The sequence below is a fragment of the Crotalus tigris genome, unplaced genomic scaffold, assembly GCF_016545835.1.
Source record: "Crotalus tigris isolate CLP2741 ecotype Arizona unplaced genomic scaffold, ASM1654583v1 scf7180000021814.131923, whole genome shotgun sequence".
NCBI classification, from domain to species: Eukaryota; Metazoa; Chordata; class Lepidosauria; order Squamata; family Viperidae; genus Crotalus; species Crotalus tigris.
Window position 1 is genome coordinate 1 of NW_024098687.1, and position 131923 is coordinate 131923.

Consider the following 131923-nt stretch of genomic DNA (forward strand, 5'->3'; position numbering starts at 1 on the left):
GAAAATCAAAAAGAGGAAGGCTGGGTGTTTAAGTAAGGTGACCAACCGTCCTCCTTTAGGGAGGACAGTTCTCCTTTCGTAAGTTCTGTCCTCCCTCGAAAAGTGTTCTCCTTCATGTCCTCCTTTTCGATATTTGAAGACTAATCTGCAGGGCTTTTTTTTCCCCTCATAGAACGCTCAGAACGGCCTTCCGGCACCTTTTTTTGATGGGTTTTTTTTTTTTCAACTTTTGCATGAGCTATGCTACTCCCCCTATTGGCTTTCGAAAGCCAATAGGAATTGCTGCTGGGCGCACCAAAACACCTGGCCAGCAAACTTTGCACATGCAAGTTGTCTGTATTATTGTTGAAATGAATAACATGTTTCTTATATTTACGATATTTTTTTCTTCAATTTATTTGTGTCCTCCTTTTCATTGCAAAAAAGTTGGTCACCTTTATGTTTAGGCGTCAGCTTTGGAAGGGTGGGTTGAGGGTTATCTGGTAGGGCAGAGTTGCCCAGAGTGTGGCCCACATATAGCCTAAGACTGATCCTCCCTTAGGGGCCCTGGAGTGAAACGGTGAGCCTTTTCAGTTTTAGGAGGGGGGAGGGTTACAGGTTTTTTTTTTTAAATGGCTTGTCCAAGTAGCTGTCTTGGCAGCAGTACAGAAACGGTTTGCTGTGGTTTTTTTCTGGACTGTTTTTCCTTTTTTAGAATGTTTTATCCCACCTTTATTATTTTTATAGATAACGTAAGGTGGCAAACATACCTAATATTCCTTTCTTCTCCTATTTTCCTCACAACAACAACCCTGTGAGGTGGGTCCGGTTGAGAGAAAGTGACCGGCCCAAAGTCACCCAGCTGGCTTTCATGGCTAAGGCGGGACTAGAACTCACCGTCTCCTGGTTTCCAGCCTGGGGTCTTCGCCACTAGATCAAACTGGCTCCGCTTTCACTTTTACTTCTTAGACTAGCCGGGGAATTTCTTGGTGGTCTCCCACCCACAACTAATCGGATTGAACTGCATCAGCCTAGATCAGTGTTTCTCAACCTTGACAATTTTAAGGCATGTGGACTTCAACTCCCAGAATTCCACAGCCAGCATTGCTAGATTGACCAGGCATTGCGATGGGTTACTGTTAAACTGAGTTGTGACCTGCCCATGTCTGGAGTGTAGCCCACAACCACACCCTGGAGCAAGGAGTGAGGCTGCTGCGCTCTGGACAGGGCTGGGCGGCACAATCCCACAGGGAAGGTAAACGAAGGCAGAGCTGCAGAGAGTCACAATTTCCTCCCTTTTCAGGGCCCGGGTCTCTACTACATTGATGACGGAGGACGGCCCCCTTTTTTCCATGGGAAGTGGAAACACGTATGCCTATGGAATCCTGGACAGTGGCCACCGGCTCCACCTTAGTGTGGAGGAGGCCTAGGACCTCGGCCGAAGGGCCATCTGCTATGCCATCCTACTTGGACAGGGTGGTAAACAGTAAACAGTACAGTACCACTGGGTTCTTTGGGCACCCTTTGAGGAGCAGAGGCAGAATGGAATGGAATAGAATTAGAATTAGAATTAGAACAGAATAGAATAATAGAACAGAATAAGAATAGAATGGAATGGAATGGAATGGAACAAGAATAGAATAGAATAGAATAGAATAGAATAGAATAGAATAGAATAGAATAGAATAGAATAGAATAGAATAATAAAATAGAATAATAGACTAGAACAGAACAGAACAGAATAGAATAGAATAAGATCAGAACAGAACAGAACAAAATAGAATAATAAAATAGAATAATATAACAGAACAGAATAAGAATGAAATATAATAGAAAATAGAATAGAATAGAATAGAATAGAATTAGAAGAGATCAGATCAGAATAGATCAGAATAGAATAGAATAATAAAATAGAATAATAGAATAGAATAGAATAAGATCAGATCAGAACAGAACAAAATAGAATAATAAAATAGAATAATATAAGAGAACAGAATAAGAATAGAATATAATAGAATATAATAGAAAATAGAATAGAATAGAATAGAATTAGAAGAGATCAGATCAGAACAGATCAGATCAGAATAGAATAATAAAATAGAATAATAGAACAGAACAGAACAGAACAGAATAAAATAGAATAGAATAGAAAATAGAATAGCATAGAATAAAATTAGAAGAGATCAGATCAGAACAGATCAGAATAGAATAGAATAATAAAATAGAATAGCAGAACAGAACAGAATAGAATAGAATAACAGAGTTGGAAGGGACCTTGCAGGTCATCTAGTCCAACCCCCCCCCCACCTAAACAGAAGACCCTACACCATTTGTGACAGAAATGGCAGTCCAGTCTCTTCTTGAAAGCCTCCATTGATGGAGCACCCACAACTTCTGAAGGCAACTTCTGTTCCATTGGTTGATTGTTCTCACTGTCAGAAAATTTATCCTTATTTCTAGGTTGAATCTCTCCTTGATCAGTTTCCATCCGTTGTTCCTTGTCTGGCCTTCAGGTGCTTTGGAAAATAGGTTGACCCCCTCCTCTCTGTGGCAGCCCCTCAAATATTGGAAGACTGCTATCATGTCTCCCCCGGTCCTTCTCTTCACTAGACTAGCCTCGTTTTGCACTGTCCCTTACTGACCTTCTGCCGGTGTCTCGGCCCTCCAGCGTATCTCATGAAGGAGGGCGGCTGGATCCGTGTCGGACGGACGGATGTTAGTGACCTGCTCCACCAGTATTTGGAGGAGAAGAAATGAGATGGGCTGATGTCCACAAGCACGGAGATCTTCTGACAGTCAGGGCTGGCAGAGAGGAAAGGGATGGGGGACCGTTCCCACTGTCCTTTTACAGCAGTGGTTCTCAACCTGTGGGTCGGGACCCCATTTGGGGTCGAACGACCATTTCACGGGGGTCGCCAAACAAGTCTGTCTGCCATTTTTTTCCCCTTTTCTTTGGCCATGCCCCTGGCACCTGGTGATGTATAAGTGGTTGGGGGTCACCACAACATGGGGAACTGTATTATGGGGTCGCGGCATTAGAAAGGTTGAGAACCACTGTTTTACAGGGCAACAGTAAACCGCTTTTGAGTTCGTTTTTTTTTTTTTGACTCTGATTTGTAACTTAAAAGTTGTCTGGATGTCTGAAGGAGAATACATCCCTTTGATGGTGGAAAATAAAATGGATATTAATCACGATTCCTGTTTTGAATCCTCAGAGAGAATTTTGGAGGAATTTTCTGAGGATCTTCTGGCAAGGGCCACAGGTCTCTCTTCGTTCATAAGCTAAATCTTGTGTCGGTTTCCCCACTTTATCTGGAAATACACGCAACTCACGTTTTTATCCTTGCCAAACCCCACACCTCCCCATTCCCACGTTCACTAAACAGGGAAATTTCTTCACAGTTTCTACTAACGAGGATTTTCTGACAGGTTGCTCAAGCGTCACTCTTGATCAGTGGTTCTCAACCTTTTTAATGCCGCGACCCCCAACCGGTCGTAAGTCGAGGACTACTCAACTGGTGCAGCACCGTTTGCAGAATGGGACTTTTGGCGGGCTCAGCAGGGCAGAGACAGCCTGGACAATTCCTACTGGCTTTTGAAAGCCAATAGAATTAGACTCTATTCAAGAGAGTCTATTCTATTGGCTTTCAAAAGCAATAGTATAAAAGGGAGTAGCACAGCTAAGGAAAAGGGGAAAAAAATGGCGGACTGTGTTGTTTGGCGACCCCCGTGAAATGGTCGATGGACCCCAAGTGGGGTCCCGACCCACAGGTTGAGAACCACTGCTCTTGATGAATTCAAACACGCGAGGAAATGCTCGACCGCAACTTAAAATAATCCATGTTTAAAAATTGAATCCAGGTTTGCAGGGTGTTGGCAGTCAGAAGACGAGGGGAGGGTACTGGCAAGCGATCGAAGAACAAGAAGCAGAGAGCAGGAATCCCTCTTTGGGGAGAATGTGGATCCCTGGAGAATCATGATTATAATCATGATGTTTTTTTTAATTGTATATAATTTGTTCATTAGTTCCCGTCCCACAGAGGATTCAAGGGCTGCTTTCATTGAAGAGAACGGTTAGGGCTTCCGTCCCAAATTCTGCAACACCGTTCGAGGAATTTCAACTGCAGACCTGGGAAACCGTCACTTTGGATTATGACATGGATTATGACTGCATCCAGTTTTGGTCACCACGATGTAAAAAAGATGTTGAGACTCTAGAACAGTGTTTCTCAACCTTGACAATTTTAAGGCATGTGGACTTCAACTCCCAGAATTCCATAGTCAGCAACGCTGGCTGTGGAATTTTGGGAGTTGAAGTCCACATGCCTTAAAATTGTCAAGGTTGAGAAACACTGCTCTAGAAAGAGTGCAGAGAAGAGCAACAAAGATGATTAGGGGACTGGAGGCTAAAGCATATAAGGAATGGTTGCTGGAATTGGGTATGTCTAGTTTAACGAAGAGAAGGACAAGGGGGGACATGACAGCAGTCTTCCAATATCTCAGGGGTTGCCACAAAGAAGAGGGAGTCAAGCTATTCTCCAAAGCACCTGAAGGCAAGACAAGAAGCAACGGATGGAAACTAATCAAGGAGAGAAGCAACCTGGAACTAGGTAGAATAGAATAGAGCTGGAAGGGACCTTGGAGGTTGAAAGGATTTTATTGTGCTTATGATTTTAGTATGTTTAAGTCTGACATTAGCATTTATTTTATATATAGTAACCATTTTATATTGATACTTATAGTGTTATCATGTTTGTTTGTTTGTTTGTTTGTGAGACTTATATACCACTTTAAGTGCAAGCACTCTCTAAGCGGTGTACACCAGTAAGCAATGTATATATATATTTACATTGCCCCCAACAATCTGGGTCCTCATTTTACCTACCCCGGAAGGATGGAAGGCTGAGTCAACCTTGAGCCGGTGAGATTTGAACCGCTGACCTGCTGAACACAGTCAGCTAAAGTGGCCTGCAGTACTGCACTCTTAACTGCTGTAATCATTGTTTTGTTATTTTGTAATCATTATTTTGTAGTTAATTGCTTGATCAGATGCTTTATATCAGTGGTTCTCAACCTGTGGGTCGGGACCCCATTTGGGGTCGAATGACCATTTCACGGGGGTCGCCACGCCCCTGGCACCCGGTGATGTATAAGTGGTTGGGAGTAACCACAACATGGGGAACTGTATTATGGGGTCGCGGCATTAGAAAGGTTGAGAACCACTGCTTTATATATATATAGGAAAAGTAAGGGCTTCATGCTTTAGGTATAGGTGATTGCTTCTATGAAAAGAGCACAGTAAGGGGAGGGGGGAAGGGGTTACGGATGGAGCCTGGGTTGCTGTGTATGAGTCATCATCTAGAAATTGTTTTTTTGTGCCATCTTATGCCTGGTACCAAGACCTGATCTCTTTGTTCTGAAAAGGTATAAAACAGTGGTTCTCAACCTTTTTAATGCCGCGACCCCCAACCGGTCGTAAGTCGAGGACTACTCAACTGGTGCAGCACCGTTTGCAGAATGGGACTTTTGGCGGGCTCAGCAGGGCAGAGACAGCCTGGACAATTCCTATTGGCTTTTGAAAGCAATAGAATTAGACTCTATTCAAGAGAGTCTATTCTATTGGCTTTCAAAAGCCAATAGAATAAAGGGGAGTAGCACAGCTAAGGAAAAGGGGAAAAAAATGGCGGACTGCGTTGTTTGGCGACCCCCGTGAAATGGTCGTTCGACCCCAAATGGGGTCCCAACCCACAGGTTGAGAACCACTGGTATAAAAGGTGGAAGACATCTTTTCTGGTTGTTGCTTTCATCTCTCTACCAGCCACGAAGAGAGATGGGGTCACCCAGCTCTGTTTTGATCAAAATAAACGTTGTTTGCTTGCTGAAACCTCGGCTCAGGAGTTTCTTTGGCTCTTTTAAATTCCCGAGTAATGCTGGGGCAATTGTGAGTCTAAGTGGAAAACCTTACAAGGTCTTCTAGTCCAGCCCCCTGTTCAAGCAGGAGGACTATACCATCTCAGACAAGTGACTTGTCTTCTTAAAAATCTCCGGCGATGGAGCGCCCAAGGTTTTTTTGGAGGCAAGCTGTTCCACTGGTTAATTGTCCTCACTGTCGGGAAGTTTCTCCTTAATTCAAGGTTGCTTCTCTCTCTTTGATCAGTTTCCAACCATTGTTTCTTGTCCCGCCCTCTGGAGCTTTGGTGAACTAAGGAGAAATGTCCTGACCGTTAGAACCATTAACCAGTGGGACAACCTGCCACCAGAAGTTGTGAATCCTCCAGCTCTGGAAGTTTTTAAGAAGAGATTGGACAGCCGTTTGTCTGAAATGGTATGGGATTGTCCACTAGCACTAGGATTTGATGGGATGTGGGGTGCATCCGCTCTTCGCGATGGGCAGAGACAACCGGAGATTGGGCTCCTCAAAGAGCCAGGCCTTCAGCCACTTGGAATTGCTCCAAGGAGGCAAGATCACGTGAAGTGTTAATACCACTCTTCAATGCCTTGGTAAGGCCATACTTGGAATACTGCATCCAGTTTTGGTCACCACAATGTAAAAAAGATGTTGAGACTCTAGAAAGAGCACAGAGAAGAGCAACAAAATGATCAGGGGACTGGAGCTAAAACATATAAGGAACAGGTTGCTGGAATTGGGTATGTCTAGTTTAACGAAGAGAAGGACAGGGGGGACATGATAGCAGTGTTCCAATATCTCAGGGGCTGCCATAAAGAAGAGGGAGTCAAGCTATTTTCCAAAGCACCTGAAGGCAGGACAAGAAGCAACGGGTGGAAACTAATCAAGGAGAGAAGCAACCTAGAACTAAGGAGAAACTTCCTGACAGTGAGAACAATTAATCAGTGGAACAGCCTGCCTCCAGAAGCAGTAAATGCTCCAACACTGGAAGTTTTTAAGAAGAGACTGGACAGCCATTTGTCCGAAATGGTGTAGGGTTTCCTGCGTGAGCAGGGGGTTGGACTAGATGACCTCCAAGGTCCCTTCCAACTTTACTACTATTACTATTACTATTAGCAACTAATGCAGCTCAGAAAAAAGCAACGACGCAGGGACATAACGAGAAGCTGAAACCGAAAGCGAAAGCAACTTGTTGGGGGATTTTTTCGGCTCTGTGCTGTGAGCCTTGTGTACAAGAGAGGGAAAACCCAGCCCGGCACGGCTGAAGTGAGGCATCGGATCCAGAAGGATCAAAAGCCCGGCATGGAAGGACTTTCCTGGCCGCTGCTGGAAGGTGAGAGGCTGGAAAAAGAGCGGAGGGTTGCACTAATCTGGATGATTGAGCGGCTCCGAGGGGGTGCGAGGGACTCCACTCTCCATCATTCCCATCCAGCACGGCTGCTCATGCTGGCTGCGGACGAGGGGAGCGCAGTCCACCTGCTCCTTAAGTAGCTGGGTAGTGATCCCCGATTTCCTGCCTTCTTAAAAACTAACCCTGGCGTGTTTCTTTCTACTTTGCGCGGGATCTAAACTTTGGGGCTCCTGTTTTGCGTCGCGCCTCTACTCCGGAGGATGGGAGCGGGGTTCAAATCCTTACTAGCCTGAAAGAACCGACCTGGATATTCAGATGCTTCTTTCACAGTTTTGGGGTTTGTTGCCAAGGAAACTGAACGAAGAAGCAATCTAGAGTAGTGTTTCTTAACCTTGACAATTTTAAGGCATGTGGACTTCAACTCCCAGAATTCCATAGCCAGCAATGCTGGCTGTGGAATTCTGGGAGTTGAAGTCCACATGCCTTAAAATTGTCAAGGTTGAGAAACACTGGTCTAGAGTTAAGGAGACATTTCCTCACAGTGAGAACAATTAACCAGTCACGCAGGGGTAGGCAACCTTGGCTCTTTTATGACTCGTGGACTTCAACTCCCAGAATTCCTGAGCCAGCATGGCTCAGCTTGGAAACTTCTCCCTTTCCCCTCAGCATGGCTGGCTCAGGAATTCTGGGAATTGAAGTCCACCAGTCATAAAAGAGCCAAGGTTGCCTACCCCTGAACCAGTGGAAGGGCTTGCCTTCGGAAGTTGTGGGTGCTCCATCACAGGAGGTTTTTAAAGAAGAGACGGGACAGTCACTTGTCTGGAATGGTATATAGGGTGTCCTGCTGGAGCAGGGGGTTGGACTAGATGACCTCTGAGGTCCCTTCCAACGCTTGTTATTCTGATTTCAGCCTTCACGAGCAGTGCTGGGGTGCCCCTAGGACCGGAGAACGTGTCGCAAATTAAAATACGCAGAAAGGTGCCTGTAACCCAGTGTTTCTCAACCTTGACAATTTTAAGGCATGTGGACTTCAACTCCCAGAATTTCACAGCCAGCATTGCTGGCTGTGGAATTCTGGGAGTTGAAGTCAACATGCCTTAAAATTGTCAAGGTTGAGAAACACTGCTGTAACCAAAGAAGCCAAAATTAGTGTAAATGTGACCTTTCCCGAAATTGCCACAAGATTTGCTGCACTCAGAATGGATATTGAGGCTGCAGCCACAGGAATCCTTTGCTGAGAAGTTTTCTGATTAGATGCAGGATCTTGGAGGGTAGAGAATTGGGAGGCAGTTTAGTTGACTTGAGGAACCAAATATAATAATAATAGTAAAGTTGGAAGGGACCTTGGAGGTCATCTAGTCCAACCCCCTGCTCAGGTGGTAACCCTATACCATTTCGGACAAATGGCTGTCCAGTCTCTTCTTAAAAACTTCCAGTGTTGGAGCATTCACCGCTTCTGGAGGCAGTTTGTTCCACTGGTTAATTGTTCTAACTGTCAGGAAGTTTCTCCTTAGTTCTAGATTGCTTCTCTCCTGGATTAGTTTCCATCCGTTGCTTCTTGTCCTGCCCTCAGGCGCTTTTGAAAATAGCTTGACTCCCTCCACTTTGTGGCAGCCCCTGAGATAGTGGAACACTGCTATCATGTCCCCCCTCATCATTCTCTTCGTTAAACTAGACCTACCCAATTCCAGTAGCCGTTCCTTATATGTTTTAGCCTCCAGTCCCCTAATCATCTTTGTTGCTCTTCTCTGTACTCTTTCTAGAGTCTCAACATCTTTTTTTTACATCGTGATGACTATAACTGGATGCAGTATTCCAAGTGTGGCCTTACCAAGGCATTGTAAAGTGGTATTAATACTTCATGTGATCTTGATTCTATCTCATACAGGGATCCTCTTAAATCCGTAACCCCCAGATTCCCATAAACAGTAATCCCTCCGTCTTTCTCCCCAGAGCCCATCAGAAAGATGCTGGTCCCTGTCGTGTTTCAGGCAATTCCCCTGATTCTCTGCGACCGAATCCTGCTCTCCTTGCTGAATGGATGGAGCCCCTCCCTGGTCCCACTGGGGGTCTCAGCAGCTTGGCTGGAGGCCGCTCTCCGACTGCTGGTTCTCTTAGGGGTCAGGGGTCTGTTCTCCATGGGTCGAACCTCCCCAGTGTCCTTCTCCACGGTGGCTGCAGTCAGCATCGTGCCCCCTTTGTACCTGTTGGTGGGACACTGGCTTGGGGACCCTCCCCTCCTGGTCTCTTCGGCCGCGTGGTCTTGGTGGCTGGCAATCTACGGGGCGGTGGGCTTCTCCCAGCTCCTCTGGGGGATCCTGGCAGAAGGGCGAAGCCCAAAGGAGTCCCGGAAAGAAGACAAAGCCACCCTTTGGAAGATGCTCCATCTTTTCCGTCCAGACAAGCTGTATCTCACTGGCGCTTTCTTGTTCCTCGTCCTGGCGGTGATTGGTGAGTTGGTGGTGGATTAAATCATTCTCTGTGTCGCAGGATAAGTGAAGAGAATAGAATAATAACTTTATTGTCACCTTGAACGTACACTAATCGGCATACATTAAAATGAAATGTCATTGCGTACAGCTCTCAAAGAGTCACCATCTCCGATAAACACTACATAAATATGCCATAAATCAATAAAATCAATCAATCAATAAATAAATAAATACAGAATTACGCATAGACCTACATATATTATATGACACAGAGAAACAACAGCCTAGTTCGGGTTATGCATACGTGTGCATGGCGAGAAACGCGAATCTTGTGAGAACCACAAATAATCACCAGGGCTGCAATCACACCCTACACCAGTGGTTCTCAACCTTTTTAATGCCGCGACCCCCAACCGGTCGTAAGTCGAGGACTACTCAACCGGTCGTAAGTCGAGGACTACTCAACTGGTGCAGCACCGTTTGCAGAATGGGACTTTTGGCGGGCTCAGCAGGGCAGAGACAGCCTGGACAATTCCTATTGGCTTTTGAAAGCCAATAGAATTAGACTCTATTCAAGAGAGTCTATTCTATTGGCTTTCAAAAGCCAATAGAATAAAAGGGAGTAGCACAGCTAAGGAAAAGGGGAAAAAAATGGCGGACTGCGTTGTTTGGCGACCCCCGTGAAATGGTCGTTCGAACCCAAATGGGGTCCCGACCCACAGGTTGAGAACCGCTGCCCTACACTAAAGAAAATAAAATAATTCAGTCGCACCAAAAGGTCACCAAAAGGTCTTTAAGAGACCTGACCTCAGTCTTTGAAATTCTGCTGCTCCTTTTGACGTTCTCCCTGAATCCCCTCTGATTCCCTTCTTGGTTGCCTCCTGCCACGGAGCAGTTCCTGCCCAGATAAAATGTGGAATTCCGGAGGCTTTGGCCGTTGGCTCTGAACTCGCTTTCACCAGGGTGCGTCCTGTTTTCCAAACTCTCCATTCGGCCCATTCAGTGTCCAATTCGAGCATCTTTTCTCCCATTTTGAGGGGCTGCCCCATTCTTTCCATAGTTGGGGCGGGAACCCTGGAGCAAAAAGCTCATGGTTTCCTTCCATTACACAGAACAAGACGTACAATTTGCAGTGTTTGTATGTGTTTGTGTTTGTGTGTGTGGATTAAGCTGTCTTTCCTGATAAAGATCCTACATCACCTCCTCTGTTCTTCCCCCCTCCCTTTGCAGGTGAAACATTCCTGCCCTATTACATCGGGCGTTTGATTGACATCCTGGGCACCAAATACGATGCAGAAGCCTTTTCCACAGCCATCTCTCTACTCTTCCTGATCTCATTTGCAAGGTGAGCTTATTCCAGCCCCCCCCCCAGCACTTTTGCTGCAGCTGCCTTTAAATGCACACCCAGGATTACGGTTCTGTTGTCGCCCGGCATCTTGTTCACAAGGCAGTACAAGGGGTGATCACGTTGGATGAAGTTGCCTTCATGGAGATACTGGGACATTTTTTCCCCCCTTGCCAGCTGTAAGGGAGCTATTGACTGTTGCCTTCTTTGGGGATGGTTTTTTGTTTTTTACTTCCTAGTGTAACTTCTGCTCTGGGATTTCCTAGTGGCCTCCTGTCCCAATGCCAGATGCCGCTTCTCTTTTTGAGGTCAACTCAGCTCAGCCAGATCCCTGTGGCAAATGTGGTTTTGATCTTGGCTTCACCAATTTTTTGGTTGCAGAAATCTTGTGGAAAACGAAAGGACTCTTACGAATTCCAGAGGGTTTTAGCAGAGAGATTTATTGCGCAGGTTCAGAAGCAAAAAACAACAAGCAATTCTGAACCCCGAGGGCGGGTTCAGACTTCAGTTTTATACTTTCCTTTTCTCAGGAACAAAGGAACACGCATTGTAATACATTAGGTTCGTTTCTCACGGGTCTACAATGGAGAGTTTGCTACATACATTGTATCCAAGTGTAATGCGCATTAGGTTAGTCACATACTACTGACACAGCACTATTTCAGTAATTATGGAGACACATCATTATTCTAGGGATTGTTCATTATTCCACATTAGAACTGCTTACTCCAGAGGAGGTGCCTTTTCCCTTCTGGCCTGCCAGTGAAAGGCCGAGTGAGGCCTAAAAGACACGGCCCCCGCCTGATGTTTTAAGACTTCAAGAAAGATCTGAAAATGAGGTTGTTTTCTGGAATCCTCCTGAAGCAAACCTTAGCCCTTGCTTTCTTCTTAGCTGCTTGTTTTGCAACCTGGCAGAAGTCTAGCCAGTTAAAACTTGTGGTCTATCCCTAGTTTTCACTTGAATGCAAATCTGGAAAAAAAAAAAAAAGCTTTCTAAAGCAGTGGTTCTCAACCTTTCTAATGCCGCAACCCCATAATACAGTTCCCCATGTTGTGGTGACCCCCAACCACTTATACATCACCGGGTGCCAGGGGCGTGGCCAAAGAAAAGGGGGGAAAATGGCAGACAGCCTTGTTGTTTGGCGACCCCCGTGAAATGGTCGTTCGACCCCAAATGGGGTCCCGACCCACAGGTTGAGAACCACTGTTCTAAAGGAACATGCGTTCTTGGCTGATATCGGGGATCTTGTTGCTGATTTAAATTCAACCTGAAAATGAAAGCCGTTTCAAAATGGAGGGAAGAGCATCAGAAGTAACTTAATCTCAAATGGTGGGATAGATCTGTCCATATGAACATTTCGTTCTCTTTGCACCCGGGTCAAATCTGGTACGTGCTCATATATGGATCTGTGACTCAGTTTCCATTGATGAAGCAGGAACTTCAAGAAAGGTCTGAAAATCAGTTTGTTCTCTGGAGTCCTCCTGAAGCAAATCTTAGCCCTTGCTTTCTTCTTAGCTGCTTATCTGTGGAGACTCTCAAGTCATCCAGGACATGGTTGTCCCAAAGATGATTTTTTTTCAGGAGGCAACTGGATTTCCATGTTGTTGTTTTTTGAGGACGTTTCGCTTCTGATCCAAGAAGCTTCTTCAGCTCTGACTAGATGCTGGGGGAATGGAAGGATTTATATTCCTTGAAGGCAGCTGTCGTTTGGAATTGGGTATGTCTAGTTTAACGAAGAGAAGGACGAGGGGGGACATGATAGCTGTGTTCCAATATCTCAGGGCTGCCACAGAGAAGAGGGAGTCAAACTATTCTCCAAGGCACCTGAAAGCAGGACAAGAAGCAATGGGTGGAAACTAATCAAGGAGAGAAGCAACATAGAACTAAGGAGAAACTTCCTGACAGAACAATTAACCAGTGGAACAACCTGCCTCCAGAAGCGGTGAATGCTCCGACACTGGAAGTTTTTAAGAAGCGACTGGACAGCCATTTGTCCGAAATGGTGTAGGGTTTCCTGCCTGAGCAGGGGGTTGGACTAGATGACCTCCAAGGTCCCTTCCATCTTTTTTTAAAATAATAATAATAGTAGTGACATTGACAGACTTTATCTACCAAGGCAAATAGGTGAAATGCTGCAAGTACGTCAGATGGTTGAAGAAGAAAAAATGGCTTTTGAAGAATATCTGAAGAACAATGATGAAGATGCACTGAAATTAGTATATCAGGAAGGCTTACTGACTATCGGACAGACCAAACTGGCCTACAAAAAAGACCAAATGAAGACAATGGAAAGACAAAGCACTACATGGCCAGTACATTAAAAAAATAGCTGGGAAAGCAGATAATAAAAAGACCTGGCAATGGCCAAGAGCAGGAAAATTGAAGAAAGAGACTGAGGGACTAATTCTGGCTGTAGGCCTTAAGAACAAATGCATATAAAGTCAAAATTGAGAAGACAGCAACAGACAGTAAGTGCCGCCTATGCAAAGAAGCTGAAGAAACAGTGGACCACCTGGTAAGCTGCTGCAAGAAAATCACCCAGACTGACTACAAGCAGCGGCATGACAAAGTAGCAACAATGGTGCATTGGAAGATCTGCAAGAAATATCATTTGCCTGTAAGCAAGAACTGGTGGGATCATAAAATAGAGAAAGTCATAGAAAATGATAAAGTTAAACTGCTCTGGGACTTCAGAATTCAAACAGACAAGCACCTGCAACATAACACCCCAGACTTAACAATTGTCGATAAGAAAGACAAAAAAGTCTGGCTAGTGGATGTGGCAGTGCCTGGAGACAGCAGAATAGACGAGAAAGAACTGGAGAAGATAACAAAATACAAAGACCTACAAATAGAAATAGAAAGACTGTGGCAAAAACAAGCAAGGGTAGTACCAATAGTAATAGGCTCCTTGGGTGCAATCCCAAAACAACTGGAGCACCACTTGAACACCATTGGCATTGACAAATTCGCTATTAGTCAATTGCAAAAGGCGGCCTTACTAGGAACTGCTTCCATCCTGTGACGATATCTGTAATACCATCAAACATCCACATCTGCCTATCCCAGGTCCTGGGTAAGGACTCGATAGGTAGACAAAATGCCAAATCCAGTCTGAACATCTGGCTGACTGCGATGATCTATAATAATAATAATAATAATAATAATAATAATAATAATAATAATAATGACTCGATAGGTAGACAAAATGCCAAATCCAGTCTGAACATCTGGCTGACTGTGCGATGATCTATAATAATAATAGTAATTTGCATTCTTTCAGAGAATTGTTGAGGCCACTTGGAGGTTTATCTGTGTCCTCAAGGTCACGTGAGCAGTACAGAAGTGTGTGGAGTCTTCTTGGCTCAGTATGTTTTCTGCCTTGTGTCCCAAAGGTGGATTTCCTTGTTTTTCTTTAAAGACGTTTTGCTTCTCATCCAGAGCTGAAGAAGCGTCAAAAAGAAAACAATATAGTCCAGTTGGCTCCTGAAAAAAGCACCTTTGGGACATCCTTAGCTGCTTGTTTTGCAACCTGGCAGAATTCTAACCAGTTAAAACTTGTGGTCTATCCCTAGCTTTCACTTGAATGCAAATCTGGAAAAAAAAAAAAAAAGCTTTCTAAAGGAACATCCGTTCTTGGCTGGTACCAGGGAGATTGTTGCTGATTTAAATTCAACGTGAAAATGAAAGCAGTTTCAAAATGGAGGGAAGAGCATCAGAAGTAACTTATTCTTAAACGGTGGGTTAGATCTGTTTGTGTGAACATTTCGTTCTCTTTGTACCCGGGTCAAATCCGGTACGTGCTCATACATGGAGCGGTGACTCAGTTTCCATTGATGAAGCAGGAACCAACCCACCCACCCCTCTTGCTGTTTTTCTTTTCTAGCTCCGTGTTTGCCAGCTGTCGTGGGGGACTCTTCATGTTCACGATCTCACGGATGGTTATCCGGACTTGCAACTTACTCTTCTCTTCTCTGGTGTGGCAAGACCTGGCTTTTTTCCAGGAGGTGAAAACAGGTGAGGGCCCAAACAGGCAGCTGCTGTTTCTGGAACTGTCTAAAGGAAAAGAGTCTCTTAAATGAAGCTTGACTGATGACTAGGCAGACCATTCATTTACTATTTTGGGGGGGGGGGGAAGATGGAAGTGCTTTACCAGTGCCACTTTCTGCTCTCTCTCCCTCTCCCTCTCTTCCCTCCCTCCCTCTCTCCCCTCTCTCCCTCCCCCCCTCTCTCTCACACACACTCTCTTACTTGGGATTTCCTGGTGGCCTCCCATCCATGTATCAGTCAGGTCTCATCTTAGCCTTTCAAGCAGAACTAATGCCATAGCTGGGCTTTGCTTTGGGATAAACTCTGCTCCCGGGGACAACATGGTTGCAACCGTGTTTTTCCCTTGCAGGCCAGAAAGAAATGGTTTCCACTGGATTTTCCCCCCTATTTTTTTAATCCAGTCTGTAGTTCTGAGCTCTCCTGCTACTAAGATGTCTGCCATCTAAGTATTCGCCAAACCTACGCTTGTTCGGCTTTTTCATGATTGGCAGAAATTGGCTGGAGAGAGAATCTTTACCTGCTCAAGAGAAGGAAGCCCTGGGTTGACTTCAGAGAAAGAAGCTCAGATGTTCCTTGGATAGGAGGCTACCCCCAAATACATGGGGAAGTAGCCTGGCCTTAAGTGGGAATGTCATGTCATGGCTCATGACAAAGAGCAATCAGAATGTTGTTGTTGTTAATTGCGAAGTCGTGTCCGACCCATCGCGATCCCATGGACAACATTCCTCCAGGTCTTCCTGTCCTCTACCATCTTCTGGAGTCCATTTAAGTTCACACCTCCTGCTTCAGTGACTCCATCCAGCCATCTCATTCTCTGTCGTCCCCTTCTTCTATTGCCCTCCATCTTTCCCAGCATTAGGCCCTTCTCCAGGGAGTCCTTCCTTCTTATTAGGTGGCCAAAGTATTTGAGTTTCAGCTTCAAGATCTGGCCTTCTAAAGAGCAGTCGGGGTTGATCTCTTCTAGGACTGACCGGTTTGAAGGCCTTGCAGTCCAAGGGACTCGCAGGAGTCTTCTCCAGCACCACAGTTCAAAGGCCTCAATTCTTTGGCGCTCAGCCTTTCTTATGCTCCAACTTTCACAGCCATACATTGCAAATGGGAAAACCATGGCCTTTAATATACGCACTTTTGTTGGCAGGGTGATGTCTCTGCTTTTAAGTATGCTATCTAGATTTGCAATAAGAATAGCAATCAGCTGGAAGGGACCTTGGAGGTCATCTAGTCCAGGGCTTTTCAACCTTTTCACCCATTGTACCACTTTTAGGATATGGCAACATCCGAGGACCACCAGTCACCTAGCAATGGGTCAAAAACTAGATGACCCCCCCAAAAAAACCCCGGAAAAAAGTGATAAAGTACACGTAGTCCTCGACTTACAACAGTTCGCTTAGTGACTGTTCAAAGTTACAATGGCATTGAAAAAAGTGCCCCCCAAGCCACAGCCGAGCAAGACACCTGCCTGCCCGCCCAGCCGCACTCTTCCTCCTGTCCGAGGTTTTCATTGTTGTGAGCATTTCTGTTGAGGATTGGCAGCGGGGGTGGGGGGGGTGTTTGGTTTTTATTCCCCCCGTCTGCTGGGTGGTTGCAGCAAGTTTTGGTCACTTCACATGACCCTGGGATGCTGTGACCCTCATAAATATGAATCAGTGGCCAAGCATCTGAATGTAAATCATAAGACCCTGGAGAGGCTGCAACATTCCAGCTGATTTGTGCTTCTTCAGGGCTCAGCTGGAGCCCAGCGCTGATCCTGGCGCTTCCACTGAGCCCTGACAGCCCCGAAGAAGCTCTGATCCTGGCGCTTCCGCTGAGCCCTGACAGCCCTGCAGCTCCAGCCATCTCTCGCTCAGGCTTGTGCGGTGCTGCCACCGGTTCAGCTCATTCCCCTCCCCCGCTACCACTTTTCTAGGATGGTCGCATACCACCTGCCAGGTGCCAATGTACCACACCACTGGTTGAAAACCCCTGTTCTAGTCCAACCCCCCGCTCAAGCAGGAGACCCTATACCAGGGGTCTTCAAACTTGGCCCTTTTATGACTTGTGGACTTCAACTCCCACAATTCCTCAGCCAGGCATGCTGGCTGAGGAATTCTGGGAATTGAAGTCCACAAGTCATTAAAGGACCAAGTTTGAAGACCCCCTGCTCTATACCATCTCAGACAGGTGGCTGTCCATTCTCTTCTTAAAAACCTCCAGTGATGAAGCACCTACAACTTCTGAAGGCAAACTGTTCCACTGTTAATTGTCCTCACTGTTAGAATATAGCAAAGAGGATACTCTTTGCTATCCTTGGATATCGTGTCAAGGACTTGGTGTTCTCTTTCCTGGGGGAATTGTTCCCTATAATCTCCCTCCCTGTGTTGCCAGTGTGGTGTTTGTCAAGTGATACCTCTTTGCCCACAGGAGCGCTGGCCTCCCGCCTTTCCAAAGACACAACTATGATGAGCCGCTCGGTGCCACTCAACACCAATGTCTTCCTGCGCACCCTGATCAAGGCCGTTGGGCTCTACGTATTCATGATTGGCCTGTCCTGGCGCCTGACGCTGATCGAGACCCCACTCATGATGGCCGTTCAGAAGGTCTACGATGTCCGTCATCAGGTAGGGATCATGGAGGCAGATCGCGGCTTAGATGGAATGGTGGTGACTTATGGGTTTCTGAGATGAATTGAGGAAGGAACACCAACATGGTGAATGAGGAACTGGGCCAGCTGAGGGAAAGGAAAAGCAAGCCAGAGAGGGGAAGAAAAAAGAAACGTCAAGGGAGCTGAGCAGCGCAGAATGCAGTGCCATCTCCAGAAAGTCAGAAAAGGCAAGATGCCAGCCGTGTGATCAAAACCCACTCCTTTGTCTGTGTGGCTTGTACAAAAGGATGGGTTGTGGGTTGTGTAGCCTGGTTTCCCCTTTTTCCTGGGCTGAAGGAAAAGGGATTGTGTGTTTGCATCCTTGTCTCTTTCCTCAAGTGAAAAGAGGAAAAGGAGGATGAGGGCCCCACTTGCTGGACAACTACAAGGAGAGACAGAGAAGGAGCTGGAAAAAAAAAGGATGAAGAAGCCAGTTTGAAGGCAAAGACAAATAGAAATATAGTGAAAAAGCAGATGGGCATCCTACAACTTGTCCTCGAGTTATGATCACAGTTGAGACTAAAATCTTGGTCGCTGAGTAAACGGTTGTTAAGTAAGATACCTACACAACTGTTTTGCCCAATGTCTGCCATGCTGGAACTCCCAATTGCAGTCTCCCAGATCATTATACAGTGGAGCAAAAGTGCTATCTGCCAAGAAGATTTTAACAGATTTCAGCTACCAGCAGGCAGCTCTTTTGCTCTCAAGTGTTGCTGCCGCTTTCTGAAGGATTTCAGCTCCCTCTGTGCACGGAGAGGAAATTATCCAGGGGGCTGTGGGAAGGACGCATAATAGTGGGAGAGTACATCTACCTCTTTAGCTTGTACTCTGGCATCCGGTTGGTCACATGTGAGAAATAAATGAAATAAAATGGGATGGAGTGGAATGAAGCATTTTTGGGGTGTCCTCCTCAGAATGAGGCCACTGAACTTTGGTTTGGGTATGCCACCACCAGCAGGATGCCTGGTCCAAGGTAGTTTTCAGGAGGCTCACTTTGCCGCTTCGTTCATGGTCCATCCAGGCTTTACTGAAGGCGATCCAGGACTCAGTGGCCCGCTCAGAGGAGGTGGTGCACGAGGTAATCTCGTCCGTGCAGACTGTGCGCAGCTTTGCCACTGAGGAGAAGGAGTCTCAGCGCTACGAGGCATCCTTGGAGGACACCTGCCAGCTGAAGAAGCAAAGGGACGTGGAAAAGATCGTTTACGCATTCGTTGCCCGGGTAAGTCCTCTAGGACTCAGAGGTCTCCAACCGTGGCGACTTTAAGACTTGTGGACTGCGTGGCTGGCAGAAGAATTCTGGGAGTTGCAGTCCACAAGTTGCCAAGGTTGGAGATCCATGACCTAGGTCCTCTTAAGTGAGTGTTGCAGGTGTCTAAGTAAAATAATTTCAAAATATGGCTCAGATTTTAAGAGATTGCCAAGTCTTGCAAGCTTTTCTTACTTTGTATGAAAAGTTTTGGAAATTTGTGTCTTTGTCCCCAATCTTATATGATTTTAAGTATGCTGTATCATAATTCTTAGCACTGATTTGCCGATCAAGAATGTTTTTTTCAATTAAAATCTTAACTGCCAAAGGTCAGACAACAAGTGGACATGCAACCCAGTAAAATTCCAGTTTAAGTCTGTCATGGGTTTTTTCTTTGAATCATCAATAACCAAAACTGATTGATTATGTGTCATCAAATGGTCTTTAAATTCTAATTACCACACAGATTTTCTTCAGAATGATCTATCACAGTGGTGGCGAACCTATGGCATGGGTGCCAGAGGCGGCACTCAGAGCCCTCTCTGTGGGCACACATGCCATTGTCCCAGCCTTGCCTCCGCCCACGACCCCCTCCTCACCAGCAGCCTACCTAGAGGGGAGTCGCCCTGAGTGTGGCCCATGCGGAGCAGCGCAGCCAAGGATATGGCAGCCAGGCAGTATAGACAAGACTCTGCCCTCACGCCCAATCGCGTACAGTTGATGCTGCAGGGCATGGGCAGAAGGCGTGGATGCTGTAATGCTGCTGGGCTGCCTGGGCAATCTGCAGTGGGCCCTGGAGGTGGTGAGTGGCCCTGCGGGCAGGCAGGGTGAGCCGGAGCGGGGGTGGGGCAGGGTGTGGAGCAGGGGCGGGGCCAGTTTTTGGGCACTCGGTCTCTAAAAGGTTCGCCATCACTGATCTATCATGTTCTTTCAAGTCTCCCAATGGTGCACTCATCATCTCTGTAAGTGAATCTGTCCACCTGGAGCCTCTTCCAGAAAGCTGGGTCTTTGCAAAATGTTTCGGAAGTAGGATAATTTGAGCCTGGTCGTTAATGTGTTGTTGTTGTTAGTTGTGAAGTCATGTCCGACCCACCGCGACCCCATGGACAACGTTCCTCCAGGCCTTCCTGTCCTCTACCATCTTCTGCAGTCCATTTGAGTTCACGCCTAACTGCTTCAGTGATTACATCTAGCCACCTCATTCTCTGTCGTCCCCTTCTTCTATTGCCCTCAATCTTTCACAGCATTAGGCTCTTCTCCAGCGAGTCCTTCCTTCTCGTTAGATGGCCAAAGTACTTGAGTTTCAACTTCAGGATCTGGCCTTCTAAAATGCAGTCAGGGTTGATCTCCTCTGAGATTGACCGGTTTGATCGCTTTGCAATCCAGGGGACTCGCAGGAGTCTTCTCCAGCACCATAGTTCCAAGGCCTCAATTCTTTTGCACTCAGCCTTTCTTATGGTCCAACTCTCAGAGCCGTACATTGCAACTGGGAAAACCATAGTCTTGACTATACAGTTCATGTGTTAGGATATTGAATTTAATAGCTGGAACAGTAAAATAGACTTCCGGCGGAAAAATGGCGTCTTACTTGTAGCATTACTTTTTTGGTCTGCTACAGATTCTCCACAGTTTTGTATTTAGAATGTTTTCTAAGTCAGAAGAAACTTGCCTAGGAAGGGGGAAGCTCTAGAAATCAACCCTTTTGCTCCCCTGGATGGCTAGGTGCTCCCTGAGAGCTTCTGGAAGTATACAATAGGCCAGAACACACAGCTGTAATTGATTAATTAGAGAGTGCTGATTCATGCATGAGGCAATCTACACTGTGATAAGTACAAAGGGGGAGTTTCTCTTTTTTCCCGCCTTTTTCATCTGTGTGTTCTGTATACTGTTTTAGTTTTACCTCAGGATATTCCTGTGTTCCCGACTATCTTTATGTTCTTCCTTTCCTGGTTGATGACAAAGATTGCTGTAGATTTGAATGTTAAATATATTTATATTTATATAAAAGGCTACAAGTTTGTGTCAGTGTCTCCAATTTCATCTGGACAGCTGCTTCGCAGTTCCTTGACACATGCCTTGAGTGAGAACTCTGTTTAATTTGTTGAATGACCCATCGGCTTGTTTTCTTGGCTATCAGGAGTCTTCTCTGACATCAAAGTGTAAAAACATCAATATACTTCCTATCCTGCTTCTTTAAAGTCCAACTTTCACTTTCATAGAAAACCACGGGGAATTCCATGATTTGCACAATTCTGACCTTTGTCATGGGATTTGACTACCTGTTAAATTCATGACTGATCTACCAGTTCTAGTCTGGAGTGTATACAGGTAGTTCATTTAGTGACTGTTCAAAGTTACAATAGCATTGAGAAAAGTGACTTACGATTGCTTTTCACACTTATGACCATTACAGTATCTCCATAGTCACGTGATCAAAATTCAGATGCTTAGCAACTGACTCATATTTATGATAGTTGCAGTGGCCTGGGGTCACCTTTTATCACTTTCCTACAAGCAAAATCAATGGGGAAGCCAGATTCGCTTAACAACCGCGTCACTAACTTAATAACTGCAGTGATCCACTTAACAACAGCAGTACAAAAGGTCATAAAATGGGGTAAAATTCACTTAACCAATGTTTCACATAGCAACAAAAAATTTGGGCTCAGTTGCGGTCGTACGTCGAGAACTACCTGTATTGGCTGTTTATTCCTCTGCTCATGTGAGTGGAGCTTCGCGCACGAGCGCAAGCGCCCTCAGCTCATGTGAGTGGAGCTCTGCGCGCATGCGTGCACTTGCCCATCGCTTGCGTGAGTGGAGCTTCACATGCGTGCACTTGCCCATTCTCCCACAGCTCGGTTTCGACTAGGCCGTGGCCCGGTAGTGGGCCATGGCCCCGGGGGTTGGGGACTCCTACGCTAGTATTCTGGAATGTATAGCTCCATGGACTGATACCTGCTCTATGTAGCCCTAACTAGAGAGCAGGTATCAGTGTGTTGGAGTGTCTGGCAGTTATTGGGTTAAATGCTACGTATGTTGATAGGTCAGTGGGAGGAGTATCAAAGGTCATTGAGAGACTTCCTGGACACAAGCCAGATGGGATCCTTTGTTCACCAGCCGCATGGTTCCTAGCCACACAGTTAGGAGATCCTCACCAACATGTGACGCTTAGGAAGAGAAGGGGGGAAAATCCAATGTCAATTTACCTGGGGAATAAACCAATATTGCAAACATGTACTTCTGGATGCATCTCCACATGACTGTAAGTCATTGTCTAGAATTCCCAGAACAAAAGCTATATTTCTGTTTATTCTTCTGAGTTATCTATCTGTTTGGATTGTATAGAAAGCAACCTGTTCAGTTTGGAACAGAATAGCTAGGGAATGCTATTTGGTAGGGCCCAGAAGATATACCTTTTCTGCTGTATTGCCCACCCTATGAAACATTCAGCTTTTGGAAATTAGGATGGTCCTAACCCTGTTGGCCTTTTGTATGGCACTAAAGGCCTGGTTGTTGCCCAGAAATCGGAACCCTGCCAAAAAATGTCTGCAGAATGGAAGAGCATTTAAAAACATGTTTCATAGCCCCACCCAAAAGAAGTAAGAAGACACCATGGCGTGAGAGAGAAGCAGGATTCTCAGCCATGACCTACCATTTTTCTCTCACTCCAGGTCCTCCAATTGAGCATGAAGCTGATCCTGCTTTACTGTGGTTACCAGCAAATCCTCACTGGCTTCATGACCGAAGGAAACTTGGTCTCCTTCATCCTCTACCAGACAAACATAGGGCAGTGTGTACAGGTTAGTGAACGCTTAGATTTGAAAATGTTTTCTTCTGTAGCATTTCAACCTGAGGGGTCCTTGGGGCTCTCTCAGCTTCCTTGTTTTCTCATAGACATTTCATTACCCAGACTAGGTAACAGCACTGATGATGTAACCTAGTTTGGGTAATGAAACGTCTGCAAGAAAACAAGCAAGTTCAGAGAGCCCCAAGGACTCCTCGTGTCAACCCTGAGCTACAAATATTCTTGTTTATTGGCACTTCGGGTCGTTCGGTGGTTGCCATGTTCCTCATACCTCTGTTCATTTGACCCTTCATCACACCCTACAGTTGGATTCTTGCTTTGTTTCTTTCTTTTTTACTCTCCTTTTTAAGAACTAAAATACATTTCCCTCCAGCAATTCCATTCACTATGAGGTGGTCAAATTTTAGTGTTGAACTATATTTAATTTTACTTATAGATCTAGGCTTCAGTTCTGGGTCTGTTTAAGACCAATTTCATTTTGTGGGAGTTACTGATGTTTGTGTAGGCCTGTGCGACATATGTTGGACTGTATGTAATGATTGTTTTGAAATGTCAGGTCCATCATCTTCAGCTTGGTGCTGCGCTGGCGTCCTGCCATCAAAGGCATGTGGGGGGGACAAATGGGCAATAAACCTGTATGCATTTTTGTGTTGGAATTTGGGAGGGGCTTGACAGCTGAAGAAAAGCAGATCACCATGAGACGGTTCGTGCCTAGGTGTCTTCAAGGCCATTTGCCCTCAGTATGGAAAGTTACCAGCCCAAAAACCTCAGTGTTCCCAAAACATCCCGGCGACATTGCATTGGCTGGCGACATTTGGATTGGTCATGGCGTGAGGGGGACTGAAGGAAATAGCTTTGTCTTGTTGCACAGGAAACTCAGATTCTTCCTGACTTTACTGCAAGCAGCATCTCTTAGTAAAAGTACCTTTCACTTCAGCTAAATGGAGTCGAGGGTTTTTCTTCCCTAAGGGATCAGGCTGGGGCAGGTCTGACATGAAATGACATTTGGAGAACATTTGAGTGACTTGGAGCTGAGAAGCTGCTGCAGGTTCCAAGTGGCAAGAAGGGATAGAGATGGAGCTGCTGATGAACACCAAATTGTCTCTCCCTTTATAGATTTTTTAAAAAATGGTTTTGGTTTTGGTTTTGGATAAAGGAACACTGGATTTCTTTTTTTTGCAGAAAGATAGGCATTACACGCAACTCAACATAGCAAATAAGCAGAAACAAAAGAACAAAACTTCTTTAGAAACACTTTTTAAAAAAAAAAAATGCTGCTGCGTACATTATCAATTTGGTTGGTGCTTCTGGTTTTGTCCAAATTGTTTCTTCCTTCTAAGTTATTTTCCCACAGAAATGTTGTTTTCCAAAAATAAAACTTTGAGGGCATTTGCAAGGTGGTTTTTTTTTTAAGGAATTGAAGGACGTTCCAGATTTCAAATCAAATTCCTGTGAGTTTTCTGTTTTAGAAAGAAATGTGGCCATTTGTGAACAGAAACCAGCAATTTGCACCAAGCTGCAAGTTCAAAGTTGCAGACAAACTTGGCTGAAATTGCAAATTTCACATTGCTGCCCTTTCCTTTTCCTCCCACAGGGCCTGATTTACGCTTACGGGGATGCCCTGAGCAATGTGGCCGCAGCAGAAAAAGTATTTGAATATCTTGACCAGAAACCTTCTGTCAGCACAGAAGGGACAATGTCTCCAAAATCCCTCTCCGGATGCATCTCCTTCCAAAATGTTTCCTTCTGCTATCCCTCCCGCCCCGAGATCCAGGTCCTGAAGGTACCGTATGGGAAAGCAATAGTAATAGTAATAGCACCTAGACCAGTGGTGGTGATCCTATGGCTCGCGTGCCGGAGGCAGCACTCAGAGCCCTCTCTGTGGGCACGTGCACCGTTGCCCCAGTCCCACTTCCCCCGCAGCCCCCTCCTCACCAGCAGCCTCCCCCGAGGACAGTCATCCACGGGCGCGGAGTAGCGCAGCCAAGGATATGGCAGCTGGGCAGCAGGGACCGCCCTCATGCCCCATCACACGCAGATGATGCTGCGGGGCATGGGCGGAGGGTGTGGCCACCATGGCGCTACAGGGCCAACTGGGCGATCTGCTGTGGAGGGCTATGGAGGCAGTGGGTGGCCCTATGGGCGGGCAGGGTTGGGGCAGAGTGGGGGGACAGAATGGCGGTGGGGCAGGACAAGGGCAGAGTGGACAGGGCAGGGGGCGGAGCGGGGCAGGGCAGGGGGTCAGAGCAGTTTTGGGGCACTCAGTCACAGACTTAATATACTGCTTCACAATGCTTTACAGCCCTCTCTAAGAGGTTTACCGACTTAGCATTTTGCCTCCAACAACCTGGGTCCTCATTTTACCAATTTTGGAAGGATAGAAGGCTGAGTCAGCCTTGAGCTGATGAGAATCGAACTGATGGCAGTCGGCAAAACTAGCCTGCAATACTGCATTCTAACTACTGCGCCACCATGCCACCAGTGCATCACTCAAATGCAGTTGCTAAAGCTTTAAGTAACTTAGTCAAGTGGGTTGACCAGCATCGTTTCACTTTCATTAAAGAACATTGGAAGGAAGACAGTTGAGACGTTAAAGGTCTTTAGAAAGACAAAATAAGTTTCTATACTGTGAGACGGGGTGCTCAACCTGTGGGCTGCGGCCCACTTCTGGGCTGTGGCCTATTCACAACTGGGCTGTATGAATGACCACACACACACACACACACACACACATGCCCCACTCACATGAGTGGCAGGCGCTGGTGCTCGCAGCCATACTTGCACGAGTGGCAGATGCTCACAGCCCCACTTGCATGAATGGCAGGTGCTCAGAGCCCCACTTGCACGAGTGACATGCGCTAGTAGCCCCCCTCACGCACATGTGCCTGCCCCTCCCACAAACCATTTCCTCTTTCTCCCCCTATTGCCAACCTGGAAAGGTTAGGGAATGCTGCTGTAGGAGACTCAGATTGTAGGATCTAGATATGCAGGATCAAATCTGGGTCGGTCACCGGGACCAGAGGTTTCGTCTTCCGAGTTTTTGGACTCTTACTGGAGCCCATCCTCAAGGACCATCTCTCTAGCAGAGTGTGTCCTTTGGGCTGTATGTGGTATTTATAGGGTACCCGTTATGTGTGGCTTTTTAAGGTGTGGATCGGGTTGCTGATGTCTGGCTTTCATGTGCATTCATTCACACTGAATATCCCTGCTACATTTTGCATGCATTTGCATCTCCTTGTGCCCTAGAATGTCTCCTTTGAGCTTCGCCCTGGGGAAGTGACGGCGTTGGTAGGCCTGAACGGCAGCGGGAAAAGCAGCTGCGTCGCCCTCCTGGAGCACTTCTACGAACCCCAGTCTGGGGAGGTCCTGCTGGACGGAGTCCCAGTTGGGAAATATGAACACAAGTATCTCCATAGGCAGGTGAGGGAGGGGCCAGCCTGGTTGGGAGCAGCAGTGGGTGAAGGCAGCTTTTGGCTTTGACTGAAACATTTGGGTCTCTTGGCACTAGAATGGGGGTTCATTCAGCAAGGAAGATGGAGAGTGAAGAAATGTTAGGCCACACAGTTTGGATGAGACCAGCCCCATTGCCTGCAGGATGAGGCCTGGGTCTCCTTGGGTGGTTGATGGGCAACACTTGGTGATGTTTTCAGAGGGGGGGGGGTGATGCAGAGTAGGCAGGACCACATGATATTAGAAGGAGTTGGCTGGAACTGACTGGGTATTTTTTTGTGCTTGTGCTTTAAAATTCTAATTGTTATGGCCTACACCAGTGGTGGCGAACCTATGGCACGGGTGCCAGAGGCGGCACTCAGAGCCCTCTCTGTGGGCACGCGCACCGTCACCCGAGTCCTAGGCCTTCAGCTGGGTTTTATAAAACCTTTTCGCTTTAGGCCTCTGCCGCCATGTACAAAAAAAAAAGGTTCAATCAGTCAATTTCAACTTCTCGCGGGGAAAAAAAGATCTTGCAAAGTTGGAATTGATTGATTGAACTTTTTAGTCCCACCCAGTCTGCTGTTACCACCGCAGCCACGCCCACCCAATTGGCCACATCCAGCCAATGGGCCACACCCAGCCGATGGGCCACACCTACCCGGCACTCGACGATACATAAGTGGGTTTTGGGTTGCAGTTTGGGCACTCGGTCTCTAAAAGATTCGCCATCACTGGCCTACAGTGTGCTTTCAATGCATTTCCTGTCTCAAAAAAAAAAGGGTAAGAGCCTCTGGCTTTCAGAAATTGGGTTATTGACATCCAAAAATGCCCCAGTGAATGGTGAACGCAATGCCATTGAGGCAACTTTGTGAACCACCAATTTGATGCTTGAAATCTCCAAAGTTGCTCAGATCTGCTCTGGTGCAGAAGGTAGTAAAAGATGCCTAGAATCAAAGGCTTTGGATTCGTTGTGTTGCTTGATAAGTAAAAAGGTGCGGCATTCAGGAAATTCTGCACACTTGGTTCATATAAAAGATGAGAATCTCTTGTGATCTAGGACTGTGGCTGCACCGTTTCTCTGGCAACAGTGTAAATGTTATCCCCTGATGTGATTTGTTTTGGTGACCTTCCTAGTCTAGCCACGGACCTGGAGTTCATCCAGGTGCCAACAAAGCATGATCCTACTTAGCTTTCAAAATCAGGCGAGGTTGGCTGGGTATTGCCACTTTGTCTCCAAAGAAGAGCAGATAACAGCTCAAGGTCTACAGTTGGGAGATGTAGTGAATCGTATATCTGCACGTAAGATTCACTACAAGGAGGACTAGAGGTGACAGGATAGCAGTGTTCCAATACCTCAGGGGCTGCCACAAAGAAAAGGTGGTCAAGCTTTTCTCCAAAGCATCTGAAGGCAGGACAAGAAACAATGGATGGAAACTAATCCATTGGAAACTAATCTGTTCTGCATTAACAGAGGGATAGAATCAAGATCACGTGAAGTATTAATACCACTCTTCAATGCCTTGGTAAGGCCACACTTGAAATACGGCATCCAGTTTTGGTCATCATGATGTAAAAAAGATGTTGAGAGTCTAGAAAGAGTACAGAGAAGAGCAACAAAGATGATTAGGGGACTGGAGGCTAAAACATATAAGGAACGGTTGCTAGAATTGGGCATGTCTAGTTTAACGAAGAGAAGGACAAGGGGGGACATGATAGCAGTATTCCAATATCTCAGGGGCTGCCATAAAGAAGATGGAATTAAGCTATTTTCCAAAGCACCTGAAGGCAGGACAAGAAGCAACGGGTGGAAACTAATCAAGGAGAGAAGCAACCTAGAACTAAGGAGAAACTTCCTGACAGTCAGAACAATTAATCAGTGGAACAGCCTGCCTACAGAAGCAGTAAATGCTCCAACACTGGAAGTTTTTAAGAAGAGACTGGACAGCCACTTGTCCGAAATGGTGTAGGGTTTCATGCCTGAGCAGGGGGTTGGACTAGATGACCTCCAAGGTCCCTTCCAACTTTACTACTACTACTATTATTATTATTATTATTATCAAGGAGAGAACCAACCTAGAATTGAGGAGAAATTTCCTGACAGTGAGAACAATTAATCAGTGGAACAACTTGCCTCCAGAAGTTGTGCATGTTCCAACACTGGAAGTTTTTAGAAAGAGATTGGGAAACTGTTTGTCTGAAATGGTAATAGGGCCTTCTGCCTGAGCAAGGGGTTGGACAAGAAGACCTCCACGGTCCCTTCCAACTCTGTTATTCTGAATTCTGCACATTCTGAGCATCAACCTTGAGCATTAACCAGCTCCACCCTGGAAAGGTGCTTGATGAGGAAGATCAATGGAGTTTCTCCCTCAGCACAGCCTTGTCCTGATAGGCCTCCCTGTCCAATTGCAGGTGGCCCTAGTGGGCCAGGAGCCCGTCCTTTTCTCCGGGTCCATTTGGGACAATATCACCTACGGCCTGCAAGGCTGCAGTGAGCAAGACGTGAGCAAAGCAGCGAAAGAAGCTGATGCCCTGGGATTCATCCGTGAGCTGGAAGGAGGCTTCACTGCAGGTGGGCAAAATCCATTTCCCTCCCTTCGATTCATCCTTTAAAGGTCCATTTTCCCCCTGGAAAACCCACCAGTCCTGATTCTTGGCTCCCCCGAAGTGAAATCCTGCTTGCATTGTTACAATGTAGAAAGGTGGCTCTTGAGTTACGCTTATTCCTTCGTTCAGTCCATCGTTTCAGATTATGATGGCACTAAACAAATGGTGGTTACAACTAGTCCTTGAAGTTCCGGTTGTTACACCATACCCAAAATCACCATATCCACAGTCCCGCAAACAACAGCCTGTATATTACAAAGAAAAGTCCGCAGAGTAGGAGCATGCTCACAGGGCAAAGTCCAGGGTCCTAAGTTCAGTCCACCGGTTAAGCGCACCCATGAGGCAAACTGTAGTCCACAAGGCAAGGGCAAGACACAAAACGAAAGGCGGTCCTCAGGGCAAAGGCAAGGCACAAGGCAGAAGGCAGTTCTCCAGGCAAGTCACGAGTCAAAGTCGGAGGAGTGTAAGCCAAAGCAAACAATTGTTCCTGTCAAAGGTTAACTCCCCACCACTTCTTTTTAAGTCAATCCACTCCAGGTGTTCCTTGTGAGTGACCTTCTCTTGAGTTAACCTCGCAGCCCTTCCCTGAGTTTTCCTAAGGTCCACTCTCCGTGCCCTTGGATCGAGCGGGGGAGGCAGCTGTTCTTCATCAGAGGGGATCTGCTGCCTATTGGCACCAGTGTCTGTCAGCAGCCGATCTTCCGTGTATCTGAACGCAGGCAGCTCTTCGTCCGGTCGACATCCTTCCCCAATGCCTGAGGGGCCTGGGACAGCATTGTCCTCAGCCCCTGGCCTTTCCAAACTCCACAATCAAATCATCACCATTTGCCGCCTTCCCACATGCAAAGGCAATGGGGAAGCCAGTAGGAAAGGTTACAAGTCAGAGATAAGTCTCCTCCACCTGGCATAAGCCATCCTAGGAACCAGAAAATGTAGCATGTACTGCTGTGGCCACCCACACACACACACCCTCCCTCCCCCATCTAGCAGGGGCCAGTCCTATCCCTCACTCACACTGCTGAAGCTACACACAAATACACCCCACCCAGCAGCAACTACTTAATTGCCTGCCTGCCTGCGAGACACCCAAACTGCAAATTCCTGCTGTGTTCCCCACGAACTTTGGCTGTGAGAAGCCATCAGGAACTGGTGAGGAAGTCCTCACCTAATGATCAGTGAGATTCAGTTAAAGACAGCCCTTGGATTGCCATCAATAAGCAATGCAGTCCTGTGACATCCTCTGATAAAGGGGAAATGTGCTGTATTGCCGTAGCTGATCATAATTTTCACTTTGTTTCATTGTAATTGGCCTACATTTTGCTTGTGATCTAATACTACAGTTTCCTTTTCAAGTCCTTATTCTCCTTGTTCTCCTGCTTTGTAAAGTAGGGGTGTTCATTGATTTGTCAATCCCAAAGCTGATGGCTTTGCTATCTCTTTGGGGCAACAAGATTTAAGGGATGGATTTGTCTTGCTCCCCTCCATCTTTCTTGCTTATCTCCCCTCCATCTTATCTTGCTTATCTTCCTGCAGAGGTGGGGGAGAAAGGGGGCCAGCTGTCCGTGGGGCAGAAGCAACGGCTGGCCATCGCCCGGGCCCTGATCCGTGACCCCAAAGTGTTGGTGCTGGATGAAGCCACGAGCGCCCTGGACCCCGAGAGCGAAGCTGCAGTATGTGCTGGGGACTTGTGAGGGGATTTGGGGGTGGACCCTGGCTGAGCTGGTTCAGGGGCTCTGGACTTAATCTGGATTTCTGTGAGGTAACGGAGCAGGAAAAACTGGGTTTATTCAACTGGAAACGGCATAATTTCTTCCAAGTTGATGTTGGGGATAAATAGACTTTAAAACAGTGGTTCTCAACCTTTTTAATGCCACGACACCCAACCGGTTGTAAGTCGAGGACTACTCAACTGGTGCAGCACTGTTTGCAGAATGGGACTTTTAGCGGGCTCAGCAGGGCAGAGACAGTCTGGACAATTCCTACTGGCTTTCGAAAGCCAATAGAATTAGACTCTATTCAAGAGAGTCTATTCTATTGGCTTTCAAAAGCCAATAGAATAAAAGGGAGTAGTACAGCTAAGGAAAAGGGGAAAAAAAATGTCGGACTGCGTTGTTTGGCGACCCCCGTGAAATGGTCGTTCGACCCCAAATGGGGTCCCGACCCACAGGTTGAGAACCACTGCTTTAAAATCTGGTGCCATCCCCTGATATGATAAATTTAGAGTTCTTATGTTGATTTATCTTTTATCTGCTTGTCTTCTGGGGGTTATTATGATCTGCCTCTCGGTTCCTTAGAGCAGGAGTCCCCAACTCCTGGTCCGTGGAATGGTATCGGGCTGCAGCATGCCAGCAAGTGGTCCGCACAAACAAGTGAAGCCCCATCCGCGGGATGTAGGCAGCACGCAAAAACATACCTCTCCAGTCCACGGAAAAATCTCTCCATGGAACTGGTCCCTGGTGCCCAAAACGTTGGGGGACACTGTCTTAGAGGACTACTGGCTTATGAACAGTGAAAATTACGTTTAATAATAGTAGCCCCTCCGTGGCCAGATAATATGGATCTAAGAGAACATCGTGCCTATTTCCACAAAAAGTGTGTATTTTTCTTTTATTTTTTATATGTTATTTTCATATGCTATTTTATAAAATATATTTTATATTATTATATATTATACATATAAATAAATAAATAAATGTATTTATTTATAATAATGCATATTATACAATAATATAAAATATATTTTATAAAATAGTATATAAAAACAAGATTGATTTATTGATTGATTGATTGATAATAAATAAATTTATTTATATATTTGTATTTTATTATTATAAATCCCTCAAGACCCGAAGCGGCAAAAGAGGAAGTAAAGAAGAAGGCAGTTACAAATATATTTACAGGTTGTCCTCAACGGTCGTAAGTTAAGGACTACCTGTGTTGCTTTCACCAGCCTGACTTGCCATTCTGGTCATCAACTGACTGAGCAACTGACAAGCCTACCATACATAAAATTAAAACAGCAAATGTATTTATTTATTTATTTGTTTTTATATTCCTTCCTTCTTTCCTTCCTTCCTTCCTTCCTTCCTCCCTCCCTCCTTTCCTCCCTCCCTCCCTTCCTTCCTCCTTTCTTTTTTTTCCTTCCTTCCTTCCTTCCTTCCTCCCTCCCTCCCTCCTTCTCTCCCTTCCTTCCTTCCTTCCTTCCTTCCTTCCTTCCTTCCTTCCTTCCTTCCTTCCTTCCTTCCTTCCTTCCTTCCTTCCTTCCTTCCTTCCTTCTCCTGTAACTTTGTAAGTAACTCATGGCAGCGAACAGAGATAATACACTTTCCTCTTCTTATTTTCCCCACAACAACAACCCTGTGAGGTGGGCTGGGCGGAGAGAAAGTGACTGGCCCAAAGTCAAGTCACCGGCTTTTATGGACTAAGTATCACAGTCTTCTCCATTTTAGCCTGTTGCCTTGACTGCTGGATCAAACTAATTGTAGCCTAAAATGTAGCCTACAAAACAGTGTTATAGGAAGAAATCAAAGATTTGGATACAGCAGGGCTAGGCAACCTTGGCTCTTTTATGACTTGTGGACTTCAACTCCCAGAATTCCTGAGATAGCCATTTGGATACAGCAGGGCTAGGCAACCTTGGCTCTTTTATGACTTGAGGACTTCAACTCCCAGAATTCCTGAGCCAGCCATTTGGATAGTATTCCTATGTCAATGATGCCCACATGATTGTGGTGCTGGGAAGGGAGATGAAAATGGCGGGCAGCTCAACTTCTCCTTTGTGCTGGTTACAGATTATAGATTGCAGATGATGGACATGAACTGCCTTCCCTTCTCATTTCTGCCTCCTTCCTTTTCAAGAAATTTTGTGAGGTTTCAGGACCAGCCATTAATCCTTTTTTTTCAGGGCTGTCATAACTTCAATTGCTAAACCAGTGGTTCTCAACCTTTTTAATGCCGCGACCCCCAATCGGTTGTAAATCGAGGACTACTCAACCGGTCGTAAGTTGAGGACTATTCAACTGGTGCAGCACCGTTTGCAGAATGGGACTTTCGGCAGGATCAGCAGGGCAGAGACAGCCTGGACAATTCCTATTGGCTTTTGAAAGCCAATAGAATTAGACTCTATTCAAGAGAGTCTATTCTATTGGCTTTCAAAAGCCAATAGAATAAAAGGGAGTAATAGGACAGCTAAGGAAAAGGGGGAAAAAAATGTCGGACTGCGTTGTTTGGCGACCCCCGTGAAATGGTCGTTCGACCCCAAATGGGGTCCCGACCCACAGGTTGAGAACCACTGTGCTAAACGAATGGTTGTAATCGAAGACAACCAGTGCCGGTCGACCTCAACTTACGACCACAACTGAGCCCCAAATTTCTGTCATTAAGTGAGACAGTTGTTCAAGTGAGTTTTGCCCAATTGTACGACCTTTCTTGTCACAGTTGCTAAGTGAATCACTGCGGCTGATACGCTACTAACCCAGTTGTTAAGTGAATCTGGGCTTTCCCCATCGATTTTGCCTGTCAGAAGGTTGCAAAAAGTGATCACATGACCCTGGGACACAGCAACGGTCATAAGTAGGAGACAGTTGCCAAGCATCTGAATCCTGGCGATGCTGCAAAGGTCGTAACTCTGAAAAATGGGCACAAGTCGCTTTTTTTCTAGTGCCGTTGTAACTTTAAACGGTCACTAAATGAACTGTGGTAAGTTGAGGGCTGCCTGTACTTGGTCTGTTTTAGGACCATGAATGTAGGGGCTGCTTTTATTGTTTGCCAGACTGCAAAACACTTGAGGCCAAATCTGTCTGTGGAACTGTGGGTTCTACGGCAGAGCTGGAGAAGCACTTTTGGTGGAAATCAGAAGGAGCTTCTCTCTGGTGCTTCTAAGGCAGCCGTTCGCAACCTTTTTATACGGCGACCCCCAGTCATACGGATGCGCCCCCATGCGCAGTGTGCATGCGCGGTGCCGCCCCCATGCGTGGTGCACATGCGTGGCGCCGCCCCCTGAGGGGGAAAAATGGCAGATCGCGTTGTTTGGCGACCCCCGTAAAATGGTCGTTCGACCCCAAATGAGGTCACGACCCATAGGTTGAGAACCGCTGTTCTAAGGAATCCACCCAGGATCTCTTCTGTATCATTGCTTATGAACTGTGGATCATTGTTGATGAGCTGTGGTGGTGCAGTGGTTAAAAATCAGTATTGCAGGCTAATTCTGCCAACTGCCAGTAGTTCGATTCTCACCGGCTCAAGATTGACTCAGCCTTCTATCCTTCCACGGTCGGTAAAATGAGGGCCCAGATTGTTGGGGGCAATAGGCTGACTCTGTAAACTGCTTAGAGAGGGCTGTAAAGCACTGTGAAGCGGTATATAAGTCTAAGTGCTATTGCTGTTGCTATTCTCTTTGTTAGACCAGACATATCTGGTTCCCTCAATCGTTCATCATAAAGTTTAGCCTCCAGTCCCCTGATCATCTTTCTCTGCACTCTTTCTAAGAGCTTCAATGTCTTCTTTGTATCATGTTGACCAGAACTGGATGCAGTATTCCAAATGTGGTCTCACCAATGCAGTATAAAGCACTGCTATCACCTCAGTGATCTTGATACTATCCCTCTGGGACTGCATTAGCTTTTTTGGAAGGTGCATCACACTGCCCACATATACCTAAGTGGTTGTCTCCGAGGTCACCTAAATCCCTCACAATTGCTACCATTGAGCCAGGTACCACCTATTTCAGGGGTAGGCAACCTCAGCTCTTTTATGACTCATGGACTTCAACTCCCAGCATAGCTGACTCAGGAATTTTGGGAGTTGAAGTCCATGAGTCATAAAAGAGCCGAGGTTGTCTACCCCTGACCTGTTCTATACTTGTACACTGAGGACTTTCTGACTCCAGCTCCTTCCTCAAACACTCACACACAGACACGCACACACAAAATGCACCCAAAGAGTTTGAACAAAACTGTTTTAGCTAAGAAACATGGGAAATAATTCTTAACACTTGAGCCGTGGTGGTGCAGTGGTTAGAATGCAGTATTGCAAGCAAATTCTGCCGACTGCCAGCAGTTCGATCCTCACCAGCTCAAGATTGACTCAGCCTTCCATCCTTTTACGGTCAGTAAAATGAGGACCCAGATTGCTGGGGGCAAATATGCTGACTCTATAAACTGCTTAGAGAGGGCCGTAAAGCACTGTGAAGCGGTATATACGTCTAAATGCTATTGCTTCTCCAGATCCAGCATTCTGTGCAGACTCGTGGAGCCCTGACGGTGCTGGTGATTGCTCACCGGATGCAAACGGTGGAGAACGCAGACAAGATTGTGGTACTGGAAGAAGGAGAGGTTGTGGAGGAGGGGACTCACACGGAGCTGATGGGCTGGAGAGGCCCCTACTACAGACTTGTGGAAAGGACCCAGGCAGAGTGACCTCTGGAGTTGCAATGGAGATGTGCAGCCACAGGATCCACTGATTTTGTAGATGGCAAATGCATGATGGGTGGCGGAGATAGACAACAGCACTCTCCTATGGGAAGAGAATGACCCAGAAGGACAAAGTAGACTGTTCGTCAGCTCTTGGCTAGTCAAGGGTGGCTGAATTGCAGCCATTTGCTAGGACAGTGATGGCAAACCTTTTAGAGACCAAGTACCCAAAACCTGCCCCCCACCCCTGGCCCCGCTCTGTCTGCTGGACCATCCACCACCTCCACGGCCTGCCACAGATCACCCAGGCAGCCCAGTAGCGCCATGGTGGCCACACCCTAGGCCTGTGCCCTGCAGCATCATCTGCGTGCGATGGGGCACAAGGGCGGAGTCTTATCCCCACTGCCCGGCTACCATGTCCTTGGCTACGCTGCTTTGCGTGGGCTGTGCCCAAGGGCGACTCTCCTCCGGTGGGGCTGCTGGTGAGGAGAGGGCCATGGGAGGAGGCAGGGATGGGACGACGGTGTGTGTGCCCACAGAGAGAGCTTCAAGTGCCGCCTCTGGCACGCATGCCATAGGTTCGCCACCACTGTGCTAGGAGATGTTGCTTTTCTTATCTGGGCACAATTCTTGTATTGTGTTAAGTAGCAACCTGGACCCTGGAAACTCCACTGTGGAAAATGCAGAATCCTGTTTTCAAGCAACTGTCTTGTTTAGTAAACACACCAATGTGCCAATTTTTCCTTTGTTTAAATTTGGCACGGGATAACTTTTTATAGAACTTACTCTTTTATTACACCTTTTTAATATTGGTTGCAGCATCTTGGCTTCCTCTTTTGTTTTGTTAAATAAAGTATCACTGTGTAGGAAGCCCCGACTCCCCAGATTAAAATATTCTTTATTCTTAATATTAAAAGAGGCAGGATATTATATTTTCCCAGAGGAGAAATGGAGAAAAATCTTAAGAAAGATAGAAAACAGCCCCAGTCTTTCTTAATAGGCCTCAAGTAGAAGCCTCAAGTCTTTAGAGATGGATATTTTGTACCTATTAAGAAAGACTGGGCTAATCTAATCGTAAACAAAACACCTTCAGCCCCCACAGCTGATGGGGTTAAAAAATTACATTCCTCCACCCAAATTCTAAGGGCAGGATATGATTTGTTGAAGGAAAAATCTTCATCAGAGTCCAGTCCAAGCTGTGAATAAACAAAATGGAGACTCCTTTAGAAAGAAGGTTGCAGTTTATTGAAAAGGAGAGCCAGACAGAAAGATGGCTCTGAGAAAATTGACCACATGTAGTAGGGAGTGGTGGGTTTTTATACCTTCTTGAGCTTTTGTTTGGAGTTGTTCCTATGGCATGAACTTTGACCTGAGTCTGAGTGTGCCCTTCTGGTATTCTAATAGTGATGGATTAATCCTATTATGTCCCAAAGGTCATATCCTGCTCCCCTGGGGCTGTGGCTGATGACTATGTCCTATGTTAGATTTTTTTGATGTGAGGGATTGTTGATTCTAGGGATCTTTGTCTTTCTAATCTCATCAGTTCCAATCTTCCTGGCTCCAATCTTTCTGACAAGATTATCACATCTGCATTTCTGCAGACCTGGTTTCTGTTTGGGGCAGAGAGACTTGGGGGAGGAATTATGCCTTTAAGATCCTATGAGGAAATATATTCTGCCTTTTTAATATTTCCCAAAATATTTCTTTTTCTGGATTCTTTCCATAGGTCTTTAGGACATAATAGGATTAACCCACCACCATTGACACAAGGCTCACTGCATTGCACAACTCCTTGGAGCATCTCAATCAGAGCCTTAATAAAGATCCATCCACTCACTCAGCCATTTTGTCAGCTGTCCCAGAACTGCATGCTGTTACTTGTTCTGCTCATTAATAAACCTTCTTTCCTAAGTAGCCCCCATTTTATTTCCAGGCTTGGGGTGATCCCTTTTAGTGCTAGCAAATCTGTATTTGGATAGAAGTCATACAGATAGGTCTTGTTTAATTTAGTTACAGAATCCCACAAAATGGTTGCTTCATTCAAATTTGTATAACTGAAAGTGATATTTCTATGGGAAACAGCATAATGGCTTTTAGTCCAATGGAAGTAGGCAATGAAAAAATGTATGTTTTTAAATTTTATTAATAAAATGTAACAAAAGATTGAAAGAATATATTTGTCTATCTCCTGTTCTTTGCTGTACTTCTTCAAAATCAGCCTCTTCTTGTTTTGAGCTTCCCTGGAATGGAACCTTCCATTTCTGCATTTTGCACATATAACAATTTGTATCTATAGCCCCAATGGCAACTGTTCAGAATTAACAGAATAACAGAGTTTGAAGAAACCTTGGAGATCTTCTAGTCCAGTGGTTCTCAACCTTTTTTAATGCCGTGATCCCCAACCGGTCGTACGTCGAGGACTAAACCAGTCATAAGTCGAGGACTACCCAACCGGTTGTAAGTTGAGGACTTTCCCTGCCCAGGAGCGCCGCGCATGCATGGTGCCACCCCTTGTGCCGGCCGAGGCGTAGCTGGCAAGCAGCAGAGACGGAGCAGGCCGACCACCAGCTGGGCCACCAGCTGGCCCAGCCCAAGGGAGGTAAGGCACCCGCCGGAAAAGGGGAAAAAATGGCGGACAGCCCTGCTTGGCGACCCCTGTGAAATGGTCGATCGACCCCAAATGGGGTCCTGACCCATAGGTTGAGAATCACTGTTCTAGTCCAACCTCCTGCTCAAGCAGAAGACCGTACAGTATTTCAGACAAATAGTTGTCCAGTCTCTTTTTTAAAAGCCTCCAGTAACAGAGCACCCACAACTTCTGGAAGTAAGTCGTTCCGCTGGTTTATTCTGTCAGGAAGTCTCTCCTTAGTTCTAGGTTGCTTCTCTCCTTGATTAGTTTCCATCCATTGCTTCTTGTCCTGCCTTCAGGTGTTTTGGAAAATAGTTTGATTCCCCCCCTCTTCTTTGTGGCAGCCCTCAAATATTGGAACACTGCTATCATGTCACCCCAATTCTTGGAGCCATTCTTCATATGTTTTAGCCTCCAGCCCTCTAATTATCTTTATTGCCCTTCTCTGTACTCTTTCTAGAGCAATGGTTCTCAATCTGTGGGTCAGGACCCCATTTGGGGTCGAACGACCATTTCACGGGGGTCGCCAAACAACGCAGTCCGCCATTTTTTCCCCCTTTTCCTTAGCTGTGCTACTCCCTTTTATTCTATTGGCTTTTGAAAGCCAATAGAATAGACTCTCTTGAATAGTGTCTAATTCTATTGGCTTTCAAAAGCCAATAGGAATTGTCCAGGCTGTCTCTGCCCTGCTGAGCCCGCCAAAAGTCCCATTCTGCAAACGGTGCTGCACCAGTTGAGTAGTCCTCGACTTACGACCGGTTGGGGGTTGCGGCATTAAAAAGGTTGAGAACCACTGTTCTAGAGTCTTGTCTTTTTTATATTGTGGTAACCAAAACTGGATGCAATATTCTAAGTATGGTCTTACCAAGGCCTTATACAGGTAATCCTCGACTTACGACAGTAATGGAGGCTGCCCATTTTGGTCGCAAGGCAGGAGGATGTTAATTGAATCATTAAGTGAAAGATACCTCATCCATGCAGCATGTTCAAAGAGTTAAGGAGGTGATGCAGAGGGAAGGGAAAGAGCTGCCTCACTCAGTCCAGGAGTCCAGATTAGGTTTCAAATGGCTTCTTTTACTTTTAACCCTTCATTGCCTGTTCTCCGTAGAGTCCTGTTTCTCCAGCTCTGGTTTAAAATGTGCTTTTTCATCCAGGCAATATAGAAACTGCAAAGCACAAACTTTGTCTCATTGTGCTGTGTTGAGTTAAAGAGGCGATGCAGAGGGAGGGGGAAGAGTTGCTTTACCAGTCCAGGTCAGGTTTCAAACAGCCACTCTGTGTGACCCAGCAAGAATAGACAAGTACTTCCCTTCCCTTCCCCCATATCCTGATGTTGAAAGTAAAATTTTCATCAGGTCCAGTCCAAGCTGGGAATAAACAAACATGGAGACTGCTTTAGAAAGAAGGTTGTAGTTTATTGAAGAGGAGAGCCAGACAGAAAGATGGCTCTGGAAAAAAGTGACCACATGTAGTAGGGAGTGGGTTTTTATACCTTCTTGAGCTTTTGTTTGGGGTTGTTCCTGTGGCATGAACTTTGACCCGAGTCTGAGCGTGCCTTTCTGGTAGTCTGATGGTGGTGGGTTAATCCTATTATGTCCCAAGGGTCATATCCTGCTTCCCTGGGGCTGATGACTAAGTCCTGTGTTAGATTTTTTTGGGTGCGAGGGATTGTCGATTCTAGAGATCTTTGTTTTTCTAATCCCATCTTCCTGGCTCCAATCTTTCTGACAAGATTATCACATCTGCATTTCTGCCACCTGGTTTCTATTTGGGGCAGAGAGACTTGGGGGGGGGGTGTTTCTGCCTTTAATCTCCTTTGGGGAAATATAATATTCTGCCTTTTAATAGTCCCCAAAATATTTCTTTCTCGGGGGGGGATGGGCTGACTTCCCACACTGAGTTCTGCAGATCTTCAGAAGGTAAGCAAGGGATTGGGAGGGGTGGAACAGGGGGCAAAGCAGTGCCTTTGGGGACCCGTAAATGTAAGGATGTGGTGGGGGAGAGATAGCTAAGCTCTGCAAACTTATGAATTCTACAGAAGCCACCAGATCATTTTTAAATGTGAATGACCGGTTGGCTTCTGTAAAATTCGTAACTTTGAAACTAGATCATACGTAGCTTTTGGGAGGTCTGTTGTAATTTTGAACAGTCACTAAATGATCTGTCGTACCTCGAGGATTACCTGTAAAGCAGTACTAGAATGTCACGTGATCTCGATTCTATCCCTCTGTTAATACAGCCTAGGATTGCACTGACTTGTGGCTGCTGCTCATGGCTGGCTTATATTTAAGTGATTGTCCACTAGGACTCCAAGATCCCTCTCACAGTTACCGCTATTGAGTCAAGTTTCACCTAATCTGTGTACCTATACATTTGTTTTTTTCTTGCCTGTGTAAAACCTTACTTTGCTCTATACTGAATTTCATTTTGTTAGGTAGGGCCCAGTGTTCAAGTCTGTCGAGCTCCATCGGGATCTTGAGTGCACTGACTAGATTTTGGTGCACATTAAATTATCAACTATCAATCGATAATTCATACTAAATATTGCTTTATTCGAACTCACATTAATTACAACCTACTGTGGTGATTCCTCAGGGTGATTATTACAGCGTGTTAATTCCACAAAATGAAATGAAATGAAAAGATCATCTTTTGGGATCATTAACCACACTATTCCTCAGGAGAAAAATGACAGGAACAAATCTAATTAAGGAGTATTTAGAAATGCGTACTCCATAATATAAGCATGAAGTTACTGATGAATGGGGCAAAAGCTACTTGAAAACAGAAATCAGCTGCAAAATACCTACCAAAGAAGGAGGCTTTTTTAACAATTGGCCAGTGCAATTATCCCTGCTAAATTCTTTCAAGTCAAAATAAGGTGACTTGGACATTTCCCTAAAAAATATTCAAAAAGATCAAAATAACACAAAGAACAAGGTTCTGCAGAAAACCCGGAAATGAAATGGATTGGGACCAGCGGTGGGATTCAGCCGGTTCACACTACTTCGGTAGAACCAGTAGCTAATTTTTTTCTTGCCCAGGCGCAGAATGGACTTCCAGAAGTGGCATCCACACAGAGAACTGGCTGTTCACATATTTGAATCCCACCACTGAAAACCAAAATCATGGCATCCGGCCCTCTCAATTCCTGGCAAATAGTTGGGGAAGAAATGGAGGTAGTGACAGATTTTATTTTTCTGGGCTCCAAGATCACCTCAGATGGGGACTGCAGCCAAGAAATTAAAAGACGCTTGCTCCTGGGGAGGAAAGCTATGGCAAATCTAGATAGCATTCTAAAAAGCAGAGACATCACCCTGCCAACAAAAGTGCGTATAGTCCAGGCCATGGTTTTCCCAGTTGCAATGTATGGCTGTGAAAGTTGGACCATAAGAAAGGCTGAGCTTCAAAGAATTGAGGCCTTTGAACTATGGTGCTGGAGAAGACTCCTGTGAGTCCCTTGGACTGCAAGGCGATCCAACTGGTCAGTCCTAGAGGAGATCAACCCCGATTGCTCTTTAGAAGGCCAGATCCTGAAGTTGAAACTCAAATACTTTGGCCACCTAACGAGAAGGAAGGATTCACTGGAGAAGGGCCTAATGCTGGGAAAGATTGAGGGCAATAGAAGAAGGGGACTGGATGGAGTCACTGAAGCAGTAGGTGTGAACTTAAATGGACTCCAGAAGATGGTAGAGGACAGGAAGACCTGGAGGAACGTTGTCCATGGGGTCGCGATGGGTCAGACACGACTTCGCAATTAACAACAACAACAACTGATTGGGACTGACACGGGCTACTCTTCAACACAACACACAGCCAAAGATGTAAAAAGGCTGGTGGCAGATGCATCAAAGATTGTGAGATCTTCAGCAGTTTCAACTGGACGTTTTTTTATGGCAGGGCTTTTCAACCTTTTCACCCACTGTACCACTTTTAGGATATGGCAATATCCGAGTACCACCAGTCGCCTAGCAAGGGGTCAAAAATTTGATGACCCCCCCCCCAAAAGGAAAAAAGTGATGAAGTACAGGTAGTCCTCAACTTACAACAGTTCGCTTAGTGACTGTTCAAAGTTACAATGACACTGAAAAAAGTGCCCCCCCCCAAGCCACAGCCGAGCAAGACAACTGCCTGCCCGCCTGGCTGCGCTCTTCCTCCTGTCCAAAGTTTTTATTGTTGTGAGCATTTCTGTTGAGGATTGGCAGTGGGGGTGGGGGGGGTGTTTGGTTTTTATTCCCCCCATCTACTGGGTGGTTGCAGCAAGTTTTGGTCACTTCACATGACCCTGGGACACTGTGACCGTCATAAATTTGAATCAGTTGCCAAGCATCTGAATGTAAATAAAAAGATCCTGGAGATGCTGCAACATTGCAGCTGATCAGCGCTTCTGGGCTCAGCAGAAGCACTAGGATCAGTGCTGCTTTCCAGCTGACTGGTGCTTCTTCAGGGCTTAGCAGAAGCACCAGGATCAGCGCTGAGCTCCAGCTGGACCCTGGCGCTGATTCTGGCACTTCTGCTGAGCGCTGACAGCCTTGCAGCTCCAGCCATCTCTCGCTCTGGCTTATGCGGTGCTGCCACCGCTTCAGCTCATTCCCCTCCCCCGCTACCACTTTTCTAGGATGGTCGCGTACCACCTGCCAGGTGCCAATGTACCACAGGTAGTATCCGTACCACTGGTTGAAAAGCCTTGTTTTTATTCGGTGGCGATGGGGGCTCCATTTCCCTATCCATTGATCTGCAACCTTAACTTTTGTCAACCTCCCTGCAGGGTAGACCTCTTTTCTATCAAACATCAAGGCAAAGCAGGTCTCTAGAGCAGGGATGTCAAACAGCCAGCCTACGGGCCGGATCCGTCATGCCAAAACCACGCCCACCCCATTGCTGGCAATGGAAAAAAAGTCGGGTGATGTTGCGAGTTTGACAGCTCTGCTTTAGAGAGTCCTTTATTGCTCTCAAGAAATGTTCCAACAAATGGCCCTCCAATGACCGGTAAGGCTCCACCCCCACGCCACCCTGAAGGTAGCCACCTACAGTCCCCCAAACAACAGCCCGTATATTACAAAGAAAAGTCCGCAGAGTAGGAGCATGCTCACAGGGCAAGGTCCAGGGTCCTAAGTCCAGTCCAGGAAAAGGGCAAAGAAGGCTTTCACCCAATTGATTTATTTATTTTTTTTCCTCTAGTTTTTGGCTTATCATTTTCCGGTTTTTGAAGCGCAGTCCTTAAGGTTACCAAGAAAGGAGATGACTAAGGCTCTACTATCCACCACTGGGACATTCTTTATTTTGGAGAAGAGTCAGGCTGAACCCCACTGGCCTTTAGTAAAGTCCTTGTTTTCTTTCAGACGTCCTTGAGATCGGGAGAGAGTTTGTCCATTCGTATCCCACTTTTATCATTTCCATGAAGAACTCAAGGCTGTGGATACACCAGATGCTCTTTCCTTGTCCTCCATTTTCCCCACAACAACCCTGTGGGGATAGGATGACTGGCCCCAAAATCACACAGCGGATTCTTGGGCCTGAGGCGGGACTTGAACTGACTGCCTCCTGGTTTCTAGCCTGGTGCCTTAACCACTACAGGTCATCCTCAGCTTACGTCCAGAATTAAGCCCAACATTTCTGTTGTTAAGTGAAATATTTGTTAAGTGGGTTTTGCCCCATTTTACGATTTTTCTTGCCACGGTTGTTAAGCGAGTCGCTGAAATTGTTAGTCACACGGTTGTTAAATCAATCTGGCTTCTGCATTGACTTTGCTTGTCAAAAGGATACAGAAGGTGATCACGTGACTCCAGGACACTGCAACCGTCATAAATATGAAGCGGTTGCCAAGCATCCAGATTTTGATCACATGACCGCAGGACTGCTGCAGCGGTCACCAGTGTGAAAAATGGTCCTAAATCACTTTTTTCAATCCTGTTGTAACTACGGTCACTAAATGAACTGTTGTAAGTCGAGGACTACCTGTAAGCTAAATTGAATGAACTTGTGGCTGACTGGTCTATCCTTGGTGGACATTTTAGTTTTGTGCATTATATTTATTGTCTTTCGTTCTTGCGTTGATATTTTTATCGTGTTGGCTGGCCAGAGCTGCTTATGTGAGCTGGGCGGTCATATATTCTAATTAAGAAATAAATTTCTAAAAGTTTTGAATCAGTAGAACAGGCTGAAATATCTACTGAATTCTTGCAAAATGCTTTGAAGTTTACTTTTTAAGCTTTCGAAGAGGGCTAGTCCAGAGGGAGGGGGATGACAGACCCCATCCTTTCCACTCCTCCTCACTCAGAAAGCATCCACTATAATATGGGGGACCTCTTTCCCATCAATCGAGGCTCTCCCCCCTCTTGGGCCAGGGCATCCGACTGGGCCCCTGAAGAGCCCAGAGAGGACCTCTCAGAGGCAGAGAAGTTGCCCTCCTGCAAGGGGACCAGGAGGGCTCCGGCCGGTCCCTGAGCTCCCGTCTCCCAAAGGGCCCCTGGGTGAGGCCCAGAGAACAGCCACTCGGCCCTCAGCCTGAGGCAAAGGTGGATCTGAGGGAAAAGCCACCTCTGTTGCTCCCCCCACTGAGCCAAGACCAAGCGGCCATTTTATGGAAGATCAGCTGGTGATGCTGGAGAAAGATCCGGACCCAGAAGCAAAATGGCTGCCTCCTCCCCAAGGAGCACACAGGAGCCCCCCCCCCAGTTCTTGCTCCTTCCAGGTTTTGCCTTGGTTCCTCCCCTTCCTCCCACTCAAAACAAAATTGGTCTTTCTGAGCAAAACGAGAGTAAAATCCTATTTCCAATCTCTTCAAACAGGCAGCAACTCAGGTAAGAGAGGAAAAAGACCATTTATTTTCAGCAAACAACTTTGACAAACTTACAATCTAAGTGCAATTATTAAAGGAGCCAGCAGCCCAGATGTGCAATTGATCTCATGTTCCATTTTTCTAAAGCATGAAAATCCATAAATGACAATCTATTAAAAAAAAATCAGAGTCTGAATGTTTCACTCGTTATACTGATTATCTGTCAAACTTTGATCAAATATATGTTCAATTAACTGTGCAATAATCAATTAAAAATGCATCAACGATTTTAGTGACAAACATCTCAGGATGCAGGCTTCTTCTTTTAGTAATAGTTTCATAGAAGATAACATTTAAACTTATAAAACTCACACAAGGAAAAAAAGAAATACCCACCTTTATCCCCAAAAAGTATAATGAAAATTAACAACTTATAAATCTCTCTTAAAATAAAACCAAGAAACTTTTCATCCTCTCCCTCACCCCATTCCCTATAAACCCATCTCTGAAACCTCATCTCTAACCTCTAATCTCAATCCATTAAGATTAACCAGCAAAAGCCCATGAAGGGTGTTATGCAACCTACTTATTATAAACTATGATCTACAAAACCCAATTTGAAATCTTTTGATCCCACAATTAAAAATATATATATATATTTTTCCTCCATTCCTCAATCATAGTAAAAAAAAGGTTACTGATTCTATAATAAAAGCAAAAATGAAAGACCCCAAATATATCTTGGACCCAACATGCTGGAAGGGCCTAATCCACAAGAAGGTTGATCCTCAATTCTTTCCTCCCTCCTTAGGCTGGGAGTGTCCATCGTGCTGCAAAGAGGATGGAAAAAGCATCCAAGGGTTAGTTCTATCCAGACAGTCGGAGCCTGAGAGATGCCAGAGGATAAGAGTTGGGGGGCAGGCAGACCCCTCCCCAGAGCCCTCATGCCTCTCCCCCAAATTCCTTCCCTTGCAGTGTTTGAGTTGAATATAAGAGGGAAGACAGTTTTCCCAAAATATCTTCCTTGGACCTCAAAGCCCTCACCTCCCTCCCTCCCCCCCCCCAATTCAGCCTCCATGAGGGCCACTCACCTGCCAGGGGGCTTCTAAACGACCGGGGTTTTCCCTGCATTGGAGAGAAAGACACAAAGTGAGTCTCTGCCTTGTCTGGATCCTCTGAGGATCTCTCTCTTTTTTTTTTTTTTTTTATTAAAAGTTTTATAAATTTTACAGAAAAAACAAAAACAATACAAAACGAAAAACAACATATACAAAAAAAAAAATTTAAACAATACATATATAAAAAAAACCCCCACCCCACACCCCTCCCAAAAACCCTCCCTTCCCCCCCCCTTGAGCTTCCCAGAGCAGAATATAGGCTTAAAAAATAAAAAAATAAAAATTAAATTAAAAACTTTATATTTATATATATGAAAGAGATATCTATAATATATATGATATATATGAAAATAAAACTTATGAAAAAGCTATATGATATTTTTGTATTCCCAATCTAAATTGTATAAATTTTATCCATTTATCCCAAATAGCAAAAAACTTCTCTTGCGTTTGTTGCTTTAAGAAAGCCGAAATCTTTGCCATTTCCGCCAAGTAAGCTACTTTAAAAAACCATTCCTGCAGTGTAGGCAAAGATTCCTTCTTCCAATATTGTCCAACTAACAGCCTCGCGGCTGTAATCAAATTTAGCATCAATACAACCTCCTTTGTATCACAATCTGTAACAATACCTAACAAAAATAATTGCGGAGTGAATTTTACCCTCCTTTTAAAGATTCTCTGGATATTCCACCATATTTTGATCCAAAATGCTTTTATCTCTCTGCATGACCACCAAATATGATAATAAGAAGCCTCCTTATAACCACATCTCCAGCATTTGGGTTGTACGTCAGGGTACATATAAGACATTTTTTGTTGATCAAGGTGCCATCTATAAAACATTTTATAAAAATTCTCCCTTAAATTTTGTGCTTGAGTAAATTTGACATTTCTCACCCAAATAGTTTCCCAGGTGTCCAATGAAACTGGCTCACCAAAGTTCTGCGCCCATCTAATCATACAATCTTTAAATAGTTCCGTTTCTGAGTCCAATTCAACTAAAACCCCATAAATTCTCTTAATGTGGGTTTGTCTTTGATCCTTCAGTTGCTTAATAAGATTTTCATCTTCTCTAAGAAAACCCACTTTACAATCCATCTTCCATCTATCTAGTAGTTGCCTATATTGGAACCAAGAATAAATAAAATTTTCTTGTATTAATTCTTCCCGTGATTTTAATTGCCAATTTTGTCCATCCCATTTAAGTAACTGTCTATAAGACACCATATCCATTTTAACCCCTCTTTTTATTCCTTCTATCGCATGCCAAGGTATAGCCCATAATGGTACTTTAAAATCACTTTTATAATATTTTCTCCAAATCCTAAGTAAAGAAATTCTTAAAATATGAGATTTAAAAGCCCAATCTATTTTTTATTAAATATTAAATAGGCATGCCACCCATAAAGTAAATCCCATCCCTCTAAATAAAGTATCTCAGAGTTTGTCAAATTTACCCAATCACTAATTAATGTTAAAACCACCGCATCATAATATAATTTCAAATTTGGTACCTTGAGTCCACCCCTCTCACGAAAATCTTGCATAATTTTGAACTTAACCCTTGGTTTTTTTCCTGCCCAAATAAATTTATTGAGACCCTTCTGCCATTCATTTAAATTAATCTCATTTTTCAAAATTGGTAACATTTGAAACAAAAAAAGAAACTTAGGTAGAATATTCATTTTTATCACTGCAATTCTTCCCATAATGGATAATTGCAGCTTTTCCCAGTTCTTCAAGTCCTTCTGTACCCTGACCCACAACTTTTCATAATTATTTTTAAATAATTTTGCATTAGAAACAGACAGCATCACCCCCAAATATTTTACCTTATTAACAATCTCAAAGCCCGTCAAGTTAACCAAAATCTGCTTCTCCTGACTCGACATATTTTTAGGTAAAATTTTAGTCTTATTTACATTAATCTTAAAACCCGAAACCAAACCATAATGGTGAATCAACTGTAATAAGTTTACTACAGAATAGTCAGGTTGCGACAAAGTAACAACCAAGTCATCCGCAAAAGCTCTCAACTTATATTCTTTTTTGTTAACATATATTCCTCTAATTTCCTGGGACTCTCGAATTTTGATCAATAATATTTCTAATGTTAAAACAAACAACAATGGCGATAAAGGACACCCCTGTCTAGTACCTTTCTCTATTGTAAAAACCTCCGACAAACCTCCATTAACAATAAGTTGTGCCGTTTGTTTTTGATATATTACCGTAAGAGCTTGTATTATCTTTTCACCAAAATTCATTTCTTCCATTACTCTTAACATAAAATGCCAATTCAATTGATCACATGCTTTTTCAGCATCTAAAAATATGAGCCCTGCAGAGACTTGGTTGTTCTTGTCTAAATATTCTAGTAAATTAATAATTTGTCTGACATTGTTTTTCATATACCTTCCTGTTATAAACCCTGATTGATCTTTATGCACAAGATGATGCACCACCCTCATAAGCCTATTTACCAAAATTTTTACAAATATCTTATAATCCACATTTAAAAGAGATATAGGCCTATAATTTTTTGGTAAAGTAAGATCTTGGTCCTCCTTCGGAATCAATGATATAAAAGCACTACGCCATGAAGGAGGAATCTCTAAGCCCTGTAAAATACCGTTAAAAAGATCATTTAATGGTTGGATCATCTCCTCCATTAAGGCTTTATAATAAACAGCTGTTAACCCATCCGTACCCGGTGCTTTCCCTAATTTCAATTGTTGAATTGCTGAGGCAATTTCCTCTTCACCATTCTGCAGTTTCAACAAACTCTCAGAGGAGACCAGCCTTTTTATTCAATTATTATTAATCTTCTGTGTCACCCATCTCTCTCCAAGGTGACTCTGGGCAGCTTCCAGTACAATTCAATAAAATGCCATGTAGAACATTTAAAACAATAAATTGAAAGACCAGATTCCCCCACCAGATCACTTTGCCTTGCTCTGACAAGATCATATCCGGTGTGTGACTGCTGTCCTGAGCCAGGCCCAAGATGGGACTAAGATCAAGCAATCCATCATATCTGTCTGTCTGTCTATCATCTATCTATCAAATATTAAACTTCTATGCCACCATCTTGTCAAGGTGACTCTAGACAGCTTACAATAAAATTCAATAAAAAGCTATGTAGAATATTTAAAACAAGAAACACCAGATTCCCCCCCCCCACCAGATCACGTTGCCGTTGCTCCGACAAGAAGATGCTATCCGGTGTGTGACCGCTATCCCGAGCCAGGCCCAAGACGGTCTGGGAGAGGCCCATGGCAGCCGTGAACTCCTGGGCCTCGTCTGAGGGGAGGGCAGATTGAAGTCTCCCAGGACCAAAAGCCTGGGGAACTCCCTGCCAGCACTAAGATGGCCCCCAGCGGCTGAGGGAGGGGGGGGTGCCCAGGTAGCAGGGAGGCTGGTACAGCAGCCACAATCCCAACTGATCCCGTGAGCCCAGATTCAGAAACAGGGTGTCACAACCAGAAACGTGGGGATCAAGGCCCCCAAGGGCCCAGAGGGATTCTCAGAGGACCACTGCCCCCCCACCTGCCCTGCCCCGGGGTCTCAGTTGGGGCCAAACCCTAAATCCCAATCTCTGAGAGGAGGAACACCCCCCTCCACTTCCAGAATCAGCCAGGTCTCAGCTATGCCAGCAGGAGAGTCTCTAACCACTGGGGATCATGGGATCGCCGGTGATTCCCCCATTTCCCACCAAGGAATTGAGGGCTCTCTCTCCTCCAAAGGGGGCCAGGCTTCACCAGGCAGACTCTGGGCTGCCTCCCCTGCCTGAATCCCACAGGGAGAGCTTCTCTTCTCCACCTCAGGAACAAAGCAAGGCAAGGAAAGTGGATTTTGTAAAAAAACCCCCAGCCGGCTTTCATGCCGAAGGTGTGTAGAGATCCAGCCAAGTATAATCTTTCAAAATATAGTCTTTTACGCATAATCAATCTCTCAGGTATAGCAGCTATTGTCCATTTATTTTTGCTTGCTTTCTGTCTGTGCTCCATTGCATTCCAAATTGTGCTGACCAAAGAAAATGTTTCCGTTACTTTAAAGCAGTGTTTCTCAACATGGACAATTTTAAGGCACGTGGACTTCAACTCCCAGAATTCCACAGCCAGCAATGCTGGCTGTGGAATTCTGGGAGTTGAAGTCCACGTGCCTTAAAATTGTCAAGGTTGAGAAACACTGCTTTAAAGGGTGTTGTTTCAAGGGACAGCCTAGCTAAGAAATTGCCATCACTATCCTCTCTCCTCGGATGGTAAATCTTTCCCTTCTCGATTCTCTGCTGTGGCTTTAAAATATGACAGCTCTCTCTTATGCTATGGTGTGTTCAAGATTAGATAGGCAGAAATGTAAGGCCAGGATAGATAAGGAGATTCAAAGGAACTTTTTAAATGCGCAGAAACCTTGTGATGTTTGTTGGTTTATAAAAAGCAGAAACTTGACTTGCTCTCTGCTCTCCATCTCCTCTGCTGTCTAAAGGAGAGTGGAGTGCCCAGCATATATTCTTTCATCAAAGAAAATAAAGCTGTGTTCAGAGGCCTCCTGTTCAGAGTCTCATTGGGATTTATTTGTCATCTGAGCTGGAAAACCTTACAGGTGGGACTAGAACTCACCGTCTCCCAGTAAGTCTCACTTGGTGCCCTCACCAGTTAATGAAACTGACTCTATTTTAATTATTTCAGCAGAACCAGACCCAGAGGGAACACAGGGAGGATGAATTAATGGGGGGAGGAGGGGGGGGGGCTTGTAGAAACTTTTCCTCTCCCCCCCCCCCGTCCAAAGTCTGGCAAAGGGACAGAATGGCTGAAGCAGCAGCAGCTCCCTCCAACTCACCCTGGATGTCGGATCCTTTCTCACTTGCTGGAAAAGAGAGAAAGAAAAAGAGAGTGAGGAAGTTCACTCTGTTGGCCTGATAGGTGGAGAAACTCAGCTCTTTCTGACTCCAGCTCTCTCCCTCTCTCGCACACACACACAATCCAAGACACACAAATACATGGAGAGAGTTTGAACCAGACAGTTTGGGCTAAAAGGCACAGGAAAGAATTCCTAAAATTTATATGTGTATCAACGCAGAGTAATTGTTCAGCAGTTCTTGAGCTTGAGGGCAGAGCTGACCTTAAAAGATACACACGGCTCCAAAGTCTCTTTTTCTAACCAGTTCGTACTCAGAGAGCCTTGTGATGGGAGACCAAGAGGAGATCCAGTTGGCATTCCCCCAAAGCTCCTTGTCTCTCAAAATGCCCCCTTTCGATCCCAAATTTTATGGAGCTTCTGACTCTCATTTCACCGAACCTTTCCTTTCCGCCCACTTGGGAAACAGAGCAGCTTCTCAGCCAGAGGGACCTTCCACCAGCTGGGCCTTCTCCCCTTCTTGAGGGTTCCTTGTCCCAGATGTTTCTCCTTGGGGACCCCACTTCCAAGAACAGCCTAGCTGGGATGAAAACGGGGCCCACCTTCCCCAGACTGGTTCTTAGGAGGAAGAGAGCATGCACATCTCACACACACACACACACACACACACACACACACACACACACACACACCCTCAACTAATGGTGCCTCTGCTCTAAGTTGGAGATTATACTGTATGTAAAGAGGACAATTCACTCACTTGGTGCTTTTTTGTAGCCATGGCATCTCTCTGCAAAGACAAAAATCAGTGAAAGCTCGAAAGAATCCACCAGAGATCATACAAACTCTTCTTAAGAGGAAGAACCCCAGGAGGTATTTTATAGTCACTTTGTCTCATTAATAAAGACAGAAAGATTTTCAAAAACCGAATATATCTCCAGATTTGCCCCAAGGGAGACCTGCTGCCTCTGAGATGGAGGGAGGGAAAGGGGGGAAGCAGCAGCAGCTGGGAGGGGAGGAAGATTTTCATGGAAATCCTTCTCTGCTGCTCTTTGACCAAAGACTTTGAAAGGGACAGAACTGGGATGCCTCTTCCCAACACAGAAGAAGACGGGACTGTCCCAACCTCAGACTCAGCCAAGTCAAGACTGGAGTCCCAGCAAGAGGCCGAGATCTCAGAGGCTCCCCAAGAGGGCTGGGAAAGCAGGACAGGAGGAAGCCCTGAAGAAGCTCCCCAAAGAGAGAGACTTGGGAGGAACCTCCCCATCTTCCTTCCATCGCCCAGAAAAGGAGACTTACTGACGAATACCAAGATCCCAACAACAATCACACCCAGCAGGACAAGACCAGCCACAACGAAGCCGATGATGATCCCCAGGTTGGATTTTGGTTCTGAATTGGGAGAAAAAGCAGATCACTGAAGGAGAATCCCAATCATCCCAATTGGGGGAGAGACCTAAAATAGCGAAAGGTGGAAATTCCCAACATTAAAAACTTCCAAGGGTTCCTCTTCCTGTCCCTCTAAGGGAAGCACGAAGGCTCCTTGCTAACCACCGTTAGGGGACGTGTCCTCCTCATGCTGCCTCCTTCTCTCCCCAGCCCAGCATGAAGGCAGCTGAATTCATCCTTAGCTTTTCCACTCCAAAGCAGCCCTTTGCCACCTTGTGACTCTCAGCAGCTTACAAAACAAAAACTTCACCAACACAATATTGGTGAACAATACAATAACATTTGTTAAACAACATTTTGTTCTGTTTAGAGGCTGCCCCAGTTGTCATAATTTGGGCAGCTCTGTATATTATGTTTTTTTCTTCAGTTTGAGTGTTTGTGTTTTATTATTTAAAGTAAGAGAGTTCAGATCACCTAGCCTTTTTTTAAGTATACATTTTCATTTCCTTGGCCAGTCCAGAAAAGGCAAAAAATTATATTTTGTGCTTCCAGAACTCAGCATGAAAAATGGAATATGGTGACATCCAACTTCTGGACGGTCCCAGAAATGGCAGAAACAGAAGAACAGATTTTGAAGGGACCTTGGAGGTCTTCTAGCTCAACCCCCTGCTCAAGCCTTCTAGACAAGTGGCTGTCCAGTCTCTTCTTAGATGCCTCCAGCGATGGAGCACCCACAACTTCTGAAGGCAAATTGTTCCACTGGTTAATTGCTCTCAGGAATTTTCTCCTTAATTCCAGATTGCTTCTCTCCATAATTTCCATCCACCATTTCTTGTTCTGCTCTCTGGTGCTTTGGAAATTAAATTGACCCCCCCCCTGTTCTTTGTGGTAGCCTCTTAAATAGTGGAATACTGCTATCATGTCCCACCCCCATTCCTTCTTTTCTCTAGACTGGCCAAACCTAAAACCTGCAACTGTTCTTCATATGTTTTGGTCTCCAGGACTTTAATCATCTTAATTGCTCTTCTTTGCACTTTTTCCCCCAAAGTCTCAACATCTTTTTTGTAATGTGGTGACCAAAACTGCCTCCAAGTTGCACTTTGTTGTGGGTGCTCCAGTGGTTTATTGTTCTCACTGTCAGGAAATTTCTCCTTAGTTCTTGTTTGCTTCTCTCCTTGTTTAGTTTCCATTCGTTGCTTCTTGTCCTGCCTTCAGGTGTTTTGGAGAAGAGCTTGACTCCCTCTTCTTTGGGGCAACCCCTGAGATATTGGAACACTGCTATCATGTCCCCCCTTGTCCTTCTCTTCGTTAAACTAGACATAGCCAATTCCAGCAACCGTTCCTTATATGTTTTAGCCTCCAGGCTCCTAATCATCTTTTTTGCTCTTCTCTGCACTCTTTCTAGTGTCTCAACATCTTTTTATATCGTGGCAACCAAAACTGGATGCAATATTCAAAGTAGGGTCTTACCAAAGCATTATAAAGTGGTATTGCTTTGGGAGTCAGTTCTGAGGAAGGGAACTTTAAATTTAATTTTCTCTTCCACAAAACTCAGGACTCCTACTGAATAGCTATCATGCCATTTGTGAATTGATGTTTGCTAAAAACAACAAAAACAAATGAATACTTTATTTTGCCCTGGTACCAGCATAAAAATTAAATTTGAACATTTTTTTGTATTGTCATGACAAACATCAATAAACGTTTTAAACTTGAATTCTGCAATTTTGGAAGTCCAGTGTAAAATATGTGAGGGCAATTATGAGCATATGCAGAGTTCTTAGAGGGCTTTTTTTCCTGGGTTTTATGCTGAGCCTCAGGAAATCCCATATCGTATCATAAAATAATGTGCAAATTCTTTCTTAGAGCAGCAAAACACAAAGACATTTCGTTCTTTACAGCAGGAAAAGTCTCTGATGGTGAAAACTCAGATTGAGTTTTCTGATTCCTGATGCATCAGTCTAGAATCTAGATGCTCTGTGCATTTCCTGAAGTCAGCTGCAGTTCATCAATTTTAATTAAATTTGGCCTTAAAAAAGGGACTCAGACTCTCCTCCTGACTTTTGTACTTCAGGAATTCTAAAGAAAATAAAATCTTTTTTGGGTGCTCAGTATAACTGCTGCTCCACGGCTGGAGGCAAGAAAGAGGGGAGGGACAGAGGCTAAGAGAGGATCTAAGAGGATTTCATCAGGATCTGCCAGCTCTTGTGATGGAATTATGGAGTTTCCTTTACACCCCCTGAAGCCAGTTCTATGGTCTGGTCCCTGCAGCTTCACCAACCTCAAACACTGGAAAAACCAATGGCTTAAAGCTCCGGTATGCTCACATCTGGACACAGCTGGGGTGAGATTTCCCTCCCTCAACCCTCCAGCCTGCCGAAGAGCCCAGCCTTTCCCTCCCTGCAGCCTCTCACCCTTCAGGGCTACGTCCAGAGGCTCCTGCAGGCCATCATGCTCCACATGGCAGCGATAGCGGCCCCTCTCTTTCGGATCGATCTGGATGCTGAGAGTGGTGTAGAAGGTCCCATCCGAGTTGGGGGCCACGGCGCCACGTCGGGTGTCCTGTAGCCAGACCTCCCCGTCCCTCATCCAGGAGGCCTCGATCTCCCTGGGGTAGAAGCCATCCAGGCGGCAGATGTGCGTCTCCATCCCATCCTCCATTTCCGTCTTGCTGCTCATGGTCACCTCTGGGGGCTCTGCAGAAACGGCACCCCCGGAATTAACTCTGAGCCCCTCCAGAGCCTGGAAGGTGGGTGGGAAACTTGGAGGGGCAGGAAAGTCTCCCACTACTTCCCACTCTACACCTGCAGTGTCTCCAAGAGTTTTAGGAAATGCTCCAAATCTGATACTGAATCCTTCCCAGGGACTCAGCCTGAAAAGCCTCCAGGAGCAAATTGAGGGTCCAAGGAAATTCCTCTCTGGCTGCTTTGAACTCTGGGTGATCTTAGATTGTTTCCTTCAGGGGAGGGAAAGTGGAGCTGCTCTTTTAAGTTCCCTTTCAAAACAACAACAACAACACGGAGGTTTCCCCCTGCAGCTAATACTAGGGAAGGGGGGGGTCAAGGAGCCCAGAGGGGAAGGGGTCGATCCAGTGGGGAGAGGTTGTCTAGATGGGAACATAAGAACAAATCACAGGAAAAGATTACACTGTGAGCCCCCCTTGTGGGGTGAGGGGGGTTCCTGAAGGTGGGGAGGGGGCTGTTTTGAGGAAAGACTCACAAGGTCAGAATTGAAGGAACCTGTTTGGTATTTAAGAGAAAGATCCACAGAAACTTTGGAAAGAAACAGACCCCTCAACCTTGGCCTTTTTTTGTCCAAGGGGGGGGGCCCTGAGGAGGTCTTATTAATGGTAGAAGTGGAGCCCCCTAGTGGTGGGTGTGGGAGGTGCAGCAACAGGTGCAAGGCAGGGAAGGAGCCCCCTGTGGGATGTGGGGGGAAGGAGAGTTAATGGAGGGAAATTAAGGGCCCATCACACTTGACTACAGTTTGGATAACGGGGATTTCACTGAAGAAACCCAAATGCCCTTCTTGCCTCACTGTGGGCAATGAACAGGACACCCCCAAGTGCTTCTCCTGCCTGATCCACCCAGACTCCCCCCAGGCAGAGGCTGCGTTTCCCGGTCCATTGAATGGCAGCCTGGCAAGGGGAACCAATCAGGGCTTCCTGCGTCATGGGGAGGGGCTGGAAGGGAAGGGGGAGGATTCCCTCCTGGGCAGTCAGACGGCAGACCAGGAACCCAAAGGGGCCGAATGTGCACAAGAAATCCAGCCAGAAAGGAGGAAAGTCCAGCCTGCATCCAGAGACTCACCTGTCCTCAGCAGCGTCTCCTTCCCGTAGGACAGGTACTTCTCCAGCCACTCAATGCATTCTTCCTCCAGGTAGGCCTTCTGTCCCTCATTCAATCCTGGAATAGCGTCCCATTTCCTCTGGGTGATCTGGGCCTGGGGGACGGGAGCCACCCAGGTGAGTCTCTCCTTGTCGAAGGTGATGAAGGTCCTCCCATCGTAGCCATGCTGCATAAACCCTCCTTTGCTCCCATCAGCCTGGAGCTCACAGCCATACATCCACTGCCATGTGTGAAGGCCTGAAATAGGGACAAGATGATTGTTTGGGGAATCCTCAAGATAGACACAGACCCCCCTTCCCTGCAAGGATGTTCACACAGACACTGACACCCCCCTTTCCTCCCTCGCATTCAAGGTAAAGAAAGCCTCCATCACTACCTGCCCTTCTCCCCTCCCTCGACCTGCCTCCCTCCATTCCCCCTCCCCAGGATGGAGCCCCTGAACCTCCCCAGGAAAAGGGAAGCTGGAAAAGCCAGCGGAGGATCCCGAGGGAGATCGAGAAAAGGAGGAGTCGCAGAAGAAACGGAGGGAGGGAGCCTCCTCCATCTTTCCTTCTGCAGTTCCTCTGTTGGGGAGACTCTTGGGGGGAAAGGAAGGGATCCCAGAGAGGGAACAGTTGCAGGAATCTGCAGCTGCAAAGAGGGACTGAGAATCTCCTGGACTCAGAGAAGATCTGGTCGATCTGCAAAGAAGCTTGCAAGGATCCCTGTGACCATAAATCTTGATCTATGTTCACAAATATCACCAGGTCACAAGGGCTGGTTCCCATCTTGGCTAACCAGAAACAAATCATGGCTTTGTACATTGTGGGAATGAAGCCCTGAAGGGCCACAGAGGAATATTTTCCTTAGCAACAGCAGCAAGTGGTCCAATCTGATCTGAACCCCCAAAGGGTTGTTGACCTTTGAAATGAAGTTTGAAGTTTACAGTCTTTGCAAAGAGTCCTGGAGAAAATATTTTGACTTTAAGTGACCAGATTCTGGGATTTAAAAGAAAACCGAATGTTTGAAAAAAAACAAAAATAAATGTAGAAATGTTTCTACTTCTGCTTGGGCTTGAGAGTGAGGAAGGATGCCAGAAACTCTCAAATCTGAGGGAAAATCACTTGTAAGTACAGTTGAACTAAACTGACTGGTCCTTTCCCTCCCTTTCCACTCCCATGAGTGACCGGGTGAGGGGATCCTTTCTCTGCAGCTTCTGCTCAGCCTGAGATCTTCTCTTTGGAGGGAGAGGGAGATCCTCCTGAGCTGAGTCTGATCCTGCCCTCCAGAGGAAATTCCCTGATCTGCCCAGGGGAAAAAAAAAAAAAAAAAGATTCTGGATTTCAGCCCAAGAAGGTCTCCTGCCATTCACAGGAAGGCACTGAAAATCTGGCTGCAGTTTTCAACTTCCGAGAACCAGCTCTGTCTTATTTCAAAAGCTAAGACAGAAACCATCTTATTTCAGTGGAAGATGAAATCTGTGTGTGTTCATTGCAAGTTTGGCACAGAATTTAATATTTGTGCTGCAAAAAAAAGAGCACAGGGATCAGACTGAAAAGGCAAGTTTTTATTCTTAGTGTAAGAAGGCTGTTAATGCATCTCTACAGGTCTGTGCAGGAAACAATTCTGCCCCATCTCTGAGCCTGGATGTTCAGGGGTTCCCCGAGGCCTGAAAAATAGTTCAAGGGTTCCTCCAGGGTCAAGAGGTTAAGAAAGGCTGCTTTAGGGAGGCTAAAATATATTTATATTTGTAATTGTTGTGAAGAATATCAGAAGCCACTTCTTTATGTCTTTTTTCTTTGCTTTCTTCAACTTGTTTTCTTTTCTGATGTAGTTTTTGATTTTTCTTTGATTTTTTTCTTTTATCTCCTTTACTTTATGTTACTTTCTATTAGTTTTTATGTTTTGTTGCAAAGGTTCAATACAAATTATATTTTAAAATTTAAAAATAAGGTGAACAGGATATTAGAGATCATTAAAATGGTTCTGAAAACATGGAGGCTAATGTCAGAAAGCCTTGGTGTAAATCAAGGGTGGGACCACATCTGGAATATCGTGGGCCGTTCTGGTCCCCAGACCTCCAAAAAGGGCAGGAGGGAGGTGGGGAAGGTCCAGAGGGGGCGACCCAGAGGATGGGGGGGTGGAAGCAGCCTCCCTTGGAGGAAAGGTTGGGACATTTGGGGCTGTTTGGCCTGGGAAGGAGGCTCCCCTCCACTCTGGCCCCTCTCCTTCCCCCTTTCTCCACCAGGGGGAGCCCTCTGGGTCCAGCTCTGCTCCCCTGAGAGGCCAGCAGGGGGCCTGGAGGGATCTGGGGGGATCCTGGGGATCAGGAGCAGAACTGGCAGATCTCTGGGGTGTCTGCCTGGGGGGGATGGGGAAGGAAAGGGCAGAAGAAGGGGGGCTGCCCCTCCTTGGGATGAAAGGAGGGAAAATGGCTGATGTTTGGGGAGAAGGTTTACCTCAGCCCAAAGCAGCCTCTGGTGACACAGATATTTGCTTCCAATCTCTCCCCTAAATCAGGTTCCTTGGAGGTGAATCTTCTCCCCCAAAGATGGCAGAAGGGGGGGGGCTGCTGAAGAAGGCCTCCCCCCTCCAGGGCAGCCCCACCAAGAGGGCAGCGCAGGAGTCCAGCCAGAGGGACCAAGGATGGGAAGCCATCAACGCTCTGAGCGACTCAGGAAGGGCCCCAAATGGGGGTTTCTTCCTTCTCTGTCCTTTTTCCCCTCAAGGTTGGGGGGATCCTGGAAGTGATCCTGTGCCCCCCCCAAGAGCCCCCCCACCCAATTTGGCCTCCTGGCCTCTCCTGGAGAGTGAGAAGAAGTTCCTGCCATGTTGGGCCCCCCTCATCCCTCCAAAAAGAGGTGAAAGAGAGGGATCTACTCAGCCCAGATGGATCTGCAGTTGATCCCTCATTTCTCTGGGGTGGAAACAGACAGAAAAACAGGGACCTGTTTCCCCCAGGATCTCCTTAGAATCCACCTGCTTCTTTTCCGGGAGGGGAGAGACCTGGGATCCCCTCCCTCCCCCACAGCAGGGGATCCACCAAGGCCAGGAGCCTCCGACTTTCATGGGGGGGAGGGGAGATTTCGGTTTCTTTTAACTCAGTTTATAGCAAGATCCACATCCTATCAGTATACAGGGAGATGGAAGGATAACTTTAAAAAAATGTTTTTATTAACTGCAATTGGCAGAAACCATCAGCTATGGAGGCAACAACAACCTTATACTGATTTTTTAAAAAGAATAAACATACTAAAAAGTTTTTTTAAAGGTGGGGAAGCAGCCTTCCCCTTTGAAGGGACCCCCCTTTCTCCCCCCTCTGGTTCCTGGGAAGGGGATTATGGGGCCGGAGGAGCCACCCGACCCATCACTCACCTTCGCTCTGATTGTAGCGAAGCCTCAGAGTCTCCAGGTCTCCTCTGAACACCTCCTCAGAGTCACGGGATCTCTGGGTGTTTCTGTCCCAGTACTGGGGATCCTCCTTCCCCACTTTCTCCATCCAGGAGACTCGAGGCTGATTCCTCTGGGTGTTGCTGTTGTACGAAGTGAAGATGTGACCATCCACGTACCCCACCACGACAAAGTGGGGCTGCCCCTGACTGGGTTCCGAGATGGAGGAGTAGAAATACTTCATGGAGTGGGAGGAGGCGCCTGGAAGGGACCCAGAGGGGCAGAGTTAGGGGGCTCCAGTCAAGGACCCTCATCCTATGGAGGCTCCAATCTGAGGCTCTGGGGGGAAAGAAGGAAGAAGAAGGAGGAGAAGAAGAAAATAGAGAACTGCGGGGAGGAGAAAGGAAGAAAGGAAGGGGAAGAGGATGGAAGGGGAGGCAGGAGGTGGAAGGAGGGAGCGGCTGAGAGGGAAAGAAGCAGCTTCTGGGGGGGGGCTGAAGGGTGGGAGGGCAGGGAAGGTGGGGTGTGAGAGAGGAGGGGAATGTCGGGTCCCCCAAACTTTACCTGCCCCAATTGCACACTCCCCCCTTTCAGCAAGGCCTTCCACAAAGCTTGGGAGGGGGTTGGTGGTGGCTACCCAACTCTTCACATGATGAGTGACTCTCAACAGAAAAGCCTAAATTAGTTTCTCAGACTCAGCCACTTGGACTTCAACTCCCAGAATTCCCCTCAACCATGGGGGCTCTCCACCCTGGCCCCACCCCCTGCCCCCACTGAGGCTGCTTGGGAGTTCCTGCTGCCAACTCTCATGTTTGGGGGGGGCTCTCCACTGGGGTCCTCTCCCCAAACCCAGCCTCCATATGGAGGGTCCCGTCACCTTTAAAGCCCCTCTGGGGAACATACAACATTATTTCAGTTTCTATCATGCAAACTCCCATCTGAGCAGCATCAAAGTTTCTTCAGCCCTTCCTTGGATTGGAGGACAGACTAAAGTCACAAGACATAAAACTATGCTAAACTTGAATAAAATTGACAAAAGAAAATCACATTAAATCATTGGTTAGTTTTCATTGTCAAAACACAAACACGGAAGAGACTCTTAGGCTGCCCAAGGAACAGAAAAAAAACAGCTCGTAAATGGATGAAAAGAATTAAAAGAAAGTAAAAGGAATAAAAGATTCCTGGGAAATCGATTCAGCTGATGGAAACCCCCAGGGCCCCTTCTGGGTCTCCGTTCTGAAAGCTCTTCAGGTCAGAAATTCTTCCGGGGCACCAAAGAGCTTAAAGATCATTTTCAGGATCCTTCACGGGATTTATTTGGGCAGAACCTGGGTCTGCATGGAAAAGGGCAGGACCTCCAGAGCCCCCCAGAGAAATAAATACAGGCAGTCCTCAACTTACAACCATAATTAAGCCCACATTTTTGCTGCTAAGTGAGACATTTGCTAAGTGAATTTTGCTCCATTTTACGATTTTTGCCCCAGTTGTTAAGTGAATCGTTGCAGATGTTAAATTACTAACCCCGTTGTTAGGTAAATCTGGTTTCTCCATTCACTTTGCTTGTCAGAAGGTCACAAAATGGGATCACTGCAATTGTCATAAATATGAACCTGTGGCCAAGCATCCAAATCCTGGTCACATGACCACAAGGACGCTAAAATGGTCATAAGTGTTTAAAATGGTGATAAGTCGCCTTTTTCAATGAGGTAACTTTGAACGGTCCCCAAATGAACTGTTGTAAGTCGAGGACTACCTGTAGTCCCACTGCCCAGTCCCTCCAGTATGGTCTCCCAGCCCTTCCCAGTCTCCCAAGGCAAAGGCAAAGGCCTCCTTCTTCCTACTCCTCCTCACAATCCCAGCAGCTTCTCAGAGCTTTTGGGGAGAGGGATCCCCAGATCCACTTCCTGCTCTGGGGAGATTTCAAACAGATCAGGGCTTTTCTCCAACAGAAGGAGGGGGGATCGGACCCTCCGTGATCCAGAACCCGCTCCTTCCCCTGGTGGGGCTGAGCAGTGAGGGAGTCTGAAGTCTGCCTGAGAGGAGAAACGTGTGAACGTAACGCAGGTTGGGCGTCCTCACAATCACGAATCCTCCTCAGGTCAGGAAGGGCCGGTCAGTCTGGGCCTGTCTGTGTCCAAGCAAGGCCTTCATTGCAGGCTCCCCACCCAGAGGGGCTTCTCTCCTCCTGCCTCCAGCCCAGCCTCTCTGACCCTTCAGATCCTGAGAGTTTGGGAAATGCCTCTGGAAAAGCTGCTGCCTTGAGAGTTTCTCTGAGGAGCAACTGGGGACACCCCAAGACCTCCCATCTGGTTACTGAGGAATAAGAGTAAACTTTAAATATTTCTGATTCTGCAAACTCTCCCCTGCTGGGGGCTCCTGAAATGGGAGGAGGAGGATTTTGGGTGGAAAAATTCCTGCCTGTCCTAGAACACAGCTCTGGGGATATTGGGTTTGGGACGGGGTTGGGGTGGGGATCCAGTGGAAAGTGACAATCAATCAATCAATCAATCAATCAATCAATCAGGGGGGATATTTGGGAAGACAATTCAAGGAGGGTTTCTTCTCTCCAGACTCTTCTCCTGCTGCATTCCCAGGACAGCCTTAACCCGATCCCTCCAGGGCTCCAGCCTCCTTGTCTGCCAATACGCGGAAGCGAGTCGAGAACCGAGCCGGCTCCGCCCAGCACCAGAAGCCACAAAGAGCCACCCAGCCCCGCCAAAGGCAGGAAAGAGGAGCCGGGCGGAGGGGTTGTGCGAAGGCAGCCAGGAGGTTTGGGAACTGCCCTGGTCCCGTGTAAACCGCGCTTTCCCACAACCTCCACTTTGGGGGAGGGAAAGAACTGCGCTCGGGGGCGCCCAGGTAGACTTGACTGACCTCTGGAGGGCCCCCCCTTGTCCCGTTCCCAGAGGGGCTCTCCGGGGGGGGGAGAGGTCCCTTCTGAGAGGGGCCAGAGGGAGAGCGGACTAGAGAGAGGACCGAATCGGGATTCTCTTCCTGGGAATAATCTTTGGGGGAGGCGAAAGACAGAGAGATTCCCTGGATGGATCCCCACTAGGAAATAAAGGGACTCACCGAGGCAGCTCTCCCGCAGGGCGACCCCCACCAACACCAGGAGCGGCAGAGAGCGCAGCGCCATCCTGGCCGCGATCCTCCAACTGCGATCCTCTCTCCAGAAGTGGCAGGCAGAAAAAGACGCGCTCCGGGTGATCAACAACGCAACAACCCAGAGCAGAAGCGGGTGATTGGTCAAACTCAACCAGTAGAAAAAAAGTACGCCCGTGTCGTCATTGTTGCTAGGCAGACGTCCAGGCGCAACCGGCTGGACAGGCGGGGAAAGGAAAGCGAAAGTTCCGTCAGGAAATCCCCTTCCAGCCATTCCGCCTCTTGGGGGGAGGGGCAGAAATGGGGGGCTGGGAAAAGCGGGAGGGTTATCTGGGCCTGGGGGGAGGGGCGCAGGCGAGGGGGAGGGGAGACCCCGCAGAGACCCTGGCAGTGGAGGGGGGGGGGGGAAAACAGGTGGAGCTGCCAAAAAAGCCGGGACAGTCTTGGGCGTCATCAGCCGAGGGGCAACATCAAGAGAACGCGAGAAATGAGAATGTCGGTTTATCCTGCACTAGTGAGGCCACGCTTGGAATTGCGGGTCCGCTTCTGGTCCCCACGACTCAAAAAAGATGCTGGGAGCCCAGAAAGAGTCAGAGAGGAGCAACAAAGGAGATAAAGGAGGGTTAAACGGTATGAGGAAGCACTGAGAAAGCGAAGTGTGCCCAGCTTATCGCACAGAAGAATTTGGGGTTTGTGTCTGTGTGTGTGTCTGTGTGTCACAATAACTGCCTGTCTTTACTTGAGAGGCTGTCCCAGAGAAGAGGGGAGGGACTTCTTCCCCAAAGCCCCAGAGGGCAGGAGAAGAAATAAGGGGTGGGGGCTTCTTAAAGAGGGACCCAACCTAGAAGGAGAAATTTTCTAACAGTGAGAACAATTAATCAGTGGAATAATTTTCATCCTGGAATTGTGAGTGCTCCATCGCTGGAAGGTTTCAAAAACAGACTGGAGAACTGTTAGACTGGGATGGTATTAAATTTCCTGCCTGGATCCGAGGGTTGGACTAGAAGACCTCTGAGGTCCTTTCCAGTCCTGTGATTCTGTGTTCAGGTCATGACATCCCCAATGATCTTCGCTCTGGAGAAAAACGCTCAGAGGCTCTCGTGGCATCTTCAAGGGAAAGATTTGTCTTTCTAGGGGAAAATGTCAGAGGTGTTTTCTTCTCTGGGGAACCCGTGAATCTTTAGGAAGCTTCAAAGTCTTTGGTTTTCCCACAATAACCTAAGATGGCTGCTCTCTCCCTTGGCACTTCTTCTGGGGAATCCTCGGACTAAAAGAATAAATCCTGGTTTCTTATAAGGATTGAACAAATTCAGTTGATTTCACATTTCCTATAATGAACAAAGTATGAGAAACATTCAACGGTCTTTTCAAGGCTTGAATCATCTGCTTTCTTCTGCAGTCATCTTTCCTCTGAGCATGTATAGAGTGGAAAATTGGGCCCGTCTGTGGGAAAGAGGAGGGGATAACCTGATAGCTCAAGAACATAAAATATAAAACATAACAGAATATAAAATTTTGAAAATCTTTCAAATGGGAGAGTCTCAGCAAGGCGGGCCCTAAGAATTTCCGGAAACGCGGATGAGCTGGAGATTGGCGCCCCCTGCTGGTTGGCGGCTTCCCAGTGTCTCCTCTCAATTAACAAAGTATCAATTCCTGTTTAAGCACCAAACCAGCCAGAAGTTAATCGAACTATGTAGAATCAAGCCTAGAACTGATTAAATTACTTCCCAGACTCATCTTTACTTTGTGGGCTTCCTTGCGAGACAAGCTGCATTTGATTACCACTTTGCTTCTGGGTCCACTTAAAGGTGCTGTTTTTGACCTTTAAAGCCCTTCGTGGAATGAGACCCCCCTCTTCCCAATTACTTCTGCCCACCCCACCAGCTCTAGCAGAAGAGGTATGTTGTGGGTCTTGTCTGTTAAGGAGTAACATTAATGGGACACGGGAGATGGTCCTTTTCTGCAGTGACCTCCATCCTTGATATCCTTCCAGACATCTCTTAAAATATGGTTGTGTGAATAGGCTTGGGGATCTCAAGGAACTGGTGAACTAGCAATGGGGCTGCATTCCTTATCACATCGAATCCTTTCTTCTTTCAATTAATAATGCTTCATTAAAAATTGCACAATCTTTTTGAAATATTAAAATAAGATTCATGTTTTAGCACAGAAGATTCTCAAAAGGAATATAAAAATTAAACTAGAGACATTTCTTTTAGGCTGAATGGAGAAAGAACTTGAAAAATTTTTTGTTGTTGTTATCCATGTTCACAGCAGTGAGAATGGCCAGATTAAGTACTTTAGTCAAAGAAAAGAATACATCCGACTTTATTTCTACTTGGAAACCGCTTCTCAATTTTGTGGTTGAGGTAGAAAAATATGATACATTGACTTTGGGTTTTGTTGATTAGAAAAAGTTTCTACTCATAGAAATGGCTAGTGCATATTAAATATGCAAAAGTAAAAAAGTCGAGGCTGTAATATTTTTATTCAACTTTGTTGAAAAGAACACACAATTTTATTAACTGAGAGGTGATAAAGAAAGAACTGGCATTATTTTCATAGCCTGGGAGGGAATATTATTTCCCGCTCCACATTTATCTTTTCAGCTAAGAAGCCACCAAGTGCTTCCACTTTCCTTCCAATTTCCAAAGACTATCGCTGATTAATAAGGGATGTAGTTGATTTTAAGATTATATTTTTCTTTTTTCTGAATTTTCACTTTGGAAGCAGTGTAAACAGAGAACAATGGGAACGTGACAGGACTCAACATGCTGGATGTCCTTCTCCTTCCTGAAGCAGATGAGCTGCTGAAGCTGCACAATGCTTTCACGAACTGCTGACAACAGGCTGCAACATGCGCAACTTTGTGTTGCTCCTGGAGGCACTGAGGGACTGGCAATTTGTCAGTTTCAGATGAGGGGGGGGAAAGAAGCATCTGCCATGTTGAGTTGGATCCCATTGCCGATCATCCATCTGCCATTTTAAGTAGACTCTAGGCCAGACATGTCAAACACAAGGCCCGAGGGCCAGATGCGGCCCGCAAAGTGGTTTCATGTGGCCCGCGAAGCCATCCTGGAAACAGTGAGGGAACGGCCCCCTCTGCCTTGGCCTTGGCCCAGGCCAGCTGGGAGCCAATGTACAATTTTGTGGTGGCCATCTATGCTGAAACACATTCAGTCTTAGCTCCATAAGCCCCCCCCCCAATGGCCTGAGAGGAACAGTGAGGCTCCTCCAGTGGACCATGCCTTGGCACTTGCCCCGGTCCCACCTCCTTCTGCCAGAGACCCTCAGATCTGTCCCACTCCTGCCCAGGCCCCCACAGGCACCCTTGACGCGAACGATGTAGAGCTAGCCACACCCACCCATTAGGCCACACCCACTCCATCCACGGTCACCCAGTAGGCTACACCCACCCTGGCCACACCCACCCGGCCCCGAGGGCAACCGCAATGCTGATGCGGCCCTCAATGAAATTGAGTTTGACACCCCTGCTTTAGGTAACCTTCCGCCATTTTAGGGACTGCAGGCAGCCCATTTTGTAACTGTGTGTCGTTTGTCAAAGAGAGGCTCTTTATTCAGGTACTGCTGTTGCCTCCCAGCTCAGACACCCCGACTTTGGCCTGGAGCTGGTAAGAACTTGAGACCTGAATTCGAGAGAGGCGCTTTTCCCTTTGCAAAGGGGCTTCTTTGCCCCCCCAAAATAGGAAACACCCAGCAATTCAGGCAAAGCAAAGAGCCTTTATTAAGGGCTGTGTGGAAGAGACAGCAATCTGCCCAGAAAGTGGCCAGGACCTGTGTTATTTTTGGCCAGTCTCTTCAAGGCTTCTCCCCAGGGACAGCACAACACAGCAAAGTTGACTGTAAAAATTGTGCTGTGAAACAACTGAAGGTGAGGGGGAAGGTGTTGTGTTTGTGTGTGGAAGTAAGGTAGTTAGAAAGGGATTTTTTTTCTCTAACAGTAATCAAAAGCAGTAATACAGGTGGGAGCAGCGGTGGAAAAGAGTGAGTTGTGAGTAATAGCGTGTGTGTGTGTGTGTGTGTTGTAAGGGACCTGGGTTGTTGAGTCTTGTGTGTCTTGAGTCCACCAAACTGGGTATAGTTAAAAGAACCATGACAGTCGCGGGGGGGGGGGGGGGAAAGACTCAAGTCTTTTTATAGGGTACAGAAAGAAATACAAATCTTTGGTACATCTGATATGCCAGAAATAAGGTGACCAACTTTTTTACAATGAAAAGGAGGACACAAATAAATTGAAGAAAAAAATATCGTAAATAAAAGAAACATTTTATTCATTGCAACAATAATACAGACAACTTGCAAGTGCAAAGTTTGCCGGCCGGATGTTTTCACACGCCCAGCAGTAATTCCTATTGGCTTTCGAAAGCCAATAGGGGGAGTAGCACAGCTCATGCAAAAGTTGAAAAAAAAAAACCCATCAAAAAAGGGTGCCGGAACACCGTTCTGAGCGTTCTATGAGGAAAAAAAAGCCCTGCAGATTAGTCTTCAAATATCGAAAAGGAGGACATGTAGGAGGACACTTTTCGAGGGAGGACAGAACTTACAAAAGGAGGACTGTCCTCCCTAAAGGAGGACGGTTGGTCACCTTACCAGAAAGCAAGAGATCAAAGAATAAAAGAGATGGATTAGATGCAAGGCCTGAATAACAGAAAACAAGGATTTTAGACGCCATGACCTAAGTGGCAAATTTATGGGGTACGTTTCCCTTCTCCAGATAAAATTGGATCTAGCTTAGTACTTGCAAGCGTATCGGAGGCCTTCCAGAATCCACTTCCGGTTGTGAAAAAGCAACTTTTCCCATACCAAAAGAAACAGTCTTGTCTAAGGAAAGAAAAACACTCTTTTTTAACGTCAGAAAAGAGATCCAGCCTCCCTTGTTAAAAGAGCTAATATCGCCTTTTAAAATGCTAATATTAAGCCTAAAATCCCAGGGAAAAGACGGCCCGTGTTTAATTTTAGTCCTGCAAGAGAACATCGAGTTTCACTATCGGGTGACAGAAACGTCCGCAGGAAAGTCGACCAAAGCGAAGCAAATGCCCGCAAGGCCTGTTCTTCGAAGAGGAGCTTCCGAGCGTGGCCTAAAGTCGGCCCGAGGTCCAGTTCAAGGCTGTCAGCAGGTCCAAAGGGCTGAGATTCGAGAGTGACATTCAGACACAATTGAGCTAAATGCGGCTTCCATCAGAGGACAGAGCCAGCCCCATCTCTTCTATAGGCTGCAGCCAACTGTCACTCATCGGAATGTTCACTCTGTTGCTAGGCAATGACCAATAGGATCCTTGTTCTGCTCTCCTTTTCACTGATGTTTTAGATTTTTTTTTCTTTTCCCAACTTATATGTCAACCATTTTCCCAGTGTGTTTGCAAATTCCAGATTTCTTTTTTCTTTTGCATAATTCATCTTTATTTCCATTTCTCTTACTGATAACACTTTATTTGCTAGTTAACTATTTAAATATCTATTAACATTCATAGATAATTGCCTCTGTGGAAGCTTCATTTTGTGGGCAATAGTCCTCTTTGGAAACTTTTTAGAACTCTTCTTTTTTTCTTATTTCATCCAAAATCCCTTGTGTTTTCTCTTTCTTTTTCTCCTTAATGTTCCCCTTCTCTTAAACCAGTGGTTCTCAACCTTTCTAATGCCGTGACCCCATAAAACAGTTCCCCATGTTGTGGTGACCCCCAAGTGGGTGTGGCCACCAATAAGAGGGAGTAGGACAGCTAGGGAAAAGGGAAAAAAATGGCAGACTGCGTTGTTTGGCGACCCCCGTGAAATGGTCGTTTGACCCCAAATGGGGTCCCGACCCACAGGTTGAGAACCACTGTCTTAAACTATCCTCTCATGAGAAACTTTGCTTGCAAAGGGCCCCATCCACTCGCTCAGGAGGCCCCACACCAAATTTACCCCACATCTCCTGGGAAGACAAAATCTCAGTCACCCCCTCCGGACTTCCCCAGGTCTCTTCTCTCTCTGAATGATTTCCTCCTTGGGTTCCCTAGCAAAATTGTCCCAAGCTTTCAAATAAATTCTGGTTTCATCAGAACCAGAAACAGAAAAAGCACAACATACAGATGCTCCAAAGTCTCTTGTTCCAATCCGTCCATACGTGGAGAGCCTTTGTGGTGGGAGACCAAGAGGAGATCCAGCTGGCATCTACCAAACCTCCTTTCCTCTCAAAATGCCTCTTCCTGATCATGTGGTGGCCCACCTTTTCCTTTCCACCTTCTTGGAAAACAGAGCAGCGTCTCAGTCAGAGGGATTGTCCACCCAGCTGGGTCTTCTCCTCCTCTTGAAGATTCCTTGTCCCAGATGTTTCTCCTTGGGGTCTCCACTCCCAAGAACAGCCTGGCTGTTACGAAAAGAGGCTCTCCTTCCAAATCTTGGCTCTTGAGAGGAAGAGGGAGTTAGCACAACTCCTCATGAGCTTCTTTTGTGCTTGGACACACACACACACAGACACATCTCAACTGACGCTGCCTCTGATTCTCGCTCTGAATTGGAGCTCACATGTAAAGAGGACAAATCACACACTGGATGCTCCTCTGTACTCATTTTGATATTTCTCTGCAAAAAAGAAAAACCAGTCAAAGCTCAAAAGAATCCACCAGAGATCATCCAATGTCCCCCTCTGTAGGAGGAAGAGCCCCAGGAGATACTTTACAGTTGTTTAGTCACAACAACTCCTGGCCACTCCTGTGCACCGTCACGGGAAGATCTTCAGTCTACAAAAGGACAGATCTGCCCCAAGAGAGACTTCCTGCTTTTGGGATAGAAGGAGAATTGGGGGAAGCAGCAGCAGCTGGGAGGGGAGGAAGATTTTCATCGAAATCCTTCTCTGCTGCTCTTACACCGAGGTCTTTGAAAGGGACAGAACTGGGATGCCTCTTCCCAGCTCAGAAGAAGACGGGACTGTTCCACCCTCAGACTCAGCCAAGTCAAGACTGGAGTCCCAGCAAGAGGCCGAGATCTCAGAGGCTCCCCAAGAGGGCTGGGAAAGCAGGACAGGAGGAAGCCCTGAAGAAGCTCCCCAAAGGGAGAGACTTGGGAGGAACCTCCCCATCTTCCTTCCATCACCTAGAAAAGGAGACTTACTGAAAAACCAGATCCCAACAATCACAGCCAGCAGGACAAGGCCAGCCACAACGCAGCCGATGATGATCCCCAGGCTGGATTTTGGTTCTGAATTGGGAGAAAAAGCAGATAATTGAAGGAGAGCCCAAAACAATCATTCCAATTAGGGGAGAGACCTAAAGCAGCGAAAGCTGGAAATTCCCCAAATTAAAACCTCCATGGGCTCCTCTTCATGTCCCTCTAAGGGTAGCATGAAGGTGCCTTGCTAACCATTGTTAGGACGTAACCTCATGTCGCTGCCTTCTTCTCCCACCAGCCCAACATGAAGGCAACAGAATTCCTCTTTAGCTCTTCAGCTCAAAGCAGCCGTTTGCAATCTGGTGACTCTCAGCCGTTTATAGAAACAGAAACTTCAGCAACAAAATTTGTGAAAAAATAAAAAACGTTGTGTTCTTTTTAAGAGGCTGCCCCAATTAGTCATGACTCTGGGTGGAATTGGGCAGCTCTGGAATGCTATCTTTTTTCTTAAACCTGAGTATTTGCATTTTATTATTTAAAGAGGCTCTCCTCTTTAAATAATAAAATGTAAAAAATAAAATGTAAAAAAGTAAAAGCGTTCATGTCACCTGTCCTTTTTTTTTAAGTATACAGTTTCATTTTCTTTATCTTTTTTAAGATTGGTCTTCCACCGCCGTTCTTTCCTCAAGACTAAAACACGCTGATTCCTGTCTAGACATCTACTGAGGATTCAGTTTCAGTCTGGTTGCTTTACTGTGGATTTCTTCCAATGGCTGTGAATCTGCATTAATGGGTGTTGCCCAGAACTGGATGTTCTCCTTGAGGCAAGGTCCGATCATGGCAGAACAGAGGCAGACGATTCCCTTGATCGTTTGGAAACCATGGTTTATTTGGTACAGCCAAAAATTCCACATTCCTTCTTTTAAGGTACTTTGTGCTTCTGGCTCATATTCCGTTTCCCATCCAGCCAAATATGGCCCACCCAATACTTGCACTTCAGATGTTTATATCGTAAGTGAAGAACATCACGCTTAGAATCCTACACTTGGAAGGAAGGAACCTAAGAGGTCATCCTGTCTAACCCCCTGTTTGGTGCAGGATTGCCATGTTAGCCATCAGACCAGCCACTCTAGGCATTTCCTGAAAGCAGCCACAGTTCATCCATTTTAATCAAATGTGGCATTCAGAAAAGGGGCTTCCAGATGCCTCTTCATTTGTGTATTTTGGGGATTCTAAACAAAAGCAAATCGGTTTCTGGTGCTCAGCGTAGTCGCTGCTTTTCTGCTGGAGGGAGGAAACGGGAGAAGAAAGGCTAAGAGAGGCTCTGAGGCCATTTCATCAGGATCTGCCAGCTCTTGTGATGGGATCTGCTGCTTCCCTTAAATCACCTGAAGCCAGTTCTACGGACTGGTCCCTGCAGCTTCACCAACCTCCACAATGGAAAAACCAATGGATCAAAGCTCCAGTAGGCTCACATCTGGGGGTGAGATTCCTCTCCCACAACCCTCCAGCCTGCCCAAGAGCCCAGCCTTTCCCTCCCTGCAGCCTCTCACCCTTCAGGGCTACGTCCAGAGGCTCCTGCAGGCTGTCGTGCTCCACGTGGCACCGATAGCGGCCCCTCCGTTTGGGATCGATCTGGATGCTGAGCCAGGCGTGGAAGGTCCCATCCGCGTTGGGGGCCACGGAGCCACGGAGGGTGTCCTGCAGCCAGACCTCCCCGTCCCTCGTCCAGGAGGCCTCGATCTCCCTGGGGTAGAAGCCATCCAGGCGGCAGACGTGCGTCTCCATCCCATCCTCCACCTCCGTCTTGCTGCTCATGGTCACCTCTGGGGGCTCTGCAGAAACGGCACCACCGGAATTAACTCTGAGCCCCTCCAGAGTCTCAAAGGTGGGTGGGAAATTTGGAGGGGCAGGAAAATCTCCCATTACTTCCCACTCCACACCTGCAGCGTTTCCAAGAGTTTTGGGAAATGCTCCAGATCTGGAAAATGCTCAACCGCAAGAACTCCTGATGCTGAGTCCTTCCCAGGGACTCAGCCTGAAAAGCCTCCAGCAGCAAATTGAGGGTCCAAGGAAATTCCTCTCTGGCTGCTTTGAACTCTGAATGATCTTGGATTGTTTCCTTCAGGGGAGGGAAAGTGGAGCTGCTCTTTTAAGTTCCCTTTCAAGACAACAACAACACAGAAGTTTCTCCCTTCAGCTAATACTAGGGAAGGGGGGAGTCAAGGAGCCCAGAGGGGAAGGGGTCGAACCAGTGGGGAGAGGTTGTCTAGATGGGAAAATAAGAACAAATCACAGGAAAAGATTATACTGTGAGCCCCCCCTTGTGGGGTGGGGGGGGTGTTCCTGAAGGTGGAGAGGGGGCTGTTTTGAGGAAAGACTCACTAGGTCAGAATGGAAGGAACCTGTTTGGGGTTTAAGAGAAAGACCCACAGAAACTTTGGAAAGAAAAAGACCCCTCAATGTTGGCCTTTTTTTGCCCAAGCGGGGGGGGGGGGGGGGGGGCCTGAAGATGTCTTATTAATGGTAGAAGTGGAGACACCCAGTGGTGGGCATGGGAAGTGCATCATCAGGTACAAGGCAGGGAGGGAGCCCCCTGTGGGATGTGGGGGGGGGAAAGAGAGTTAATGGGGAGACATTAAGGGGGCTCCTCACACTTGGCTACAGTTTGGCTCATGGGGGTTTCACTGAAAAATCCCAAGTTCTCCCTGTTGCCCCTTATTGAGCTGTGAAGAGGACACCCCGAGTTCTTTTGCTGCCTGGTCCACCCAGATTCCCCCCAGGCGGAGGCTGCATTTCCTGGACCATGGAATGGCGGCCTGGCAAGGGGAACCAATCAGGGCTTCCCGCGTCATGGGGAGGGGCTGGGAGGGGAGGGGGAGGATTCCCTCCTGGGCCGTCAGACTGCCGACCAGGGACCCAAAGGGGCCGAATGTGCACCAGAAATCCAGCCCTAAAGGAGGAAAGTCCAGCCTGGATCCAGAGGCTCACCTGTCCTCAGCAGCGTCTCCTTCCCATAGGACAGGTACCTCTCCAGCCACTCAATGCAGATTTCCTCCAGGTAGGATTTCTGTCCCTGATTCAATCCTGGAACAGCGTCCCATTTCCTCTGGGAGATCTGGGCCTGGGGTTGGGGAGCCACCCAGGTGAGGGTCTCCTTGTCAAAGGTGAGGAAGGTCCTCCCGTCGTAGCCAAACTGATCAAACCCTCCTTTGCTCTCTTCTCCCTGCAGCTCACAGCCGTACACCCTCTGCCATGTGTGAAGGCCTGAAATAGGGACAGGATGATGGTTTGGGGAGTCCTCAAGATGGACAGACACCCTCCTCCCTGAAGGGGACCCTGGAGGGAGGCACTGACACCCCCGTTTCCTCCCTAGCATTCAAGGGAAAGAAAGTCCCCATCAATAACCATCCTTCTCCCCTCCCTCGACCTGTGTCCCTGCATTCCCCCCCCTCCCCGGATGGAGCCCCTGACCTATATCACTTTCTACAGGAAGACCCTCACCTGGGTGGCTCCCGACCCCCAAGGCTCAGATCCCCCAGGAAAGGAGAAGCTGCAAAAGCCAACAGAGGATCCCAAGGGAGACGGCGAAAAGGAGCTGCAGAAGAAACGGAAAGAGGGAGATCCTTCCAACTTTCTTTCTGCTGTTCCTCTCTTGGGGAGACCCTGGGGGGGGGGAGGAAGGGATCCTAAGGGGAACAGTGGCCTGAATCTGCAGCTCCAAAGAGGAACTGAGAATCTCTCAAGATGATCTGCTTGATCAGCAAAGAAGCTAGCAAGGATCCCTGTGACCATCAATCTTGGTCTGGTTCCCATCTTGGGATATCCAGAAACAAACCATGGCTTAGTGCAATGTGGGAATGAAGCCTCGAAGTGGCCCAAAGAAATATTTTCCTTTGCAACAGCAGCCAGTGGCTCGATTTGATCTGCACCCCCAAAGGGTTGTTGACCTTTGAAATGAAGTTTGAAGTTTACAGTCTCTGCAAGGATCTGGAGAAGATGTTTCAACTTCAAATGACCAAATTCTTGGATTTAAAAAGAAATGTTTCTACTTCTGCTTGGGCTTGAGAGTGAGGAAGGACGCCAAATCTGAGGGAAAACCACTTGTAAGTACAGTTGAACTAAACTGACAGTTCTTTCCCTTTCCACTCCCTTGAATGACCGGGTGAGGGGATCCTTTCTCTGCAGCTTCTGCTCAGCCTGAGACCTTCCCTTTGGAGGGAGAGGGAGATCCTCGTCAGCTGCAGACTGATCCTATCCTTGAGGGGAGATTTCCTGATCTGCCCATAGGGAAAAAAAAAGTTCTGGATTTCTGCCCAAGAAGAATCTCCTGCCATTCACAGGAAGGCAGTGAATATAATTGGCTGCAGTTTTCAACTTCTAACACATGAGAACAAGCTCTGTCTTATTTCACAAGCATCAAAAGCGAAGAGGAGAAATTGTCTTATTTGCATCAAATCTGTGTGTGCTCATCTCAAGTTTGGCACAGAATTGAATACATATTTGGGCAACAAAAAAAACAGGCACAGGGATCACGTAGAAAAGGCAAGCTTAATTTTTTTATTTTTAGTGTAAGAAGGCTGTTAATGCATCTCTACAGATCTACGCAGGAAACAATTCTGCCCCATCTCTGAGCCTGGATGTTCAGGGGTTCCCCGAGGCCTGAAAAATAGTTCAAGGGTTCCTGCAGGGTCAAGAGGTTAAGAAAGGCTGCTTTAGGGAGGCTAAAATATATTTATATTTGTAATTGCTGTGAAGAATATCAGAAGCCACTTTTTTATGTCTTTTTTCTTTGCTTTCTTCAACTTGTTTTCTTTTCTGATATAGTTTTTGATTTTTCTTTGATTTCTTTCTTTTATCTCCTTTACTTTATGTTACTTTCTATTAGTTTTTATCTTTTGTTGAAAAGGTTCAATACAAATTATATAAAAAATTTCAGAAGGCGAACAGGATATCAGAGATCATTAAAATGTATTGAAAACACAGAGATTAATGTGATAAAGCCTTTACATAAAATCAAGGGTGGGACCATGTTATGAATGCTGCTTTAGAGAAGCTAAAATATTTATATCTTTTATTTATATTAATAACTGCTGTAAAGAATATCAGAAGCCGTTTCTTCATACCTTTGTTTCTGTAGTCCTTTTTTTTTCAACTATTTCCTTTTCTTGCACTGTTTGATTTTATTTTTTATTTCTTTCTTTTGTCTCCTTTACTTTAAATAACTTTCTACTAGTTTTTATCTTCTTGGTGAAACACGTTTTAATAAATATTATATAAAAAAAACGAAAATGCCAACAGGATGTCAGGGATCATTAAAATGGTACTGAAAACACGGAGGCTAATGTCACAAAGCCTTTGCGTAAATCAAGGGAGGGACCACATCTGGAATATTGTGGGCAGTTCTGGTCACCAGACCTCCAAAAGGGCAGGAGGGAGGTGGGGAAGGTCCAGAGGGGGCGACCCAGAGGATGGGAGGGTGGAAGCAGCCTCCCTTGGAGGAAAAGTTGGGACATTTGGGGCTGTTTGGCCTGGAAAAGAGGCTCCCCTCCACTCTGGCCGCTCTCCTTCCCCCTTTCTCCACCAGGGGGAGCCCTCTGGGTCCAGCTCTGCTCCCCTGAGAGGCCAGCAGGGGGCCTGGAGGGATCCTCGGGGATCAGGGGCAGAACTAGGAAAGTCTGGGATCTGCCTGGAGGGGGGCAAGGAAAGGGCAGCAGAAAGAGGGGGGCTGCACACCCTGTGATGAAAGAAGAGAAAATGGCGGATATTTGTGGAGATTTACCTCAGCCCAAAGAAATAGCCCCTCCCCTGAATCAGGTTCCTTGAAGGTGAATCTTCTCCCCCAAAGATGGCAGAAGGTGGGGGGGCTGCTGAAGAAGGCCTCTCCCCCTCCAGGGTAGACCCACCAAGAGGGCAGCGCAGGAGTCCAGCCGGAGGGACCAAGGATGGGAAGCCATCAGCGCTCTGAGCGACTCAGGAAGGGCCCCAAATGGGGGTTTCTTTCTTCTCTGTCCTTTTTCCCCCTCAAGATTGGGAGGATCCTGGAAGTGATCCTGTCCCCCCCCCAATAGTCCCCCCACCCCATTTGGCCTCCTGGCCTCTCCTTCTACCTGGAGGGTGAGAAGAAGCTCCTGCCATTTTGTGCCCCACTCATCCCTCCAAAAAGAGATGAAAGAGAGGGATCTAGTCAGCCCAGATGAATCTGCAGTTGATCCCTCAATTCTCTGGAGTGGAAACAGAAAACCAAGGACCTGCTTCCCCCAGCATTTCCTTAGGATCCACCTGCTTCTTTTCTGGGAGGGGAGGGACCTGGGATCCCCTCCCTCTCCCACAGCAGGGGATCCACCAAGGCCAGGACCCTCTGCCTTTCAGGGGAGGAGGTGAGATTTTGGTCTCTTTTAACTCAGTTTATATCCATATCCACATCCTATCAATAGACAGAGAGAGAGAGGGATAACTTGAAAAAAAATGTTTTTATTAACTGCAATTGGCAGAAAACGTCAGCTATGGAGGCAACGACAACCTTATACTGAGTTTTAAAAAAAGAATAAACATATTAAAAACCTTTTTAAATGTGGGGAAGAAGCCATTCCATTTGAAGGCACCCCCTTTTCTCCCCCCTGCTGGTTCCTGGGGAGGGGATTATGGGGCAGGAGGAGCCACCCAACCCATCACTTACCTTCGCTCTGATTGTAGCGAGTCCTCAGAGTCTCCAGGCCATTTTTGAAGGAATCCTCAGCCTCAAGAAAATTCCGGGTATTAATGTCCCAGTATTGGGGGTCTTCTTTCTCCGCTTTCTCCATCCAGGAGACTCGAGGCTGCATCCTCCGGCTGTTGCTGTCGTAGTGAACGAAGACCTGACCGTCCACGTACCCCACACCGACAAAGTGGGGCTGCCCCTGACTGGGCTCCGAGATGGAGGAGTAGAAATACTTCAGGGAGTGGGAGGAGGCGCCTGGAAGGGACCCAGAAGGGCAGAGTTAGGGGGCTCCAGTCAAGGACCCTCATCCTATGGAGGCTCCAATCTGAGGCTCTGGGGGGAAAGGAAGAAAAAGAAAGATGAAAGAGGAGAAGGAGGAGGAAGAAGAAGAAGAAGTAGGAGGAGAAGAAGGAGAAGGAGAAGAGGAGGAGGAAGGAGGAGGAGGAGGAGGAGAAGAAGGAGGAGGAGGAGGAGGAGGGGAGGAGGAAGAAGAGGAAGAAGAAGAAGAGGAGAGCTGGGGCAGGAGAAAGGGGGAAAGGAAGGGGGAGAGGATGGAAGAGGAGGAGGAAGAAGAAGGAGGAGAAGAAGGAGAAGGAGAGGAGGAGGGAGAAGGAGGAGGAGGAGAAGAAGAGCTGGAGAGAGGAGAAGGGGGAAAGAAGGGGGAGAGGATGGAAGAGGAGGAGGAGGAAGAAGGAGAAGAAGAAGAAGGGGAAGGAGGAGGAGAAGAAGAGGAGGAGGAGAGCTGGGGGGAGGAGAAAGGGGGAAAAGAAGGGGGAGAGGATGGAAGAGGAGGAGAAGGAGAAGGAGGAGGAGGAGGAGGAGGAGGAGAGCTGGGGGGATGAGAAAGGGGGGAAAGGGGGGAGAGGATGGAAGAGGAGGAGGATTGCTGCACCCACAATCACTCTCGCGGCTGCATTCTGAACCAACTGCAGCCTCTGAACGCTCTTCAAGGGTAGCCCCATGTAGAGCGCATTACAGTAGTCCAGTCTTGAGGTGACAAGGGCATGAGTAACCGTGAGTAGAGCCTCCCGGTCCAAATAAGGCCGCAACTGGTGCACCAGGCGAACCTGGGCAAAGGTCCCCCTGGCCACAGCCGATAGATGTTGTTCCAAATATAGCTGTGAGTCCAGGAGGACAGCCAAGCAAGCTGTTCTTTTCATGATCACCATCCAGAGGGGCTTCTGTCAGTTAATATCTGTCAGTTTTTAAATGCCTTTTATATATTTTCTCTGAGGAACAACTAGGAAAACCCCAAGACGCCTATCTGATTACTAAGGTATAACAGTACATTGTAAATATTTTGGATTCTGCAGACTGTCCTATGCTGAGAGCTCTTGAAACGGAAACAGGAGTATTTTGGGTGGAAAAATCCCTTTCCTGTCCTTGAAAATAGCTTTGAGGATATTGGGGTTTAGGATGAGGAGGGGGGGGGGAATTGGGATCCAGGAGAAAGTGAAAATCAAAAAGGTGGATCTTTAGGAAGATTATTCAAGGTTCAAGGAGCCTTTCTCTCCTTAATCCGATGGCTGAATTGCACCACCCTCCGGGTCTGCCAACACAGAGAACCCAGTTAAGAAACAAGCCGGGTCTTCCCAGCACCAGAAGCCACAAAGAGCCTCGGAGACCCTCCAAAGGCAGGGAAGAGGACCCAAGAGGTTGTGCGAAGGAGCCAGGAGGTTGTGAATTGACCTGGTCCTGTGCAAACGCCGCTTTCCGACAACCTCCACTTTGCAAGTGGGAAAGAACTGCGCTTGGGGGCGTCCAGATAGACTTGACTGACCTCTGGAGGAGCCACCCTTGTCCTGTTCCCAGAAGGGATCTCCGGGGGGGGGGGAGGAGGAGGGGAGAGGAAGCAGCAGAGTCCCATTCACGCTCTGGGGCCTGATCTCAAAGTGGCCAGAGGGGGGGGAGGGGGAGCGGACTAGAAAGAGGACCGAATCAGGGTTCTCTTTCTGGGAATAAACTTTTGCGGGGGAGGAGAGAGAAAGGTTCCCTGGAAGAAAAAGGGGCCGAAACCCCCCAAAGGCCCCAAAGGGACTCACCAAAGTAGCCCTCCCGGAGGGCGAGCGCCACCAGCACCAGGAGCAAGAGGGGCGCAGAGCGCAGAGCCATCCTGGCCGCGATCCCCAACCTGCGCCCCGAAGAACCAGGCGATCAACAACGCAACTATCCAGAACAGGCTGGTGATTGGCCAATCCCAACCAGTAGGAAAAAAAAGCATTCTCATGTCGTCATTGTTGCTAGGCAGACGTCCAGGCCGTTGCTAGTAAGGCCGCGACCGCCAGCCCGCGCCACGCTCTTCTCCTGAAGCCACAAAGCAAAGAAAGAGGCGCTCTCGGTGATCAACAACGCAACGATCCAGAACATGCTGGTGATTGGCCAATCCCAACCAGTAGGAAAAGAAAAAGCATTCTCTTGGCGTCATTGTTGCTAGGCAGACGTCCAGGCCCAACCGGGGAGAGGGTCGTAGAAAGGGCATCTAAAGTTCCATCGGGAAATCCCCTTCCGGGGACTCCGCCTCTTGGGGGAGGGGAGGGGCTGCGGGGCTGAGAAAAGCGGGAGGGTTCTCCGGGGGAGAGGAGACCCCGCACAGCCCCTCCCAGCCGGGGATCAGGGGGAGGGGCCAAAAGGGCCAATGCACTCACTCCTGGGCTGAGTCAACAGAGGGACAAGGTCAAGATGAGGAGAAATGGGGGCAGCGCTTTAATCCTGCACCTGTGAGGCCACCCTGGGATACAACTTTGGTCACCAGGATGAAAAAAGAGAGACAGCCTAGCCTGGAAAGCGTGCAGAGAAGAGCAACAAAGGGCCTGAAGGCTCAATCCTACGATGAAGGGTGGAGGGAGCGAAGCATGGCAGAGAAGGAAGAAGGGGGACAGGATAACTGTCAGTATTGGATGGCGTCATGGTTCTGAAAGATGAAGCTCTTCAAAGAACTTTGAGGCATTGTTTACCTTAAAGAATCTTTTAATTTGCAACATAGCTTCGGCATCGTACATAGTGAAGCCAAAATCTGGAATTCTCCTCCCCCAACATACAGTATCTAGGCCAGGGGTAGGCAACCACGGCTCTTTTATGACTTGTGGACTTCAACTCCCAGAATTCCTAGCCAGCATGGCTCAGCTTGGAAACCTCTCCCTTTCCCCTCAGCAATGCTGGCTCAGGAATTCTGGGAGTTGAAGTCCAGGAGTCATAAAAGAGCCAAGGTTGCCTACCCCTGATCTAGGCACAACTCACTCCTTCATTTAACAGTCATTAATCACATTCTCCAATTGGTTTGAAGTAGGACCTTTCCCTCCCATTCCATAACCCCCAGCATTTATGTCCTCTTATTACAACTAGCCTTGAAGAATATGCTATTGAATTATTGTTATGGCTAACTAGTCCCCAAGCACATTCTCCCCCCCTCCTCCCTTCCAGCACCATCTAATTTCTACTCTAAAAGCAATACACAGGTTAAATAGAAAATGTCTGCATCTTCATATATTGTCAAGCAAGAACATCCGATGTTAGCAGAATTGACAGATGGGCTGTCACAGAGAAGAAGGCATTGATTTCTTCTCCAAACCTCCAGAGGGCAGGAGAAAAAGCCATGGGTGGATGGGAGTTTGTTAAAGAGAGATCCAAGCTAGAAGTAAGCAGACATTTTCTAATAGTGAGAACATTTAATCGATGGAATAGCTTGCCTCCCTGAGTTGTGGGTGTTCCATCACTGGACGTGTTCAGAAATAGACTGGACAACCTTTTGACCACGATGGTATATAAGGTCTCCTGCCTTGAGCTGAGGGTTGGACTAGAAGACCTCTGAGGTCCCTCCCAGCCCAGTGGTTCTATGTTCCAGGTGAAAAACCTCAAGTGATCTTCACTCTGGCTGAAAAGCTTCTGTTGTATCCTCAAGGCAAAGACTCGTCTTTCTAAGGGAGAAGATCAGAGGTTTCAAATATAGTACATCAATTCCTTATTTTCTTTTATTCTCTGGGGAAGACACGAATCTTTGGGAAGCTTCAAACTCTTCAGTTTTCTCCGCAATAAACTAAGATGGCTGCTCTCTCCTCTGGCGCTTCTTCTGGGGAAATATTAGACTAAAATAATAAATCTCTCTTCCGGTTATGATCGTTGTTATTACGATGGCCAAATTTAGTCAATAATGAATTGTTGCTCCTGATTTACACTTCTCAGGATGGGCAAAGTGTGAGTAAGAAGCAAAAAAAAATTTTCAGGGCTTGAACCGTATTCTGCTCTCTTCTGGAGTCAAAGTGAAGTTGGTCTCTCTGAGCAGCAAGGAGGGTAAAATCCCTATTGTCAACCTCCCCAAACAGGGAGCAACTCAGCTGAGAAGAAACCAAAACCATTTATTTTCAGCAAAGACTGAATTGTTGCAATATATGTGCAGTTATTAAGGAGGGAGCCGTTTGGCTATGCCAGGGGTAGGCAACCTTGGCTCTTTATGACTCGTAGACTTCAACTCCCAGAATTCCTGAGTCAGCATGGCTCAGCTTGGAAACCTCTCCCTTTCCCCTCAGCATGGCTGGCTCAGGAATTCTGGGAGTTGAAGTCCACGAGTCATAAAAGAACCAAGGTTGCCTAGCCCTGCCCAAATGCCTGAATTTTGATCATGTGACCATGAGGAAAAAATATTTAAATATTTAAACCAGGGATCTTCAAACTTGGCCCCCTCATGACTCGTGGACTTCAACTCCCAGAATTCCTAGCCAGCCTGGCTCAGCTTGGAAACTTCTCCCTTTCCCCTCAGCATGGCTGGCTCAGGAATTCTGGGAGCTGAAGTCCACAAGTCATAAAGCAGCCTAGGCCTAGGCCAGAGTGAGGCAACCTTGGCTCTTTTATGACTCGTGGACTTCAACTCCCAGAATTCCTGAGCCAGCCTGGCTCAGCTTGGAAACCTCTCCCTTTCCCCTCAGCATGGCTGGCTAAGGAATTCTGGGAGTTGAAGTCCACGAGTCATAAAAGAGCCAAGGTTGCCTACCCCTGGGCTATGCAATCGATTTCATGTTCCATTTTTCTAAACCGGGAAAATCCATAAATGGACATCTGTAGTGCTTGAACGCTACATTTGGTATATTCGCTATTTGTCAAACTCTGGATGATAAAAATATATGGTCAGCATAATACAATTCTTATTTTTTTTTAAAAAAAATACAAATGCATTAATTACTTTAATATAAATCTCTTCTTTAAAAAGAAATATTTTTTTGAAAATTCTATTACACATTATACATGGCATTTTTATACAACTAATTCCAAAAAAAAGAGAGAGAAAAAAACCTTCCCCTTTCAATCCCAGCAAGTATGAGGAAGATTAACAGCTTATCTCTCTCCCTTAAAGTAAAACCAGTAACTCTCCACCCTCTTCCTCACCCCCCTCACTATGAAATCTTCTCCAAAACCTCTTAATCAGCACAAATCTATTAAAGGTCATCAGAAATAACAACGTAGCCGCTACAAGCTATGTTACAAAGCTATTACAGGCTACACAAGGCAGTTTAGTGGTTAAGGGATCAGGTTAGAAAGCGACTGTGAGTTCAAGTCCTGCCTGAATACCTTTGATAGCTTCAGCAGCTAAAATAAATAAAAAAATAATATCTACTAAACCCAGATTGAATCCTTTTGATTCCACAATTATAAACACATAAGATTTTCTTTTCTTCTCTGTTCCTCAATAAAACAAGGTCACTGACTCAATGATAAAAGCAGTGATGAAAGACCCCAAATACATCCTGGTTCCAGCATGCTGGAAGGGTCTGAAGGGCTCCTCCTGAGAGTCCGGCCTAATTCGAAAGAAGTCCGATTCCCCTCTTCTCTCCTCTCTCCTCATGCTGGGAGGGTCCACTCGGGCTGCAAAATGGAGGGAAAAAGCAGGCAGGCTCAGTCTGAGAGGGAGCCAAGAGGAGGAATCCCACCGTCCAGGCCGAGGGATCAGGAAAGATCAGCCCAGGGAAGGAGCAGAAGCAGCAGCCTCTAAGGAGGGATCAGCCGGGTGGGATTTACAAGAGGGGAGGGGCAGGGCTGGGATTGGCTCCTGAGGTGGGTGAGAACCTGCCCCACAAGTCTGGATGCCTCCCCTCAAATAGATAAATCCAGCTCTAGTCCATGTTGCCCTCAAGAGATACATGCAAATGGATTCCAGAGATCCCAGGTCTCCCTTCAGCATCTGGAGGGAGGGATTCCCAGATGGGCTCAAGGAGGGGAGAGAAGCCCCCTCTCCATCCATGACTGCAGGACCCTAGGAAGACCCTCATCTGCCCCTTCCCTTCCCTCCCCCTTGCAGGGGGAACACTGGGATCTCCTCTTGGCAGGTCTCTGAGCCTCCTGATCCAAGACAGTCAGGGCCTGAGAGTCTGGCCTTGCAGGAGGAGAGTTTGGGGGCAGGTAGACCCCCTCCCCAAAGCCCCACTGGCTCTCCCCCAAATTCCTTCCCTTGCAGTGTTTGAGATGAACAGCAGAGAGAAGAGGGATTTCCCAAAGGATCTTCACCATCAACTGGTCCTTGGACCTCAAAGCTCTCCCCTCCCTCCCTCCCTCCCTCCCTCTCCCCCCAATTCAGCCTCCACGGGGGCCACTCACCTGCGAGGGGGCTGCTAAAGGACCTGGTGGCTCCCTGCATGGGAGAGAAAGACACAGAGTGAGTCTCTGCCTTGTCTGGATCCTCTGAGGAGTACCAATCTCTCTCTTCGCCATTCAACCTCTGCAGCTTCACGAAACTCTCAGCGGAGACCAGGCTTTTTATTCATTTATTATTAAACCTCTGGGTCACCCATCCCTCTCCAAGGTGACTCTGTGCAGTTTACAGGAAAATTCAATAAAATGCCGCGTAGAACATTTCAAACAATAAATTGAAAGACCAGATTCCCCCACCAGATCACGTTGTCCTTCCTTCGACAAGAGTATATTCAGAGTGTGGCCTCTGTCCTGAGCCAGGCCCAGGACAGTCTGGGAGAGGCGCACAGCTGCCGTAGCTGTCCTGGGCCGCTTCCGAGGCCAAATCCACGGAGGGCAGATTGACGTCTCCCAGGGCCAGAAGCCTGGGGAACTCCCTGCCAACACTAAGATGGCCCCCAGCACCTCAGGAAAAGGGGTGACCGCATAGAAAGGAGGCGGGTCCAGTAGCAACAATCCCAACTGATTTCATGAACCTCGCTTCAAAAACAATCCCAACAGATCCCGTGAACCCAGGTTCAGAAATGGGGAGTCACCACCAGAAATCTGGGGAGCAAGACCCCTAAAAGTCAAAGGAGGTTCTCAGAGGACCACTGCCACCCCACCTGCCCTGTCCTGGGGTCTCAGCTGGTGCCAAACCCTAAACCCAGCTGGGCCCATCTCTGAGAGGGGGACACACAGACGCACACACACACACACCCCTTCCAGATTCAGCCTGGTCTCAGCTATGCCAGCAGATGAGTCTCTAACCACTGGGGATCATGGCATGGCTGGCTGTGCTGGTCAGAGTATATGGCTATCTGGTCAGAGTATATAGCTAGCTTAGGAATTAAGAACTGTCCCCTTAAGGGGAAGCCTTCTGGAAAGCCCTCACTGCTCAGCCCCACCAGGGGAAGAAGCGGGTTCTGGATCACGGAGGGTCCAATCCCCCCTCCTTCTGCTGGAGAAAAGCCCTGATCCGTTTGAAATCTCCCCAGAGCAGGAAGTGGATCTGGGGATCCCTCTCCCCAAAAGCTCTGAGAAGCTTCTGGGATTGTGGGGAGGAGCAGGAAGAAGGAGGCCGAGGCCTTTGCCTTGGGAGACTGGGAAGGGCTGGGAGACCATACTGGAGGGACTGGGCAGTGGGACTACAGGTAGTCCTCGACTTACAACAGTTCATTTAGGGACCGTTCAAAGTAACAATATCATTGAAAAAAGTGACTTATGGCCCTTTTTCACACTTACGAACATTTTAGCGTCCTCATGGTCACTGTGCTGGTCAGAGGATATAGCTATCTGGTCAGAGGATATAGCTAGCTTAGGAATTAAGAACTGTCCCCTTAAGGGAAAGCCTTCTGGGTAATGTAGTTTATGTTACCTGGTCATATCTGTGCTAGGATTGGCCACTCGGAAGGACTTCTGTTTTATTATGGGACATCCTGGCCACGTGCCAGTCAGCGAGTTCTATATGAAGTCCAGCCATGAGGATTGGTATCTCCGTTAGTATGGGAGAAGCTATTTTCTTTTTCCCTCCGTGATGGGTCCAGATTACAATCTATATTCCCGAAGAATCTCTACAGCAGTGTTTCTTAACCTTGACCATTTTAAGGCATGTGGACTTCAACTCCCAGAATTCCACAGCCAGCATTGCTGGTTGTGGAATTCTGGGAGTTGAAGTCCACATGCCTTAAAATGGTCAAGGTTGAGAAACACTGCTCTACAGTAACTGTGAGTTATTGACTTGAGGGTGCCTGATGAATAAAGTCATTGGCATGAACCCCTTCCCCGGAGTTAACTCCGCCTGTATCAGGTAACGCCCAGCAATCTCCTTGCTTGATCCAGGACACGGGTGGTTTCCTATTTCCCACCCAGGAACGGAGGGCTCTTCCCTCCAAAGGAGGACAAGCTGCCTTTCCCTGCCTGAATCCCACAGGGAGAGTTTCCCTTCTCCTCTGCAGAACAAACCAGGGCAAGGGAAGTGGATTTTGTGGCACCCAGCCGGCTTTCATGCCTCGGGTGGGACTAGAACTCACCGTCTCCCAGTTAGTCTCACTTGGTGCCCTCATGGCTAAACTGTCTCTAATTATTCTAATTATTTCACCAGAACCGGACATAGAGGGAACAGGGGGAGGAGCTATTAGGAGGGCCTTTCAAAGGGGGGGGGCTCTCCCTCTTTTCATCCCCCCCCCATCCGCCCAAAGTCTTGCAAAGGGTCAGCACGGTGTCCCCAGCAGCAGCTCTCTCCGACTTACCCTGGCCTGAACGGCTGGATCCTTCCTCATTTCCTGGGAAAGAAGGAAAGAAAAGAGGGTGAGGAGATTTCTTTCTCCCTTGGCGGATAGAGGGAGAAACTCAGCTCCCTCCCTCCCTTTCCCTCCCCCCCACAATCAAGGACAAGACGGGGGGGGGGCGGAGAGAGTTTGAACCAAACTGCTTTGGCCTGAAGAATAGGAGAGAATTCTTAAAATGGACACGTGCATCACACAGGGCAATGATAGCTCAGCCACTCTCCAGCCCGAAGGCAGAGCTGACCTGAGCATACAGATGGATCCAAAGTCTCTTTTGCCAATCAGTTCAGGTTTAGAGAGCCTTGTGATGGGAGGCCAAGAGGAGATCCAGCTTTGGAATCCCCCAAAGCTCCTTTTCTCTCAAAATGCCCCCTTTTGTTCCCTAATTTTTATGGAGCTTCTGACTCTCATTTCACCCAACCTTTCCTTTCCGCCCACTTGGGAAACAGAGCAGCTTCTCAGCCGGAGGGACCTTCCACCAGCTGGGTCTTCTCCCCTTCTTGAGGGTTCCTTGTCCCAGATGTTTCCCCTTGAGGACCCCACTTCCAAGAACAGCCTGGCTGGGATGAAAGGGGGGGCCCATCTTCCCCAGACTGGTTCTTAGAAGGAAGAGGAAAATAGCACACACACACACACACACACACACACACACACACACACACACCTCAAGTGATGGTGCCTCTGGTCCCTGCTCTAACTTGGAGATTACATGGAAAGAGGACAATTCACTCACTTGGTGCTGCTCTGTAGTCATCTTGACGTCTTTCTGCAAAGAGAAAAATCAGTGAAAGCTAAAAGAATCCACCAGAGACCATCCAATCTCTCCCTCTCTGGGAGGAATATCTTCAGGAGATATTTCGCACTTTGCCTCATTAATAAAGACAGAAAGATTGTCAAAAACCAAAAGGATCTCCTGATTTGCCCCAAGGGAGACCTGCTGCCTCCGAGATGGAGGGAGGGAAAGGGGGGAAGCAGCAGCAGCAGCTGGGAGGGGAGGAAGATTTTCATGGAAATCCTTCTCTGCTGCTCTTCCACCGAAGTCTTTTTTTTTTTATTAAAATTTTTTATAAATTTTTACAAAAAGACAAAAAAAAAACAATACAATACGATACAAAAACAAAGCAAAGCAAAACAAAACAAAACAAAACAACCCTTCCCCAACCCTCCCCAAAACCCCCACTCCCTCCCCCCCCCTGGAGCTTCCCAGAGCAGAATATAGGTTTAATTAAAAAAAGTTAAAAAAATTATATGAAAAAAAAGAATATAACACTAAAATATATGTATATATATAAAAATAAAAGTTATAAAAAGGCTAGATGATATTTTTTTATATCCAATTTAAATTGTATAAACTTTATCCATTTATCCCAAACAGCAAGAAATTTCTCTTGCGATTGTTCTTTTAAGAAAGCCGAAATCTTTGCCATTTCCGCCAAATAAGACACTTTAAGAAACCATTCCTGCAAAGTAGGCAAACATTCCTTCTTCCAATATTGTCCTACTAACAGCCTTGCGGCTGTGATCAAATTCAACATTAATATAACCTCCTTTGTATCACAATCAGTAACTATACCTAATAAAAATAATTGTGGAGTAAATTTTACCCTCCTTCTAAAAATTCTCTGAATATTCCACCATATCTTAATCCAAAAAGCTTTTATATTTCTGCACGACCACCAGATATGATAATAGGTGGCATCCAAACAACCACATCTCCAACATTTAGGCTGTAGGTCAGGGTACATAAAAGACAATTTTTGTGGATCAAGGTGCCATCTATAAAACATTTTATAAAAATTCTCCCTTAAATTCTGTGCTTGTGTAAATTTAACATTTCTCACCCAGATAGTTTCCCAGGTATCCAGTAGAACTGGTTCACCAAAATTCTGCACCCATTTAATCATACAATCCTTAATTAATTCTGTTTCTGAATCCAATTCCACTAGAACCCCATAAATTCTCTTAATATGAGTTTGTCTTTGATCCTTCACTTGCTTAATAAAATTTTCATCTTCTCTGAGAAAACCCACCTTACGATCCATCTTCCATCTGTCTACTAATTGCCTATATTGAAACCAAGAATAAATAATATTTTCATATGCTAGCTCTTCCAATAGTTTTAACTGCCAATTTTGTCCATCCCATCTAAGTAACTGTGTATAAGACACCGTATCCATTTTGACACCTCTTTTTATCCCCTCTATCGCATGCCAAGGTATAGCCCATAATGGTATTTTAAAATCACTTTTATAATATTTTCTCCAGACCCTAAGTAAGGAGATTCTTATAATATGAGATTTAAAAGCCCGGTCCACTTTTTTATTAAATATTAAATAGGCATGCCAACCAAAAAGTAAATCCCATCCCTCCAAATGGAGTATCTCCAAATTTGTTAAATTTACCCAATCACTAATTGATGTTAAAACCACCGCATCATAATATAATTTCAAATTCGGTACCTTGAGTCCACCTCTCTCACGGGAGTCTTGCATGATTTTAAACTTTACCCTTGGTTTTTTCCCTGCCCAGATAAATTTGTTAATACCTTTCTGCCATTCACTTAAATTAATCTCATTCTTCAAAATCGGTAACATTTGAAACAAGAAAAGAAACTTGGGTAGAACATTCATTTTTATCACTGCAATTCTTCCCATGAGAGATAATTGCAACTTCTCCCAATTCCTCAAGTCTTTCTGTACTCTAACCCACAACCTTTCATAGTCCACCGAAGTCTTTGAAAGGGACGGAACTGGGATGCTTCTACCCAACACAAAAGAAGGCAGAATTGTCCCACCCTCAGACTCAGCCAAGTCAAGACTGGAGTCCCAGCAAGAGGCCAAGATCTCAGAGGCTCCCCAAGAGGGCTGGGAAAGCAGGACAGGAGGAAGCCCTGAAGAAGCTCCCCGAAGGGAGAGACTTGGGAGGAACCTCCCCATCTTCCTTCCATCACCCAGAAAAGGAGACTTACTGAAAAACCAGATCCCAACAATCACACCCAGCAGGACAAGACCAGCCACAACGCAGCCGATGATGATCCCCAGGCTGGATTTTGGTTCTGAATTGGGAGAAAAAGCAGATCATTGAAGGAGAACCCCATTCATCCCAATTGGGGGAGAGACCTAAAATAGCGAAAGCTGGAAATTCCCAACATTAAAAACTTCTATGGGTTCCTCTTCCTGTCCCTCTAAGGGAAGCACGAAGGCTCCTTGCTAACCACCATTAGGGGACGTGTCCTCCTCATGCTGCCTCCTTCTCTCCCCAGCCCAGCATGAAGGCAGCTGAATTCATCCTTAGCTTTTCCACTCCAAAGCAGCCCTTTGCCACCTTGTGACTCTCAGCAGTTTACAAAACAAAAACTTCACCAACACAATATTGGTGAACAATACAATAACATTTGTTAAACAACAATTTTTGTTCTGTTTAGAGGCTGCCCCAGTTGTCATAATTTGGGCAGCTCTGTATATTATGTTTTTTTCTTCAGTTTGAGTGTTTGCCGTTTATTATTTAAAGTAAGAGAGTTCAGATCACCTAGCCTTTTTTTAAGTATACATTTTCATTTCCTTGGCCAGTCCAGAAAAGGCAAAAAATTATATTTTGTGCTTCCAGAACTCAGCATGAAAAATGGAATATGGTGACATCCAACTTCTGGACGGTCCCAGAAATGGCAGAAACAGAAGAACAGATTTTGAAGGGACCTTGGAGGTCTTCTAGCTCAACCCCCTGCTCAAGCCTTCCAGACAAGTGGCTGTCAGTCTCTTCTTGGATGCCTCCAGTAATGGAGCCCCCACAACTTCTGAAGGCAAATTGTTCCACTGGTTAATTGCTCTCATTGTCAGGAAGTTTCTCCTTAATTCCAGATTGCTTCTCTCCTTGTTTAATTTCCATCCACCATTTCTTTTCCTGCTCTCTGGTGCTTTGGAAATTAAATTGACACCCCCCCCCCGTTCTTTGTGGTAGCCTCTGAAATACTGGAATATTGCTATCATGTCCCCCCCCAGCCCTTCTTCTCTCTAGACTGGCCAAACCCAAAACCTGCAACTGTTCTTCCTATGTTTTGGTCTCCAGGCCTTTAATTATCTTAATTGCTCTTCTTTGCACCTTTCCCCAAAGTCTCAACATCTTTTTTGTAATGTGGTGACCAAAACTGCCTCCAAGTTGCACTTTGTTGTGGGTGCTCCAGTGGTTTATTGTTCTCACTGTCAGGAAATTTCTCCTTAGTTCTAGTTTGCTTCTCTCCTTGTTTAGTTTCCATCCTTTGCTTCTTGTCCTGCTTTCAGGTGCTTTGGAGAATAGCTTGACTCCCTCTTCTTTGGGGCAGCCCCTGAGATATTGGAACACTGCTATCATGTCCCCCCTCGTCCTTCTCTTCATTAAACTAGACATACCCAATTCTAGCAATCGTTCCTTATATGTTTTAGCCTCCAGTCCCCTGATCATCTTTGTTGCTCTTCTCTGCACTCTTTCTAGAGTCTCAATATCTTTTTTATATCATGGTGACCAAACCTGGGTGCAATATTCAAAGTAGGGTCTTACCAAAGCATTATAAAGTGGTATTGCTTTGGGAGTCAGTTCTGAGGAGGGGAACTTTAAATTTAATTTTCTCTTGCACAAAACTCAGGAATCCTACTGAATAGCTATCATGCCATTTGTGAATTGATGCTTGCTAAAAACAACAAAAACAAATGAATATTTTATTTTGCCCGGGGCATCAGCATAAAAATTAAATTCGAACATTTTTTTTTTGTATTGTGGTGACAAGCATCAATAAAAGATTTAAACTTGAATTCTGCAATTGTGGAGATCCAGTGAAAAAAATGTCAGGAGCAGTTATGAACAAATGCAGAGTTCTTAGAGGGCTTTTTTTCCTGGGTTTTATGCTGAGCCTCAGCAAATCCTATATCGTATCATAAAATAATGTGCAAATTCTTTCTTAGAGCAGCAACACACAAAGACATTTCATTCTTTACAGCAGGAAAAGTCTCTGGTGGTAAAAACTCAGATTGAGTTTTCTGATTCCTGATGCATCAGTCTAGAATCTAGATGCTCTGTGCATTTCCTGAAGTCAGCTGCAGTTCATCCGTTTTAATTAAATTTGGCCTTAAAAAAGGGACTCAGGCTCTCCTCCTGACTTTTGTACTACAGGAATTCTAAAGAAAATAAAATATGTTTTGGGTGCTCAGTATAACTGCTGCTCCATAGCTGGAGGCAAGAAAGAGGGGAGGGACAGAGGCTAAGAGAGGATCTAAGAGGATTTCATCAGGATCTGCCAGCTCTTGTGATGGGATTCTGGAGTTTCCTTTACATCCCCTGAAGCCAGTTCTATGGTCTGGTCCCTGCAGCTTCACCAACCTCAAACACTGGAAAAACCAATGGCTTAAAGCTCAGGTGTGCTCACATCTGGACACAGCTGGGGTGAGATTTCCCTCCCACATCCCTCCAGCCTGCCAAAGAGCCCAGCCTTTCCCTCCCTGCAGCCTCTCACCCTCCAGGGCCACGTCCAGAGACTTCGGTAGGCTGTCGTGCTCCACGTGGCAGTGATAGCGGCCCCTCTCTTTGGGATCGATCCGGATGCTGAGCGTGGTGTGGAAGGTCCCATCCGCGTTGGGGGCCACGGAGCCACGGAGGGTGTCCTGCAGCCAGACCTCCCCGTCCCTCATCCAGGAGGCATCAATCTCCCTGGGGTAGAAGCCATCCAGGCGGCAGACGTGTGTCTCCATCCCATCCTCCACCTCCTCTGTCCTGCTGCTCATGGTCACCTCTGGGGGCTCTGCAGAAATGGCACCCCTGGAATTAACTCTCAGCCCCTCCAGAGTCTCGAAGGTGGGTAAGAAACATGGAGGGGCAGGAAAATCTCCCACTACTTCCCACTCCACACCTGCAGCGTCTCCAAGAGTTTTAGGAAATGCTCCAGATCTGGAAAATGCTCAACCGCAAGAACTCCCGATTCTGAGTCCTTCCCAGGCTGAAAAACCTCCAGGAGCAAATTGAGGGTCCAAGGAAATTCCTCTCTGGCTGCTTTGAACTCTGAGTGATCTTGGATTGTTTCCTTCAGGGGAGGGAAAGTGGAGCTGCTCTTTTAATTTCCCTTTGAAGACAACAACAACACAGAGGTTTCTCCCTACAGCTAATACAGCTAATACTAGGGAAGGGGGGAGGGTGTCAAGGAACCCAGAAGAGAAGAGGTCGACTCAGTGGGGAGAGGTTGTCTAGATGGGAAAATAAGAACAAATCACAGGAAAAGATTACACTGTGAACCCCCCTTGTGGGGTGAGGGGGGGTTCCTGAAGGTGGGGAGGGGGCTGTTTTGAGGAAAGACTCACTAGGTCAGAATGGAGGGACTCTGTTTGAGGTTTAACAGAAAGATCCACAGAAACTTTGGGAAGAAAAGAACCCCACAACCTTGGCATTTTTTGCCCAATTGGGGGGGCCCTGAGGAGGTCTTCTTAATGGTAGAAGTGGAGCCCCCTAGTGGTGGGCGTGGGAGGTGCAGCAACAGGTGCAAGGCAGGGACGAGCCCCCTGTGGGATGTGGGGGGGGGGAAGGAGAGTTAATGGGGGGAAATTAAGGGAGCTTGACTACAGTCTGACATGGGGATTTCACTGAAGAAACCCAAATGCCCTTGTTGCCTCATTGTGGGCTGTGAACAGGACACCCCCCACGTGCTTTTGCTGCCTGATCCACCCAGACACCCGCCAGGCAGAGGCTGCATTTCCTGGTCCACTGAATGGCAGCCTGGCAAGGGGAACCAATCAGGGCTTCCTGCGTCATGGGGAGGGGCTGGGAGAGGAGGGGGAGGATTCCCGCCTGGGCAGTCAGGCTGCCGACCAGGGACCCAAAGGGGCTGAATGTGCACCAGAAATCCAACCATAAAGGAGGAAAGTCTGGATCCAGAGATTCACCTGTCCTCAGCAGTGTCTCCTTCCCGTAGGACAGGTACTTCTCCAGCCACTCAATGCATTCCTTCTCCAGGTAGGCCTTCCACCTCTGATTGAATCCTGGAACAGCTTCCCATTTCCTGTGGGTGATCTGGGCCTGGGGTTGGGGAGCCACCCAGGTGAGTCTCTCCTTGTCAAAGGTGATGAAGGTCCTCCCATCGTAGCCATACTGCATAAATCCTCCTTTTCTCCCATCAGCCTGGAGCTCACAGCCATACATCCACTGCCATGTGTGAAGGCCTGAAATAGGAACAAGATGATGGTTTGGGAGTCCCCAAGATAGACACAGACCCCCTTCCCTGCAGGGATTTTCACACAGGCACTGACACCCCCATTTCCTCCCTAGTAATCAAGGGAAAGAAAGCCCCCATCACTACCTGCCCTTCTCCCCTCCCTCGACCTGCCTCCCTCCATTCCCCCTCCCCAGGATGGAGCCCCTGAACCTCCCCAGGAAAAGGGAAGCTGGAAAAGCCAGCGGAGGATCCCGAGGGAGACCGAGAAAAGAAGGAGTCACAGAAGAAACGGAGGGAGGGAGCCTCCTCCATCTTTCCTTCTGCAGTTCCTCTCTTGGGGAGACTCTTGGGGGGAAAGGAAGGGATCCCAGAGAGGGAACATTTGCAGGAATCTACAGCTGCAAAGAGAGACTGAGAATCTCCTGGCCTCAGAGAGATCTGGTGGATCTGCTAAGAAGCTTGCAAGGATCCCTGTGACCATAAATCTTGATCTATGTTCACAAATATCACCAGGTCACAAGGGCTGGTTCCCATCTTGGGCTAACCAGAAACAAACCATGGCTTGGTGCATTGTGGGAATGAAGCCTTGAAGGGCCACAAAGGAATATTTTCCGTAGCAACAGCAGCAAGTGGCCCAATCTGATCTGCACCCCCAAAGAGTTGTTGACCTTTGAAATGAAGTTTGAAGTTTACAGTCTTTGCAAGGCCCTGGAGAAAATATTTTGACTTTAACTGACCAGATTCTGGGATTTAAAAGAAAACCAAATGTTTGGGAAAAAAAACAAAAGAAAATGTTGAAATGTTTCTACTTCTGGTTGGGCTAGAGAGGGAGGAAGGATGCTAAAAACTCTCAGTTCTAAAGGAAAACCACTTGTAAGTACAGTTGAACTAAACTGACCCGTCCTTTCCCTCCCTTTCCACTCCCATGAGTGACCGGGTGGGGGGATCCTTTCTCTGCAGCTTCTGCTCAGCCTGAGACCTTCCTTTTGGAGGGAGAGGGAGATCCTCCTGAGCTGAGTCTGATCCTGCCCTCCAGAGGAGATTCCCTGATCTGCCCAGGGGAAAAAAAAGATTCTGGATTTCTGCTCAAGAAGAGTCTCCTGCCATTCGCAGGAAGGCACTGAAAATCTGGCTGCAGTTTTCAACTTCTGAGAACCAGCTCTGACTTATTTCAGAAGCTTCAAAAGCTAAGACAGAAACCGTCTTATTTCAGTTGAAGATGAAATCTACTTGTGTTCATTGCAGGTTTGGCACAGAATTTAATATTTGTGCTGCAAAAAAAAAAAAAAAAAAAGCACAGGGATCAGACTGAAAAGGCAAGTTTTTATTGTTAGTGTAAGAAGGCTGTTAATGCATCTCTACAGGTCTGTGCAGGAAACAATTCTGCCCCATCTCTGAGCCTGGATGTTCAGGGGTTCCCCGAGGCCTGAAAAATAGTTCAAGGCTTCCTCCAGGGTCAAAATGTTTAAAAAGGCTCCTTTAGGGACGCTAAAATATATTTATATTTGTAACTGCTGTGAAGAATATCAGAAGTCACTTCTTTATGTCTTTTTATTTTCTTCAACTTGTTTTCTTTTCTTGTAATTTTTTATTTTTTTTATTTCTTTCTTTTATCTCCTTTACTTTATGTTACTTTCTATAAGTTTTTATCTTTTGTTGAAAATGTTCAATACAAATTATATTAAAAAATTTAAAAGGCGAACAGGATATCAGGGATCATTAAAATGTATTGAAAACACGGAGGCTAATGTCAGAAAACCTTTGCGTAAATCAAGGGTGGGACCACATCTGGAATATTGTGGGCAGTTCTGGTCCCCAGACCTCCAAAAAGGGGCAGGAGGGAGGTGGGGAAGGTCCAGAGGGGGCGACCCAGAGGATGGGGGGGTGGAAGCAGCCTCCCTTGGAGGAAAGGTTGGGACATTTGGGGCTGTTTGGCCTGGAAAGGAGGCTCCCCTCCACTCTGGCAGCTCTCCTTCCCCCTTTCTCCACCAGGGGGAGCCCTCTGGGTCCAGCTTTGCTCCCCTGAGAGGCCAGCAGGGGGCCTGGAGGGATCTGGGGGGATCCTGGGGATCAGGGGCAGAACAGGGAGATCTCTGGGGTGTCTGCCTGGGGGGGGGATGGGTAAGGAAAGGGCAGAAGAAGGGGGGCTGCCCCTCCTTGGGATGAAAGGAGGGAAAATGGCTGATGTTCGTGGAGAAGGTTTACCTCAGCCCAAAGCAGCCTCTGGTGACACAGATATTTGCTTCCAATCTCTCCCCTAAATCAGGTTCCTTGGAGGTGAATCTTCTCCCCCAAAGATGGCAGAAAGGTGGGGGGGCTGCTGAAGAAGGCCTCCCCCCTCCAGGGCAGCCCCACCAAGAGGGCAGCGCAGGAGTCCAGCCGGAGGGACCAAGGATGGGAAGCCATCAGCGCTCTGAGCGACTCAGGAAGGGCCCCAAATGGGGGTTTCTTCCTTTTCTGTCCTTTTTCCCCTCAAGATTGGGGGGATCCTGGAAGTGATCCTGTGCTCCCCCCCCTAAGAGCCCCCCCACCCAATTTGGCCTCCTGGCCTCTCCTGGAGAGTGAGAAGAAGTTCCTGCCATGTTGGGCCCCCCTCATCCCTCCAAAAAGAGGTGAAAGAGAGGGATCTACTCAGCCCAGATGGATCTGCAGTTGATCCCTCATTTCTCTGGGGTGGAAACAGACAGAAAAACAGGGACCTGTTTCCCCCAGGATCTCCTTAGAATCCACCTGCTTCTTTTCCGGGAGGGGAGAGACCTGGGATCCCCTCCCTCCCCCACAGCAGGGGATCCACCAAGGCCAGGAGCCTCCGACTTTCATGGGGGGGAGGGGAGATTTCGGTTTCTTTTAACTCAGTTTATAGCAAGATCCACATCCTATCAGTATACAGGGAGATGGAAGGATAACTTTAAAAAAATGTTTTTATTAACTGCAATTGGCAGAAACCATCAGCTATGGAGGCAACAACAACCTTATACTGATTTTTTAAAAAGAATAAACATACTAAAAAGTTTTTTTAAAGGTGGGGAAGCAGCCTTCCCCTTTGAAGGGACCCCCCTTTCTCCCCCCTCTGGTTCCTGGGAAGGGGATTATGGGGCCGGAGGAGCCACCCGACCCATCACTCACCTTCGCTCTGATTGTAGCGAAGCCTCAGAGTCTCCAGGTCTCCTCTGAACACCTCCTCAGAGTCACGGGATCTCTGGGTGTTTCTGTCCCAGTACTGGGGATCCTCCTTCCCCACTTTCTCCATCCAGGAGACTCGAGGCTGATTCCTCTGGGTGTTGCTGTTGTACGAAGTGAAGATCTGACCATCCACGTACCCCACCACGACAAAGTGGGGCTGCCCCTGACTGGGTTCCGAGATGGAGGAGTAGAAATACTTCATGGAGTGGGAGGAGGCGCCTGGAAGGGACCCAGAGGGGCAGAGTTAGGGGGCTCCAGTCAAGGACCCTCATCCTATGGAGGCTCCAATCTGAGGCTCTGGGGGGAAAGAAGGAAGAAGAAGGAGGAGAAGAAGAAAATAGAGAACTGCGGGGAGGAGAAAGGAAGAAAGGAAGGGGAAGAGGATGGAAGGGGAGGCAGGAGGTGGAAGGAGGGAGCGGCTGAGAGGGAAAGAAGCAGCTTCTGGGGGGGGGCTGAAGGGTGGGAGGGCAGGGAAGGTGGGGTGTGAGAGAGGAGGGGAATGTCGGGTCCCCCAAACTTTACCTGCCCCAATTGCACACTCCCCCCTTTCAGCAAGGCCTTCCACAAAGCTTGGGAGGGGGTTGGTGGTGGCTACCCAACTCTTCACATGATGAGTGACTCTCAACAGAAAAGCCTAAATTAGTTTCTCAGACTCAGCCACTTGGACTTCAACTCCCAGAATTCCCCTCAACCAGGGGGGCTCTCCACCCTGGCCCCACCCCCTGCCCCCACTGAGGCTGCTTGGGAGTTCCTGCTGCCAACTCTCATGTTTGGGGGGGGCTCTCCACTGGGGTCCTCTCCCCAAACCCAGCCTCCATATGGAGGGTCCCGTCACCTTTAAAGCCCCTCTGGGGAACATACAACATTATTTCAGTTTCTATCATGCAAACTCCCATCTGAGCAGCATCAAAGTTTCTTCAGCCCTTCCTTGGATTGGAGGACAGACTAAAGTCACAAGACATAAAACTATGCTAAACTTGAATAAAATTGACAAAAGAAAATCACATTAAATCATTGGTTAGTTTTCATTGTCAAAACACAAACACGGAAGAGACTCTTAGGCTGCCCAAGGAACAGAAAAAAAACAGCTCGTAAATGGATGAAAAGAATTAAAAGAAAGTAAAAGGAATAAAAGATTCCTGGGAAATCGATTCAGCTGATGGAAACCCCCAGGGCCCCTTCTGGGTCTCCGTTCTGAAAGCTCTTCAGGTCAGAAATTCTTCCGGGGCACCAAAGAGCTTAAAGATCATTTTCAGGATCCTTCACGGGATTTATTTGGGCAGAACCTGGGTCTGCATGGAAAAGGGCAGGACCTCCAGAGCCCCCCAGAGAAATAAATACAGGCAGTCCTCAACTTACAACCATAATTAAGCCCACATTTTTGCTGCTAAGTGAGACATTTGCTAAGTGAATTTTGCTCCATTTTACGATTTTTGCCCCAGTTGTTAAGTGAATCGTTGCAGATGTTAAATTACTAACCCCGTTGTTAGGTAAATCTGGTTTCTCCATTCACTTTGCTTGTCAGAAGGTCACAAAATGGGATCACTGCAATTGTCATAAATATGAACCTGTGGCCAAGCATCCAAATCCTGGTCACATGACCACAAGGACGCTAAAATGGTCATAAGTGTTTAAAATGGTGATAAGTCGCCTTTTTCAATGAGGTAACTTTGAACGGTCCCCAAATGAACTGTTGTAAGTCGAGGACTACCTGTAGTCCCACTGCCCAGTCCCTCCAGTATGGTCTCCCAGCCCTTCCCAGTCTCCCAAGGCAAAGGCAAAGGCCTCCTTCTTCCTACTCCTCCTCACAATCCCAGCAGCTTCTCAGAGCTTTTGGGGAGAGGGATCCCCAGATCCACTTCCTGCTCTGGGGAGATTTCAAACAGATCAGGGCTTTTCTCCAACAGAAGGAGGGGGGATCGGACCCTCCGTGATCCAGAACCCGCTCCGTCCCCTGGTGGGGCTGAGCAGTGAGGGAGTCTGAAGTCTGCCTGAGAGGAGAAACGTGTGAACGTAACGCAGGTTGGGCGTCCTCACAATCACGAATCCTCCTCAGGTCAGGAAGGGCCGGTCAGTCTGGGCCTGTCTGTGTCCAAGCAAGGCCTTCATTGCAGGCTCCCCACCCAGAGGGGCTTCTCTCCTCCTGCCTCCAGCCCAGCCTCTCTGACCCTTCAGATCCCGAGAGTTTGGGAAATGCCTCTGGAAAAGCTGCTGCCTTGAGAGTTTCTCTGAGGAGCAACTGGGGACACCCCAAGACCTCCCATCTGGTTACTGAGGAATAAGAGTAAACTTTAAATATTTCTGATTCTGCAAACTCTCCCCTGCTGGGGGCTCCTGAAATGGGAGGAGGAGGATTTTGGGTGGAAAAATTCCTGCCTGTCCTAGAACACAGCTCTGGGGATATTGGGGTTTGGGACGGGGTGGGGGGTGGGGATCCAGTGGAAAGTGACAATCAATCAATCAATCAATCAATCAATCAGGGGGGATATTTGGGAAGACAATTCAAGGAGGGTTTCTTCTCTCCAGACTCTTCTCCTGCTGCATTCCCAGGACAGCCTTAACCCGATCCCTCCAGGGCTCCAGCCTCCTTGTCTGCCAATACGCGGAAGCGAGTCGAGAACCGAGCCGGCTCCGCCCAGCACCAGAAGCCACAAAGAGCCACCCAGCCCCGCCAAAGGCAGGAAAGAGGAGCCGGGCGGAGGGGTTGTGCGAAGGCAGCCAGGAGGTTTGGGAACTGCCCTGGTCCCGTGTAAACCGCGCTTTCCCACAACCTCCACTTTGGGGGAGGGAAAGAACTGCGCTCGGGGGCGCCCAGGTAGACTTGACTGACCTCTGGAGGGCCCCCCCTTGTCCCGTTCCCAGAGGGGCTCTCCGGGGGGGGGAGAGGTCCCTTCTGAGAGGGGCCAGAGGGAGAGCGGACTAGAGAGAGGACCGAATCGGGATTCTCTTCCTGGGAATAATCTTTGGGGGAGGCGAAAGACAGAGAGATTCCCTGGATGGATCCCCACTAGGAAATAAAGGGACTCACCGAGGCAGCTCTCCCACAGGGCGACCCCCACCAACACCAGGAGCGGCAGAGAGCGGAGCGCCATCCTGGCCGCGATCCTCCAACTGCGATCCGCTCTCCAGAAGTCGCAGGCAGAGAAAGACGCGCTCCGGGTGATCAACAACGCAACAACCCAGAGCAAAAGCGGGTGATTGGCCAAGCTCAGCCAGTAGAAAAAAGGTACTCCCGTGTCGTCATTGTTGCTAGGCAGACGTCCAGGCGCAACCGGCTGGACAGGCGGGAAAAGGAAAGCGAAAGTCCCGTCAGGAAATCCCCTTCCAGCCATTCCGCCTCTTGGGGGGAGGGGCAGAAATGGGGGGCTGGGAAAAGCGGGAGGGTTATCTGGGCCTGGGGGGAGGGGCGCAGGCGAGGGGGAGGGGAGACCCCGCAGAGACCCTGGCAGTGGAGGGGGGGGGGGGAAAACAGGTGGAGCTGCCAAAAAAGCCGGGACAGTCTTGGGCGTCATCAACCGAGGGGCAACATCAAGAGAACGCGAGAAATGAGAATGTCGGTTTATCCTGCACTAGTGAGGCCACCCTTGGAATTGCGGGTCCGCTTCTGGTCCCCACGACTCAAAAAGGATGCTGGGAGCCCAGAAAGAGTCAGAGAGGAGCAACAAAGGTGATAAAGGAGGGTTAAAGGGTATGAGGAAGCACTGAGAAAGCGAAGTATGCCCAGCCTATCACACAGAAGAATTTGGGGTTTGTCTCTGTGTGTCTGTCTGTGTGTGTCATAATAACTGCCTGCCTTGACTTGAGGGGCTGTCCCAGAGAAGAGGGGAGGGACTTCTTCCCCAAAGCCCCAGAGGGCAGGAGAAGAAATAAGGGGTGGGGGCTTCTTAAAGAGGGATCCGACCTAGAAGGAGAAATTTTCTAACAGTGAGAACAATTAATCGGTGGAATAATTTTCATCCTGGAATTGTGAGTGCTCCATCGCTGGAAGTTTTCAAAAACAGACTGGAGAACTGTTAGACTGGGATGGTATTAAATGTCCTGCCTGGATCTGAGGGTTGGACTAGAAGACCTCTGAGGTCCTTTCCAGTCCTGTGATTCTGTGTTCAGGTCATGACATCCCAAATGATCTTCGCTCTGGAGAAAAACGCTCAAAGGCTCTCGTGGCATCTTCAAGGGAAAGATTTGTCTTTCTAGGGGAAAATGTCAGAGGTGTTTTCTTCTCTGGGGAAGCCGTGAATCTTTAGGAAGCTTCAAAGTCTTTGGTTTCCCCACAATAACCTAAGATGGCTGCCCTCTCCCTGGCGCTTCTTCTGGGGAATCCTCGGACTAAAAGAATAAATCCTGGTTTCTTATTAGGATTGAACAAATTCAGTTGATTTCCCATTTCCTATGATGAACAAAGTATGAGAAACATTCAATGGTCTTTTCAAGGCTTGAATCATCTGCTTTCTTCTGCAGTCATCTTTCCTCTGAGCATGTATAGAGTGGAAATTTGGGCCCGTCTGTGGGAAAGAGGAGGGGATAACCTGATAGCTCAAGAACATAAAATATAAAACATAACAGAATATAAAATTTTGAAAATCTTTCAAATGGGAGAGTCTCATCAAGGCGGGCCCTAAGAATTTCCGGAAACGCGGATGAGCTGGAGATTGGCGCCCCCTGCTGGTTGGCGGCTTTGCAGTGTCTCCTCTCAATTAGCAAAGTATCAATTCCTGTTTAAGCACCAAACCAGCCAGAAGTTAATCGAACTGTGTAGAATCAAGCCAACAATAGAACTGATTAAATTACTTCCCAGACTCCTCTTTACTTTGTGGGCTTCCTTGCGAGACAAGCTGCATTTGATTACCAGTTTGCTTCTGGGTCCACTTAAAGGTGCTGCTTTTGACCTTTAAAGCCCTTTGTGGAATGAGACCCCCCTCTTCCCAATTACTTCCACCCACCCCACCAGCTCTAGCAGAAGAGGTATGTTGTGGGTCTTGTCTCTTAAGGAGTAATATGTAGTGGGACCCGGGAGATGATCCTTTTCTGCAGTGACCTCCATCCTTGATATCCTTCCGGACATCTCTTAAAATATGGTTGTGTGAATAGGCTTGGGGATCTCAAGGAACTGGTGAACTAGCAATGGGGCTGCATTCCTTATCACATTGAATCCTTTCTTCTTTCAATTAATAATGATTCATTAAAAATTGCACAATCTTTTTGAAATATTAAAATAAGATTCATGTTTTACCACAGAAGATTCTCAAAACGAATATAAAAATTAAACCAGAGACATTTCTTTTAGTCTGAATGGAGAAAGAACTTGAATTTTTGTTGTTGTTGTTGTTGTTATCCATGTTCACAGCAGTGAGAATGGCCAGATTAAGTACTTTAGTCAAAGAAAAGAATACATCCGACTTTATTTCTACTTGGAAACTGCTTCTCAATTTTGTGGTTGAGGTAGAAAAATATGATACATTGACTTTGGGTTTTGTTGATTAGAAAAAGTTTCTACTCATAGAAATGGCTAGTGCATATTAAATATGCAAAAGTAAAAAAGTCAAGGCTGTAATATTTTTATTCAACTTGGTTGAAATTAACACACAATTTTATTAACTGAGAGGTGATAAAGAAAGAACTGGCATTATTTTCATAGCCTGGGAGGGAATATTATCTCCCGCTCCACATTTATCTTTTCAGCTAAGAAGCCACCAAGTGCTTCCACTTTCCTTCCAATTTCCAAAGACCACCGCAGATTAATAAGGGATGTACTTGATTTTAAGATTATATTTTTCTTTTTTCTGAATTTTCACTTTGGAAGCAATGTAAACAGAGAACAATGGGAACGTGACAGGACTCAACATGCTGGATGTCCTTCTTCTTCCTGAAGCAGATGAGCTGCTGAAGCTGCACAATGCTTTCATGAACTGCTGACAACAGGCTGCAACATGCGCAACTTTGTGTTGCTCCTGGAGGCACTAAGGGACTGGCGATTTGTCAATTTCAGATGAGGGGGGGGGAAGAACCATCTGCCATGTTGAGTTGGATCCCATTGCCGATCATCCATCTGCCATTTTAAATAGACTCTAAACCAGACATGTCAAACACAAAACCCGGGGGCCAGATGCGGCCCGCAAAGTGGTTTCATGTGGCCCGCGAAGCCATCTTGGAAACAGTGAGGGAATGGCCCCCTCTGCCTTGGCCTTGGCCCAGGCCAGCCGGGAGCCAATGTACAATTTTGTGGTGGCCCTCTATGCTGAAACGCATTCAGTCTTAGCTCCATAAGCGCCCCCCCCACATGGCTGAGAGGAACAGTGAGGCTCCTCCAGTGGACCATGCCTTGCCACTTGCCCTGGTCCCACCTCCTTCTGCCAGAGACCCTCAGATCTATCCCACTCCTGCCCAGGCCCCCACACGCACCCTTGACGCGATGTAGAGCTGGCCACACCCACCCAGTAGTCCACACCCACTCCATCCACGCCTACCCAGTAGGCTACACCCACCCTGGCCACACCCACCCGCCCCCCTGAGGGCAACTGCAATGCTGATGTGGCCCTCAATGATATTGAGTTTGACATCCCTGCTCTAGGTAACCTTCCGCCATTTTAGGGACTGCAAGCAGCCCATTTTGTAACTGTGTGTCGTTTGTCAAAGAGAGGCTCTTTATTCAGGTACTGCTGTTGCCTCCCAGCTCAGACACCCCGACTTTGGCCTGAAGCTGGTAAGAACTTGAGACCTGAATTCGAGAGAGGCGCTTTTCCCTTTGCAAAGGGGCTTCTTTGCCCCCCCCAAAATAGGAAACACCCAGTAATTCAGGCAAAGCAAAAAGTCTCCATTAAAGGCTGTGTGTGTGAAGGAGCAATCTGCCCAGAAAGTTGACACCACCTGTGCTATTTCTGTCCGGTCTCTCCAAGGCCTCTCCCTGGGGACAGCACAGCAAAGTTGCCTGGAATAGCTGTGCGGTGAAACAACTCAGGGTGTGGGGAAAGAAGGTGTGTATTTTTGTGTGGAAGTAAAGCAGTTAGAAAGGGAGTTTTTTCTCTAACCCTCACACGGAGGAATACAGGTGGGAGTAGCTGTGGAAAAGCTTGAGGACTCTGTCTGTGTGTGTGTCTGTGTGTGTAAGTGTTGTCAAGAGAACTGTGTTGTTGTTAGCTCTTACAGAATCACTGAGTTGGAAGGGGCTTTGGAGGTCTTCTAGACCAGAGGTTCCCAAACCCCTGTCCATGACTGGCACTGGGCAGTGGCATGCCAGAAACCAGGCTGCAGAAACAAGCGAAACCCCATCCGGGGAATGCAAGCGGCACACAAAACAACACCTTCTCCGGTCCGTGGAAAAACCTCTCCCCACAAAACTGGTTCCTGGTGCCCAAAAGGTTGGGGGCCGCTGTTCTAGACAGCCCCCTGTTCGGGCAGAAAACCCTACACCATTTCTTTGGTGTCTTGAGTCCACCAAATTGGGTCTATACCAGTGGTTCTCAATGTTTGTGTGACGGCGACCCCCGTCACACAAACGTTCTGCACATGCGCGGTGCTGCGCACATGGGGGTGGCCCCCCATGCACGGCGTGCATGCACGGCGCACATGCGCGGCAGCGCCCCCATGGCGGCGCACGTGCACGGCGCCGCCCCCATGGCGGATCGCTGCCTTTGGCGACCCCCGAAAAATGGTCGATCGACCCCAAATGGGGTCGCGACCCATAGGATGAGAACCGCTGGTCTATACTGTAGTTAAAAGAACCTGTGACATGGGCCCAGATCTTTTTACCGGTTACAGAAACAAATACATTCCATTGGTATATTTTGTGATAGGTCAAAAAGCAAGAGATCAAAGAATAAAAGAGATGGATTAAATGCGAAGCTTGAACAATAGGAAACAACGATTCTAGCTGGCATTCCACAAGTAGCAAACTCACGGCCTATAAACTCCCTCTCCCAGATAAATTTTTATATTGCTTAACACTTGCAAGTGTATCCAAGGTCTTCCAGAAGGTACTTTCTGTTGTGTAGTTGCTGAGAAAGCAAGTTCTCCCAAAGCAAAAGAAACGGCACGCTTCCTTAAAGTTAAAAAAAGAGAACCAGCCTCCCTTGTTAAAAGTGCAAATATCACCTTTTAAAAGGCTAACAATAAAGCTTAAAATCCCAGCCAGCCCTGGCTGTGGTTAGTTTTAATCCTATAGTATTAATGTTCAGGTCGCAGAGTTAGCAATGTCCCCAGGAGTGTCAACCACAGTGAAGCCTTGCCTTGGAAGTGTGTTTGTGTGTTTTAAAGAAGAGCATACAAAAGAGTTGTTTAGTTGATCCAAGGTCCGGTTCAAGATCATCAGCAAGTCCAAGGTTCAAGAATGAATTTCACATCCACCTGAGCTAAACCCTGTTTCCAGCAGAAAGAAGGAAGCCATCCCAGTCTCTTATAGAAGCTGCAGCCAACTGTCACTCATCGGAAGGTTTATCCTGTTGCTAGGCAATGACCAGTAGGACCCCTCTTCTGCCCTCCTTTTGACTGGCAACTTTTAGTTTCACTTGAGACCCAGCTGTTTGCGGTATCCTCTCTCTCCCTGGGGGCATCTGCCAGGAGACCGGAGGGGGAGGGGGGCACCCTCCCCTCCTTGAAATAAGGCCATCTTCTCAGGCCTCGGAAGCGGCCCCTACATTTTGGAAGACCCTCCTGCAGATCCCCCTCCTCCTCTCAGCCTCCCGGAAGGCCATCAAAACTTGGCTCTGTGCCCAGGCTCTGAGTTCCAGGTGAGGTGAACTTCTGGCTATCCTTGGGGCTCATTTTCTTTTGCGTCTTCAATTTAGTGTCTCCTGTTCTTCCACTGATGTTTTTATTGTGTCGGCCCAGGCCGCTTGTGTGAGGTGGACAGTCAGAGGGGTCTAATAAACACATTTCTAAAACTTTTGAATGAGTAGAAGACGCTCATTTTGACATCTCACAAAATGACTTAAAGCAGATGTGTCAATGTTTTCGCTGGCCTGGGCAGCGTTGAGTGAAAAGGAATTGTCTTGGGTCCCGTATAAAATATATCATATAGTTAATGTATATAAATAACAAACTTCCCGTTAAATATATTTTTATTATAATATCAAAAGTGTTGTGAGGCCACATTACTGGCTGTCCAGGGCTGGATGTAGTCTATGAGCCATGAATTGAGCCCACTTTTTAGGCTCTTAAAGATGGCAGCTCCTGAAGGCATCCGGGAAGCCCAAAAGGAATTGAGGGGGGGGGAATCCCACTGCTTTCCACTCCTCCTCATCCAGAAAGCATCCACTATAATATGGGGGAAACGTCTTTCCCATCAATCAAGGCTCTCCCCACTCTTGGGCCAGGGCATCCTGATGGGCCCCTGAAGAGCCCAGAGAGGACCTCTCAGAGGCAGGAGAAGCTGCCCTCCTGCAAGGGGACCAGGAGGGCTCCGGACGGTCCCTGAGCACCCGTCTCCCAAAGGGCCGCTGGATGAGGCCCAGAGACCAGCGACTCGGCCCTCAGCCTGAGGCAAAGGTGGATCTGAGGGAAAAGCTGCCTCTGTTGCTGCCCCCACTGAGCCAAGACCAAGCGGCCATTTTGCGGAAGGTCAGCTGGTGATGCTGGAGAAAGATCCGGACCCAGGAACAAAATGGCTGCCTCCTCCCCAAGGAGCATATAGGAGTCCCCTCCCCCCAGGTCTTGCTCCTTCCAGGTTTTGCCTTGGTTCCTCCCACTCAAAATGAAATTGGTGTTTCTGAGCAAAATGAGAGTAAAATTCCTCCTATTTCCAATCTCTTCAAACAGGCAGCAACTCAGGTAAGAGGAAAACAAAACCATTTATTTTCAGCAAACAACTTTGACAAACTTACAATATAAGTGCAAATTATTAAAGGAGCCAGCAGCCCGGCTGTGCAATGGAACTCATGCTCCTTTTTTCTAAAGCATGAAAAATTCACAAATGACAATTTATAAAAAAAATTAGTGTCTGAATGTTTCACTCGTTATTCTGATTATGTCAGACTTTGAGTGATCAAATATATGCTCAATTAACTGCAACAATCAATTAAAAATGCATCAACGATTTTAGTGATCAAAATCTCAGAATATACACTTCTTTTAGTAATAGTTTCCTCAAAGATAACATTTAAATTTATAAAACAAACACAAGGAAAAAAAGAAAGAAAAAGAAACCCCCATCTTTATCCCCAACAAGTATAATGAAAATTAGCAACTTATAAATCTCTCTTAAAATAAAACCAAGAAACTGTTCATCCTCTCCCTCACCCCATTCCCTATAAACCCATCTCTGAAACCTCATCTCTAACCTCTAATCTCAATCCATTAAGATCAATTAGCAAAAGCCCATGAAGGGTTATACAAAATACTTATTAAAACCCATTATCTACAAAAGCATTTAAAATCGTTTGATTCCACAATTAGTATCATACCGTCTTTTTCCGTCTCTAAGACGTACCCGTGTATAAGACGCTCTCCACGCCGATCAATCCGCAAGTTCGGCCGGCAGAAGGTCTTGCCCCCTCCCCCCACCCACTAGTGGGAAGCCCACAGGGGCTTCACACCTGCACCAGGCGGCATGGCAACCCACACAGGCACGACCTGGGCTGCGGAGGTTACCATTATTTTTCTGTGTATAAGACGCACCTGGTTTCTGAAGAGGGTGTTTGCAGGAAAAAATAGAGTCTTATACACGGAAAAATACGGTATATTCTTTTCTCCTCCATTCCTCAATCATAATAAAGAAAGGTTACTGATTCTGTGATAAAAGCCATGATGAAAGACCCCAAATATATCCTGATTCCAGAATGCTGGAAGGCCCTGAAGGGATCCTCCTGTCTAATCCAGAAGAAGGTTGATCCTCAATTCTTTCCTCCCTCCTTAGGCTGGGGGTGTCCATCCTGCTGCAAAGAAGAGGGGAAGAAGCATCCAAGGGTTCGTTATATCAAGACAGTCGGAGCCTGAGAGGCACCAGAGTTTAAGAGTTGGGGGGGGAGGCAGACCCCTCCCCAGAGCCCCAATGCCACTTCCCCAAAATTCCTTCCCTTCCAGTGTTTGAGATGAATAGGAGAGAGAAGAGGGATTTCCCAAAATATCTCCACCATGAATTGGTCCTTGGACCTCAAAGTCCTCACCTCCCTCCCTCTCCCCCCAATTCAGCCTCCATGAGGGCCACTCACCTGCGAAGGGGCTGCTAAGCGGTCTGGTCTGCATGGGAGAGAAAGACACAGAGTGAGTCTCTGCCTTGCCTGGATCCTCTGAAGAGGACCAATCTCTCTCTTCACATTCAGCCTCTGCAGCTTCACGAAACTCTCAGAGGAGATCAGGCCTTTTATTCATTTATTATTAACCTTCTGTGTCACCCATCTCTCTCCAAGTGACTCTAGGCAGCTTCCAGTAAAATTAAATAAAATGCCATGTAGGACATTTAGAACAATAAATTGAAAGACCAGATTCCCCCACCAGATCACGTTGCCATTGCTCTGACAAGAAGATCCTATCCGATGTGTGACCGCTGTCCTGAGCCAGGCCCAAGATGGGCCCAAGATCAGGCGATCCATCATGTCAGTCTCTCTATCTGTTTATCTGTCTATCATCTCTTTATCTATCTAATATTAAACTTCTATGACACCATCTCGTCAAGGGGACTCTAGACAGCTTACAATAAAATTCAATAAAAAGCTATGTAGAATATTTAAAACAATAAAAACCAGATCCCCCCACCAGATCACATTTCCGTTGCTCCAAGAAGATCCTATCTGGGGTGTGACCGCTGTCGTGAGCCAGGCCCTAGATGGTCTGGGAGAGGCCCATGGCAGCCGTGAACTCCTGGGCCCCTTCTGAGGCCAAACCCGGGGAGGGCAGATTGACATCTCCCAGGACCAGGAGCCTGGGGAACTCCCTGCCAACACTAAGATAGCCCCCAGCAGCTGAGGGGTGGGGTGGCCATGCAGCAGGGAGGCTGGTACAGCAGCCACAAGCCCAACTGATCCCATGAGCGCAGATTCAGAAACGGAGTCACAACCAGAAACGTGGGGATCAAGGCCCCCGAGTGCCCAGAGAAATTCTCACATTGCCCCCCCACCTGCTCTGCCCCGGGGGGGCAATGTGAGTTGGGGCCAAATCCTAAACCCCAATCTCTGAGAGGAGGAACACCCCCTCCACTTCCAGAATCAGCCAGGTCTCAGCTATGCCAGCAGAAGAGTCTCTAACCACTGGGGATCATGGGATCGCCGGTGATTCCCCCATTTCCCACCAAGGAATTGAGGGCTCTCTCTCCTCCAAAGGGGGCCAGGCTCCACCAGGCAGACTCTGCGCTGCCTTCCCTGCCTGAATCCCACAGGGAGAGCTTCCCTTCTCCGCCTCAGGAACAAAGCAAGGCAAGGAAAGTGGATTTTGTGACCCCCCCCCCAAAGCTGGTTTTCATGCCTAAGGTGGGACTAGAACTCACCGTCTCCCAGTAAGTCTCCCTTGGTGCCCTCACCACTAACCCAAACTATTTTAATTATTTCACCAGAACCAGACACAGAGGGAACACAGGAAGAATGAATTAATGGGGGGAGGAGGGGGGGCTTTTAAAAACTGGGGGCCTCTCCCTCTTTCCCTCTCCCCCCACCCGTCCAAAGTCTGGCAAAGGGACAGAATGGCTGAAGCAGCAGCAGCAGCAGCTCCCTCCGACTCACCCTGGCTGGATCTGCTGGATCCTTCCTCACTTGCTGGAAAAGAAAGAAAGAAAAAGAGAGTGAGGAAGTTCACTCTGTTGGCCTGATAGGTGGAGAAACTCAGCTCTTTCTGACTCCAGCTCCCTCCCTCTCTCGCACACACACACAATCAAAGACACACAAATACCTGGAGAGAGTTTGAACCAGACTGCTTGGGCTAAAAGGCCCAGGAAAGAATTCCTAAAATTTATATGTACATCAACACAGAGCAAAAGTTCAGCAATTCTTGAGCCCGAGAGCAAAGCTGATCTAAAAAGATACACATGGCTCCAAAGTCTCTTTTTCTAACCAGTTCCTACTCATCCTTGTAATGGGAGATCGAGATCCAGTTGGCATCCCCCAAAGCTCCTTTTCTCTCAAAATGCCCCCTTTTGATCCCTAATTTTTATGGAGCTGCTGACTCTCATTTCACCAAACCTTTCCTTTCCGCCCACTTGGGAAACAGAGCAGCTTCTCAGCCAGAGGGACCTTCCACCAGCTGGGTCTTCTCCCCTTCTTGAGGGTTCCTTGTCCCAGATGTTTCTCCTTGAGGACCCCACTTCCAAGAACAGCCTGGCTGGGATGAAAAGGGGGTCCATCTTCCCCAGACTGGTTCTTAGGAGGAAGAGAGCATGCACGTGTGCGCATACACACACAAACACACACACACACAAACACACAGACATTCCTCAACTGATCATGCCTCTGGTCTCTGCTCTAAGTTGGAAATTACATGTAGAGAGGACAAGTCACTCACTTGCTGCTTTTTTGTAGTCATCTTGACGTCTCTCTGCAAAGACAAAAATCAGTGAAAGGTCAAAAGAATCCACCAGAGACCATCCAATCTTTCCCTCTTGGGAGGAATACCTTCAGGAGATATTTCGCAGTCACTTTGCCTCATTAATAAAGACAGAAAGATTTTCAAAAACCAAAAGGATGTCCTGATTTGGCCCAAGAGAGACCTGCTGCCTCCAAGATGGAGGGAGGGAAAGGGGGGAAACAGCAGCAGCTTGGAGGGGAGGAAGATTTTCATGGAAATCCTTCTCTGCTGCTCTTTGACCAAAGACTTTGAAAGGGATGGAACTGGGATGCCTCTTCCCAACTCAGAAGAAGGCGGGACTGTCCCAACCTCAGACTCAGCCAAGTCAAGACTGGAGTCCCAGCAAGAGGCCGAGATCTCAGAGGCTCCCCAAGAGGGCTGGGAAAGCAGGACAGGAGGAAGCCCTGAAGAAGCTCCCCAAAGGGAGAGACTTGGGAGGAACCTCCCCATCTTCCTTCCATCACCCAGAAAAGGAGACTTACTGAAGAATACCAAGATCCCAACAACAATCACACCCAGCAGGACAAGGCCAGCCACAACGCAGCCGATGATGATCCCCAGGCTGGATTTTGATTCTGAATTGGGAGAAAAAGCAGATAATTGAAGGAGAACCCCAATATCCCAATTAGGGGAAGAGACCTAAAATAGCAAAAGCTGAAATTCCCAACATTAAAAACTTCTATGGGTTCCTCTTCCTGTCCCTCTAAGGGAAGCACGAAGGCTCCTTGCTAACCACCGTTAGGGGACGTATCCCCCTCATGCTGCCTCCTTCTCTCCCCAGCCCAGCATGAAGGCAGCTGAATTCATCCTCAGCTTTTCCACTCCAAAGCAGCCCTTTGCCACCTTGTGACTCTCAGCAGCTTACAAAACAAAAACGTCACCAACACAATATTGGTGAACAATACAATAACATTTGTTGAACAACAGTTTTTTGTTTTGTTTAGAGGCTGCCCCAGTTTGTCATAATTTGAGCAGCTCTATACGTTATGTTTTTTCTTCAGTTTGAATGTTTACATTTTATTATTTAAAGTAAAAGAATTCATATCACCTAGCCTTTTTTAAAATATACACTTTCATTTCCTTGTCCAGTCCAGAAATAGCAAAAAATTATATTTTGTCCTTCTAGGACTTCAGCATGAAAAATGGAATATGGTGACATTCAACTTCTGGACAGTCCCAGAAATGGCAGAAACAGAAGAACAGATTTTGAAGGGACCTTGGAGGTCTTCTAGCTCAACCCCCTGTTCAAGCCTTCCAGACAAGTGGCTCTCCAGTCTCTTCTTAGATGCCTCCAGTGATGGAGCCCCCACAACTTCTGAAGGCAAATTATTCTACTGAAGGTTAATTGTTCTCACTGTCAGGAAATTTCTCCTTAGTTCAAATTTGCTTCTTTCCTTGATTAGTTTCCATCCGTTGCTTTTTGTCTTGCCTTCAGGTGCTTTGGAGAATAACTTGACTCCCTCTTTGTCGAGGCAACCCCTGAGATATTGGGGAGAGTGCTATCATATCACCCCTAGTCCTTCTTTTCATTAGACCAGAATACCCAGTTTCTACAATTGTTCTTCATATGTTTAGTCTCCAGTCCCCTGATCATCTTTGTTGCTCTTCTCTGAACTCTTTCCAGAGTCTCAACATCTTTTTTATATTGTAGCGACCAAGACTGGATGCAATATTCAAAGTAGGGTCTTACCAAAGCATTATACAGTGGTATTGCTTTGGGAGTCAGTTCTGAGGAGGGGAACATTAAAATAATAATAATAATAACAACAACAATAATAATAATAGTAGTAGTAGTAGTAGTAGTAGTAGTAGTAGTAGTAGTAGTAGCAGTAGTAGTAATAAAGTTGGAAGGGACCTTGCAGGTTATCAAGTCCAACCCCCTGCTCAGGCAGGTAACCCTATACCATTTCGGACAAATGGCTGTCCAGTCTCTTCTTTTTTTTTTTTTTATTAAGAATTTTTAACATTTTACAAAATAAATCCCCTCCCCAAACCCGCCCACCCACCCATACCCTCCCCCAACTCCCCAAACCTCCCTAACCCTCCCCTGAACCTCCCAGAGTTGATTACAGGCTTATCCAAAATGTTTCAAAAGAAAAAAAAGAAAAAGAACTTAAAACACATATAAAACTTAAGACACCTATAAATCCTAAACAATCCTAAGTACCTTAAATTAAATGAATTATTTCTAGAAAATAATAATAAACACATTATAATATACTCTAAAAATCTTCTAATCTTACTTATAATATTATCCATCCTTCTACATAAGTTTCTTCCAAGACACAATTTTAAGCACTGCTTTCTTTAAACATCTATAACTACAATATAAAGTCTAGCATAAATCATAAGCAAATCTAAATACATTTAGTTAAACAAGTTATAGTCCCTCCAAAACACAAATTTAAACAATCAGAACTTGAGACATTAGAACAAACAAATTATAGTCAATCAAAAACACAAATCTGAACATTACTTAAAACTTTAAACATTAAAAACCCCACCCAAACACTAAACACATTATAATATACTCCAATCCTTCTAATATCATAAATATTATTATCATTTTCATAAACTCCCCCAAAACACAAATTTATACATTACTTAAAACTTAAAAAAGGAAAAAAAAAACAAAACACCTTTATACTCATTTAAATCTTATCAGATTCCATCCAAAGTAAACAGTTTATAACAAATTCCACCCACAAAAAACACTATAGCAAATTCCATCCACCATAAACACAATAGATATTCAAATCTTCATCAATAACAAGTTGCAACCACAAAAAACCCAGTCCTTATCAATCTCAATTGTCCATTTTCATTCTCCATTCATTATCATACTGATATTATTATTGTCAGCCTCGATTATCCATTTTCGTTATAAAGCTTAAAACAAATGCTTTAGGATCTGTCCTCAAAAGCTGCTCCAAATTTTCTGAGTCTCCCAACGACTCAGAAGCCAGTACATGTGGGGATTCCTTAAGCTCCTTATTCTGTTGGTCTTTTTCTTTACAATTATATGTTGCACAGATTTTCCTCTGCCCCTTCCTCTCAACTTGTTGACGCCCCTCAGGCTGAAATTTCCCCTTTTTCATCTCAGATGACCCTTCCATCCTTGAAGGTTGCTCCAAAGGATTTATGGGTCTTGCTTCTCCCACAGATTCAGCAATCACTAGGTGTGAAATTTCATTACTCTTCTTCAGTTGCTGCTTTTCTTTACAGTTTTGTGCTACACAAGTTGTCTCCTGCTCCTCAATCTGAACATGTTGAGATCTCTTAAACAGGGGTTCCCCAATTTTAGAGTCTTCAAACTGTAATTCTACATCCATTTCTTCCAAAGTCTTGAACTTAATAGATGGAGATGAACATGCCCCCAATACTGAAGTATAAAAATCTTTTGCTTGAGAAACAGTATTAAGTCTGTAACATATTCCCAGGTAATTCACCACCATTCCAATCGGAACATCCCATCTAAACGAAATTCGTCTCATTTTAAGTTCATTTGCTAAAAAGGCAAATTCCTTTCTTCTTCTTAAAATTTTAGATGGGATCTCCTTTAAAATTATAACATCTTGTGAAGCAATTTGAAATCTCTTCTTATAAAAAGCTTGTATAATTTCATTGCGTAAAGATTTCTTCCCAAAGTAAATTACCACATCTCTTGGCAAATTCTTTTGTACTGCCACCGCAGAATTGACTCTAAATAGTTTTTCAATTTCACTAAGTATTCCTTCTTTTTCTTTATTCAAAATTACAGCAAAGTCCTTTGCAACCATCTCTTTCAGGTCTCCTTGCAAGGACTCTCCCAAGCCTCTAATTCTTAAGGCATATTCCATTTGACCATATTGAAGCATAAGAATCTCGTTTTCCATTTCTTTTTCCATACTTTCAATTTTCCCCTCCATTAATTCCACTTTTTCAGCTACTTCTTCCACATGGGAATTCAACTTTTCAAGAACAGAAGCAACTCCTTTTAAAGCCAAGACTATGTCTTGCCTCAAAATCTTATTATTTTCTTCCAAAATCTTTTTCATTTCTGCCCTAATTTGAATTGTAAAATTTCCCATCATTTCTTGCATATCCTTCACAGTTGTTGGCTGGGCCACAGAAGATTTAGGAACTGTGAAATTCACTGGACGCTTTGGAGCCATTTTTTAAAAAAAAACTTTACTCCTTCTTAAAAATTACAAAAATTCCTTCAAAAGAAAATCATAACTCCCTCAAAGGAAAATCTTTAAAATAATGAGAAAAATAAAAAAATAATAAAAAAAGAGAGTTAGAAAAGAAGAAAAAAAAAATAAAAGAAATTAAGATATACACTCCAATCATTAAAATGAAAAAAAAGGGAGAGGGGAGGGAAAAAACCAGATTGCCTGCCCTTTAAAAATACAAGAGACGAAACCACAAATCAAACCAAAACAAAAAGTTAGAATATACACTCCAATCGTTAAAGTGAGAAAAAAAGAAAAAAAAAAGGGGGGGGGAAACCAAAATGCCTGCCTTTTAAAAATACAAAAAGCAAAACAAAAAATCAGACCAAAACCAGAATGCCTGCCCTTTAAAAATACAAGAGACAAAGCAACAAATCAAACCAAAACAATAATAATACTTCTAAAATCCATCCAATTCATTAAAAAGAAAAAAAAGAAGAAAGTAAAAAAAAGCCGATCGCCACTCTAGCTTCCCAAAAAAAAAAAAAAAAAAAAACGCTAGAAGGTCTCCCGATCGCCATTTGCTTTCTCTTTCAACAAAAAAGCAAATAGTGGAAAAAAAGACTATAAACAGAACAATAAACCTTTGGATTTAAAATAAAATCAAAGAAGGCGAAAAATAGATCAATAAAAGAAATTAGAATATACACTCCAATCGTTAAAGTGAAAAAAAAAGGGGGGGGGGAAACCAAAATGCCTGCCTTTTAAAAATACAAAAAGCAAAACAAAAAATCAGACCAAAACAATAATGTTTAGAAAATTAAACAACAAAAATTAATAATACTCTAAAATCCATCCAGTCCTTAAAAAAAAGAAAGAAAAAAAAGAGAAGGTAAAAAAGCCGATCGCCATTCTAGCTTCCCGAAAAAAAAAACGCTAGAAAGTCTGCCGATCGCCATTTTACTTTCCCTTTCAGCAAAAAGCAAAAAATAAAAAGAAAGACTATAACAAAAGAATAAACCTTTAAATTTAAAATACATATAAAGTCAAGGAAAGCAAAAAATAAATCCTCTAAACAACTCTGTCCGCTTCTTAAAAAAAAACTCACTAGATCACTTTAAACGCGGAGGTGGTTGCGAGGGCTTGTTTTGTCCCAAGGACAAAAGCAGCTGGGAAGCGGAGACAGTCTGAACTCCGTGGGAGCACTCTATCACCCCCAAAAAAGGAAAATTGGGGGTACATAAGAGGCTCTACCACTATTCAGACTACCCTCTGCCCCCCCCGTTGCCCGGGAGGGGGATTTTGAACCGCTGAACAGCTGATGTCTGCTGTTCATAGCGGTTCATTACACTTACCCAGGAGGACGGCTACAAAGTAGCCGCCATCGCCCAACGCAGATCCACCGGAAGCCAGTCTCTTCTTAAAAACTTCCAGTGTTGGAGCATTCACCGCTTCTGGAGGCAGGTTGTTCCGCTGGTTAATTGTTCTAACTGTCAGGAAGTTTTTCCTTAGTTCTAGGTTGCTTCTCTCTTTGGTTAGTTTCCATCCATTGTTTCTTGTCCTGCCTTCAGGCGCTTTGGAGAACAGCTTGACTCCCTCTTCTTTGTGGCAGCCCCTGAGATATTGGAACACTGCTATCATGAACCCCCTCATCCTTCTCTTCATTAAACTAGACATACCCAATTCCAGCAACAGTTCCTTATATGTTTTAGCATCCAGTCCCCTGATCATCGTTGTTGCTCTTGTCTATACTCTTTCTAGAGTCTCAACATCTTTTTTACATCGTGGTGACCAAAACTGAATGCAGTATTCCAAGTGTGGCCTTACCAAGGCATTGTAAAGTGGTAATAATACTTCATGTGATCTTGATTTGATCCCTCTGTTAATGCAGCCTAGCACTGTGTTGGCCTTTTAGGCAGCTGCAGGACACTGCTGGCTCATATTTAAATTGATTGTCCACTAGGACTCCGAGATCCCTCTCACAGTTACTACTATTGAGCAAGGTATCCCCTATACTATACCTGTGCATTTGGTTTTTCTTGCCTAAATGTAGAACCTTACTTTTTTCACCATTGAATTTCATTGAATGTTGCAATTCTAGACTGAAAGGCTCCGGCAATTGAGAAAAGCTTTCGCTTTAAATTAAGCCAGTTTACCTTAAAAAAAAAAACCTTTCTAAAAGCCACAGTCAGACTCAATTAAAGGGGGTAAAACTAATTACATTTGTTTAAAGCAGTGGTTCTCAACCTGTGGGTCGGGACCCCATTTGGGGTCGGACGACCATTTCAGGGGGGTCGCCAAACAACGCAGTCTGCCATTTTTCCCCCCTTTTCCTTAGCTGTGATACTCCCTTTTATTCTATTGGCTTTTGAAAGCCAATAGAATAGACTCTCTTGAATAGAGTCTAATTCTATTGGCTTTCAAAAGCCAATGGGAATTGTCCAGTCTGTCTCTGCCCTGCTGAGCCCACCAAAAGTCCCATTCTGCAAATGGTGCTGCACCAGTTGAGTAGTCCTCGACTTACGACCGGTTGAGTGGTCCTTGACCTACGACCGGTTGGGGGGTCGCGGCATTAAAAAGGTTGAGAACCACTGGTTTAAGGGGATTAAACCTTTCCTGATGCTTTTTCCCCTCCCCCCACCCAAACCTCTCCTCTCCTCTCTCCCCCCCTTTTTCTTCAGTTCACCAGCAGCTCCCAGCTGCTTCTGGAAGGCCAATCAGCTGGAGCCCTGCCGGCTCCTGGGGCTTCTGCCAAGCCCAGATAGTCCTGCAGCTGCAGCTGCCTCTCCCTCAGGCTTTGCTCACTTCGGCTCATTCCCCTCCCCTGCTACACTTGGCCAGATATCACATACCACCTGCCATGTGGCAAAATACCACAAGTGGTACACGTATCCCCAGTTGAAAAGCCCTGCTTTACAAAGTCTCTGATGGTAAAAACTCAGATTGATAGTCCCTTTTCTAACTCCAGATGCATCAGTCCAGATACTCTGTGCATTTCCTGAAGTCAGCTGCAGTTCATCAATTTTAATTAAATTTGGCCTTTAAAAAGAGACTCAGACTCTCCTCCTGACTTTTTGTACTTCAGGAATTCTAAAGAAAATAAAATCTTTTTTAGGTGCTCAGTATAACTGTTGCTCCACGGCTGGAGGCAAGAAACAGGGAGGGACAGAGGCTAAGAGAGGATCTAAGAGGATTTCATCAGGATCTGCCAGCTGTTGTGATGGGATTCTGGAGTTTCCTTTACATCCCTTGAAGCAATTCTATGGTCTGGTCCCTGCAGTTTCACCAACCTCAAAAACTGGAAAAAACAATGGCCTAAAGGTCAGGTATGCTCACATCTGGACACAGCTGGGGTCAGATTTCCCTCCCACATCCCTCCAGCCTGCCCAAGACCCCAGTCTTTCCCTCCCTGCAGCCTCTCACCCTCCAGGGCCACGTCCAGAGGCTCCTGCAGGCTGTCGTGCTCCACGTGGCAGCGATAGCGGCCCCTCTCTTTGGGATCGATCTGGATGCTGAGCCAGGCGTGGAAGGTCCCATCTGCGTTGGGGGCCACGGAACCACGGAGGGTGTCCTGAAGCCAGACCTCCCCGTCCCTCGTCCAGGAGGCATCGATCTCCCTGGGGTAGAAGCCATGCAGGCGGCAGACGTGCGTCTCCATCCCATCCTCCACCTCCTTTTTCCTGCTGCTCATGGTCACCACTGGGGGCTCTGCAGAAAAGGCACCCCCGGAATTAATTCTGAGCCCCTCCAGAGCCTGGAAGGTGGATGGGAAACTTGGAGGGGCAGGAAAATCTCCCACTACGTCCCACTCCACACCTGCAGCGTCTCCAAGAGTTTTAGGAAAAGCTCCAGATCTGGAAAATGCTCAACCACAAGAACTCCCGATTCTGAGTCCTTCCCAGGGACTCAGCCTGAAAAACCTCCAGCAGCAAATTGAGGGTCCAAGGAAATTCCTCTCTGGCTGCTTTGAACTCTGAATGATCTTGGATTGTTTCCTTCAGGGGAGGGAAAGTGGAGCTGCTCTTTTAAGTTCCCTTTCAAGACAACAACAACACAGAGGTTTCTCCCTACTTTTGGGGTTCACTTCCCCTTCCCCAAATCTGAGGCTGTTCTAGGCTTCTTTCCAAGGGGCACAATCACAATTTCAGGATTATTTGTTTTATTTAGCATATGGCAACACTTTCCTGGGGGGGGGGGAGAATGAGAATCAAAGCAAGGGCTTTTGGAATCTCACCCTGGTTAATTTGGAAACCAGATTCTGCCTGTCACAGTGGGGCAGAGAGAGAGGTAATGCCTATGGAAGACGGAGACAGTCCCCACAGGGAAGGGAGGGGCTGTGGGGAATTGTGGGGAGGGGTATCCACCTGAGGGAAGTTAGCCCCACCCAGAAGGAAATATTAAAAAGGAAAATATATTTTTCACCAAAAGGATTTTTTGAAAAGCAGAAACCAAACCTGGCCCCAGATTTCTTTGCCTCAAGCAAGAGCTAGCCTCATAGAAATGCAGATATAAGACCATTAGGAAGTTGGAGCCAGGGAACTCAAGACAAAGAAACTCTTAAGAGTCATTAGCCCAGCCCCAGGGAAGCAGGAGATGACTTTTGGGATATAATAGGACTAACCCATTACCATCAAGTATACCGTAGAGGCACACCTAAACTCAGGTCAGAATACGTGACACAGGAAATAGCCTCAAAGTTCATGCCACAGGAACAGGAAACTATTCCAAACAAAAGGCTAGAGGGGATATAAAAACCTACAACACCATGTGCTCAGCCCTTCTCTCCTCTGCTCTTTGCTGAAGAACCATCTTCCTGCTTCTTCAATAAACTGTAACCTTCTTCCCAAAGCAGTCGCCATGTTTGCTTATTTATTCCCGGCTTGGATGAACCAGGATGAAGACTTTACTTCCAACACACCCATGATGCCTGACCTCACCCAGCTGATCCTGGAGGGGTCAAGGAGCCCAGAGAGGAAGGGGGAAGGGCAGTGGGGCAAGGATAGTCCTGAGAGGAAAATAATAGCAGGAAAGAAAGAGGGGGGAAACATGACATTGTGAGCAGGAAGCCCTCTGGAGCGAGGGAGTGTCCCTGGAAGAGGGGAAGGGAATGTTTTCTGGAGAAATCACTAAAAACAAAAATAAGAAACCTGTCTGAGTTTAAGAGAAACATCCACAGAATCTGTGGGTATTTCCCCCCCTCCCCCAACCTTGGCCATTTTTGCCCGAGGGGAGGCGCTGATAATGTCCTGTTAAGGGTAGGTGCCCCCTAGTGGTAGGTTTATTTAATGGCTGCCTCGCAATGGGAACTAAACAGGGCTTCCCATATTCTGGGGAAATGCTGGAAGGGAAGAGGAGTCTATGCTGAACAACCAGGCTCTAGACAAGGGACCCCCAAAAAATCAGACCATAAAGGAGCCTGTCCAGCCTGTGTCCAGATGCTCACCTGTCCTCAGCAGTGCCTCCTTCCTATAAGACAGGTACTTCTTTATCCACTCAATGCATTCCTCCTCCAGGTAGACCTTATGTCTCTGATTATATCCTGGGATAGCGTCCCATTTCCTCTGGATGATCTGGGCCTGGGGTTCAGAAGCCACCCAGGTGAGGGTCTCCTTGTCAAAGGTGAGGAAGGTCTTCCCTTCGTAGCCATACTGCAGAAACCCTCCTTTGCTCCCGTCTCCCCGGAGCTCACAGACAATCATCTTCTGCAATGTGTTAAGGCCTGAAACAGGGACAAGATATGATGGCTTGGGGAGTCCTCAAGATAGACACAGACCCCCCTCCCAGCAGAGACTTTGACACTGGAGGTAGGCACTGACACCTCCATTTCCTCCAAGAAAAAGAAGTCTTCAGGCCCCCCCCTCACTAACTGCCCTTTTCCTTTTCCTCGACCTGGGTTCCTCCATGTCACCCCCAGGATGGAGCCCCTGAACCTCCCCAAGAAAATTGAAACTGGGGAAGCCAGCGGAGGATCCTGAGGGAGTGAGAAAAAAAGGAGTGACAGAGGAAATGGAGGGAGGGAGCCTCCTCTATCTTTCCTTCTGCTGTTCCTCTGCTGGGGAGACCCTTGGGGGGGGGAGGAAGGGATCCCAGAGAGGGAACAGTTGCCTGAATCTGCAGCTCCAAAGAGGGACTGGCCTCAAAGAGGATCTGTGCAGGCCTGAAAGACGGACAGGAGGATGGTTTGGGGAATCCCCAGAGACACAGAGGCCTCCCTCCCTACAGGGACTCTGAGACTGAAGGGAGGCAACGACGCCTCAATTTCCTCCACAGTGCTTCCCTCCAATTCTCCCACCTCCCCACTCCCTACCGGTTGGCTTGCATCTCCCCTAGGATGGAGCCCCTGAAGCTGGCTAATCCCCCTCTCAACCTCACAGGATCAGAAAAGGCAGTGGAGGATCCCAAGGAGGGCCAAGGAAAGATGGAGGCACAGAGGAAACGGAGGAGTTGGAGCCTCCTCCATCTTTCTTTCTGCTGCTTTCTTGGGGAGATCCCAGAGCAGGAACAGGGGCCTGAATCTGGCTGCAAGGAGGGACCAAGAATCTCATGGATCATCCTTTTCAGAGGATCCATCTGAAAAGACACTTGCAAGGATCCCTGTGATCGTAAAATCATGGTCTGCATTCACAAATAGCACCGAGTCTCAAGGGCTGGCTCCCTGTTTCGGCTATCCAGAAACAAACCATGGCTTGGTGCAATGTGGGAATGAAGCCTTGAAGGGCCACAAAGGAATATTTTCCTCAGCAAGAGCAGCAAGTGGCCCAGGCTGATCGGCACCCCCAAAGGGTTATTGACCTTTGAAATGAAGTTTGAAGTTTACAGTCTCTGCAAGGACCTGGAGAAGATGTTTCAACTTCAAGTGACCAAATTCTTGGATTTAAAAATAAACGGAATGTTTGGGAAAAAAAACAAAAGAAAATGTTGAAATGTTTCTACTTCTGGTTGGGCTTGAGACTGAGGAAGGACGCCAGAAACTCTCAAATCTGAGGGAAAACCACTTGTAAGTACAGTTGAACTAAACTGACCGGTCCTTTCCCTCCCTTTCCACTCCCATGAGTGACCAGGTGAGGGGATCCTTTCTCTGCAGCTTCTGCTCAGCCTGAGACCTTCCCTTTGGAGGGAGAGGAAGTTCCTCCTGAGCTGAGTCTGATCCTGCCCTCCAGAGGAGATTCCCTGATCTGCTCAGGGAAAAAAAAAAAAAAGATTCTGGATTCCTGCCATTCACAGGAAGGCACTGAAAATCTGGCTGCAGTTTTCAACTTCTGAGAACCAGCTCTGTCTTATTTCGGAAGCATCAAAAGCTAAGAAATAAGCTCGTCTTATTTCAGTTGTAGATGAAATCTGGGTGTTCTCATCTCACGTTTGGCATAGAACTGAATGTTTTGTGCAGGGATCACATTGAAAAGGCAAGTTTCACTTTTTATTATCAGTGTAAGAACGCTGTTAATGCAGCTCTGAGCCTGGATGTGCAGGGATTCCCCCAAGGCCTGAAAAATATTTCAAGGGTTCCTCCTGGGTCAAAAAGTTGAGAATGGCTGCTTTAGAGAAGTTAAAATATATTTATATTTGTAACGGCTGTGAAGAATATCAGGAGGCTTTCTGTCTTTTTCTTTCTTTATTTTCTTCAACTTGTTTTCTTTCCTTGTAGTTTTTTTTTCTTTTTTTCTTTCGTTTCTTTCTTTTGTCCCCTTTATTTTATATCACGTTCTATTCGTTTTTATCTTCTTGTTAAAGAGTTTTAGTAACATTATATGTAAAAAATTAAAAAGGCCAACAGGATGTCGTGGATCGTTAAAATGGTGTTGAAAACAGAGGCTAATGTCACAAAGCCTTTGCGTAAATCAGTGCTTCTCAATTATTTTCTGTCATGCCCCCCTAGGAAGAAGAAAACATTTCGCGCCCCCCCGCACGACTGTCTATCCAATCGGGTCCTTTGCGTGTGTCACGTGCGTCCAGTATGATAGTATTTGCCGAGGTCAAACGAGCCCCCCTTTACGGAGCCTCGCGCCCCCCCTGGGGGGCCCGCCCCACTATTTGAGAAGCACTGGCGTAAATCAAGGGTGCCACCACATCTGAATATTGGGTGCAGTTCTGGTCACCAGACCTCAAAAAGGACAGGAGGGAGGTGGGGAAGGTCCAGAGAAGGCGACCCAGAGGACGGGAGGGTTGAAGCAGCCTCCCTTGGAGGAAAGGTTGGGACATTTGGGGCTGTTTGGCCTGGAAAGGAGGTTCCCCTCCACTCTGGCTGGCCTCCTTCTTTTCTCCACCAGGGGGAGCCCTCTGGATCCAGCTTTGCTCCCCTGAGAGGCCGGCAGGGGGCCTGGAGGGATCTGGGGAGGGATCTGGCCTCAGGGATTCCATGACAGCTCTGAGCTACTCAGGAAGATCCCCAAATGGGGTTTTCTTTCTTTTCCGTCCTCCCCCCACAAGATTGGGAGGATCCTGGAAGTGACCCTGTGCCTCCCTCCAAGAGCCCCCGCCCCATTTGGCCTCCTGGCCTCTCCTTCCACCTGGAGGATGAGAAGAAGCTCCTGGCATTTTGGGCCCCACTCATCCCTCCTAAAAGGGGGTGAAGGAAAGGGTTCTAGTCTCCTCAGGTGGATCTGCGCTTGATTCCTCATTTCTCTAGAATGGAAACAGACAGAAGGACGAGGACCTGCTTTCACCAGGATCTCCTTAGGATCCACCTGCTTCTTTTCCGGGAGGGGAGAGACCTGTGATTCCCTTCCTCCCCCACAGCAGGAGGTCCACCAAGGCCAGGACCCTCCGACTTTCATGGAGGGTGAGAGATTTCAGTCTCTTTCTACCTCACTTTATATCCATATCCATAGCCTATCAATATCCAGACAGATAGATGGATAACCCCCTTTATGGATTACTGCCTTGTCGTGGCGAAGGGGCTTGTGTAACTCAATGAAGCTATAAGCTATGCCGTGTAGGGCCACCCAAGACGGACAGGTCATAGCAGAGAGTTCTGACAAAATGTGATCCACTGGAGAAGGAAATGGCAAACCACTCCAGTATCTTTGCCATGAAAACCCCATGGACAGTACTAAAAAGAAAAAAGATATGACGCTGGAAGATGAGCCCCTCAGATCGGAAGGTGTCCATATGCTACTGGGGGAGAGCAAGGGCTAGTACTAGTAGAGCGAAAGAATGCGCGACTGGGCAAAGCCAAAGGACGCTCGCTGTGAATAGCTGGTTGAAAGGAAAGTCCGATGCTGTAAAGATTTTTTCTCCATAGGAACCTGGAATGTAAGATCCATGAATCAAGGCAAGCTAGACGTAATCAAAAAAGAGATGACAAGAATGAACATCGACATCTTAGGAATCAGCGAACTAAAATGGACAGGAATGGTGAATTTAACTCAGATGACCATCAGGTATACTACTGTGGGCAAGAATCCCTCAGAAGAAATGGAGTAGCCTTCATAGTCAATAAAAGAATAGGAAAAGCAATACTGGGATACAATCCCCAAAATGACAGAATGATCTCAATTCGAATCCAAGGCAAACCATTCAATATCACAATAGTCCAAATCTATGCCCCAACCACTGGTGCTGAAGAGGATGAAATTGACCGGTTCTATGAAGCCCTATAGCACCTTATAGAATTAACACCAAAAAATGATGTCCTTATCATCATGGGGGATTGGAATGCTAAGGTAGGAAGCCAAAAGATAACCGGAATAACAGGCAAGTTTGGCCTTGGAGTACAAAATGAAGCAGGGCACAGGCTGATAGAATTTTGTCAAGAGAATACGATGGTCATAACAAACACTCTTTTCCAACAACCCAAGAGACGGCTCTACACATGGACATCACCAGACGGTCAACATAGAAATCAGATTGACTATGTGCTCTGCAGCCAAAGATGGAGAAGCTCTATACAGTCAGTAAAAACAAGACCAGGAGCTGACTGTGGCTCAGATCATGAGCTTCTCGTTGCAAAATTTAGGCTTAAATTGAAAAAAGTAGGGAAAAGCACTAGGCCACTCAGGTATGAACTAAATCATATTCCTGATGAATATACAGTGGAGGTGACAAATAGATTTAAGGAACTGGATCTGATAGACAGAGTGCCTGAAGAACTATGGATGGAATTTCGCAACATTGTACAAGAGGTAGCAACTAAAACCATCCCAAAGAAAAAGAAATGCAAGAAAGCAAAATGGCTGTCTGAGGAAGCTTTGCAAATAGCTGAGGAAAGAAGGGAAGCAAAAGGCAAAGGAGAAAGAGAAAGATACACCCACTTGAATGCAGAATTCCAGAGAGTAGCTAGAAGAGATAAGAATGCCTTCTTAAATGAACAGTGCAAAGAAATAGAAGAAAACAACAGAATAGGGAGGACCAGAGATCTCTTCAAGAAAATTGGAGATATGAAGGGAACGTTTCATGCAAAGATGGGCATGATAAAGGACCAAAATGGCAGAGACCTAACAGAGGCCGAAGAGATTAAGAAGAGATGGCAAAACTACACAGAAGAACTATACAAGAATGAGCTTAGCATCCCAGATAACCACAATGAGATGGTCACTGACCTCGAACCAGACATCCTAGAATGTGAAGTGAAATGGGCCTTAGAAAATCTGAGCAACAACAAAGCTAGTGAGGTGACAGTATTCCAGCTGAGCTATTCAAAATCTTAAAAGACGATGCAGTAAAAGTGCTACACTCAATTTGCCAGCAAATTTGGAAAACTCAACATTGGCCACAGGATTGGAAAAGGTCAGTTTACATTCCAATTCCAAAGAAAGGCAATGCCAAAGAATATTCAAACTATCGCACCATTGCACTCATTTCACATGCTAGTAAGTTATGCTTAAAATCCTACAAGCTAGACTCCAGCGGTATGTGGATCGAGAACTACCAGAAGTACAGGCAGGATTTCGAAGAGGCAGAGGAACTAGAGATCAAATTGCCAACATACGCTGGATCATGGAGAAAGCTAGGGAGTTCTAGAAAAACATCTACTTCTGCTTCATTGACTATGCTAAAGCCTTTGATTGTGTGGATCACAACAAATTGTGGCAAGTTCTTAAAGAGATGGAGTACCAGACCATCTCATTTGTCTCTTGAGAAACTTATATGCGGGTCAAGAAGCAACAGTGAGAACTGGACACGGAACCACTGATTGGTTCAAAATTGGAAAAGGAGTCCGGCAAGGCTGTATACTGTCACCCTGCCTATTTAACTTATATGCAGAACACATCATGAGAAAGGCAGGGCTAGATGAATCAAAAGTTGGAATTAAGATTGCTGGGAGAAATATCAACAACCTAAGATATGCAGATGATACCACTCTAATGGCAGAAAGTGAAGAGGAACTAAAGAGCCTCTTGATGCAGGAGAAGAAGGAGAGTGCAAAAGTTGGCTTGAAACTCAACATTAAGAAAACCAAAATCATGGCATCCGGCCTTCTCAATTCCTGGCAAATAGATGGGGAAGAAATGGAGGTAGTGACAGATTTTATTTTTCTGGGCTCAAAGATCACCTCAGATGGGGACTGCAGCCAAGAAATTAAAAGACGCTTGCTCCTGGGGAGGAAAGCTATGGCAAATCTAAACAGCATTCTAAAAAGCATAGACATCACCCTGCCAACAAAAGTGCGTATAGTCCCGCCATGGTTTTCCCAGTTGAATGTATGGCTTGTGAAATTTGGACTATAAAGAAAGCTGAGCGCCAGAGAATGAGGCTTTGACTATGTGCTGAGAAGATTCCTGCCGAGTCCCTTGGATGCTAGGCGTTCAGAACCGGTCAGATTCCTAGATGAATCAACCCGACTGCTCTTTTAGAAGCCAATCCTGAATTTGAACTCATACTTTGGCCACCTAATTGGCCAGCCTAATGAGAAGGAAAGGACTCACTGGGAAGGGCCTAATGCTGGGAAAGATTGAAGGGCAATAGAAGAATGAGGACGCACAGAGATGAGATGGCTGGATGGAGTCACTGAAGCAGTAGGTGTGAACTTAAATGGACTCCAGAAGATGGTAGAGGACAGGAAGACCTGGAGGAACATTGTCCATGGGGTCGCGATGGGTCGGACACGACTTCGCAATTAACAACAACAACAGATGGATAACTTTAAATATGTTTTGATTAATTGCAGTCGGCAGAAAACATCGGATACGGAGACAAGTTTATGCTGATTTTAAAAAAGGAATAAACATATTTTAAAAACCTTTTTCTTTGAAAGGACCCCCTTTCTCCCCCATCTGGTTCCTGGGGAGGCAGGAGGAGCCACCTGACCCATCACTCACCGCTATGATTGTAGAGAGTCCTCAGAATCTCCAGGTGATCTATGAATGACTCCTCTTCGCCACGACATGTCTGGGTGCCTCTCTCCCAGTACGTGGGGTCCTCCTTCCTCACCTTCTCTATCCAGGGGACTCGAGGCTGGAACTTCCGGTTGCTGCTGTCGTAGTAATTGAAGAGTTGATCATCCACGTACCCCAGAGAGACAAAATGGGGCAGCCCCTGACTGGGCTCCGAGATGGAGGAATGGAAATACTTCAGGGAGTGCGAGGAGGTGCCTGGAAGGGACCCAGAGGGGCAGAGTTAGGAGGTTTCTGCTGGGGGACCTTGATGCTATAGGTCACAGCAGGTCCCATTTTCAGGTCTGGGAAGAAGAGAAAAGAAGACCTGGGCAGGTCAGAGGTGGAAGGAGGAAATGGAGGGGGAAATGATGGAAGAGAGAGAGAGAAAAAGCAAAAGGTAGAAAAAGTGAGCTATCGAGAGACCAAAGAGCATCTTCTTTAATATATATATATTAAAAATTAACATAAAAATTGAGGAACGTAGTCTCCTGGATGTATACATATTCAAAAGATAAAAACGAGCACCAGGAGGTAAAACAATTAAAAGTTTAATAAATAAATAACCTAGCTTTCGATGGCTATATTGCTGCCATCATCGTCAGGGTGTTAAAAGCCAGAGGGTGGGGGAGCTCATTTATAGGCACAAACGCGCCTGCACACGGCTCATAGACCTCGTTATGGGGCCCGGTCGATTGATCCCTCAATCCGATTAGCGGACCAAGTCATTGGTCAGAAGCTGGGTGAACTTCTTAGGTAATTCTAAGGACAGCTTCTTGAGGTAAGTGTAACCGCTCCACCACCACCTCCTCTGGCCATTCATAACACGCCCTGAACGATGATGGCAAGCAATGTAGCCATCGAACAGCTAGATTAATTTCTTTAATTCCCACTTTTATTGTTTTACCTCCTGGTGCTCGTTTATTAATCTTTTGAATATATATATATAGATGTAGGAATCCTTATGGTTGTATCGGCGTTTTTCATCCACGTAAAATTGGAAAGTGTCTTGTTCGCGACATTGTCGACCGGAAGTCCATTCTGTCATCTCAGGCTGGTGCTTTCACAAGCTACTTCGTGCCTTCGATCAGCAGTGTGTGGTCTTGGCTGTTTCTTCTTTTAACAGGAAAGAAACAGCCCAGACCACACACTGCTGCTCGAGGCACGAAGCTGAAAGCACCAGCCTGAAGATGACGAATGGGACTTCGTCGAAACGTCGCCAAGACACTTCCAATTTTACGTGGGAGAAAACCCGAACAACCAAAGACCTACATACAAATACCCGCGAAAACCTCAGAAAACAAATACACACACACACACACACACACACACACACATTGCTTACTGGTGTACACCACTTAGAGAGTGCTTGCACTTAAAAGCAGTATATAAGTCTCATAAATAAATAAATAAATAATACCTGCCCCCCAACAGAAAGAAAGCCATTCTCACTTCACTGAAGGCCAACATGGATTGTTGATAGGTGCAGATTTGAGGGGGGGTTATAAAATGGGGGAGGGAAAGGGGGAACCTGGGTGAGACCAGCGGTCATGGGACCCTTAGAGGAAACCCAAAACCACTTGCCTGGGAGATATGGGAAGTCAAATGGGGGAGCGAAGGAAGCAGCAATAAAGCCACATAGCGTCCGGATCTTCCTCCTTGTCCCCCCCCAGCTGGAAAATTCTTCCTTCTGTCCCAGAGTTCAGCCATCTGAGCAGGAATCGGCTTTGAACCCGGGATTCAGTGGGGCTCCCCCTCATTCCCCAGAAAATCTCACTGTGATTATCCCAAGATTTCTTCATTTCAACAACCCAATTAGGGCTCTGGAACCGTCATTCCCAGGCTCTTGCATTGAACCAGATTTATTCTGAATTACACCCTTCTTTCTGCAGAAGGTGCTCTGAAACTTGTCCTCCTTTGGTTCAGATCCTGCACTTTGTCAGCACAAATAAAGGCAGAAATGCCCCTGAGCAAGCTTGGGAGGTTGTTGGTTGTGGCTACCCAACTCTTCACATGATCAGTGACTCTCAATGTAAAGGCCTAGATCAGAGTTTCTCAGACTCAGCCACTTGGATTTCAATCCCCAGAATTCCCCTCACTCAGAAACTCATGGGGCCTCTCCACCCTGGCCCCACCCCTGCCCTCACTGAGGCTGATTGGGAGTTCCTGCTGCCAACACTCATGTTGTGTGGGGCTCTGCTGGGATCCTCTCCTTAAACTCAGTCTCTGTGTGGAGGGTCCTATCACCTTTAAAGCCCCTCTGGTGAATCAAAGGTATATGTGTAAAAATATTTCAATATCTGAGTTTCTTGATTGGATTATATAGAGTCTCAGATTTCTTTATGCCAGAGGACACTTGAAATAACCTTACATATTTTTGATGTCTGAACAGGGATTTGAAGGCTCTGTTCCTTCAAGGTGGTCCCCCAATCGAATCCTTTTGTGGCTCACCAACCTTCAGGTATGATGTTCAGGAAAACCAGTGCAGATCGGCTACGAAGTCAAGAATGCTCTCAGACTCTTTGGGTCTGGTGACCTCAAACCGACCAGCAGCCGGCAGACCTGTGATCATCTGAACCTGAATATTTAAAGAGGCTTCCATCTCATCTTGTCCCAGTGAGGGTAGGAAGAGACGAGAATATAGGAAGAATTTGGTAAGTAGAAACAAACATTCTGGAACTGAGGAAAAGGTTGGGGAGAGTGAGTGTGTGTGTGTTTGCCTGGAATACAGGAAATTTCCAGTAGGAAGCTGCCTGCAGAGCAATAGAACTGGGAGACTGTTGAAAACCCCCCTGTGAATATTCCTGCATAAGAGAGGGCTTGGCCAGCCTCGAACCGCGTGGAGACTGGTCCAAGAAATGTCTTGGGAATCATGGGAACAGGAATAGTAGTTTGTACTGAGCAGAACAAATGAACTCGTGTTTAGGAAAGAGGAGGAGTCGTGTTTCCAGTAGGCTGCATGTTAGCCCATTGGAATGCACTGAAACTGATTGTGGCAGTAAAAATAACCTTCAAGAAAACAAAGTTGAAAACTCTGTGCATCTCCATTTGGCTAGCTTATGTTTTAACAGTTTTAGCCATGGAAGAAATGGAAAAAAATCGAAGAAAAGCTGTATGCAGGCTTTCCCCCCTCCAATTTGGCTCTTCAGATGGACATTCAATTCCTTTCTGTTAGACATTGGCACTATCTACAATGACCTTACTAATACTGAAATTCCCTGTCTGTTATCAGAAACCACCCCTACTGTCGGACAGGAAGAGAGGAGACAGTCTTCCCCTCCCCGTTCAGGCTGGCAAAGGACCCAAAATTCAACATTCCTTTTTGATCCTTCTCCAGTGTCCTTTGAATTTACTGGGGTGGGACCTGCTGGGAAAATTGGGACCAACCATCAAATGTTCCCCTGATAAAATAAGTTAAAAAGGGAGGCCAGCATTGGCCTCAAACCCCAAATTGATGTGTTTCTTTTTTTTTTTTATTGAAAATTTTTAAAATTTTTACAAATAAGGAAAAGAAAAAATAAAAAACAAAAAACAACCCTACCCAACCACCCAACCCTCCCACTCCATCCCCCCAACCTTCCCAGAGCTGAATATAGGCTTAATTAAAATTTCTAAAAATCTTGAAAAGAAATTAAAAAAGTATAAACCATAAATATATCTAAATACATTACATAAGCTTATAAAATAATTAACAATAATATATATGTAAAAAAGAAAAGCATAAATATTAAAAAAGAAAAATGCTTAAAAAGGAAAAGAATAAAAGAAGAAAGAAAGAAGAAAATATGTATATGTAAAAAAATAAAAAAAGAAGTAAAATAAGATAAAATAAAAATAAAAGATATAAGGAAAGAGAAGAAAAAAAATACAATCTATAAAATATTAAAATTTATATATAAGTTATTGAAAAACTAAGTAATATTTTTTTATATCCAACTTATGTTGTATAAAATCTATCCATTTTTCCCATACCGCAAAAAACTTCTCTTGCGATTGATCCTTTAAAAAAGCCGAAATCTTTGCCATTTCCGCCAAATAAGAAACTTTAAAAAAACATTCTTGCAAGGTAGGCAAAGATTCCTTCTTCCAGTATTGCCCTACTAACAACCTTGCGGCTGTAATTAAATTTAACATCAGTATAACCTCCTTAACATCACAATCAGTAACAATACCCAACAAAAACAATTGTGGGGTAAATTTTACCCTCCTTCTAAACATTCTTTGAATATTCCACCATATCTTAATCCAAAAAGCTTTTATATTTTTACACGACCACCAAATATGATAATAAGTAGCATCCAAACAACCACATCTCCAACATTTAGGCTGTAAGTCAGGATACATACGAGACATTTTTTGTGGATCAAGATGCCATCTATAAAACATTTTGTAAAAATTCTCTCTTAAGTTCTGGGCTTGTGTAAATTTAACATTCCTCACCCAGATGGTTTCCCAGGTATCTAGTAGAACTGGTTCACCAAAATTTTGTGCCCATTTAATCATACATTCTTTGATTAGTTCTGGTTCTGAATCCAGTTCTACTAGCACCCCATAGATTCTCTTAATATGAGTTCGCCTTTGGTCTTTTACTTGTTTAAAAAGATTTTCATCTTCTCTAAGCAAACCCATATTACGATCTATCTTCCATCTATCCACTATTTGTCTATACTGAAACCATGAATATGTAATATTTTCATGTGCTAAATCTTCCAAAGATTTTAACTGCCAATTTTTACCATCCCATCTGAGTAGTTGTGCATAAGAAACACTATCCATCTTAACTCCTCTCCTTATCCCCTCTATCGCATGCCAAGGTATAGCCCATGATGGTATTTTAAAATCACTTTTATAATATTTCCTCCAAACCCGAAGTAAAGAAATCCTTATAATATGAGATTTAAAAGCCCGGTCAACTTTTTTATTAAAAATTAAACAGGGATGCCATCCAAACAGTAAATCCCAACCCTCCAAGTGGAGTATTTCTACATGATGTGTTTCTTAAAAATGACCTTTGTGGGAGATTAGAACAAAGTGGGCTTCTAAGCTTGGGCTTGAAGTGATGGGAAAATGGCCCACAATCACATTTTTGATTGGAATCACTTCTTGAGTTTTCCCACTTCTTTAACAAGCCACAGGTTGCCCAAGGAAAGAAAAAGAAACTCCACAGGTCTGGAAATGTTATTTTGATGGTATGTGTGTATGTTTTGTATCATTTCCAAGACCTGGAGGGAGGATGAGGCCCTCTAATAACAATACACAAGAGGTTATTCAAAAAGGCTAATTTGGAAAATGGAGCTCATTGGATTGTGAAAAGCTCCCTGAAATAATAATAAAATGATTGGTTTGCCTGGAGAAAGCATGAAATGAAATATCTGTATGTGAAATTGTTTATGCAAGCAATTTGAATGGAAAATAAATGTGTGAATATCCTGATGTGTAAATGCCTGTGTTTATATGTTAGCTCCCCCAGCTCACCCCAGACTGTGAAAGAAACACTAAGTTGCAGATTTTTTTTATTCATTGAAAAAAGCATGTGAAGAGAGAAAACTATTCTGTTGAAAGAATGCTGAATGGAAAAAGGGGGTGAGATTTTTGTATAGTTTTTTTGAATTTTGTTTCTGCCTTCTCCGTTGCCAAGTGTTATGTTTTTTTCTCTATTTCTGCTTTGGAAAAGCGAGAGAGGCAGAAAAGGAGGAGGGGTGCGGTTTTTCTGATCCTTTTAACCATGTTTTTCCTGCTTACTTTCTGCTGAGCTCTGGCCTGAGCGAAAGAAGGCGAAGTGATGTAAAATCTAACACCTACTTTTTGCAGCCTTGACTTGCAATTTTTTTACTCGGAAAGGGGAGGCAGTAGAGATCATTGTACTGCTAAACAAAGAAAGTTTTAGTTGAGCAAGAAATAATGTTACTTGTAAATAAACGAGACATGAGAAAAACTTGACATTGGAATACACTGGAAATGAAGTTTAAAATGTTTAGTTGACCCTATATATATATATATCCATCAACCAAAAGAAATGACTCTGAATTGTTTTGCTTAGATTTGTAAATGTTTTTAAAAGTTTGATGCATGGTTTCAGCCTTTGCAATAGCCTAATGCAGTAGTGGTGAACCTGTGGCATGGGTGCCAGAGGCAGCACTCAGAGCCCTCTCTGTGGGCACACGCGCCATTGTCCCAGTCCTAGGCCTTCAGCTGGGTTTTCACTTTAGACCTCCACCGTGTACAAAAAAAAAAAGGTTCAGTCAGTCAATTTCAACTTCTCGCGGAAAAAAAAAGATCTTGGAATTGATTGAACTTTTTAGTCTCACCCAGTCTGCTGTTATCACTGCAGCCACGCCCACCCAATGGGCCACACCCACCTGGCACCGACGATGCATAAGTGGGTTTTGGGTTGCAGTTTGGGCGCTAAACTCTAAAAGGTTCGCCATCACTGGCTAGTGGCTTACTTGCATACCCACATATATTTTTAGTGCATTCATTCAGAACACTTCATTAAGTTTGTTTGTTTCTTTGTGAAGTTGCTTTTTGATTTATTTTATTTTTTATGTTTATGTGCAGGACACACTGATTTATTAATGAAAGAAATAGACAATAATA

The 131923-nt window shown here is 46.3% G+C and overlaps 5 protein-coding genes and 1 long non-coding RNA gene across 10 annotated transcripts; 1 reads left to right on the forward strand and 5 right to left on the reverse strand.

Moving 5' to 3' along the window:
- Nucleotides 1-6963: 6963 nt before the first annotated feature.
- LOC120296930 (antigen peptide transporter 2-like) lies at nucleotides 6964-36433 on the forward strand. Its single transcript, XM_039318986.1, has 12 exons — nucleotides 6964-7220; nucleotides 9192-9689; nucleotides 10901-11015; nucleotides 14903-15033; nucleotides 17467-17663; nucleotides 18708-18905; nucleotides 22604-22732; nucleotides 24332-24520; nucleotides 25984-26157; nucleotides 28579-28738; nucleotides 30307-30443; nucleotides 34998-36433. Exons 1-12 carry the CDS (start codon nucleotides 7190-7192, stop codon nucleotides 35187-35189), a joined length of 2151 nt encoding a protein of 716 aa, XP_039174920.1. The 5' UTR covers nucleotides 6964-7189; the 3' UTR covers nucleotides 35190-36433.
- An 8183-nt stretch (nucleotides 36434-44616) lies between these two features.
- Nucleotides 44617-62408, reverse strand: LOC120296928 (H-2 class I histocompatibility antigen, Q9 alpha chain-like). The gene is made up of 9 exons (XM_039318985.1): nucleotides 62250-62408; nucleotides 59163-59438; nucleotides 55770-56045; nucleotides 54375-54656; nucleotides 51871-51963; nucleotides 51332-51361; nucleotides 50554-50580; nucleotides 45685-45718; nucleotides 44617-45423 (listed from the first exon to the last, which is right to left on the reverse strand). The coding sequence occupies exons 1-8, from the start codon at nucleotides 62311-62313 to the stop codon at nucleotides 45699-45701; spliced, it is 1068 nt and encodes a 355-aa protein (XP_039174919.1). The 5' UTR covers nucleotides 62314-62408; the 3' UTR covers nucleotides 44617-45423; nucleotides 45685-45698.
- LOC120296929 lies at nucleotides 57334-58352 on the reverse strand. Its single transcript, XR_005553617.1, has 2 exons — nucleotides 58247-58352; nucleotides 57334-57456 (listed from the first exon to the last, which is right to left on the reverse strand). It is a non-coding gene; the product is annotated as an uncharacterized LOC120296929 (long non-coding RNA).
- A 5599-nt stretch (nucleotides 62409-68007) lies between the features above and the next one.
- LOC120296926 (H-2 class I histocompatibility antigen, Q9 alpha chain-like) lies at nucleotides 68008-79190 on the reverse strand. Of its 2 annotated transcripts, XM_039318981.1 has the most exons (6): nucleotides 78129-79188; nucleotides 76066-76341; nucleotides 72378-72653; nucleotides 70940-71221; nucleotides 69390-69476; nucleotides 68008-68861 (listed from the first exon to the last, which is right to left on the reverse strand). In XM_039318981.1, the coding sequence occupies exons 1-6, from the start codon at nucleotides 78196-78198 to the stop codon at nucleotides 68821-68823; spliced, it is 1032 nt and encodes a 343-aa protein (XP_039174915.1). In that variant the 5' UTR covers nucleotides 78199-79188; the 3' UTR covers nucleotides 68008-68820. The 2 variants fall into 2 exon arrangements, with proteins under 2 accessions (XP_039174915.1, XP_039174914.1); XM_039318980.1 differs by lacking the exons at nucleotides 68008-68861; nucleotides 69390-69476 and having other exon boundaries at nucleotides 69503-71221; nucleotides 78129-79190.
- Nucleotides 79191-81247: 2057 nt separating this feature from the next.
- On the reverse strand, nucleotides 81248-98570 carry LOC120296925 (H-2 class I histocompatibility antigen, Q9 alpha chain-like). Of its 3 annotated transcripts, none has more exons than XR_005553616.1 (9): nucleotides 98408-98570; nucleotides 95323-95598; nucleotides 91928-92203; nucleotides 90511-90795; nucleotides 87997-88083; nucleotides 85693-85794; nucleotides 84993-85025; nucleotides 82669-82702; nucleotides 81248-81939 (listed from the first exon to the last, which is right to left on the reverse strand). XR_005553616.1 is itself a non-coding variant. In XM_039318978.1 (9 exons), the coding sequence occupies exons 1-8, from the start codon at nucleotides 98469-98471 to the stop codon at nucleotides 82683-82685; spliced, it is 1074 nt and encodes a 357-aa protein (XP_039174912.1). In that variant the 5' UTR covers nucleotides 98472-98570; the 3' UTR covers nucleotides 81248-81939; nucleotides 82669-82682. The 3 variants fall into 3 exon arrangements, 2 of the variants coding, with proteins under 2 accessions (XP_039174912.1, XP_039174913.1); XM_039318978.1 differs by having other exon boundaries at nucleotides 85762-85794; XM_039318979.1 differs by lacking the exon at nucleotides 87997-88083 and having other exon boundaries at nucleotides 85762-85794; nucleotides 98408-98569.
- A 6572-nt stretch (nucleotides 98571-105142) lies between these two features.
- LOC120296927 (major histocompatibility complex class I-related gene protein-like) lies at nucleotides 105143-125405 on the reverse strand. Of its 2 annotated transcripts, XM_039318982.1 has the most exons (8): nucleotides 125273-125405; nucleotides 118459-118734; nucleotides 116439-116723; nucleotides 109344-109436; nucleotides 108799-108831; nucleotides 108024-108056; nucleotides 106521-106548; nucleotides 105143-106241 (listed from the first exon to the last, which is right to left on the reverse strand). In XM_039318982.1, the coding sequence occupies exons 2-7, from the start codon at nucleotides 118712-118714 to the stop codon at nucleotides 106535-106537; spliced, it is 714 nt and encodes a 237-aa protein (XP_039174916.1). In that variant the 5' UTR covers nucleotides 118715-118734; nucleotides 125273-125405; the 3' UTR covers nucleotides 105143-106241; nucleotides 106521-106534. The 2 variants fall into 2 exon arrangements, with proteins under 2 accessions (XP_039174916.1, XP_039174917.1); XM_039318983.1 differs by lacking the exons at nucleotides 105143-106241; nucleotides 106521-106548; nucleotides 108024-108056; nucleotides 108799-108831; nucleotides 109344-109436 and adding an exon at nucleotides 115813-116313.
- Between the last annotated feature and the right edge of the window lie 6518 nt (nucleotides 125406-131923).

Coding starts and splice junctions, on each gene's coding strand:
- LOC120296930 (XM_039318986.1), top strand. CDS start 7,190: ATGGAAGGACTTTCCTGGCCGCTGCTGGAAG. Junction 7,221..9,191: donor TTCCTGGCCGCTGCTGGAAG/GTGAGAGGCTGG, acceptor CTTTCTCCCCAG/AGCCCATCAGAAAGATGCTG. Junction 11,016..14,902: donor TTCCTGATCTCATTTGCAAG/GTGAGCTTATTC, acceptor TTTCTTTTCTAG/CTCCGTGTTTGCCAGCTGTC.
- LOC120296928 (XM_039318985.1), bottom strand. CDS start 62,313: ATGGCGCTGCGCTCTCTGCCGCTCCTGGTGTTGGTGGGGGTCGCCCTG. Junction 56,046..59,162: donor TCGCTACAATCAGAGCGAAG/GTGAGTGATGGG, acceptor TCCCTATTTCAG/GCCTTCACACATGGCAGTGG. Junction 51,964..54,374: donor TCTGGACGTAGCCCTGAAGG/GTGAGAGGCTGC, acceptor CTCCCAATTCAG/AACCAAAATCCAACCTGGGG.
- LOC120296926 (XM_039318980.1), bottom strand. CDS start 78,198: ATGGCTCTGCGCTCTGCGCCCCTCTTGCTCCTGGTGCTGGTGGCGCTC. Junction 76,342..78,128: donor CCTCCGGGAGGGCTACTTTG/GTGAGTCCCTTT, acceptor GGTCCCTTCCAG/GCGCCTCCTCCCACTCCCTG. Junction 72,654..76,065: donor TCGCTACAATCAGAGCGAAG/GTAAGTGATGGG, acceptor TCCCTATTTCAG/GCCTTCACACATGGCAGAGG.
- LOC120296925 (XM_039318978.1), bottom strand. CDS start 98,471: ATGGCGCTCCGCTCTCTGCCGCTCCTGGTGTTGGTGGGGGTCGCCCTG. Junction 92,204..95,322: donor TCGCTACAATCAGAGCGAAG/GTGAGTGATGGG, acceptor TTCCTATTTCAG/GCCTTCACACATGGCAGTGG. Junction 82,703..84,992: donor ATCCAGCCGTTCAGGCCAGG/GTAAGTCGGAGA, acceptor TCTCCCATGCAG/GGAGCCACCAGGTCCTTTAG.
- LOC120296927 (XM_039318982.1), bottom strand. CDS start 118,714: ATGATTGTCTGTGAGCTCCGGGGAGACGGGAGCAAAGGAGGGTTTCTG. Junction 109,437..116,438: donor TCTGGACGTGGCCCTGGAGG/GTGAGAGGCTGC, acceptor CTCCCAATTCAG/AATCAAAATCCAGCCTGGGG. Junction 108,832..109,343: donor TGGGATCTTGGTATTCTTCA/GTAAGTCTCCTT, acceptor TTGTCTTTGCAG/AGAGACGTCAAGATGACTAC.